Source organism: Vulpes vulpes, chromosome 3 (genome assembly GCF_048418805.1).
Source record: "Vulpes vulpes isolate BD-2025 chromosome 3, VulVul3, whole genome shotgun sequence".
NCBI lineage: Eukaryota > Metazoa > Chordata > Mammalia > Carnivora > Canidae > Vulpes > Vulpes vulpes.
In genome coordinates, this window is record NC_132782.1 from 152,173,411 (window position 1) to 152,313,206 (window position 139,796).

General features: G+C 57.7%; 2 protein-coding genes and 1 long non-coding RNA gene across 7 annotated transcripts; 1 reads left to right on the top strand and 2 right to left on the bottom strand.

The window, feature by feature from the left end:
• Positions 1 to 9,054: 9,054 nt before the first annotated feature.
• LOC140598403 (uncharacterized) lies at positions 9,055 to 17,945 on the bottom strand. 4 transcript variants are annotated; one of them, XR_012000835.1, is made up of 4 exons: positions 17,599 to 17,945; positions 16,713 to 17,460; positions 15,818 to 16,109; positions 9,055 to 15,707 (listed from the first exon to the last, which is right to left on the bottom strand). It is a non-coding gene; the product is annotated as an uncharacterized lncRNA (long non-coding RNA). The 4 variants fall into 4 exon arrangements; XR_012000834.1 differs by having other exon boundaries at positions 15,818 to 15,920; positions 16,621 to 17,460; XR_012000833.1 differs by having other exon boundaries at positions 16,621 to 17,460.
• Positions 17,946 to 18,645: 700 nt separating this feature from the next.
• Positions 18,646 to 102,332, top strand: GNG12 (G protein subunit gamma 12). Of its 2 annotated transcripts, XM_072754916.1 has the most exons (4): positions 18,646 to 18,780; positions 52,682 to 52,735; positions 96,608 to 96,726; positions 98,512 to 102,332. In XM_072754916.1, the coding sequence occupies exons 3-4, from the start codon at positions 96,634 to 96,636 to the stop codon at positions 98,635 to 98,637; spliced, it is 219 nt and encodes a 72-aa protein (XP_072611017.1). In that variant the 5' UTR covers positions 18,646 to 18,780; positions 52,682 to 52,735; positions 96,608 to 96,633; the 3' UTR covers positions 98,638 to 102,332. The 2 variants fall into 2 exon arrangements, with proteins under 2 accessions (XP_072611017.1, XP_072611018.1); XM_072754917.1 differs by lacking the exon at positions 52,682 to 52,735 and having other exon boundaries at positions 18,649 to 18,780.
• A 14,550-nt stretch (positions 102,333 to 116,882) lies between these two features.
• On the bottom strand, positions 116,883 to 120,169 carry GADD45A (growth arrest and DNA damage inducible alpha). Its single transcript, XM_072754918.1, has 4 exons — positions 119,977 to 120,169; positions 119,642 to 119,743; positions 118,740 to 118,974; positions 116,883 to 117,566 (listed from the first exon to the last, which is right to left on the bottom strand). The coding sequence occupies exons 1-4, from the start codon at positions 120,018 to 120,020 to the stop codon at positions 117,453 to 117,455; spliced, it is 495 nt and encodes a 164-aa protein (XP_072611019.1). The 5' UTR covers positions 120,021 to 120,169; the 3' UTR covers positions 116,883 to 117,452.
• Positions 120,170 to 139,796: the final 19,627 nt, after the last annotated feature.

Sequence of the window (139,796 nt, forward strand, 5' to 3'; positions counted from 1 at the left end):
TATATATACCGCCCCCCCGCCCCCGGCCTAGAAAGACTTCAAGGACTATTACGGGTCCTTCGGAACGTGATGAGGATGGTGCATCAGGTGCAGAAGCACAGCCTCCTCTTTCCCTCTTTCCATGTGGACCCTCTCGCGACAGTAGAGCACAAATGGACCTGAAGTTGAGGGAAATGAGACATAATGTAGGACCTGCCTCACAGGGTAGTTGTGAGGCTTAAATGAATTACATTTGATTAATTTGTTAATGGAATGATCCTAACCCTCAGAGCAAGGTCTCGTGTATAATACGCTTTAGATAATAATTTTTTTAGAAAAACATATTATTTTCACGATTTTAGAAGTTCGCCTCAATGAACAAAGGTCAAATGTTCTCCCCCTGGGGTATAATTTCAGGCCTCAACGTGTCCTCTGGGGGGTTCTAGTACGTCATGGGCTTCGTTGCTCCCTGCATATCCTCGTTCCTGCATGAGTCAGCGAGCTGGTCCGTGTCTCTCGAGGTGTCCAGACTTGGGGTCACAGGGGACCTTTTGCGCCCCAGGACCCTGCAACAACAGATCTGGCCAGCTCTTCCTCCAAGGAGAGAGTCCATGATGTTTAGAAATTCAGAGTTTGAGTGAGAATCCCTGTGAATCACCCTGGAGAGTCGAGATGACGCTGGCATCTTCCGCTCCTCTGACAGCATCACTCTTGCCTCCTCTTCCTCCCTAAATAGCCGGCCTGTCCCCCTATATTCGCCCAGAGGTTTTAAAGCTCCCTTATGGCTTTTTCTAGCCTGTGCTCAGCACAGATCCCTGGTAACCTCCCAATCAGCCGTGACTTTTCCATGATAAGGATACTGACCCTTATCTCAATCACTAAGGGATTCTCAGTTCTACAAAAAATAAATACATAAAAATAAAAAATTGACCAGTCCGTGATGCAGACATGAGGTGCCTAAAAAGTAGTGAAATCCCATTTGAATTCTCCTACACGCACACCTTGCCACCAGGAAGCCCTGTCCCGAAGATCAGAGTAAAACGGGGCCCTATCCCCTTTCTGCTTTACTTGAATGCTCAGACACTCCCATGCCCCGTTAGCAAGAGGTGGTATTTTGGGAAATCCTCGAATCTAACGAGCCTCACAATCTCCCAGGAGCTTGCACAGCGCAGCAATATTCCGGCCTGCCCTCCACACGAAGCTGGAGGAGAAGTGGGTAGATGGGTCCGGGGCAGCCGTGTCGTCTCCCTGGCGTCACCACGGCGGCTGGTTCTGCCCGCCCCATTATTTGGACTCTCAGGTTGTAAGTCGTTCGGACGACGCCTCCATCCTCAGGGACGCTCCCCTTCTCCATCTTTTCGCTGCCAGGAGAGCTGGTCCAGGGGAGCTCCTAGAATGAATGATGCGTTGTGTAGAGATTCGCTCTACGGCCCAAACTGCAGGGTCTTGGCTCCAGATCATCAGCCTAGATGCCCTCTCTCTGTAAGGTTGATTTCATTTTGGGAACCTCATAGCCCTTCCCTACCCTGGGTTAAGGGGAGCCCTCCACCCGCCCGTCCTCAGCAGCTCTACCTAAGAAGACCCCAGGGAGGAATTGGGAAGCTTGGCCCCTTGTCTTCCAAAATGCCTTGGGCTTCTTTGCAAATCAATTGTAATTTTCCTCCAGAATGAGTTTCCCCAAGTAGCAGCCTTGCTGTGTTGACAAAACTCAGGCGTGCCCCAAACCCAGCACACGGGGTGCCTCTGATGCCTGCACTGACCTCTTACAGGCGGGGGAGAGACAAGCCTCTCTTGGTAACACGTAGACCCACGCATTTCAGATGGAAAAGGGGAGTCTGAGGACAACGTCAGGCCATGCCGTGTGAGCTGTTTGAGAACACATTTCTGGCTGACCCGTCCAAGCATCAGAATACATTTCATTGATTTGGGTGAGTTCTGGAAGATTGGAATGCCTGAGATGTGCGGACAGAGGCACGGATGGCAACGCTTCCCTCAGAGGCGTTGGCTACTGGCAAGGCCTCCAGGAAGATCTCCCGATGTCAACACTCCACGCTCTCCTCGGACACGAATACTTGTTAAAAGCAAATTGGCAGCAGGCGGAGGCCCTCGGGAGCCCCCACGGCAGGAGCGGAGTGCTGCCCTTGTGGATGGGCGATGCTCGGGACCCCAGGCCTCAGCCTGCTCCCCGCCGGCGCCGACAGGACGTGAGAGCGGGACAGCACACGGGGTGGTGCCCGGATGGCCTGGCGAGGCTGGGAAACCACGCTCCGCTCGCCAGAATCGTTGGACAGTCTACGCAACACCTGGGGGGGTGACCCCGGCCAACGACTCCGACCATCTTCACGTCCACGCTGGTCTCCACTGGCCTTGCAGCCGGCAGCTTACTGAAGCGGCTCCACTTCCTCTCCGGGGAGAACAGAGGGCCCGAGTCCTGCAGCCGGAGCCGGGGGGGGGGGGGGGGGGGGGGCTCCCACCTTCCCCTCAACGGGCAGCTCTGGTCGGTAAGGAGCCCACATCCGGCCCCAGAGGGTGCAGAGCATCCCCGGGCGTCCCCGGGGCAGGGCCCAGCCGGCGGCGGACAGGAGCCGGTGAGGGGTACACTAACCACTGTCACCTCCAGCTCCACCGTTGCACGGAGCAGGGCGGTGGGCCCACACCACACAGGAAGATGCTAGTTCTGGGGCCGCCAGCTACCTGGTCACGTGTCTTTATCACTGAGCCTCAGTTTCCCTCCCTACAAAGTGGACACAGCGGTGCCGCCCCGACCGGTGAGCAGGTGACATCACGCGCTCTGCTGGATTGAGCTGGGGCCCTGTACTTCTGCGCGGCTCAGTGCGTCCACCTGCCCCTCCCGCGCGAGCCTGGCCGGCCCTCGGTCCCGGAGGCGGGTGTGCTGCCCCCCCTCCCCCACACCGGGCGGCCGCGGAAAACCATCCGGGAGGGGGCGCAGGGAGCAGGCAGCGGGCCGGATGGTCAGCTCCTGGGCAGGATCGCACCGTGAGCTCTACGACAAGCAACAGGAAAACATGAAACATCCAAGTGCCACGCGGCGGCATGGAGCGGAAGAGGTTTCCAGAGGCATCTCCTTGACAACCGGAGACCCCGAGGAGCCGGCGCAGCCTCTGCGGCCCGTTTCTGTCAGAACAAACCATCCCTTCGTCACACCTGTCCTGGGGCCTCTCTGTGCTCGCAGGAATCCGCGTTTATTCCGTAGCGCGGACTTGCTGCTCTGCGTAAATGCTTCACAAACGAAAATCCCAGGACACAGGCAAAATCACACTGAGGCTTCCCAGGGCCGCGGCCCAGCTCCTCCCAGCGGTGGCCCGTCTCTCTCTCATCGTCTCCCCCTGCGCAAACCTCTCCAAAAGCTTTGCAAGCCTCGGGGATGAAATCCCGGAGCCTGACGGGGCGCCCGGTGGAGCCCACGGCCCCCACCCGTGGACGCGGGCGCTCTTCCCGCAACAGCCACCCACCCGCCCCCGGCGTCGGCCTGTGCGGGGGAGCCCTGGCCCCCGAGATGCACCCGAATCTCCCCGTCTGCTCCTTCAGGTCCCTGCGCACGTGTGCCCTCATCCGAGGACGTCCTGCCGCCCACCTGTCCCGTCACGATCAGTTCTGGGACTTTTCCAATGTTTTCCCCCGTTGCCCTCGTCCCTGCTGCCGCGGGTGCTCACGTGTGTGTGGGTGCACGTGGACACGTCTGCAGATCGACAGACACGCCGTTCAGATGCCTGCTTCGCCCGCCGCCTCGGGGTGCCCGCCCCTGCCTTGTTCCCGGCGCCCGAGGGGACTCGCCCCGCCACGCAGAGGGGAGCTGACCCGGGGAGAGGAGCTCGCGGGAGGACGGACCGGTGGCGGCCACGCAGGGAGAACTGGAGGAGAAGGAGAAGGAGAGCCGTGGGGGCCACAGCGGCCCTGCTCCCCAGCCCGGCCTCAGCCCGCAGCCCAGGGGGCTCCATGCCGGCGTCCAACATGCAGGCCTTCCACCCGCCCTCTCCGTCACCTTCCTATTGACCCAAGTCTCTGCTTTTTTTTTTTTTTTTACATGTATTTATGTATTTCAAGGTGGGAGGGGTAGTGGGAGAGGGAGAGACTCTGGAGCAGGCTCCCCCCTGAGCTCTGAGCCCAGCTGGGTCGGGGCTTGATCTCATGATCCTGAGACCCTGACCTGGCCGTAATCCAGGGTCAGATGCTCACCTGAGTGAGCCACCCAGGCGCCCCCAAAGTCCTTCTTGTCTCTCTAATGCCCACCCAATGCTCCCCACCCAGCCCCTCAGCCTTCAGGCACCCCTACAACTTCCGTCAGGTCCTCTGTCCAAGCATTAAAGAGGGTTTTGGGGTTTCTTTTCATTTTTTTTCCTCTCCAACTAGATACTAAACTCGTTTGGGAAGCAAACACGTACAGACTTTTGAGGTGTGTTTGCATCCTGACCCCCTCACTTGGTACCGTATTTCACTGGATCTAAGCCAATGTAAGGCACAGCATTATTTCATAAACCAGGAAAATACCGCCGATCAGCTATAAGGCACGATCGACTGCAAAATGCATCCTGAAAAAAAAATGAAAAAAAAGAAGAAAAATGAAAAAAAAAAAAGTAGAAAAAAAAAAAGCACGCTGAAAAGGCGAGAAGGGTACGTCAGCGAATGAATCGGCGAGAGGCGGAGGGCGTGTGGTCTCCACTGGGCGGCTGGACCTCTGAAACTCAGACTTTCCTTTTACGAAATGGAAACCACACCTTTGGGTTCATTCAACGAGTATTTGTGGAGGGCTTACGTGTTGCAGTTTTTTAGTTAAGAGGGAAAAGGGGGATCCCTGGTGGCGCAGCGGTTTGGCGCCTGCCTTTGGCCCAGGGCGCGATCCTGGAGACCCGGGATTGAATCCCACATCGGGCTCCCGGTGCATGGAGCCTGCTTCTCCCTCTGCCTGTGTCTCTGCCTCTCTCTCTCTCTCTCTGACTATCATAAATAAATAAAAAATTAAAAAAAAAAATTTTAAGAGGGAAAAGGAACGGGCTCTGGATGACTTCAGCAACAGGAGATTTACCGGAAGGGGATGGGGAGCTGGGAAAATCGGAGAGAGGCCGAGAGGCCAGCAGCAGAGCAGCCCGGCGGCCGGGAAATGGGGACCATGGCAACCGCCTCGCTGGGGGGGGTGCGGGCGCTGCGGCATGAGGCGTGAGGCATGAGGCTCGACCTCGGGCCTTGGGTCCCAGCCAGCACCTGGCACCGCTGCCTTCTTCAGCGGGAGGCACGCACCTGAGTCTGCCCCCCCCCCCCAGGACAATGCAACACACGGCAGGGGAGAGAGGATGCCCCCAGCAACCTGGGGCGGGTCAGGGGGGCCACAAAGGCGGGCCGGACGCTGTGCGGCGGAACCAGGCCGGGGCAGAGCCAACCACCACCGAGGGCACAGTCTACCCCGGGCTGCGCTCCGGCCAGGCCAGGGCCTCCACGCCCGCTTCGGCCTCGCGGGCCCGCGGCTGCTCAGGAGGTGGCGTTGCGCTGCACCAGGCCGTCTAGCCTTCCCGCTCTCGGAGAAAAAGCTCAAAATAAAGGGGCCTGCGATACAGGATTCGCAGGGGGAGCCAGCGAAGTCCTGCGCCTCGGAAACTGAGCTGCGCGGTGTGCGAGTGGGGAGGGGGGCCTCGTGGCCACGGGGCCACACGCAGTCCAAGTGGCCCCCTCGCAGGGCGGCTGAACACATGGCAATTCACTGTGCTGCCTGCAAGGCAGGCGGGAGGCCCCAGACTCTTTCCCTTCCCTCCGGGTGGAGGCTGTGTCTCCTCCCTGCTTCTCACCAGGCTCCCATCATCCCTGCAAAACCCCCAATGACGGGCCCCTGGGGGCTCAGCGGTGCAGCGTGCGGACGTGACCACGGGTCCCGGGATCGAGTCCCGCGTCGGGCTCCCTGCATGGAGCCTGCTTCTCCCTCTGCCTACGTCTCTGCCTCTCTCTGTGTCTCTCAGGAATAAATAAATAAAATCTTTAACAAAAAAAACCCGATGAAATGGAAAGAAGCTGAAAACACCTCTCAGGCAGCATCACTGTATAATAGTGATAATTGGTCGCCTTTCTGAAAGTATGTTTTTAAGGCACCCAAATATTTTAGGCTTTTCTAAGGGAAAATGAGGCTCCAGCGGGCTGAGCCTGTGGGAGGAGGAAGATGCGCCCCTGCAGGGGGCTGGCCCACTGGGCCCAGGACCCCCGGGGCTGAGCCCACCCACCCGGGACACTGGCCGCTGTGCAGACCACACGTGCGCGGGGCCCCAGCCGGCGGGGGGACACGTCGGCAGGCAGCACTGGCCCGCGGTTGGGGGCGGGGACAGGCACCTGCGCAGCCACGCGCTTCCGTGCAGGGTGGTAGGAAGCGGTGGCTTCGCGTTTGCCTGTCCACGGCACGGGGACTTGTGTTGCCGCAACGCCATCGGAAGGGACAGTCATCAGAGGGGAGCCCCTGGCCCGAGGGAGAGCCCCAGGCGGCCTGGGCCGGACCTGCCAGGTCAGGTCTCGGGCTGCAGTGGTGGTGCCCAGGGAGCAGAGGGGAGGGCTGCGGAGGGAGGGCCGGGGAACGAGGGTCACTGCGGGCGGGCAGGACCCCAGGTGGAGGGTCACTGTGGACGGGCAGGACCCCGGGACCACGAGTGGAGGGTCACTCGGGTGGGATCTCAGGGCCCCGGGTAGGACTGGGGTCACTGCGGGCGGGGGGGCCCCAGGGACCACAAGTGGGATGAGGGTCACTGCAGGCGGGCGGGACCCCGGGTGGAGGGACACTGTGGATGGGCAGGACCCCGGGACAAGGGTCACTGCAGGCAGGGGGGCCCCAGGTGGAGGGTCACTGCAGGCGGGGGGGAACCCTGGGACCCTGGGTGGGGCAAGGGTCACTGCGGGTGGGGGGGACCCCGGGTGGAGGGCAACTGCGGACATGATCCTGGGGCTCCGGGTGGGACTAGGGTCACTGAGGACGGGGCGGGGGGGGACCCTGGGGCCCCCGGTGGGGGGTCAGTGTGTGTGAGGAGGGACCCCGGGGCCCTGGGTGGTGGGTCAGTTTGTGGGGGGAGGGACCCCGGGGCCCTGGGTGGAGGTCACTGTGGACGGGAGCCCCCAGGGAACCCCGGGCTGCCTCCGGGGCGCGAGGCTCCCTAAAGTGGGCTTTTGTAAAGAAACATTGCCCCCTGGTGGACACCTGCCCGCGATCCCAACCGCGTGAAAATTCTTGGAGGCCAAGGGAGGGCGACGTCTGGGAGCCTTTTTCTCCCGCGGCTTCAGCCCCTTGCCCTTCCGGGCCGCTCCACAGGCCGATTCTTGTGGGACATTCTCATCAGCGTCCAGGGTCACGTTCATCCAAACGTAAGGTGACGGCCACCAGCCTGCGCCCCGTGAAGACCAAACCCTGGGCTGCCGCTGGGAAGGCCTCTCCATCAGCCCGGCTCCAAGCGAGCCACCCGGGGTCACCTCGACACCTTCTCCCTCACGTGCCCCTGGACCCGTCCCGACGCGGGGTCCCGCAGCAGCGTCCCCTCAACCTCTGTGATGCGCCTCCCGGCATCCCGCAGTCCCCGTGCCCCTCGACAGGCCCCGCTCCTGCTCCTTATCTGATTTCCTTGCTCATCTGGCTCCGGCCTGTGTTGGGGACCCAGGTCACCGCGCTCTCCCTCCACGCTCTGCATCCCGCCACGCCAGCCTCCCTTGCTGTCCGGGACATCCCACGCCCCTTCCCACCTCAGGACCCGCACACGCGCTCTCCTGGCTGGCTCGGGTGCGCTCGGCCCTACGGCACTCGGATATTCCCCGTTCATTTGTCGGGTGCGAATCGGAAATACGTGACTCTCAGTGTAAATTGTCTGCATTTTGCTTTATCGTGACATCTTTTTAATTTTTTTTTTCCAGGGCACCTTACTTTTTACGACTATTCATACGTACGTGTATTTGTTTTTTTAAGGTTTTCCAACTCTTCACCTCCCTTATGACCGTAGGTTCCTCGAAGGGAAGAGCCGTACCTGTTTAGTTCACGTCTGTATCCTTGGGGCCTCACGCAGAGTTACATGCACAGGGGACGATTTTTTTTTTTTTTTTAAATTGAAAACTTACTCTCAGGACCAATACTGCTGCCGTTGTTAATAATAATACTATCTCATTTAATTTTAGTGCGTGATTCATTGAAAGTGCTTTTGTCTGGGGGCACCTGTGTGGCTCAGTTGGTTAAGCATCTGACCCTTGGTTTTGGTTCAGGTCATGATCTAGGGGTCATGAGATCGAGCCCCATGTGGGGGCTTCATCATGGGCATCGAGCCTGCTTAGGATTCTCTCTCTCCCCCTCCCTCCCTCTGCTGCTGCCCCCAACTCTCTCTCTCTCCCCCCAACTCTCTCTCTCTCCCACGGAAAAGGCGCTGTCTTCATCCCACCAAAGAGGATGTACAGTGGGTGCCATGACTGAATGTCTGTTTCCCCCAAAGTCACATTTAAGTCCTAATGCCCAATGTGACGGTATTAGGAGGCGGGTGCTCCGGGAGGAACTTAAGTCCTGAGGGTGGAGCTTCGGGACGGAACTCCTGTCCTTATAAGAAAGGGGAGAAAAGTAGGTCGTTCCTTCTGATATGGGAGGATCCTAAGGGAAGACGGCCCGTCTGCAAGCCCGGAAGAGCCCAACCGTGCTGACTGCGGTGCCCGCCCCCCCCCCAGGCCTGCTTCAGCGGCCTGAACTCAGACAGATGGCAAATAAGCACATGGAAAGATGTTCAGCGTCCCTGGGTGTCCCTAACCTCTTTGCCCGAGGAACCCTCTGTCCAACGGTGCTGGTTTTCGCAGTTCGAGACTGTGTCCTCCTTACCGCTCCTGCGGCCCAGCGGAGCGCCTGCTTCCTACCCTGCGTACGACCACCCGTCCGCGGGAGCGTTCATAGACGACAGCGGGTCTTTCTCATCAACAAACCTCCCGGAACAGTGTTTTCAAGTGAGGGTCCCAGTCCATTAGTGCGTCAAGACACCCGTCGAGTGGGATGCCACCGACGTGGACTTAAAAGATGAACCAGGCCAAAAAACAAACAAACAAACAAAAGAAAAACAGCCACAAGAGATGTTCGCAATGTTGGCATCTTTGTCTCCTTGAGGCAGAAACGTTCAGAAGGTACCTGCGTTTCCCTCTCCCCACCTTCCTGCCTCAGCCCACCAAAGACTGCAGCTGTGCTGGGCTCCCAGGAGAGAGGGTGCTCCCACCCACACCCGCAGCCCCTCGGCAGCCCCTCGCGGGTGGTGCAACAGGGCGGCTCGGCCTGGGGGCTGCAGCCCGACGCACCCCAGGGCTTCTCGTGGCTGCTGGAGTCCTGACCCCTGAGCAGCAGCATCTCTCCCCGGGCTCAGGCGTTCCTGGAGGTCCAGAGTTTCGGTCCACAGCGTGAGGGTGAGGCGGGCAGGCCCTCCCCGCCCAGTGGGTCAGTGAGTGGGTTAGAACCTGCCGTGCCGGCTCGCTGCTCCACACTCAGCCAGGCTCCACTCGAGGGAGAGAAACCCCCTGCTGGCCTCCAGACCCGGCCCTCCAGACCCGTAAGCGGACGTGCCTCGTACCCATCACACACCTGTGCTTCTGCGTGTTCCCTGGTCCTCAGACACGTAGCTCCTTGGCTCCTTGGCAGGGAGTCTTGGAGGTTTGAGGCACCAAAACTCCACCTGGAACCACATGCAAGACATACCGAGACCTCGGTAATAGGTGAACTGGATTCATTTCATGAATTTTTAAAGACTTCACTCATCGCTCCAAGACTTCAGGCAAGTTTTTAATCTCAAATCTTTAGTCTTGCGTGTTTAATATAAGTGGTGGGACTTGATGCCCCGTCCGGGGCGGCGATGGTAAGGCCGGCCTCATAGGTGGCAGTAGGGATTTCCTGCGACAGTGACTGGCACGAGTACGAGCTCACTAGATGTTAGCCTTCCTATTAGTTCCTTCTGATTAAAAAAAAAAAAATTTTTTTAGTATATCATGGTGCATATGTGCAACGACTAGGAATTTAGTCCAAAGGACTCTCATCATGGACGTCATGGCAAGGAAAACGCGAAGGTCAATAAAAGAAGTAACAGAAAAGCACGATTCAGGGAAGAAGAAAGGTAAACAAGACATAGTCTCGGGGCCAAAGGAAAGGGGAAAAGAAAATGAGTCACGATGTAAGAGAGCCTGAGCCTAGAAACACTGACGCTTACGTAGCTTCTCTGGGATCTCACGTCTGGCCTGCGCGGCCGTCGGAGCCCGGAGCCCCTCCGCCCAGGCCGGCACGTGTCTGCCCTGCCAGGCAGCACCTTCGAGTCCCTGGAAGGGTCAGGGACACGCGACTGAACGCAGCTGACGCAACACACGTCGCTCGGTTCCTTCCCCAGATGCCACTGAAGTGTTCGGCGCACCGCAGGCCAACGGGGAAAGGGAGAGGAGACCCACACGGGCCTGAAGGGTAGCCCAGTGGCAAGGCAGCCAACTGGCCACGAAACGGGCTGAAATCCGGGGTCTCCAGTGGGGGGGACGGGTGCTGACACAGAGCTGGCTGCTTCCTTCTGCCAAAACCCACAGGGGCTCAGGACCCGGAGACACCAAGTATTTTTGATGATAGGGATGGGGAGAGGGGCTCACCACAGGACTGCCCGGAAGTGTCTGTGAGACCTCCACACCCTGCCACCTGTCGCAGCCAGCCACCACCCGCCTGCCCTCGCTGGGGCGGAAGACGGGGCCCGCTGGGTGGCACGGTAAGCTCGCCAGGGCAGGGATTTTCGTCTGCTTTGATGGCTGGTGGGTCTCACTGCAAGCACCCAGAATAACGCCCCGCACGAGGTGCTAAGGGGAAACCAGATACATGTGTGTTGAATGAATAAATGATTGGAAATCCAGAGAATGGGCAGCCCGGGTGGCCCAGCGGTTAGCGCTGCCTTCAGCCCAGGGCATGACCCCGGGGTCCTGGGATCGAGTCCCACGTCGGGCTCCCTGCATGGAGCCTGCTTCTCCCTCTGCCTGGGTCTCTGCCTCTCTCTCTCTCCTCTCTGCGTTTCTCGTGAATAAATAAATAAAATCCTTTAAAAAAAAGAAAATCCAGAGAGTAAGGACAAGAGCCTCGGTTGAGTACAAGGTATTAGGAAAAGAAAGATAAAGTAAAAAAAAACCTAGGTTTATAAAGCAAAACAAAAGAAAAAACCACGATGAGACTTGCAGGCTCCTAGAGTTCCGACAGCCCGGCTGAACCCTGCCCCAGCCCCAAGCGGAGAATCTGCCCTCCTTTCTGGCCCATCTGAGTAGTTCCAGAGAAGAGACCTGCAGAACCAACCCCAGTCTGCAGTCAGAAGCCGGGCGTCTGCTGGGGCGCTCACCGCCACTCAGTAAGTCCTGCACACGGACACGGGTTCGCATCAGAATCAGCCAAGGACCAGCAGGCTTTTGAGGGAAGCTAACGTGAAAGACACAGGCCAAAAAAAAAAAAAACACAACAAAAAAACAAACAAAAAAAAACCCAGACATTTTTAAAAAGAAAAATGAAAAAAAAAACCTCAAAGGAAACAAAAGAGACAATGGAAAAAAAATCTCAAAAAAATAATTTAAGGATAAGATGAACTTTCTCTTTGAAGGAGGAGGAGTAAGCGTGCAGGAGGGGCAGGAGGCAGGAGTGCTGAACGCCGGCCCCCGGGTTACCGGCCTAAGGAAAGAGGTCGGGTGGCAACTGCACTGCGAAACATAATTAGTATTTCTAAAGGGCCCAGGGCCAATCAGATTAAGGGGCAGGGTCAAAGGCAAGATTCATTATTACTGCCAGGTTCCTGAATTCCAAGCCAATTCCAAAAATGTGACCTAATCTACCAAAAGCTTTGGCAGATGTCCAGGGCAGCCTGACTGAAGTCGCCAGCACTGTGCCCCAGGATGTCCTCACACTGCAAATGAATAGAATTTGGCGTACGTGCAGCTAGCCCAGAATGAGAGTCTCTGCTCCCAACAAAACTTGTCTCATTTCCTTGCTTGGCATTCAAGGCCGCCCACGACCCAGCCCGGGGTAGCTCTCCCTCATTGCTTCAGCGCTTCACGAGCACTGCCCTGCAGCGGGCGGGGTCCCAAGAGCTGAGGATGCGGCAGTGGAGCAAAGAGACGTGGCCCGTGGAGCTACTGCCCCCCCAGGGAGACAGACCAGACCGAAGGGAGGCTCAGCAAACAGCGCTGGACGGTGGGAAGCGGAAGGAAGAGCAAGGCAGGGGGTAGAGGGACGGGCGAGGGCTGCTTGCGGCTAACGTCGGGTGGAGGAACCCCCACTTGGGACAACCTACACACAGCAAAATATCCCAAACAACAGTTTGCAAAACACTGTCCTTCGAGTGACCCGGGGACCGTGACCCTAGAGAGAGGAAACAGATGAGGGGAGCCTTGCCAAGCCTCCGCCGTGGACTGTCCTGAGGGGGGTCCCGGGCACAGCAGAGAGCGGGGACTGGTGGGCCCCCAGAGTTGGATGTGGGGATGGGAGCTCAGGGAGGCCAAGGCTGCTGGGGCTCACGGGACCAAGCCCCAGAGGGAGCATCAAGGGAAGGAGAACCTGGAGACCACAGACAGTCCAGCAGACGGTGCAGTCATGGGAATAATGAGTCATGGGGAGCTCACGCAGACGGAGAGCCACCCAGGCCAGGGCAAGAGCCACCTGCAAGGATCAGAGGTAAGTGCCGGATGCTCACGTAGGGCCAGCACCGCCGGGGCCTCCCTACCCGCCAGACCGGAAAAGCTCAAGATTCCTGGAGCCCTGGGTAGACACGCAGGCCTTGCTCCGCTGGGGCGAGAATTGGCTCTAGAGTGACGGCTGCTCCGATCTCGTTGAGTAACTCTTAAAAGCAAGACCTAAAAGTATGAATCTGTTTCCAAGTAACTTAACCATATTCCAGAACAAAGCTCCAGGCTATTTATAGGAATACAAAAATATCTCGCGCAATCCATCAGCGGCCTCTGGAAGCAGATCCATGCCCAAATCGGTAGTGGAACCATATACGTGACTAATAAATACAAGAAAAGACGCCCGGGAAGTCGGGAACTCACAGGAAGACGCCCAGGGAGGGCTTTAAACACGAGAGGAATGTGGTCAGAGCACCCGTTAGGTCAACGCGCCTTTGTCGCGTTCAGCTCTGTGACGCGGCACGTCATCCTGGGGTAGTCTGATTCCTGTTTTTAGAAACAGCGAGGTGGTAGGGTGCGGATACTGCTGCTGCGGCCAGGAGCGTGCCATTGTTGGCATCACTCTGTTATCTCGGTATTCCTGGAGCAATCCGGAAACACTACAAACAAGTCCTCTTAACCGCATTTTCCGAGAGTCCCCAGCGTCCCGAACACGTCTTGGATATTCCGGGAACCGGGCGGCGTGCGCTGCGGTCACAGAGGTTGCCGGCCTGGTATTTTCCATCCTCACCGGAATCTAAGGCTCAATGAGCTTCACAGGTCTGTTACCGTGGAGCCCGAGAAAACACTCCCATTCGCGTCACAACGGAGCTCACAGGGCAGACTGGGGCCCAGGCTACAGACCGGGACAATCTAATCAGGGCCCACCAGGCCGCGCCCCCTCGGCCTCCGCGGCGGCCTCTGTTTTCTCCAGGGAGGGTCTGGGGTCAGTGGCTGGCAGAGAGATGCTTCTGTTGAGCCATTTAATCACGTGGCATCTCGGTACATTCCACGCCGCGGCCAACATCCAGCCCTCCCCGCCAGGCCGAGGGCAAGGCCAGAGCCAGGGCCCGGGTGCTCGCACCTTGGTACTTACTCCGGGCCCCGGGGTTTCTGTGAGTGAGAGCCGGGCCCTGGGCAGCTCCGCCAGCCGAGGAGGAAACTGCCAGACTCCCCACGTGAGCCCAGGCCACACGGACTGTGGGGACGGGAGGCTTCGAGGGGCACCACAGGCAGGGGCGAAGGGACGGGACTGGCCTTTCCCAGGGAGCCGACGCCGTCCTTTCCTCCACAGCTCTGCGGGCCAGGGATCCCCCCGGAGCTGCGGTTGATGCTTTGGGACCTCCCGCCTCCTCCCCGGGATCACCTACTCAGCCCAGGCCTCTCTCAATCACTCTGTCTTGGAGAGACCCGTGCCGGACGGGGGACGGAGAGAAGACCCCCAGTCTCCCTCCAGCGCCGCGCCCCCCGGACCTTGGGGCTGCCCCCGTAACCTGTCTCCGGCTCCGCGTGGGCCCCCGCTTGACGCCCTCCGCTGACGGGGCCTCGCTGACCCGGGAGCCCGCGTGGGTCACGGCGACGCGGCGGTGCCTGGAGTCTCCACTCTCCAGGGCCACGGGGCCTGCTCTGCAACGAGCCAGACGGCCCGGCCCGAGTTCCCAAGCGCCGGAGTCAGCACCAGGCCTCGGCCACGCCCGCCCAGGCCCGCAGCCTTCCACCCACGTGGGACGGAACCGGGCGGCTTCGCCCAGGACCCTGCCCACGGTGTTGGTCATAGCCCTGCCCGTGGCCGCACACGTCTCGACAGGTTACTTGGGAGTTTCCAAGACCGTGGGTGCTTCTCCCCGGCCTGACTTCCACCTGGGTAGACGGCAGCCTCTGACCGAGCAGAAAAACCAGTTTGTGAGGCACTTACCCAGGCAGCCTATCCAAAAGGAGGGAGCTCTCCGCGACTTTTGGGGCAGGTTCAGGCAGAGTGTGGCCGCGCGCAACAGGACGGGCAAAATCCTTAGGAAGCAAGTCTGATATTCCGGAAGAATCGTTCCCAAGTCTGCGGGGACCTCACCGCGCCCATCGGCCCCATCTGTTAGAATCGCGTCTCACCCAACTCTTTCGGACGGCTGCGCGACTTAGGGTGTTCTTGCTGGGTGGCACCTCACATATGAGCTGCAACTAACTCTAAAAATCAGTTCTGAGTTTTAAGAAGTTCTCTTGTTTGATTCATGAGGGACTATATAGCAGAGAAAACAATTTTTCTTAACGTTTTATTTATTTGTTTGAGGGAGAAAGTTCACCCAGTGCCAACAGGTGTGTATCTGGGGGGGGGGGGGGTACTAGGGGAGGGAGAAGGACAAGCAGACTGTGCACTGAGCAGGGGCTCAAGGCCGCTGGACCCCAGGACCCTGAGATCTTGACCCTCAGGGAAACCAAGACTGAGTTGTTTAATAGTGGACCGTGCCACTCAGGTGCCCCATGAGAAAACCATCTCTTTTAAAAGTGGGACATTAGGGGACGCCCGGGTGGCTCAGTGGCAGAGCATCTGCCTTTGGCCCAGGTTGTGACCCCGGGGTCCCGGGATCGAGTCCCACATTGGGCTCCCCTGCTTCTCCCTCTGCCTGTGTCTCTGCCTCTCTCTCTCTCTCTCTCTCATGAATAAATAAATAAAATCTTTTTATAAAAATGGGGACATTAGAGACCACCCTCTTATAATCTATTTTAAAGACAAGTAAATGCCCAGTAGGGTTAAGAGCCCCAAATTCACAGTTTGTCAGCGGCAAACTCAGGACTTGATCCCAGAGGCTCCATCCCATCATGTGTACTTCACTACACTGCTACTCTTGGGCAATTGCTTTATTTATTTGGATTTATTTGTCTCCAGTGCCATTGGAGGGCTAGGAAATAATTGGGCCAGAACACATAGAAAAGGGAGGAAAAAAGAGTGGAAGGAGGAGCGCCTGGCTGGCTCAGTCGGTCGGTGAAGCCACCGACTCTTGATTTCTCAGGCTCCGGAGGTGGACAGTCTCTGCACTCAGCATGAGTTTCTCTCTCCATCTCCCTCTGTCTCTGCCCCCTGCACTCTTTGTAAAATAAATAAATAAATAAATAAATAAATAAATAAATAAATAATAAATCTTTTTAAAAATTAAAAATTAAAAGCCTGAAGGAAAAAAATAGGAAATTAAATAACCTTATAGTATGAGAAGGGTTAAATGCAATAAAATATTGTTCAGGTGCTACACGGAAGACCCAGGGGCCAGCCCTCCTGGGCCGTGTTTTCCTGTCGAGACCAACTGTAAGAACGAGTGAGATCTCAGGGATCATCTGCCGAGAGAGATCTCGTGCGGTGTCTCCTAGATCCTCTGCTCAGCGCTGATGCATCCGTGCCTGACCCTTCCCAGCCGTGTCCTCCGGGGCGTCGCCCTCAGGGAACTGCTTTGCCTATGGCTACACCTTTCTCCAGGTGCAGAGTGTAGAGAAGGCTACAAAGGGGACTCAATCTAGTTAGTTTTTTTTTAAGATTATTATTTATTTATTCTTGAGAGACACAGAAAGAGAGAGAGAGGGAGGCAGAGACACAGACAGAGGGAGAAGCAGGCTCCCTATGGGGAGCCCGATGTGGGACTCGATCCCAGGACCCCAGGGTCACGCCTTGGCCTGAAGGCGGACGCTGCCCCGCTGAGCCCCCCTCCCACCGGGCGTCATGAGCTGCATCTGCTTAGTTCTGAAGAGCCACCCACTCCAGTACCTTCTGGGCTCCAGGCCCAGCTGTGACCACACTGAGAAGAGCTTCTCCCTCTGCCCAGGCCTGCCAACCCCACTTCCTTACAGTGAGGTGTAACCTTTTAACCACTTGCCAATTAAACTTCAGGTAAGGTGTTTCTAGGTAACCCCATCTGAAATCCCACCCAGATTAACACTTTGTGCGTAAGGCTCCCAATGGGGCTAAGCCCAGACTCCCCCCCCCCCCCCCCTAACCTAAGCCACTCTCACCTGCTTTCCCTCCTGTGCTGGCTGGAGCTCTGGTTACAGCCGCCTTTCCCGGAGCCGCCCCCTCCCAAGCCCTGGGAGGCCGACTAGTGTACCTGTAAGATGACTGTGCTAGGACCTTGACAGCTGTTATCTTAGCGGGGGAGTCCCCAGAAGCAGACCTAGCGTGGAGGACTCAGGTGAAAAGGATTTTATTAGCATCCAGACCAGCTCCGCCGATGCACCATCCGCAGAGTCAAGCACATCTGTGCAGAAACACAGGACCCCGGACTCGGTCTAACACCTGCTGTTGCCACCTTGAAGGTCCTATAAGCCACGAACACTCTTCTTTATCTTGCGTGGGGCCCTGCCAATCACATAGCTGGTCTGATTAGAACGTGTTCCTAGGAAGGAGCACTGGAAGGGGAGCGGGAGGCGCGGCAAGAATGCGATAGCAGGCAAAGTCCCACAGGGGAGGGCACGGAGTTTGGCCCAACCTCACGGGGAGCTTTGGAGAGGGCAGGGGCCACCCTGGGGTTGCCAGGCGGCCAGGAACCCACTCTGTAGCTCCGTGTGCTCGGTGGCCGGGATCGGTGGCTGGGGGCCGGGGTGCGTGCTGCCCCCCAACCCCCCGCAGGTGCAGCAAGTCCAGCGGCTGAGGGTTCTGAGGAGCAGTCAGGCTGCTGGGCCCACAGCCCGGGCCAGGGCGTCCAGCGCACACTGTCCCCTCCTGCAGCCCCGGGCCACGGCTGCCCCGGGCCTCCCTCTGGTCCACACGCAGACGTCCCTCACCGACGCACCACACTCTGCCCACACCGGTTCCAAGTGACCCACTTGGGCCTCACCTTCTCCTCTGTCCTCACCCTGTCAGACAAGAAAGCCAATCGGGGGGTCACGGAGGTCTGCTGGCCCCGAGCCCTCTGCCCCCGGCCTCCTTCCACCCCTCTGGGCTCTGCAGGCCTCGGCGGCTCCCCGCGTCTGCACCAGCTCAGGGCCCAGCACCTGCCGGTCCCAGGGTCTGGCCTCGGTCCACGCAGGTGGCTTCTCCCGCCCCTGGCGCCGATCCCCGCCGAACCCAGAGTTGGCGGCCGGCCGGGAGCCCAGGGTCCGGGTGGGGACGGACGGACGGACGAGGAGCCGCGGGGCGCGCGCTTCCAGGTCGGCGATGCGGTTCCAGCGCCGTTTTCTGGGAAACAGAACGTCCCCGTGGCCCCAGGGCCCTTTAAATTGGACTGTGACTGTTTTCTTAAGACATTCCTGGAGCCCGGCCCAGCTCCTGGGGGGGCTGGCAGCCCGGGAGGGGCCGAGGCGAGGCCGGGGTGAGCACGGAGTCCGCACGGGCCTCGGGGCGGGGGTCGGGGGGGGGGGGGGGCGGGGGGAGGGGGGAGAGGGAGGGGGAGAGGGGGGAGAGGGAGGGGGCGGGGCCGTGACCTGGGGCGGTGGGGCCGCGTGTCCCTGCAGCCCAAGGGGGAGGGGAAGCCGGAGAGGGGGGAGGGGGGGAACAGGAGGAGGGGGGAGGGGAGAGGGGGAGGGGGAGAGGGGGGAGAGGGCCCGTGGGAGAGGGAGGGAGGGGGAGAGGGAGGGAGAGGGGGAGGGGAGGGGAGAGGGAGGGAGGGGGAGTGGCAGAGGGAGGAGGAGTGGCAGAGGGAGGAGGGGAGAGGGAGGGAGGGGACAGGGGAAGAGGGGCAGCCCCGGAAGGGGGGCAGAGGGAGGGGAGGGAGGGGAGAGGGGGAGAGGGAGGGAGGAGGAGGGGAGGGAAAGGGGACGGGGAAAGAGGGATGGGAGAGGGGACTGGGGGACGGAGGGAGGAGGAGGGAGGGGACGGGGAGGGAAAGGGGACGGGGAATGAGGGATGGGAGAGGGGAGTGGGGGACGGAGGGAGGAGGAGGGAGGGGACGGGGAGAAGGGGAGGGGTAAGGGGGAGGGGAGGGAGGGAGGGAGGGAGGGCGGGGGGGAGGGGGAGGACGGGGGGGGGGAGAGGCGGAGGGGAGGGCGGGGCGGGGCGTCCGGGAGGGAGGCCCCCGCCGCCTGCCCCGCCCGTCGGGCCGAGCGCCCCGCCCCCCCCAGCGAGCGCGGCAGCGAGGCGGAGCCGGCGCCCGGAGGAGCCGGAGGAGGAGGCGGAGGACAGGTCGGCCCGTCCCGGAGCCCGCGGAGCCCGAGTCCCCGGCGGCGGCGCAGCGGCAGGCGAGTGGGCGCGGGGGGCGCGGGGGGCGCGGGGGGCGCGGGGCGGGCGGGGCGGGGCGGGGGCGGCCGCGCTCCGGGCGCTGGGAAGCGAGCGGGAGGGAGGGAGGGAGGGAGGGGAGGAAGGAAGGAAGGAGGGAGGGAGAGGAGGGAGGGAGGAGGGAGGGAGGGAGGGAGCGAGCGTGTCCCGGAGGGCGGGGACTGGTCGGGGCCTGGGCGCCGAGACGCGGCGGGGGAGGGGGAGGGGGAGGGGGGAGGGGGAGGGGGAGGGGCGCTGGCCCTGGACGGGGCGGGGCGGGGCGGGGCGGGGGCGGCCCGGGGTTCCCAGCGCTGCCCCGGGGCCTCCCCGTGCGCCACGCCCCCTTCCCCGCTGCCTTCGGCTCCTTCCCGGGCCGGGCGGGAGGGCGCGGGTCCGCGGGGAGGCCCCGGGTCCCAGGTCCCTCGGGGCCGCGGCACCGGAGGCCTCGGCGGTGCCCGCAGGGGCGGGGGGGGGCGGGGCGCCAGGCGGCCGAGCCGGTGCTCCGGGAGCCCGAGGGACCCTGGCGGCGCGGGGACCGCAGCCCGTGCTGGTGGCGACGGCGCGGCCCTTGGGGCGTCGAGGGCGCCCGCCCGCCGGGACCGCGGCCTCCGTACCCGGGGCGAGCTCGGGGTCCCCGCGGAGGGGCGCGACCTGGGGCGCGGGACCCCGAGGAGAGGGACCTGGGGCGCGACCTGGAGTGCGGGACCCCGAGGGGCGGGACCTGGGGCGCGGGACCCCGAGGGGCACCGGTGCGGCCGGGTCCGCGGTCCCGGGGTGCTGCAGGGACGCGGCCCTGGAAGCCCGAGCCCCCCCCCCCGCCGGCCCCCCCCCCGGCCCCCCCCGCGGCCGCTGTACCTGCGCGGACCGACCGACTGCGATGCGTCCCGGGGGCGCCAGTGCCGGTCGGGGTCGGGTCGGGGTCGGGTCAGGTCGAGTCTGGGTCCGATCGAGTCCGGTCGGGGTCGAGTCGGGGTCGGGGTCAGGGTCGGGTCAGGTCAAGTCTGGGTCGGGTCGGGGTCGGGTTCGGCCGTTTTCCGGGCCGGGCCGCCCGCAGGTGTGCCCCCGCAGGTGTGCCGGCTCCCCTCCCCCTCCCCCTCCCCCTCCCCCCCCTCCCCCTCCCCTCCCCTCCCCCTCCCCCTCCGCAGGTCTGGGCCCCACCTGGAGCACAGGAGGGCGGGGCACCCGAGTGACCGAGTGACCGCAGCGGGGGCCTCTGTCTCCCAAACAGTCCCAGTCCCGTAAAGAGCTGTTTGGGGTTCGCGGTGTTTTTTCCTTTTTTTTTTTTTAAGGCCAAATTGTGTGTATGAACAAGCCTCCTGTTTTTCAACAAACATATGATTCGCACACACATAATCTTTTTAAAGTAATCAAACATTTTATAGACTTTAGTGATAAAAGGACTTTGGGATCCAATGTTGGGTCCCTTGGCTCCGCTCACAGTGAACTAGCACCATAAAAGCCTGGTTTCAGTCCAAAAAGTGCTCAACAGTCTTAACAACTGCGTGTTTGGGCCTTACAAAAAATTGTCGTCGTGTTTTCACTGCGTTTGACCCAGGCTCTCCCCTAGGTAAGGGACGACGGCATTGGAATTCGTGTACAAATACATAAAAATGTGAAACTGTGTTTCACAAGAGACCGAAAAGATTGATATCGTGAATCTTTCCGCAGAGCCAGCTGCGATCTGGCCGGGAAGATCAGCCCCCGAGGGCCGAGATGGGTGGTGTTGGGCTTGTGCTCTCACTTGTTGAAGGACATGGGTGGTTTGTCAAGTTGTGACAGCAAAGAGCTTCCTAGTCAAAACACCGGAGGAAATGGTTCCCTAATGCCAGATTAACTTTGTTTTCCATGTTGAAAACCTCTCTGAAAAGAAAAAAAAATAAAAATTTCAAACAGAAGCACGTCATTGCTGGATAAATTGTCAGACTTGTGTTGGTTTTTTGTGCATGTCTGTAAGTTTTGTATGTCAGTTGAAGCTGAATTTAGGGAGGAGAGTTGTAGAAGTCAGAATTTTTTTTTTTTTTTTTTGAGGCCTGATTTGGAAGAGAAGCCCTTTAACAGTGGTTTGGAGTATGAATTTTGGTTGCAGAAACTCCATTCCCCTAGATGGGAATATTAGTCATTTAATCTTTTAAGTCTGATTTGTAAAATGGGGATGATACTGGTCTCTCGTTCAAGGATTTTTATGGAAATACACGGAACAATCTTTGCAAAACACGTCGACGGCACCTAACACACAGTTAATAGTCAACATGATTAGATATTTTCCTTCTCCAGCTCACTCCGGCGGCAGGCTGTCGGATGAATTACAAGACGCCAGTTTAAGGCTCCTGGAAATGCTAGGGAGAGCTCTTTTAAATTCCAAAGAAGCTGCCTGATTTTGTAGCTAGAGCTGTCTGTCTGTCTGTCTAGAGGTACCAGGTACCTGTATATATACGCGGCATGTGTCCACCACAGTGGTGTGAATGACTGTGATTAATGGATTAATCTAATATGCTTTTAGTGCTGAAGTTATAGTCAGATAGTAGTTTTAGAGCCAGGCAGCCAGAAACATGAATTATTAATCATATTTTAAATTTAAAGAGGGGATCCCTGGGTGGCTCAGCCGTTTAGGGCCTGCTTTCGGCCCAGGGCATGATCCTGGAGACCCGAGATCGAGTCCCCCATCAGGCCCCATGCGTGGAGCCTGCTTCTCCCTCTGCCTGTGTCTCTGCCTCTCTCTGTGTCTCTTATGATTAAATAAATAAAATCTTTAAAAAAAAAATAAATTTAAGGAGAGTTTATATTTTAAGAAGTTGTGTTTATTAGCCCTGGGTAGGAAATTACACCAGGAACAGAAAGATTTATCTTTAACCAAGTATGATTTTTAATTGAAGTATGAAAGAAATGTGGCCTGAGAGTTTCCAGTTCTGTTTCATGAACCGAGGTTCAGGGCCAACTGAAGCCATCAGAAGTGTTTGGGACTGATGGGGAGCGGAGCTTCTTGTGAACGTTTCGTAAAGGTGTCGTGACTGGTTGCGAGTGCGGGTATTCAGCTGATTCGAGGACTCGCCACATTGTTGAATCATTCGTGAAATTTAAGAGAGATGCTTCCATCTTTAAACTAAATCGTCGGGATCCCTGGTTGGTGCAGTGGTTTGGCGCCTGCCTTTGGCCCGGGGCGCGATCCTGGAGACCCGGGATCGAATCCCACGTCGGGCTCCCGGTGCATGGAGCCTGCTTCTCCCTCTGCCTGTGTCTCTGCTTCTCTCTCTCTCACTGTGTGCCTATCATAAATAAATAAAATTTAAAAAAAAATTTAAAAAATTTAAACCAAATCGTCTAAGCACCTGTTGTTTCCTCCCGGACGTCTACAGGTGCGGGGGGTGGACGGGTGGGAACCGTAGCTCCCGGAACAGGACGCCCCGTTTTGCTCAGCGCCCCGCGGGGATGCGGAAGCGGTGCCGTGATATTTTTGCCTGCCTGTTAAAGGGTGCTCGGTGGTTATGAATTGTTTCTCGCCTGGGACGTTATACCCTGAAGCAGTGAAGGAGCTGATTGAATAAGTTATTGATTCTTTTCACTCCTACAACCTCTTAGCACAGTGACGGATTCCCGGCTTATGCTTCTAGGTGTGTAGAGTGTGGCAAGTCGCTTCCTCTCTTCCTGCTTCCACCAGGTGTTGTGACAGTTAAATCAGTGAATCTACCTAAAGCGTTCAGAACAGCGAGTGGCACAGAGTCTGTGTTCAACAAATATTAATGTTAAATTATTACTTCCTCAGATTTTCTCTTTCTGAACATTATATAATGAGCATGTATTGCTCTAATAACCAGGAAAACAATTATAGGAAATTCTAATGTTTCCCCCAAATCTACAGAAGCTCGGCAATTTAAAAAGTCCTGCCAAACTGTGCTAACAAAGTAAGAGAATATAATTGGGCAATTGTTATTGCGTTTTTTAAAATGTGGGATGGATTGCTACATTAATTTGTTCAACAAACTCCAGATCTCAATCCCATTTTCCTTTCTTATTGATACACTTGAAGTCACTAATCCACGAAGTCCTGTGTTAGGGTGGGTCAGGTAGGGGAAGGGCGGTGTGCACAGTCACAGCACATTATTAACAATTCTAGCCAGGTCAGCAAAAAAAAAAAAAAAAGCTCATGCAGATGAAAAAGTCTAGCAGAAAATACAGACCCGTGGATGGTGGGATTCTGGTGCTTTCCCTCTTTTCTATCCAGTTTCTGCCATGAGTGTGTGTGTGTGTGTATGAAGTCCCCTTGTGTAACGGTAACTCAGTAAAAACTCTGGTTTATTGGCCGCAAATAGCAGGATTTCGTTTTAGGAAAAAAAAAAAAACCAGGTTGAGTAGCAGTTGAAGGTCCTGAAATGTTAAAACCTTGGTAGTGAGAGTTTTGGCAGTGAAAGAGAGGCCCTTTCAGAATTTTGTAGGTTTATCTTTTCCCCGCCCCCCCCCCCCCCCCCCCGGGATTTACTTATTTACCTTAGAGAGAGAGAGAGGGGGAGAAGCAGAGGGAGAGAGGGAGAGGGCGAGTCCTGCTGCAGACGCCCTTCCCAGCGCAGCCCAAGGGGGCTCCGTCCCGGGCCTGAGCCTAAGTCGAGGGTTGGCCGCTCAGCCAGGTGCCCCGTGGGTTTATCGCCTTAAGGTATGTTCGGAATTAAGGTTCGCCCACAGACCCAGCCTCCCAACGTGGAGATTGCTTGGAAATGGTCACGTGGAGGGTCTGGGCCCTGCCCTACCGCGCGTGGCCCTCGCCTGTCACGTGCCTCCAGGACGGGACATTCCCGAGGGAGACGCAGGTGCACGTGGTCTAGCAGGAAGGTGCTTAGAGCACCACGGTGTGTCCATACCTTGGGCTGTTCTGTGTCCTGGGCCCAGATCGAAGCCCGTCACCTGTACGACCCCGCTCAGCCCTCACAAGGAGGCCGAGGGTCCGCGGAGCCCAGACCAGGGTCTGACCCCGAGTAGTTCCCACCCCGTGTCCATGCAGTCGGCACAGCTGCCCGGAGCTGCCCTGCAGGTGCATCCAGGGAAGGGCTGGGGCCGGGGGCTGGGAGTCCCACGCAGAAGCCACCAGTCACACCCAGGGGGAGACGGGAAGGAGGCTCCCGATTCTCCTCCCGCCTGGGGGGGCTTCCCCATCGGTGCCAAGAAGTCGCCCCAGACACCCACAGGCCTGACGTGGGCTGTAAAGTCCGCCACGGCTGGACGCCCAGGGAGGCCTTGAGGGTGCCGGGGAAGAAACCGGCCACGTCCTGTTCTCAACCTCGTCCCCCAGCCCCGTCGTCCCCGAGGGCCGGAGCGGCGGCGGCGGCGGCGGCGTCCGCGTCCAGCTGGGTTTTTCCGTCAGTTGCCAAGTGTCTTAAAAATCGTTTCTAGTGCGACTCAGCGTTCGGTTTGTCACGTCAGGCTTTATCGGGTCCCGTAAAAGTGAGGGTCTGCTTGCCCTCCTCTGCCGGGGAGGGTCTCTGTCGCCTTGTCGTGGGTCTGCCTTTCAGAAGTCTGTGAGATAAAAGCCAGGGGGTGGCGGGCGGTCACGGCTTGGGGCGCTTCCGATTCCGCCGGAGAGTCAGTAGCTGAAGGAACGTCCTTTAGGGTCCGCTCGGTGAACCGGCCGCTGGGACGCCTCTGTGGTTTCCACGCCCAGGGGCACGGCAGACACCTGGCTTCCTTACCGCGTGCGTGATCCTCGTCCTCAGTCCCCGTCGCCTGACACAGGGCCCCCTAGGGTTGGCCCAGGACAGGGGTGTAGGCTCGGGGTACCGGGGTGGTGGCATCTCGGACGCTCGCTGGCGTGGGCTGTCGGTCCCCCGCCGCCTGTCTGCCTGCTGGAGGGCTCGCTCCGAGAGGCCGTGTGCACCACGTGCCCCCCGGCAGTGGCATCTCCACGTTACCAGTGGAGAATAATCGGGCTTTGATTTAGTTGCAGATGCTATGGGGTCACGGTGTCCCTGAGCCCCGGACGTTAAACCCTGGCTCTCACTGGGACCCTTTGGCTGGGACTTGTGATGACCTCAAAGTTTGCCTGCTTTTTGCAGAAAAAAAAAAAATCATTGCAGGGGAGCAACACAATTTCGCTATCAACACGGGCCAGTGAATCCAAGGATGGAGAGAGGACTCAAAACCCAAAAGGTGCGTGGACTTTATTGAGGCTCAGTGAGGACCTCGTTGATAGAAAACCGTCACCCTGGGTTCATTCGACCTGAATCTCAGGCAAATTGGAAAAGCGTGGAAAGCAGCCGACTTGGTGCGTGTCCTGCACCCAGACTGTTGAAATCTTTAGAATTCTTCTTTTTTTTAATCTTTTGAATTCTTAGACTGCGACCTGCACACGAGGCCACAGGGCTTTGCACGGGAGGGTAAGGTCCCCGCTGGCTGCTCAGGTTGTCGGGAGAGGCGGTCGCCCGGCCACGTAGCGGAAGGACTGAGGCTTCCTGCCAGGGCCGCCTTGAACTCCTGTGCGTGGCGGGGGCGCAGGTGCGCTCGGGCCTTGGGCCGCCTGCCCCGTACGGACAGGCAGCGCGTGTGTGACGAGGAAGACGCACGGGCTCGTAGATGCCTTTTGCCTTATTACCCTGGTCCCCGTGGCCTCGTTCCCGCCGCGCAGATCCCCAGACACACCAGGCGGATTCCCCCCGGGCTTCCCAGCCTGCGGAGCCGCCTGTTGCATTCCCGGGGATGGTTCGGTTCCCGTGGGATTCCCGGAGGCCCGAGTCCCTAGGAATCTGGAGCCCCCCCCCCCCTTGGAACCTGCGGATCCGCTGAGCGGCCTGCTGCGGCCCTTACCACCCAACCGTGGCCGGCTGCCCGTGTGAGGAGGGGGTCCCGGCGTCCCTGCCTCTTCCTCCCACTTCCTGCTGTCCCGTGTCCCCGGCCGCGGCCACTACCAGGGCCCGGGGACGCCCACAGGGCGCCCGGCAGGGGAGGTGCAGGTGCCGGGGGCCGCACTCACCCGCACCCTGGCCGGGGTTTCTCTCCTGATGCCCTGCAGGCCTCCCTGCCCCTGCGGTTTCCCGCACCCCTTCTGAGCCGACGTCCTCCCGGGACACGTGTCTTCCCGGCCTGTCCTGTCCCCTCCTCCACGCTCCTGTGACAAATGGCTCGTCCAGCCTCTCTGCTCTGGGGCTGTTTTGTGCAGTGAGCTCGATGCCCCGGGTGGAGCCTGAGCCCAGCATCCGGGGCAGGAGTCCCACGTGGTCCCGCCTGAGCCACCGGGCGCCCCTCGTCATTTCTCCTATAGGGCATGTGTTTATCTGGCCCCGAGCCCTCAGCCACGGGTGACGGTGATGCCCAGGCGGCTTGCTCCGCCTCCGCGCCCCCAGGTCTTCCCACACCTGCAGCCGGCCTCTCTGCCCCACACGGCCCGTCCCCCTGCGCCCTGCTTTAGTCGGCCTTACGCCCAGGGCTGTGCGGGTCCTCGTGCCTCTGCAGGTGCAGCTGGAGGACCGGTTCCCAGACGCCACCCCGCGAGCCCACCTGTGACCCCCGCCGGGAGGGCTGACTCATTGTGCTTTCCTCCAGCAACCGTGCGGCCCGGCCTTTGCCCCCGGCCCCCTGGCAAGCCCCGCGTCGGCCCCGTGCCCTCAGCCTGCTGAGAAGTGGGAACTTGCAGCTGTTGGACGGCCCGGAAGGAGGAGCGAGGTGGGCGCCTGGGGCCGCGGTCGGAGCCTGGCCACCCTCCTGCGGGCACCCGCCGGCCTTCCCCCGGACACCGGCCTGTCGCCCACGCTGCCCGCCGAGCCCCTTAGATGCGGGCTTCGGACGTGCTCGCTCTTTCGGGCCCGAGGTCCCGGGCTGCCAAGCTGTCAGCGCAAACCCAGGGAAGGGGAAAGTAGGGTTTCGTGCCCGGCGCTGGCGTCTGATTCGTGACTAGTTTGGGGCCAGTGGCGTCGTGGAGCTGGGGCTCGTCCAGAACCGCCGTGAGGACGAGCTTCTGGAGCTTCTCCCCCTCAAACGGGAGCAGGAGACGGGGTTGAGCGTAAGCCAACTCCAGCGGCGTTTCCTGCGGGATCTTTAAAGAAATCTGTAGCTTTCTATCGACGTGTACGCCCTGAAAGGCTCTACGCGCCACGTTTTCTGGTTTGTTTACGCTGAACTGGGCTCTTGCTCCGGCCTTGACTTCAGCCTCGGGGAGCTGTCGACCCCACGTCGTCCACCCGTCCGTCCCGAAGTGCGGTGGAAGGAGAGCGGCCGGGGCTCGGGCTCGGCGACGACCCTGGGCCTGACGTCGCAGATTCGCCTTTGCCCTCGAGGGCCCTTGCGTCAGCCCTGGGGTGGGCGTGCTCTCCTGAGGCCAGTTGTCCTCTTTCTAAGAATAAAATCCATCAGCAGAGAAATCGTGGCTCAGCAAACAGGCGACCGTGGTGTCCTCGGTGTGCTCGTCGGCCTTCGCACGGCCCGTCCTGCGTCCAGTCACCTGCGTCTCCTAGGACGGAAGGAAGGAAGGAAGGAGGTCACGGCAGCGCCGCGCCGCTCGGATCTCCCTCCCAGGCTCACGCGGTGGAGGCCGGGAGGTGCCAGGAGGGGTGGCCCGGCCAGGTGCCCGTCCTCCGCCCCGCGTGTCGTGCCGGAACCCGGGCAGTGGGTGCTCTCGGGGCTTCCGTCTGCAGCTGGGCGCCTGCTCCGTGAGGACAGGTGCTGGACCAGCTTCCATCCCGGTCCCGGCTTACCTGGCACCTGCGGGTGCTCCACCCACGGGAGGTGAGTGCTCCTGGGGTCCTTGCCTGGGGCCCCGGGTCATACGGGCCTGGTGGCGGCAGCCGTTCCGGCCTGGGCTCTCCACAGGACGCTCGGCCTCCGTCTGCTTCATCTTTGCCTCCAGCCAAGAGAAAGTTCTGTTTTTAGGGGATCGTTTGCTTCAGGTGGGCCCACCCGGATAATCCGGACGCCGCCCCTACCCCCTGTATTAGGGGGGTGACCCTAATTATAGCTGTGAAGTCCCTTTTCCGTGTCATACAGTCACGGGATCCAGGGACGAGGACATTAGGCATCTCTGGGGGACCAGGCTGGGTCCTCGGTCGTCCCACCATCGGGACGTCAACACAGTATCCTTAGAATTGACGAAACACGATCTTGAGCTGAGGAATCGGTCACTGATGTGCGTAAACGACGTAAACGTTCAGCGTGTTGGCTGCAGGCGCTCGGGCGCGGAGGACCCCTAGCCCCGGCGTGGGATCACACGGTTCACGTGCAACCCGGCATCTTGAATCGCAGTTGCAGCCGTTCACACAGTTCGGAGCGTTTGGCAGCAAATAGTGTTCCAGGAGTTAGCTTGACGCCGAGGGCGCGCTCGGAGCTCTGGGTCCTCCTTGCGGTCGCCCCCCAGGTCGGCGGTGCTGGCTGCCCTGACGGGCCAGGAAGCGAGGTGGGCGAGGCCGAGCACTGCGGGAGAACCCGCGGGTGGTGGCATCTTGCTTGGAAGTCGGCGGGACCCCGAAGTCTGTGCTCTTCACAGTCCCCGGGGCACCGCGTGACAGGGACGGGGCCTCCAGGTCCATGCACTGGAGGGGAGGGAACACGGAGGACACGTGCCCCCTGACGTGCCTGGGACTCACGGGGGTCTTTGCCGCTGACGGCTTAGCTCATGGAGGACAAACGTCCTGTCTCTCCATCGTTTCCTCGGTTTTTATCAAGTTCAGAAATGATCTTCCGTCGTCCAGCAGGTGCTGTCAGTGCCCTACCCCGGGGATGCCGCCGTGAACGGCTCCCTGGTTCATAATACGCGTATTTGGGGTCCATCCCGTTCCTGGCACCCAGTTCCTAAAGCTCTGGGAATTTTGAAGGGAGGAGGGTGATAAACACATTCTGTTCTGTTAACGGGTGACTCTTGGGCCCCACCTAAGGACGGGCCTGTTGCCAGGGTGACTCAGCTGCGCTCAGAGTTGGACCTCGGGCCGCGGCCCTCTGGCCTCTGGAGGTGAGGAGCTGGAGCTTGGCTCGCTCAGCAGTGGGACCAGATTGAACCCTTTGTGTCCCCCACGGAGCCTGCGTGAAACCCCGGGCGGGGGGCGGGGGCAGCGTCTGGGGGGACGCCTGGGAGGCTGTTCCCGAGTCGTAGTCCGTCGTCGCAGCAAACCAGGAACCCGGTGAATAAAAGGAGTCGAGTCCGTGGCTCACAAGGAGCCGGGCTGGAGGGCGCCCAGGCCAGGTTCAACAGCCGGGTCCCGCCCTCCCCGGCGCTGCCCTGCCCTCCCAGCTGGCCCGACCCTCGCACTCGCCACCAGGATTCCTCTAGACCTTGGGGCTGAGTAGTCACTTCCTGTCCAGCAGCCCCCAGGCGTCGTGGGCGGGTGAGCGGTTAGGGTGTCAGTTCAAGGCCGTGCTGCTGAGGAGACGCTCAGTGTCCCCACCTCCCGTCACCGCGAGGGGAGCGACCCCAGCACTTACCCCATGGACGGTGCTGGAGGCGAAGTGGGTTCCTGCGGTGCCCATGAGGAAGGCCCCCCTGAGCGTGGTCATCCCGGGCATGCAGGACCCCAGCGCACCCCTCCTGCCTCCCCTGCCCCGCCGCCCTCCTCCCTGCTCCCTCCTCCCCCTCCCTCCTCCTCTTCCCCTCCCTCCTCCCCACCCACCTCCCTCCTTCGTGCTCCCTCTTTTTCCCTCCTCCCCCTCCCTCTTCTCCTCCCCTCCCCCCTCCTCCCCCCTCCTCCCCCTCCTCCCCTCCTGGTCTGCGGGCTTGCTATAAAGCCCGCGTGGACTCAGGCACCGGCCAAGCAATAACCCCCTCCTCACAGATGGGGAAACTGAGGCTCTTTCTGTAGCGTTGCTGCCGCTCGTCCTGGGTCGTAGCTGGCTACGGGCAGGGAGAGCTCGGGACCCAGGCCTCCTGCTTCCTGCTGTGTGCAGCCCCGTCGACTCCTCCCCGCGAGCTGGGGTCTGTGGGTGCTGGCCAGGCTCGCAACCGCTTAGCACTTGGCCCCACCTGTGCCGGGACGGTTGAGCGGCAGGACCGGGCCGGAGGACCTCAGGACACCTCCCCAGGGCCCGCCTGGCCCGCTGGTACTGGTGGCTCACACCGTCCATGCCGAGGGCCACCTGGACACCTGTGGGGGAGGGAGGTGGGTCACGCCGTCCACACCGAGGGCCACCTGGACACCTGCCTGCAGGGGAGGGGCAGAGGTGGCCTGGGGCCACAGGAGACGCCCCACCGTGTCAGGCGCTTGGAGGCCTCACAGAGCGCTGGGAAGGGCATCCAGAGGGCAGCGAGGCCGCTGTTGCCACTTTGTCCACGTCCCTACACGTCTGCGTCCTCTCCCCACCGCCGAAGCGGGAGGGATGCCCTTCGCACTGGGCTCAGGAGCACGTTCTATGCTCTCACCTCCTAGGCCGGGTCGTCGCCTTCATCCTGGAGGCAGGGCAAAGGGGGATGGAGTCACCCAAGTTTTGACCTTGAACTTTGGTGTTGAGAAAAGTCTAAAATTGAGGATTTTAGCTTATCTTTAAAAGGCTCCATCTTTTTCCCTGTGTTTCATCAGGAAAGAAAAACAGGAATCGTCCAAGGGACGAGGCTCTGTGGTGAGGCAGCCTTGCTAGAGACGTGGGCACCCGTCTGTGGTGGCGGTCAGCTGGGGGCCGACCCTGACCGAGGCCACGCTCAGAGCCCAGCTGGGCCGGCGGCGGTGGCAGGCTGGGCGTCCGCGGGGCCGTGGGGAGGGCTCGGGGCCGTGGGGAGGGCTCGGGGCCGTGGGGCGCGAGGGGGGCCACGTCTGCCAAGAAGCATGACTCGCTGTCGGCCGCGGAGCTGCCCGGCCCGCCTGGTTGTCCCCGGGTGCCGAGAAGCCGGCCCCGTACAGGGGAGACGGCGCTGCCCCTCGTGCAGGTGACAGAGGCCCCGGGCGGCGAGCAGCCTGAGCACAGGTCCCGTCCTGCGACCTTGAGCCCGTTGCTGCGGTTGCTGCCTTGGCTTCCGTCCTGGGAAATGGGGATGGCGCCCCTTCTTGCTGGGGCTACGGACGCCGAGGACTGTAAGGTGCTGGACCCTGCCGGCGCTCAGGGAACTAGGAGCCCCGTGAGCGGTGGCCATCGTTATCCTAATTAACCGGACGGGCTGACACATGATGCAGGGGCGGGGGGCGGGGGGTGATCTCCGGCTCCTGCTGATTCTGGGGCTCGCCATGGGAGGCGCCTCCTTTTATTCTCGCGCTGCTCCAAGCTTAGGTTTCTAGGATCCTTCTAGGATCCGGCACCGTGAAGGGTCGTCGAGTGCTTATTAGGATGTTACCGTCGAGCCGCACCTCCCGGAAGTACAGGATGTGGCCGCTGCTGCAGGTGGGCCGGACCAGGTGGGGCGGGAGCTGCGCGAGGGGACCTGCTCCCCGCGGCCCGGGTGCTACGGGGGGTCCAGGCACCCGACGCTCCGAGGAGCCAGCCCGCCCCGCAGAGATCCCAGCAGACGGCGTAGCCTCCGTCCCCTGCTGAGGGGGGTCGCAAGCTGCCACCTGCAGCCCCAGGGGCAGGGCCTGTGATCATGGACCCCAGCTGCCCGCCCTCTCCCCGGCTGCACCCCTGTCGGGGTGCTGTGCCTCCGAGCCGCCCCGCGCCCCGGAACGTTCCGCAGCAGTGGACGCGGGCAGTCAGGCCGCCGCTGGCTCCCGAGTGCCTTGGAATGTGACTCGTGCAGCCGAGGACTTGGCGTTTTCACTTTACGTGCTGGCAGTTAGCCCTGCTGCGGCCCCGCGTGCCACGGCTGTGATGGTGCACGGCCCGGCTCCACGGGCGTGGGGGGAAGGCCTGCCCCCCCCCAGGCGCAGGTGCACCGTCCTGCTGCCAAACCCCGAGGCTCCCTCTGGGCCAGCTGCCCCGCGCGTTGGGCCCTGCAGGACGGGCAGGTGCAGGGCCTTCCTCCTCAGCTGCCTCATCGTGTCACTGTCTTCCTCTAAAATAATGACGATTCTCCTCCTCCTCCCCCTCCCCCTCCTCCTCTCCCTCCCTCTCTTCCCCTCCCCCCTCCTCCTCCTCCCCTCCTCCCACCCCGTCCTCCCCTCCCCCTCCTCCTCCTCCTCTCCCTCCTCCCCCTTCTCCCCTCCCCTTCCTCCCCCTTCTCTACTCCTCCTCTCCCTCCCTCTCTTCCCCTCCCCCCTCCTCCTCCTCCTCCCCCTCTTTCCTCCCCCTCCTCCCCTCCCCTCTTTCCCCTCCTCCCATCCACCCCCTCCTCCCCTCCCCCTCCTCCTCCTCCTCTCCCTTCTCCCCCTTCTCCCCTCCCCTTCCTCCCCCTTCTCTACTCCTCCTCTCCCTCCCTCTCTTTCCCTCCCCCCTCCTCCTCCTCCTCTCGCCTCCCCCTCCTCCCCTCCCCTCTTTCCCCTCCTCCCATCCACCCCCTCCTCCCTTCCCCCTCCTCCCTCTCCTCCATAGTCCCTGGTGTCGGGAAGCACACTTAGTTTTGATGAGTCCTGGGTGGGTTTTCTCCCCCCTACGATGCCGCAGCTGGTGACCCCGTGTGTCAGGGTGAGCCTGTCGTCAGAGCCATGACTTGCAGCCCGCATGGAACATGAGCTGGAGGACTCGGGACTGACGACAGACGGCAGATCCGGCCCGTGGTCGCTCAACTAGGCGCCCTTCCTCTGTCCTCCCGGAGGCTGCTGTTTGCTGGAGAACCTGAAGCAGGTCCCCTCTCTCGAGAACTGTGGCTCCTTCCTTTGGCTCCTTTTTCCCACGTCGCCCTGTGGGGAAAGCGTGGCAGCGTGCGTGGTGCAGGGAACACGTCTGCTCCCGGTGTGGCCCCTAGTCGCCCGCGTCAGTGCTCCTCTGGCCCCGGCCGCCGTCCTCCACCCATGCCCGCGCTCGCTGGCGGGCCTTGACCCGTCCCAGAAGTGTGTCACCGGATTTTGACGGAGGCATGAAGTCTGTTCCTGCCACGAGGAAGTAAGTCGGTGTCCTGACCGGGTGTGAGTGGGGTCGCAGCCTGGCGGCAGGCAGAGCTGGACATCTGGGGACGTTCGCCTCCGAGCATGTGGAATAGCCAGCAGGACAGTCACCTGGAGGGTGACCCGGTGTGAAGCGACTCAGCTGAAGGACAACGCGACGACCCCAGGGCACGTTGTTGCACGGCGGCAGGATCTGCCGTACGACCGTGGTCGAGTCTTTGAGACTCTTCGGTGGCGCCACCAAAGGCCGTGACATCTGGACTCGACCAAAGAGCGCCGTTCCCGCCTCTGCGGTTCCCGGGGCGGCCCAGGGGAGAGGCCGGGCCCAGGGCCGTGGGTGGCGCCGGCCCACCCGCACCATCACCGCTGCCTCAGCCACGGGCTTCAGCTTTGTTCGGAGGCTTCCTCTGCTTAGAAAGAAGATGGAAACCACTTCCCCAGAGCAGTGGCTCTCAAACTTCAGCGACCGCGTGACTTACTGTTAAAGCAGACGTTGCTGGGCCGACGCCCGGGGGAGTCCGTGTCGAGGCTTGGAAAACCGTCCGTGCCCCCAGCTGCCCGGTGGGGCCGAGGGGCTGGTCCCGGGGGCACTTGGACCGGAGAACCACCGAGTGTGGACGACAGAAGGAGTAGCGTTCGCTGCGTACTGAGTGTCAGGCCCCGTGTTGGACTCTGTGCCCCTCCAAGCTGCAAGCTTGCGCTACTGCCCCCGAGTCACCAAGGGGGAGACCGAGGCTGCAGAGTTCTGGGGACTCACCTGCCCTTGCTGAATGGGGGGCCAGACCCCAAGGACACCTGCCGCCTGTGGGCCCGGGATCCCCACCGTGTGGCCCAAGGCGGGGATGGGGGAGGATTGTGGTCGGGGCTTTGAACGTCCAGATGTGAAGAAGGCCTGACCCGCAGGCCGCACGTCTCCCTACTGGACGTCGGCGATTGATGCGTCCCCTGACACGACGCTGGGAGGTCGGAGCAGGTCTCCCGTTAAGGACAGAGTCCGTGTGGATCGGCATCTCCCACCGTGGACGCAAGGGCAGCTACTCTCACAGAGGCTCGCGCGTCGCTTGTTTGGTCCCTGATGGCGAGAAGCTGCGTTTCTACGGGGAACGACTGGGCACGATGGCACCAGAGCGCGGGGTGGGCGCCTCCCCACCGTCTGGGCCCCGGGGAGACGGAAGCAGACACGGTGTAATGAAGTGAGTCTCACTCAGGAAAGTTGCTGGGACGGTGCCGCCTTCCCGGGGTGGGATTTCTCCCCCCGGCCGGCCCGAGCCGTGCCGCAGCCTTGACCTGGCGTCCCCGCGTCCTGGCCTCTCCCTGCCCCGTCGCTGGCCGGGCCCACTCTTCCTCCCAGACCCGGGCATGTCCTGCGCTCTGTGTCCTGTCCCCCCTCTCCCGGCTGCGTTTCTGCTTCTCTCCCGTCTCATGCAAGTGACCGTGTGGGGTAGGCTCACCCGGAGCAGAAACTCCCCTTCCATCAGACTTGCCCAGGCTGCCCGCGCTGCTCGGGGTTGGGGTCATCGCGCCCCTACTGTGCGCCTGACACGGGCCCAGAGCGCGGCTTGCAGCTTCCCCACGGACGCCTGGCGGGTCCTCGGGATGGGAAGGGACACCACACGTGGTCCGCACGTCGCGCGGGGCCTGACAGGGAGGGAAGGGAAGGAGGAAAATCCCGTTCTCCCTGTCGTTTCCTCCACCATGTCCTGTGTTCGGTCTCTCACGGCTTTTCCTGAACCTTCTCCACTTCTCGACTGGTGCGTCCTGACCTTGTGTTCGTTACGACCCTGGAAGGAGAAAGAAGTGTCACGAGGTGGCTTACGTTTAAACGAACGTAGGTGTTTCCCTAGGGAGGTGACTATGACAAGTGAGAGAGGAGTCAGGTTTTATTGGGCGGGTTGACTCGGGCGCACCGCAGACTGTGATACTCACTACTGTCCCCCAAGAGCCAGCTTCCGCCCGGAGAAGGGAGCGAGCAGTTCCTCGCAGGTGAACGGTCCCTCACCGGGAGCCCCGGGGACTTCAGCTGGACGCGTCCGTCATCCCGCGTGTGTCCTCACCCCGTGGCCAACGGCACCCGGGCCTCCGTCTGCCGCTCGTCCTGCAACGCCTGCTGTGTGCGCTCCCGGCCCCTCGGCCGCACGACTGGCACCGAGCGCACCTGCGACGTCCGGGCCAGGACCGTGTCTTGGGGGGACGGACTCACCTGATGACGGTCCTGTTCTTTACTGATCATCACAGAGGACCTTGAAAATAATATGGGCCCTAATAATAATAATAATAATAATAATAATAACAATACGGGCCCCAAATGCCACCTTTGAGAAGTTTGCATCTGGGGAAGCGCCGAATGCCCTTCAGACGTCCGGTTTGGCAGAGCCACAGGACAGCGGACGGACGTGGGGCCTGACGTGCCGTGCGGGTGAGGGTTGGGAGCCGGTCAGGACTGGTTTTCAGCAGGTGCTTCCTTTCCGCGTGTGTCCCTGACCCCACTTTCTCCCTTTTGTTCCATGTGCCCCTGTGCAGAGCGTCCCAGAGGCGTCGGCCCTACTGTGTGTCCTTGCCTGCCCGCCCCCACCCCCCAGGCGCCCCCAGACCGTGGTGACGTTGGCCTTGGCATCCCCAGGCCCGGCCTCCTCGGCCCACTGGATGCTCGTTCTTCCATCACCCGTCACCCGGCAGCCGGAGCACGAGCTGGAGCTGCTGCTTCCTGCCCAGTCCTGGGTTGTGAAACCCCAGCGGGCGGGCGGGTGGGCTCTCCCTGGCTCTGGCGGCTGCCCCCAGGCGTCCGACACGTAGCTCCCCCTCGTCCTCCCTCCGCTTCCCTCTCAGCCTGCCTGCCCTCCCTGCAGCCAGGAACTGGGCTGGGTGCTTTGTGTGCGTTTTCTCATTTAACACCCACAACGAGCCTGTGCAGCCATCAGACGGGGGGTACGGACCAAACGGGGCCTTGTCAGCCTTCGGGCTCATCTGTGGGGTCTGAGGCCGCCACTGCCCATCTGTCCTTTCACTTCGGGCATGAAAATGGGGCCAAACTGCTCTGTCCTGCCCCTCCTGCCAGCTGTCCCGGTCCTGCTGCGTTTCGTCCTCGTGCAGCTGACCCCCGGCTCCCCGGCTCCTAAACCACGCGAACGGACGACACCCAGGCCGCCCGCGCACGACCCTGCTTTCTGTCCCCTTGGGCACAGGAGGGTGTGGTGGGAGCGACCCGGAACCTGGAGCCGGGACACCTGGGTCTGGTCCTGGCCCCGCTTCCAGCCGTGCGGTCCTGGGCACAGAATGGATTCCCCTGAGCCTCCTCGCTTCGTTGAATTCAGGGGGCATTTGGCACGTGTCTGGCGCGCAGGCCGCCGTGCGGGGGCTGCCCGTCTTCATTATGAGGAAAGCAAGCACAGCCCCCGCCCCCAGAGCCGCCGGCGGCCTCCACTTCCCCCGGTGCGTGGCAGGGGGGCCGCCGTGGGGGGTGGGGGGGTGCAGGGGCGTGGCGGGCCTTGCCCCCTGCCGGGCGTGCTCGACCCGGGTCGGGTCGGCTCCTGCTCCGGCAGAGTTCCCTGCACACGCACGTCCAGCTCCACCTCGAGTTCCCCGCACGCGCACGCCCAGCTCCACCTCGAGTTCCCTGCACACGCACGCCCAGCTCCACCTCGAGTTCCCTGCACACGCACGTCCAGCTCCACCTTGGCTCCCGTTCCCCCACCGGAACCTCTGAGCATCCTGTGCATCTTGGTGGCCCCACCGGAAAGAGACCTGGTCCCTTAACCCGTCCCAGAACCTTCATGCTTAGAACGAAGGTCTCTTCACTCACTGAGGGGTCCCGGAATATTTGTCGAGCGCTTTTCACAACCGTTTTTCGCGATGTGGTTCAGAGACCCTGGGAGCCTCAAGATCCTTTCAGGGCATCTACAGAGTCGGATTCATTTTTATAAAATCAAGATGGTCTTTGACATATTTGTTCTGTTGACCTTTGCGATGACGCAGAAGCGTGTGGCCAAGCGTGGTGCCTCGTCGTGACCGCGGCGGTGGCTCCCCGAGTGCTCGCGGCCCACATTCCTCACCGCCCCACGCTCGCCGCTTAAAAAAAAGCCGTTTGGACACATTGTGTCCTTGAACTATTAGCTTTGTTAAGCCTCAAGCCTTGAAGGCACCTGTTTCCAGGTTCTGGGTGGATCGAGCTCCTCTGAGAACAGCTGACGGTCTCGAGGGCCGCCCCTGGTGCGACCCGGGGGGCGCGGGCCGTGCTGCCCGCGGAGCCGACCCCGTTTCTGGTTGAAAGAAGGTCTGATGGGCGGACGCGGACAGGTCAGACCTGGAGGTTTGCTCGGGCAGTTTCTCGAGACAGAACGAAGCCAGGCTGACGCTCCGGGAGAAGCAGCCGTCGGTGTTTGTCACCCGCGGTAAAGTCCTAGCTTTCAGGCTAAAATCGTAAATGTAAGGCGCGTGGGTCAGTGCGAAAGCCCGACCGCCGCCCGCTGCGCCAGGAGCTTCCCCCAACGGCCTCCCGGCGACATGGGCGCTCCCGAGGCCGGGCGACGCCGTGTCCACACGCGGGGGCCTGGGCGGCTCCGCACGGACGCGTGTCTCAGGGCCCCGTGCGAGGAACGGTCGTGTTCAAAGGCGCCCCAGGCCGGTGGGTGTGAACACAGCGAGTGTGAAGGGTCATGCAAAGGGCTCGGGCCCACCTGGGGGCTTGTCCCTTGCGGAGGTTCGGCGTGACGTCACGGAAGGCGGCCGCATGTGCTCCGCGTGTCCCGGCGTCAGGTTGGGCCTCCTCGGCTCTAGCGTCCCCAGGACGCGGGCAGAGGCCGGGATGGGAGTCGGCGGCCCCGCTGGAGACCGCAGACTTGGCTTCGGGCAGGTCGACGGCTGCGTGAGTCTCGCTGCCTCGCGGAATTTTTTGTTTTGTTCTAGAAAACGCTTTTTCATACAACGTCGGTTTGGGTGAGACCTCAAGGATTTACCAGTTATTTTGAACGCGTCAGTGAGTATTTTTCAGACTCCTGTTTTGGCCTCTGGTAGTAAATACATCGGCAGGTTGAGGCTAACGTGCAGGAGCCGTCGGCGGGCTTCAACCTGGAGGCCTGGAGAGGGTCCGAAGACCAGGAGGTTCAGGAACTGCTCCAGGAGGACCGTAGGTGGGAGGTTCTGGCCGGCGCCGCTCACCCGGAGACCTAGCGGCCTCCAGGGACGCCGGCCCTGCCCGTCGGTGGCTCTGGACTCGGCACCGCAGACTGGCTGGAGGACCAGGAGGATGAAGCCGCTGTAGACACGTGCTCCGCCTCCGCGGGGTCAGGGCGTTGGGGGCCAGCAGGGCCGTCCCCGGAGGCTGAGCCCCCCAGAGGCCACGTCCCTGCCGCCTGCCCCACGGAGCCCCTCCAGGACACCCGGCCAGACGGCCCGGTCGGCGTGACCCTGACTAGTGTGACTTGTCCCCGCGCCTCTGTCGGCCGCGGCCCAGTGGCCCCGAGGTGGCCTCGTGCGCCGGGCGTCCCGGGCCCTGTGGCAGCGCCAGGCCCGCGTGCGGGTGCTGTGGGCCTCCCGGGGTCCTTTGTGGGGATTTGCACACAAGGCATGGCCAGCGCGGGGACGGTCGCCCGGGGCCTTCCCATCTGCGGCCCGGACGCCGTCCCAGAGAGGCCCTCAGGTGGCCCCCGTCAGCAGAACCTGGGGAGGCCGCGGCTCGGGCCAAACGCATGACAGGAGCCACCGTGGTGAGCGACCCTGCCCTCCGCTTTGTGACCTGCCCCCTCTTTGGGTCTCCACGAGCCTGTCCCGCGGCTCACAGCGTCTGTGTATCCACACAGCTTGCTGGACACCTAGGCCTGAGGGGTGTCCCCCTAGAGTCCCCACATGGGGCCTTGCCGCGCAGGAGGGTGATGGGCCGGCCGTCGGGGTGGGGGGTGACTCGGAGGGGATGCGTCAGCAGGGCCTGGCCGCGGCGGGTGGCCGAGGCGGCAGCATGGCTGGGAGCCACGTGGGGGCTGGGAGAGGACGAGGGGAGTGGCCCCCGGCAGGGGAGGGGCCGCCGGGCGCAGGTAGCCGGGCTGCGGAGGGACCTCGGGGCGCATCATGGGCCCGGCCCCACCTGGGCTCGAGCTCAGCACCCAGTCGCGGGGGATACTCTCCCCACCCCCACCCCAAGTGTGTCCCCGCTCCGTGTGTCCCTCACTCTAAAATAGTCTTAGAAAACCTCCAAGAAGCGGGAGGGCAGCCGGCCCGGGAGAGAGCAGTTGAATCAGGGAAGCTGGAGGAGGCCGCGGGGAGACCCTGCGGTGCTGGGGGGCGCTGGTCACCGGGGGAGGGCACCCCAGCCTGCTGCAGGAGCTGCGGAGCCCGGCCAGCTCCCTCCCCTGAAGGCCTGGGCACAGGCCTTGCTGGGCACCCTGGGCCCACCTTAGGGGCACGACCGGATCCGGCCTCCTCCGGATTCCCTCCATCTCCCACCCCGTTTTCTAGGTCAGAGCCTCTCCAGCCAGGGTGTGAAGCGTGTTACTGGGAGTCCACTCAGTGGGACCGGTCGGGGATTTGCTCCAAGTCAGGACTTCCCTGGCAAGGGGCCCCTTTTCCCTCGGCCGCACCCTCCTGGTTGGGCTTTTCGAGGCGTCAGGTGTGCAGCGTCAGGTCTCAGGTGTGTGTTATTTGTGCTGGAGTCGTGTTTGCTCACAGTCAGCTTAACTCAGGGCTTCGTGCTGCCTCCACTGCCGACACATCCAAGTGCCGGACGCGCACTAGGACTCGCTTTCTGTGCATGTCGTGTCCCTGGTGATACCTTGTGGGACGGCATTTCCACCCTTGCAGCCAAGTGTCGACGGGTAGGGGGTCCCTGCCTTTCAAGGACCTGCATCTCAGTGGCTGGACAAGTGGAGCTTGAGTAGAAAAGGAATTTTGGAAGTTATCCTTGTGAGCCGGACTTTTTGTGTTTTTATCAGGTCAGAAATTTCTGGAAGAAGCCGGAGTCAGCCGAGGAAAGGGTGTAGAAGGGCAGGCCTGACGCAGAAAGCATCCCGGGTGTGCCAGTCTCGGCAAGGGGTGATTGTCCCTGCACAGCAGACCGGGTTATCTGATGTGCGGTTTGGAAAGTGTCACGTATTGTGCTTTTCACACACATACCCACACACGGGGCATTCATCCTCACGTGGTCGGGGGCACTGAGCACAATGTATATGCTGAGCTTGGTGGATAAATGGATGCCCTTTATCCGTAGGGCGCTTATTTTCATCATAGGCACCGAGAAGGCACGTTTTCCAAACGGGTCACGCGTTCACTTCTGAGCATGTGAGAGTTCTGTCATATTGATCCTAAGGGGTCTGTGGAGGTCGAGTGGTAGAGAGAAAAGCCAGTTTGCAAGTGACTTGTTAGATTCTGAGCTTCTCCTGGGCTCCTAAGAACCATCCTTAGGACTGTAGAGTCACGTTCCAATGCCTGGGTCGGTCCCTCTGTGTATTTTTGCGTCGTTGGGATCCGTGTAACATCCTCTTTGCTGATCTGCTTTTGCACGTAACCTTGGTTCATGTTGCTCTTTTCCTGTGTCCTCACACCCCACATCTTTCTCCTTGTAATGGCAACAAAATAATCCCCTGGGCTGATAAGTAGCCGTCGGTTTAACTTTCTATCCAAGCGCTGGACATTTGGGTTGTTTCCAGGGTTTCACAAGAACATATTTGCTGTGATCATCATGTGCAGATTGCTCAGTCAGCAACTTGTTATGCACCTTCTGGAAGGACAGTCTCTGCCAAGGTCTTGGAAGTGATACCAACTCATTAAGCTAAGAGTCTTCAGAACTGGCATTCAGGATTTCCTGAGACAGCATCTTAGTCTTTGGCTTATTTTTCTTCATTTAATTAGCAGATATGGAGAGAGGAGGACCTGTCGTGGGCCAGAGACCACTAGGCCCTGGTCCCCAGCCAATGGTGCGTAGAGCAGCCAGAGGGTTGGAGATGAATGCGGCGGGGGCAGACGTCATCGTGGTGACGTTGCCATCCCGTAAACACGGTGTCGGTCAGACTTCCAGGTGCACAATGGGCATTTGGTCTTCGTGAGGCAAAATGTCTAGATGTAGTGCAGGGTAGCAGATGGTAGGGTGGGGTAGTAAAAATTGCAGATTAAAAAAATCAATACAGTTTTTGTTATTTCTAAATTAGGCTGACAAAGCGATGGCTGGGTTTGAAGCTGTATGGTGTAGTGAAAGCACGAGCCTCTGGATCCAGGGAGTCCTGCATTTGACTCTTAATTCTGTTACTTGTAGACTTGTGGTTTTGGGGGAAACAGTTAAACCTTCTGAACCTCAGCATCCTTATCTCTAAATTGGGTATAGTAGTTTCTGTCCTTTGGACTGTGTGTATTTCTAGTGCCCAGTCCAGGGTAGGGGGCTCAGCAGATGGTTGTTGGCAGAATAGAAAATGGATGGATGGATGGATGGATGGATGATGGATGGATGGATGATGGATGGATGGTTGTTTGGTTAGATAGATGGAGTGATGGATGGAGGGATGGAGGGATGATTAGATGGATGGATGGATGATTGGAGGGATGGAGGGATGGATGATTAGATGGATGGAGGGAGGGATGGATGGATGGATGGATGGATGGATGATTAGATGGATGGATGGATGGATGATGGATGGATGGATGATGGATGGATGGATGGGTGATTGGAGGGATGGAGGGATGGATGATTAGATGGATGGATGGAGTGATGGATGGAGGGATGGAGGGATGATTAGATGGATGGATGGAGGGATGGAGGGATGATTAGATGGATGGATGGAGGGATGGAGGGATGATTAGATGGATGGATGGATGGATGGATGATGGATGGATGGTTGGTTAGATAGATGGAGTGATGGATGGAGGGAGGGATGGAGGGATGGATGATTAGATGGATGGATGGAGGGATGGAGGGATGATTGGATGGATGGATGGATGATTGGAGGGATGGAGGGATGGATGATTAGATGGATGGATGGAGGGATGGATGGATGGATGGATGATTAGATGGATGGATGGATGGATGATGGATGGATGGATGATTGGATGGATGACTAGATGGATGGATGGAGGGATGATTGGATGGATGGATGGATGGAGGGATGGATTGAGGGATGGAGGGATGGATGGTTGTTTGGTTAGATAGATGGAGTGATGGATGGAGGGATGGAGGGATGGTTGGATGGATGGATGGATGGATGGTTAGATGGATGGAGGGATGGAGGGATGGATGGAGCAGTCACTGTGGATTGAGAAGGCCCTGAGGCCCTCTGTAGTAAATAATATATCAGCATCAGGCTATATCTGCTCTATTACCTTGAGGTTTGTTGAGCAAATTTTCTCACCTCTAAATTAAGGGAAACCACATTAAGAATCCATAAACGTCTCTGTTGGGGCACCTGCGTGGCTCAGTTGGTTAAGCATCTGCCTTCGGCTCAGGTCATGATGCCAGGTCCTGTCCCTGAGCCCCACCTTGGGCTTCTTGCTCTGCGGGGAGCCTGCTTCTCCCTCCGCCTGCTGCTCCCCCTGCTTGTGTTCGCTCTGTGTCAATTCAATAAAATCTTAAACAAAACACCACCCCTCTCCCTTGTCATCTCCTGTATATTAAAAGCTGTAAATGACAAAGCGTGACTCACTGTGGCCCTCAGCAGTAGGGGCTTATTTCCCCAGACCTTCAGAAAGTGTGGAGGAGGCAGCTGCTTCTGCCATTTGCCACCAAGGATCTCTGCTGCCTCCGTTCCTTTGATTTACTCTGTGTTGAGTTTGAAATGTAGACTTTTTGGCGGCCAGTGAATGATCGTCACGGTTCTGCGCCTCGTGACCACTCTCAAGGTTGGGAACCCGAGAGGCACCTGCCAGGCTGCTTCCGTCTTTGATGAGGAGGCAAAGTCCTTCCCCAGCGTCCTCAGGCTTCGCTGGGTTGGCAGGGCCCCTGCTGCCCAAGCCCAGGCCCTTCGCTGGGCCCCGCATCTCCACCTGAGCCAACTAGGCCTCCGTCAGCAGGGCCGTGCTGAGGCTGTGTGCACGGGCGGCAGCCCACGTGCCAGCCACACATCACACAGGTTAACTGAAAAAGTAAAAAAAAAAAAAAAAAAAAAAAAAAAGGCAGAAGGGCAGGCTTGGTGGAGGTGATTTATTTATACGAGGCCCCCAGCTCAGGTGTTGAGACTTGGTTTTAAGCTGGGTGGCGCGTTTCTGTGGCTGCACGTGACCTTGTGGTGCGTATGGAGGGATTTTCTTTTTTTTCACTTGTTTTGAGTGACAGAAGGAAACAGCAGTGAGAGCCACGACAGGGAACCGCTCTCTAGCGTCAGCTCCAGGCCTCTGAGATGCCGCAGCCCGGACTTGCCAGACGCCCTGCGTGGACGGTGGCCAAAGGACGGTCGGCAAAATCCTTCCCCAGCCAAGCGGAGCGAGGGCGAGAGGATGGGGCCCGAGGAGGCCGCGGGGGCTGGCGGTGACACTCCCACGGTCGCCAGGGTTCGGCTGATGCTGGCTCGCGGGGTCACGCCGCGCACACGACCTAGGAATCCAGATCCGAGGTCACAGAGAAAAGAATGAGTTTTTGTGGGGGTTTTGGCTTGGACGACAAAATGCCTCGCGGTCACCCCCACCATTTCCTCTTTGGATGCCCCCCACCCGCCTTCGGAAGGGTTCAGTGGGGTCCCGTGCGCAGACCTCAGGACCTTGGCCTGTAAAGACGTGCCTCCAAGTCGGCCTTCGACTGACGTCCCCGCGGTGGGCGGTGGGGCGTGTGCGGGGTGGGGGCCGGGCTGCTGGTGGCCCCGTGGGCATTGGCCGTGCCTGGAGCCGGCCCTCGGGGACTCGCTCCCCGGTGGTTGGAGCTCAGGGGTGTCTCGTGTGTGTCCCACGGCCCCAGACGTCCAGGTGCAGCGGCCATCAGAGGAGGAGAAGCACCCAGTAGGCAGATGCCAGTGCGCTGGCCCCCGAGGCCGGGCACAGGCGGGGGACGGGGCGGGATTCAGAGTGAGCGACAGGGCGACAGGGAGAGACCGGCTCGGCAGGGTGGGCCTCACTGCCCCGGGAAGATGCTGGCAGGAAGGAGGAGGACGTCCCTGGCACCCCCTGCTTGGCGCGTCCTGGTAGGTGGGACGCGTGGGGGAGGCACAGCCCCTGGCAGGTGCCCAAGGAGCCGCCGGAAGGCCCAGCGTGTGCAAGGAGCTGGCAGGGGCCCGCGTGTCCTGCTGAGTCTGTCCCCACAGCTCCGTCACACTCGAGGCCGTGAGGTCACGGTGACGTGCTCCCTGCTGAGGGACGGCAGGTGGGCATGGGGGCGGGGCAGGGCCGAAGCCGGGGCCCCCCGTGGGGTGCTGCAGCCGGGCCTTGGGCTTGGGGGAGGCGCCTGGAGGGGGCGGATCTGGGGGGCGCCTGGAGGGAGGACGGCCTGGACCTGCAGGTGGACCCGCGGGACGGGCGGGAGGCAGAGGGAAGCCACGGGTGAACAGGGTTGGGCGGGGCGCCCCGGAGGCAGCCGTGTGGACAGCTGTCCCCAGTCTGGTTGTGGCCGTCGTCGCATTTGGGGTCGGGGTGCGGCATCCGTGGGAAGATGAGCAGAAGGCAGGCTGGGAGCCCTGGGGCGCGGCCAGGGGCTGCCAATGGACGTGCACCTCTGAAGGCCACCACCTTGGGGGCAGGACCCAGCCGGGGACCCGGAGGACCCTGGGACCCTGCCTTCCCGGAACAGCCACCTGCCGGCGGGGAGGGTCTACCCTCAGCAGACGCTTGATGTTGACAACGCCGCGGGCACCATCCATGACCCCGGGGCTCAGAGGCAGCGCCTGCAGACAGTGGGACCCTCTGCCCGGGCGCCCCGCTTGCCGGCCCTCCAGGCTGCGTAGCCCGGGTGGCGCTGGGTGTGGATGCGGGCGCTCCGGTGTCCCTTCCTCCGGGCTTCCCTCCCTCTGGGACATTGGCCCCAGGGCCTCTGCATCTCTGGAGCCTCCCTCCCCCTGGAGCCTCCTCTCTCCAGGCCTCCCTCCCTCTGGGCCTCCTCCCTCTGGGACATTGACCCCAGGGCCTCCCTCCCTCTGGGACTTCCCTCCCTCCAGGGCCTCCCTCCCCCTGGAGCCTCCCTCCGGGACATTGACCTTGGGGCCTCCCTCCTCCATACCTCTGGCATTGACCCCAGGGTGTCCCTCCCTCTGGGGCCTCCCTCCTTCTGGGCCTCCCTCCCTCCCTCCCTCCCTCCCTCCAGGGCTTCTCTTCCTCCAGGGCCTCCCTGCCCCTGGAGCCTCCCTCTGGGACATTGACCCTGGGGCCTCCCTCCTTCAGGGCCTCCATCCCTCTAGGGCATTGACCCCTAGGGCCTCCATCCCTCCAGGGCCTCCATCCCTCTGGGTCCTCCTCCCCCTGGGGCCTCCCTTCCTCTGGGGCCTCCCTCCTTCTGGGCCTCCCTCCCTCTGGGACTCCATCCCTCTGGGGCATTGACCTCAGGGCCTCCCTCCCTCCATCCCTCTGGGCCTCCATCCCTCTAGGGCATTGACCCCCAGGGCCTCCATCCCTCCAGGGCCTCCATCCCTCTGAGACCTCCTCCCCCTGGGACCTCCCTTCCTCTGGGGCCTCCCTCCTTCCCTCCCTCCAGGGCCTCCCTCCCTCTGGGCCTCCCTCCCTCTGGGGCATTGACCCCAGGGCCTCCATCCCTCCGGGGCCTCCGTCCCTGGGGCATGGGCACAGTCATTTCTCCTGCCTCGCTCAAGCCTCCCTGCTTGGATCTTCTGGTTAAGCCTGGAGTCCTTCCCAGGTTAGCGTCAATACTGCTTCCTCCGGGAAGCCTGCCATGCTCACCCCACACTGGAATCGCCGCCGCCCTCTGCGCCCCCGGACTCCTCGTCCTTACGACAGTTCCACGCCGTGTGCTGGAGCTCTCACTGCCCCGTCGGCGGGCGTGACGTACTGTGGGCTCCGGGAGGACGGAGCCTGTGTTGGTCTCAGTCCTCTCGGCAGCGCTTTCCACGTTGCCAGGCTCGGAGTAGGTGGGAAAGGCTCATGAGGGGCAGGATGGTGAAGGGCCCACCCCCTCCTGTCCCTTGCTTGGGCCTGGGGGCCCTGCCGGCCGCCCGCCCCTCGGGAGCCCGAAGCCGCCCCAGAGGCCGCAGGAGGACCATGTCGCCAGCCTGGCCGGTTTCCCTTGGGCGAGGCGCTGAGCCCGCCGTGAAAAGACACCGGCACGAGCCGGGCTGCGGGGTCGGGGGCGTCGGCGGGGGCGCAGGAGCCGAGCCCATCCCCCAGCCGGGGGCACACGGCTTTGTTTGTTCGCACGTTCGCGGAAGAAAAGAATTTCCACTTTTCAGCGTGGAATCCTCCCCTCCGTTCCGGGGAGGCCGTGGCTCGCGGGCTTCGCCGTGCATTTCGGGGCTTTCGGTTTGTCATGTGGTGCAGGCTGTTTGCCTTTCCCGGCGGACGCTAACCGTTTCCTGTGAGCTTCCAAGCTGCCGGGGAAGCATGTTCCCTACTTTCATCTGCGTTTTTCCCAAGGGCTGAGCCAGGCCTCCCGTCGCCGTGAACCTGCGAGGGGGACGTCCCGTCGGAAGCTGCGAGCCGAAGCGCGGCCGGTGCGGCGGCGGCGTTGCCCAGATGCGGGCAAGGCCGCGGCGTTGCCGGCCGCTCCTCACCGGGCTTGGGTTTGGCGTCGTTCAGCCAGCGCCGGCCTCTGGCCCGGGGACGCAGCGGGACAGGGAGCGGCGGGACAGGGAGTGAGCGGCGCGGCGGAAAGTGCAGGCGCTGCGGGCTTCACGGCTCGGAGTTTTGACCAAACTGGATTTTTTTGGACACCGTCTTGCAACCGTGGCAGGCGCTTGAGCGAGCCTCCGTGAGGCGCCGGGTGCGGAGCGGGCGCCTGGCTCTTCGGGACGTGCGAGCGCACATGGGCCGCGGCCGGAGACCCGCTCCTCCGGCGGGTGGAACGTGCCCACGTACCGTGCGGGAGGTCGACGGGAGAGCGGCGGGACTCAGGGAGCCCGAGGGAGGGGACGCTGGCGAGGGGCGCGGTGCTTGCGCTCGGTCCACAAAGCGTAAGGAAGCAACGCTTCCCTCAGGCCTGGGTTATTGGGGTTGTTCTAACGGCATAGGGCTCTGGGTGCGCCCCTAAAGCTGCACCAGCGTTCCCTGTGGGGCCGACACCCGGCGTCGTGGATGCGCGGAGTCCGCCCAGACGGAACAGACCAACTCGCAGAAACGGGGAAAGTGGCCACGGGGCCGGCAGACTCCGCTCTGCGGTGACCAGGGTCGGGCCGAGCGTAGAACCTGCTGACGGGTTGATTAGCACCGTCTGGTGTCCGTGAAACTCCCTGGAAAGCAGGACTTGCCCGCCCCCACCCCGCCCCGAGGTCACGGGCCGCGACGGCCTTGAGCCGCGTGGCAGCCGCTCGATGCCTGCAGTTTCCGTGTCCCTGTACCTCAGCGAAGCTGAAGAGAAGGTGCCGGCATTGCCGCGGGGCCCGGGTGAGGCGCGGCTCTCTGATGCCCTGTGCCAAGGCCCGGCGGCAGGAGGTGGTGCAGGCGGTGCTCTGGACGATGAGCCGTTTTGCACGAACACGCGTGTCTTTATTTGGCTCCTCTGGCCACATCCGGTCTTGGCCACCCCCTGGCCACTGCTGAGGCACGGCCCGCCGGGGACGCAGTGGGAGCCGCCGTCCCCTCCGCGCCCTCACAGGGCGGCTTGCACGTCCCGGCAGGTGCAGGTGGACTTTGAAGGGCGATCACGCGGCCGGCACCTCGCCGGGAAGCACCGCCAGGCCCGATAGTCACTGCGGCCGCGGCCGGTTATTCATCGAGATGCTGTGCAGATGCGAAGGGGCTGTCCCGAGCCTCAGAGAACCGGGAGGGCACTTACGGCAAATGCAAACACGAGCTCTGCGCCGCCGCCGGGAGCTCCAAGGAGCTCACTCCCCCCCATGACAAAAACGTCAAGATCCCGCGACACGAATAAGCAAAACACAGGAACTTACTGCCTCGCTAAAGGGGGGAACGTTCATATCCACTAATCAGAAACGCAGATGCAGGCGGCGCTGGGAACGCCGCTGGGAGCGCAGAGCCTCAGGGCCCAGGAGTCCCCGTCACTCTGTGGGTGGCATCGTTGCACGGCAGCAAAGCCCTGTTAAAAAAGGAGACTCTTAACTCTACCGTAAGGAACTCAGGGAAGCTGGGGCCACAGGGTGAAGGAGTGAAGCATGAACATGAAGGTACCCCGTGTAGCCCTATTTATAATGATGAAAACTGGCAACAACCTACATATTTTGCGTGTTTAGGGGAGTGATTTAATGAATTGGGACTTTTCGGCATGAAGGACTGTTATTAGGCCCCTTAACCGTGATGAACCTGTGTAGAAACACACATTTAAGTATTTAAAATAAAATGGAAGAAATGGTCCTCATTTATGGAGCTGGTCCTAGTGGCATTAGACCAACATTCTCCCTTTTTATTCTTTGCCTTTTAAGATTTTATGTATTTATTCCTGAGAGATGCAGAGAGAGAGGCAAAGGCACAGGCAGAGGGAGAAGCAGGCTCCATGCAGGGAGCCTGACGTGGGACTTGATCCTGGGACCCTGGGGTCACGCCCTGGGCCCGAGGCAGACGCTCCAACGCGGAGCCCCCGGGCGTCCCCCCCCCCTTTTTGTCTTACAGCCACCGTGTGCGAAAGGTCTCGTCACACTGTGGAGTCGAGGCTCAGAGCCTAATTGCTCAGGGACTCGCCCCTCACCGGTGCAGGAGGGACGTTCAGTCCAGGTCTCGTGATTCCAGAGCTTTCCTTGGGATCCTGCCAGCAGCGTGTACCTGGCCGTGGGGAGCTGAGCACGAGCCCAGTGGTGCTCCCGGCCCCGCTGAAGCTGTCGCTGCGGAGCCGTGCGTGAAGCAGCGTCGCTGCCCTTGCAGTGGGAAGACGGGCAACATCGGTGGAGCATGACCTTCCGGTTGCTTCTCCGGCTGTTCTGTGTCACCACAGAGGTTGGCAAGGTGGGAGTCGTGGGCGTGTTTTGAGCGCTTCTCTGTGGCTCTGGTGTCGCCAGGCTACGTCCCCATGTTACCTGCCAAGGAGCTGGGGACACGCGGCCCCGGTGCCTTCACTGGGGGCGCGGCTTCCCGTGCCCGGCTCTCCCGGGGTTACGGCCGGTGGGCAGGGGCACCGCCCTCACTCCTGGTGCCTCCAGACGCGGGTGTACGCCTCGTGGGGCACATGCCTGCGGTAGCACTGTCCGTGGGCTCTGAGGGCCCTCGTGCCCGTTTTGCCCCCTGAGATGACGTCGTGTCGGGATTCGCAAGTGGAACCAGACCCGGCGTGAGTACGGAGCCCTGGAGGAGAGCTGGTCACGTCGTCCAGATGCCCCTCGACGCGGGGCCCCCGGGTCGCTCCGCATTTTGCACACGGGGAGGCGGAGGCACCCATTGGTTATGTGACTCGCTGGGGGCTGCAGGCAGTGAAGACAGCCGGGAGCCGGGCCCACGGACCCCGTGATCGTCCCGCTCCCTCCAGGCTGTGCTGTGTGTGGAAACCAATGCGATCAGGATCCACCGGCTGTTCCCAGGTGTCCCGGGGCTAGAGGCCCGTATTTCACGATTGCAGCAAGTATCTGGTGGCGCCGGGAGCCTAGCAGGGTGTCACAGGCATTCTGGGCAAGTCCCAGCGAGCGGAATTGTCGGGAAGATGCGAGAGCGCAGCTGAGGACGCGGGCGGGGCCGAGGAAGGAGCAGCGTCCCCAGGGCACGGGGAGCCTGCAAGCTCGGCCGTTCGGGGTCCGTGCGGTCATGACCGGAGCCAGCGGGAGCCCCTGGGGTGCAGCTCCTTACGTGCGGCCCAGTAGCTGCTTCCCGTGTGCTCGCTCACCTGCACTCTGGCCCCGGGACCCGGGGAGGAGCTTCCAGCCGTGTTGGGTGGGATGCGCCGAGAGCCGCCGCCGTTGCCGTGGACAGAGCCGTCCCAGAGCCTGTGTGCCCCCGACGCTCACCTGCGTCTCCAAGTGAACAGGGTCCCGTCGGTGTCCTGTTCTCGTAAAATGAAGATGGTCTGCTTGAGGGAGAGGGAGCGAGTACATTGGGGGGGTGGCAGGGAGAGCGTCTGCGAGCACATGCCCCAGAGTGAGGGGCTCCAGGTGCAGCCCGGTCCCGGGACCCCCGAGGTCGTGGTCTGAGCCAGGAGCCGGACTCGGAAGCCTCAGCCCAAGCCCCCTGCGCGTCGGCCAGGTCAGGATTCCCAGTGTCCATCCCCCCACAGCCTGCTCCTCCCCCACAGAAGCTACCGGTCGCTGGCGCCAGAGCCGTGGTGTCGTCTACACCCGTCGTCTCCCTCGTCCCTCATGGCTGCTTCATCAGTGGGTCCCCTGCCCTGAGCACCCTCCCTGGCCTGCACTGTGTGTCCCCGGACAAGCGCACGGCCCCGCAGGTGGCCGTCCCGGCCCGTTCATCCACGCAGCCCTCAGGCCTGTCCACGCAGCCGCCCGACACACCGCGAAGCTCTTTGGTCGGTCCCACTGCTCCCGTGTTTACGTGGAAGCATCCGCGGGACCTGCTCCATGGCAGGTGCCTGTAGGGACTCGTCTGGGTGCCCATGTGTCCCCTGGCTCTGTTGCAGTGCCAGGCCTGGTGTCGGGAGCCTCGTCCCCTCGTTCACAGCCGTGTCTCCCGCCATGCAGCTGTGCCTGGGACGGGGTTTGTGCTCAGTGAACGCCTCTTCTCAGGAAGAGTCCCGGCTCAGTCGTCGTGACAGAGACCACGCTGGCGCCCGTGCGTAGGTCAGTGGCCTCCTGTGTGCGGCGAGGCCGTGGGGTGGGTGTCACAGCCCCGTGGGTGCAGCTGCGAGCTCTCGCGGGGCTGCTGTCCCCCTCCCGCCACTGCCGTGAGCCCAAGGACGCTCTCCCCCCCCCCCCAATGCCCCTGATGTCCCCGTCTTGCAAGTCACATCTGCCTCCTGCTGGGGAAGCAGAGGAACATCCTCCAAGGTCACCTGCTGCGACCTACAGGGCGGAGCGGACAAGCCGCCGCCGAAGGCAGAAGGAGACTGGCCACAGAGACTTTTGTGTGGAACACACCCACCGAGTCTTTGAGACCAAGTAGACCTGAAGAAAAGGGATTTTCTGTCTTCTTTTTTCCCTTGAATATCGTGTTTCTAAGAAGACTGTGTTCCCCGGCTCTCCTGGGTCACAGCCAGCGGAGGCTTCGGAGTTCTCAGAGGCGAGACGGGCCTGGCCGGGCCGAGGACGATGCCAGCGCCCCCCCCCCCCCCCCGACACACTGGCTGCGCGGAGCTGCTGACGTCACGACGTGCTTCCCGCCCAAGGATGCTCCTGCCCCGGTGGTTCTGTGCACGGCCTGGCTCCGCACCGACGGCCCGGGTGTGCCTCGGCTTGCTCACCTGCTGAGTGGGCGCGGGAGGACCCACCCCGTGTGGCCGCTGAGCAGGCTGGGGGAGTGGAAGTGCGTGGACTAGTGCCCGATGGACTTCTCCACGGAGCCCGGTGAGTGCTGGCCGCTGCGGCACAGCACCGTCCCTCAGCCACCAGGGGCTTCGGGGGCTTCCCAGTGAAGGTGACCTACGGGGCGGCCGTGCAGGAGGGAGGCGAGTGTGTGACAGCAGGACACGCAAGGCACGAGCGAGTGAGGCAGCGGCCCCTGGGCGTGCGGGTGGGTCTGGCCCTATGGTGGCAGTGACCGAGAGCCCCCGGGCCCCTGGGGGCTGAGGAGGTGGGACCTGGTGCCGGAAGCTCGACTTCCGGGCTCAGCCTGTGACCCCAGGTGGCGGCGCCCTGGGTGGCCTCGCCCGCCCCCGCCGGCTGCCCCAGACCTCGGCCCGGCCCCAGCCGCCAGCACAACCCGCCGGCACCGCTGGCACCTGCCACGTGTCACGGGCACGGCCTTGGGTCCCGGGCTGCCCGCTCCTAAGTGGAAGTAAGCGTCCGATTTCAGGTCCTTCGCCTGTTGGGAGCCCGGAGGTAAGGCCGCACGGTGGATTGGCGTCCCAGCCCTCCCAGCCGTGGCTTCCGCGTGGTGGGGGGGGGTGCCGGGGGGCCCAGCCCTGTGTTGGGCTCGTCTCCCCGGGAGTCTGCTCGAGATCCCCCTCTCCCTCCGTCCCACCCCCGCACACGCTCGCTCTTGCTGAAATAAATCCTTTAAAATAAAGGCCTCCCGAGCAGGCGCCCCCGAGGTGTGGTGAGCATCGCGGAGCCTTGGGCCGGCTCTTCACCTCCCGGGGCCTCCGTGTCGTCATGAACGGGAGCGGACGTCCGCTCGGCTCGTCAGGGCAGCGGGAGGACTGGCGGGGGCGAGCCGCCAGCGAGGGTTCCTGGGTGCCTAGTGCTGCGTGGACACCCGCGAGCGCCCGTGACGTCCCAGCAGGATGATGCCGCAAGGGGGGTGCCGATGTGTCCCAGGGCAGGGGAGCAGACGATGCGGCCTCCGTGTGCGCGTGCCTTGCCCTGGCGGCCGGGGGGGCTCCCTGCGCGTGGCGGGCCGTACCCCTCGACGTGTGGCCGCCCTCAGTCCCGAGCCGACCTGCTCGGAACGAAACACTGAAATGGCTCGTTAGTGGCGTTTACGTTCGTTACCCGATGAAACCTCATCGCCCGCGTGGATGCAGTGAGCACCCTGGGGTTTGCCCTGCCCGTGGGGTTACTCAGGAGCGTGAAAGCGCGTGTGGGGCTCGCGTCTCGCCTCCGTGGAGCAGCACTGCCCCCGGCGCACCCTCGCCCGTGACCCGGAGGTCGGTGCTTGTCTGCGCCCATGCGGCCTCCGCATCGCCCTCGGGGCTTCCACCTCGCGGCTTGGTCCTGGCAGGGACAGGCTCAGGGAACGAGGCGAGGAAGGCGCGTCCCGCTCACGTCGGGGTCCGGCTGGGACGCTACCGCGGGTGACGCCAGCACCCTCAGGGCCGGGCACAGGATGCCACCTGCCCAGGGCGCGGGGCCACGTAGGCCAAGACGCCCCGTCGCCCGTCAGGAGCCAGCAGAGGTGCACCCGGGAGCACGAGCGCTCGGATCCGGGGGCTGCGCCCGCCCCCGCGCCCGCCGGCCTCACCGTGTTCGCTTGACTCTTTCAGGTTCGTCCCCGCTTCCCGCCTGAAGGCGACGGTGGCCCACAGCACGTCCGACCGGTGAGTCCGCTTCCGTTTCTCGCACAGGGTGACCGTTGAAAGGACGCTGCCACTCCTGGGCCAGACCCCCCGGCCACTCCTGGGCCAGACCCCCGGGCCCGGCGCTCCGCTCCGGCGTCTGTTTTTTCACTTTCTTCCTGCCCCGGAAACGATTCGCGATGTCTCCAGGCCTTAAAAACCCACACGGATCCGTGTTCCTCCGCTAGGGACGCGGTCAGGGAAAAGATCTGTGATTACTCGCTGAAATAAAACCTTTTTTTTTTTTAAATTTTTATAAAGAGACCATTGCGAGGCCCCCGTTGATGGTGCGCTGGTTCAGGCAGTGCCCAAAGCAACGCGCCCATCCAGCCAGGGAGGCAGCAGTGGCTCGCGCGGTGCTGGGCGGACCCTGGCTCACAACCGACATACCGGCTTCTGGCTGCCGTGTTCCCCCCCCCCCCCCGTCTTTGCACCTGTCGCTGTGGTGACGTAACCGGTACCAGTGCCAGAAAGCTGCCTGTACGGTCGGGACGGTGACGTGGCCTCCCTCCCGGACGCCGCGGTCGTGCCATTCCGTGCAGCGTGTAGCAGTCAGCTTCTGCCGCGTGAGAAACCAGCCCGAGATAAACTGCCAGAAACACCCCCGTGAGGCTCAGATACGGGATCAGCCTGTTAGTAGAGCGGCTGCAGGATCGCTTGTGGTGCCCTTGAGTCCCCCGAGGACCACAGGGCGTGGAGTGAGGCCCCGAGCCGTGCCCATCCCGTAGCCCGCAGGCCTCCCTCCGCAGCCGGATGGGGGGGCCCTGGCAGCCCAGGTGAGCAGCTCCTGCCACCGCCAGGCCGCCCCCCACTCCCTGCCGCGTTGCTCATGCCTCAGCCCGACCTCCAGGCTGTCACCCCGTTGCTCAGGGGCCGCCCGTGCCTGGGACCTCCCACCGCAGTGGCCTCACTCCTCCGCCCGCACCCTTCACCCCGCGTCCTCTCCTGCTCACCTCCCACCGGTCCTTTAATTTCAGTCGGGCTGGCCCGTTCGCCATTTCTCCCGAGGACGCCCCATGCTGTCGCCCCTTTCCCTGCTTGGAATCCCTTCTGTTGTGCAAGGCCGCTAGAGCTTCCGTCCTCCACGACGTGGCCGTCCCTGCCTGTCCCTGCCGTCTGGGGCCCGCCCCGCTCCGTACCCGTTGTGTGGTTCGCTGTCTCGGCCGTGGCCATTCTGCTTCCCCTGCTGCCCCGTCGGCGTTGTCTTTACCCCCGAACGGGCTGGTGTGGGATGGCAGCCTCACAGGGCTGCGGCGTCCAGGCCGTCCTTGCGGTGCCGCGCGGCGGCTGAGGGCAGAGGCCCTCCGTCAAGCAGGAAGGCGTGTGGACGCCGCTCTTGGTCGTGGTCGCGTGAGGCACCTGTTCAGATACCAGCTCCTGGCCCGCCCCAGGGCCGTTCCCATCATCAGGTGCAGGGAGGAGCCCGGGAGCGTGGAACGTGGGCTCCCGGGATTGCTCTGCGTCTGCAGCCACTTGCTGTGGAAAGGAGGAGAGACTCATATGAGACTGCTTGAGCCCTGGGCCTGCTACCTCTGGGCTCGTATGAGCTCCACCTACCTGAGCCTCAGTTTCTCCACCTGTGAAATGGGAATAATGTTTGATTTGTGGCCTGCCAAGGTCTAAAGGCTGATGTACGTGCCCGTGTTTTATAAACTGTAAAAGATAATTAAAGTGCATTAATCAGTGGTGGGGCTGCGGCCGGCTGGTGTGGAGAGAGGGGCAGGTCCTTCGTGGCGTGGGCCTCGCTCTGGGGGAGGAAGGGCAGTGGGTAGTCGCGTGGTCGTCCCGGCGGGACCAAGCAGAGCAGCAGAGGCCGCAGCGCCTGCTGGTTGGGCTGCCTGTTTTGCGTCCGACTGCGCCCGGCACTGTGCTGCCTTCCGTGGGATCACTCCACATCCACGCCAAGGCCGTCGCGTCGGTCCCATCTGTAGCAGCTCGACCGCCTCCCACCACTAGCGGGTCAGTCCCTCAGGTTCTCTTTCAAAATACCTGCTGAAAACTGTCCGTCCCTGAGAAGGGGAGTTCCTGGTTGGCCCCGATGTCGAGTACACGGTCCTGCAGACGGGAGGACTTGGGAAGGGAGAGCCGCCGGCGGTGCTCAAAGGGGGGGGGCCAGTCCGGAGGGGCGCTCCACCCCCACCCCCCACCTCCACCCCCACCCCCGCCCCCCACCTCCACCCCCACCTCCATGCCCGCCTCCACGCCCCCCACCCCTTCCCATGCTCCACCCTCCTCCACGCCCCCATGCCCACACTGCCCTCACCCCCATGCCTACCCCCACTCCACCCCATACCCTCCCCTACTCCCACCCCCACCCTGCCCCCACACCCTCCTCCTTCCCATCCCATCCCCACCACCATGCCTACCCCCACCCTGCCCCATACCCTCCCTACCCCCACCCCCATGCCCACCCCCACCTCCACTCCCGCCCCCACACCCAGCCCCACCCCCGCTCCCCACCTCCACTCCCACCCCCACCCCTTCCCCATGGCCCACCCTCCTCCACGCCCCTATGCCCATACCCCACACCTCCACCTGCGTGCCCAGCCCCCTCCCCTACCTCCATCTGGCCCCCACCCCCTCCACCACTCCCACCCCATCCCCGCCCCCATGCCCACTCCCACCCCTTCCCAATGCCCCACCCCCACCCATTCCCCATCCCCACCCCCATGTCCACCCCACCCCTTCCCTATGCCCCACCTCCTCCATGCCCCCATGCCCACCCTCACACCTTCCCCATGCCCTACCCTCACCCTTTCCCCATCCCCACGCCCACCCTACCCTTCCCTGTGCTGCACCTCCACCCCTTCACCATGCTCCACCTCCTCCAAGCGCCCATGCCCACCCCTACCCCACCCCCACACCTTCCCCTACTCCCACCCCATTCCCACCCCCATGCCCACCCCCACCTCCACTCCTGCCCCCACCCCCTCCCCACCCCTTCCCCATGCCCCACCCTCCCCACCCCCCCTGCCCACGCCCCCACCCCCACGATGCTCTCCACCCCATCGCGGCTCTGACTCCCAGCCTAGGCATCTGGCTTGGACCCCGATTGGTGCAGGAGTCGGACTTGCCCCACCGCCCCTGTCGTGAAGAGCAATAGGCAGCTTCTGAAGGGACCTGTGAGCTGTTTCTCCCATCCCGGGTGACCTCCAGGTCCACAGCCGGACCCAGCCCTGCCCTGGGCACACGGGATTTGCAGCGGCCTCGTCCCCGTGACCTGCCGGCCGCCCTCCCCTGGCTCCACAGGTATTTCTCCTGCTTGGAGCCCCCTGGCTCTAGGCCATTCCTGACGCTGGAATGTTCTGGCGAGAACCGGGGCGGCCTGAGGCTCTCGCCGCCTGCGAGCGTTGGTTTAACCTGGGCCAGCCTGGGTTACTGTTGTCCACCCCAGTGATTTTCTTCTTCTGGTCAGAAGCTTTGATGCTTACAGCAAGGAATGGGGTCTGGTTGGCAGCAGCGTCGGTAAGAAGAACCGTCAGGGGCAGAGGGTCACGGGAGACTAAGCGAAGCCTAGACTTTTTATAGAAACACCACAGGATGAGAAGCCCTTAATCCAGTAGGGATCCCTGTCAGAGAGCAGCTCGCAATTCCCCAAGTGCCACCCAGGAACGGGGTCTTCCTTTTGGGCTTTATTTTCACTTGGCTCCGGCTTAGTTGTTGTTTTATTATTGTTGTTGTTTGGTTTGCAAGTAACAGAAATCCAGCTTAAACCAGTGGCTTGACTTCACGGTCAGGATGGCTCTGGAGCGGGCTTCAGGTATGGCCGTATCCAGGAGCTCAGAGGCCATCGTGAGGTCATTACCTTCCACGCTCTGCATCCGTCAGCTCAGCCCAGTGCCGTCAGCTTGACCCCGGGGGGCAGCCGTCGAGCTACGCGTGCGTCACCCCCGCGGCTCTGGATCGTAGTGAAGAGAGCCTGTGTGTCTGGCCCTTGTTCTGACAACAGCATCAAGGAGGGGTCTGGACCGGCTCGGGTTGGCTTCCCTGCCTGGCTCAGCTCGGCCAGAAGAGCGAACAAAACACTGAGCAGCGTCGTGTGTTCCCGTGGCCCTCGTGAGGGTAGACCCCGCCAGAGCCGCGCGCAGCGAGGTCCCTACGACAAAAGGAAGAATTTCGTTACGAGAAGGAGGAGGAAAGACCGAGCATGCCACGCAGATAAAACCTTTAGGTACCAGAGTCCGCTGATTGAGGAATTCGGGGTGGGGGCGGCCACTGACCTGGAAAGCTCACGGTTAGATCCGGCCTCCGATCCGATCCGTCAGCTGCCTGTCGCAGGTGCCGGGGGCTGGTCGCCTGACCAGGGTAGTGACAGCGAGGACGAGGACGTGGAGGCGTGAGGGTGGGCGACCCCGCCCCCCACCGTGGGGTCAGGTAGGCGGCCTCGGGCCGCGGTCTCCTCGCGCCCCCAGAACCTAGGCGTGACCGCTAGCCTGGAGGAGCGACAGGGTCTCGGGGTCTGCAGGCCTTGAACGAATCAGTGAACGGGCTTCTACGATCGTTGACAGAACCGTGTGTAGGTTTGTTTTGTTTGCTGGGAAAAGGGATCATATTTCCTCTTCTCAGAGGACTCTGTGGTCCGCGGCTGTTTAAAAACCATTGCTCAGGCTTGCTTACGTCATCATTGTGCGTTCGGCCCGCGTGATCTTACACGTTCGTTTCTGGTCTTGGCTCGACTGGTAAAGCTTCGTGCCCGTGAGAGACGTAGTTCCCTGTGGGACGGACGCAGGGATGTCAGCGGCTGAGCACGTGGCACTGAACTGCGGGCTGAGGTTTCCAGGCATAGATGCAGACTGCTTGCAGGCCTGGTCGCCACCTGCTGAAGTGCTACCCTGGTGCCAGGCTCTGTGCTAGGTGCGTCGCCTGCGCTCTCTGAACTACTTGTGTGCAGACACGACACTACTTCTGTGAGCCCTGGGCCTGCCCCGGAGCGCCTGCTAGAACCGGCTCCTGCCGGCCGCGTCTCTGGGAACACTGGATGCAGACTCCGGATTTTCCCTCTTCCCCACGTCTGCTGCTTTGGGTCCACCTTCCAGACAGATGAGCGGATCCTGGGATCCCAGGGTTGGAAGACACTGCTCAGGTCGTGCAGCTCAGTGGTTTTCAAGCTCTGCTCCTTGGTGTTCCAGCTTCAGGACGAGGGAAGGCTGAGCAGGCCCCAGGTTCCTGCCCTGCTTCAGCCACCACTGTCTGCTGGGAACCACTCATCTGCGGGAATAAAAAGGGTTCGGGGGGGGGGGGGGGTGGGCAGCCCAGGTGGCTCAGCGGTTTAGCGCCACCTTCAGCCCAGGGCCTGATACTGGAGACCCGGGATCGAGTCCCACCTCAGGCTCCCTGCATGGAGCCTGCTCCTCCCTCTGCCTGTGTCTCTGCCTCTCTCTCTGTCTCATGAATAAATAAATAAAATCTTAAAAAAGGGTTCAGGATTAGGTGTCAGACTTGAGGTGGAGTCCAGGCTACTGCTTTACTCACCGACCCGTGCGACTTGGAGTGGTGCCTGACCTCTCTGAGCCGTAGCTTCCCCAGCTGGCAATGGGGAGAGAACATGTGCCTCGTGGAGCTGTTAGGGGGCCTGGCCCAGGTGGCATCTGTGAAGTCCCTGGCCCCTGCTGGCCCGCCAGGTTGCACACGTGACCTAGGAGACCTAACAGGATGCAGCTGTATTCTTTGTTGTGTGTGGTTCTTTTTTTTTTTTTTTAAGGTTTTATTTATTTATTTAGAATGAGCATGAACTGGGGGAGGAACAGCAGGAAAGAGGGAGAGAATCTCAAGCTGACTCCACCCAGAGCACAGAACCTGACTCGAGGCTCCATCTCATGACCTGAGATCATGACCCGAGCTGAAGAGTCGGACGCTCGACCTCCTGAGCCCCCTGCTGAGTCTGCCTCTCACTGCTCCTTCAAAGTCTATGCAGTGGAGTGTGTCTTGCCCCCATTTCCTCTTCAAAACTCGGTCAAGCCCATGACTCTTCTGGTTGCTCTTAGGCAGTGAGGAGTCCCGTGGCCCCTTTAGGTGACGCACGGCAGACATGTGCATTCCCTCTGGAACCTGGAAGTGCTCGGTGTGGTCCACGGCAGTCGCCGTTCACCCGAGAGAAGACGCCTGCCATCCTGCGGGGACGGGCCTCCCCATGCTCCAGCCCTGCCCGTGTTGGGCCTCCCTTCGTGAAGCCGACTGCTGCCGTCCCGCCTGGCTCCGGGTCCTCCGGGTCTCTCTCCGTCCTGCTGGCTTCCATGGCTTTCTCAAGGACTCCCTCTGGAACTTTCCGTTGGATCTCCCAGAACTCAGGCACGTCTCCTGCTAGCTGTGACATCGGCCGGCAGCTTCGGGCCTCCACGCACGTTCCCGCAGCCTCAGGCGGGATTCAGCCCTTTGGGTGGAGCCTGATTCAGGGAGACAGGCCGGCATTCCCAGAGCCCAGGGTTCCCGGGGCTTCAGCTCCCGGAGGGGGGCTGGGCAGCCACCCCTGAGCGGCCTTCTGTTCCTCCGGGGTCCGCACCTGGGGGACCCCGACCGGGCCTTGCAGGTGTTGCTTGTGAAACCCCTTCCCTGAGGCTTGAAATGAAGGGCCAGCCGTCTGCCCGTCACCGTCGGGGGTGGGGGGCTGGGGGGGGGTCCGAGCCCCTGTGAGGAATCTGCCCCACAGACCCCTCCGTGGCGTCCCGCTGCCCTGAACCCGTTTGGGCGTCCTCATGATCTTGGAGCCCGCGAGGTCAGCTTCCTAGAAATTTCCACATCGTGGTCTGGCCCCTTGCTCTGGAATTTCCCATCTGTGGAATCTTGATGCTGGAGTGGAAACTTCCACTTTAGCATCTTGTCAGATTAACTGCTACCCCCGGCCAGGGCCAGGAGCTCCTCTTCAGCGCCCCCCAAAGCAGCCTTCGGTCCTCCTGGAAACCCGGGCCAGCGCCGCACACTCCCTGCCCAGCCCCGCACGCTCCCTGCCCCCTCCTCCCGCCCAGGTGTCCCACCCCGATCCTCAGGGAACGAGGATGGGGGGGATTGCTGGGAAGGTGCTGCTTCCAGAGCCCACCCTGACCCCCCGTCACGTTCCCGTCACAGGGGTGGGAGGTGCGCGTGCGCCCCAGGCCACGCATCTGCCCGGGGCAGAGATCCCAGGTGCAGGCTGCTTCCCCCGACCCCCACCTCTGAGGTCCCAGAAGCCCTTGACCTGCCTCCGGGAAGGCCTCCCTCTGGTCGCACCAGCAGCGAGGACCTGGAAACTCCACGCTCAGCCACCAGCCACCATTTCTGGTGCTCGTGACCCTGACACAGTTTCTCTCGCTCCGAGAGCTGACTTGCCGCACCTCGTGGGGTTGCAGGACTCTGAGAAGTGAAGACTTGCCGAGTGTGCGCTCGCTCGTGCCCCCAATGACACGGGAACCCCAGGCGGGCAGGGCCCCCCTGCACCCCCCACCACTCCCGCCTGGGGCCTCACCTTGGCCTCGGGGGACGGAGGGCTCTCCGCTTGGCCGTTCGGGTGGCGTAGACGGCCGCGACCTGGGACACCTGGTGTGTGTGCCCGCCGTGCGGCCCGGAGGCGCGGGTGTGGGCGGGAGGCGGAGGCCGCAGCTTCCTTAGCAGCCCAGACACGTCGGGCAGAGTCTCTGAGCCTCCGTCTCCTCGTTTGTTGGGTGAGGGTAATGCCAGGTGCCCGGAAGCGGGCGGCGTTAGGGGAAGCGTCGGCGCGGGCGTTCACAGCGGCCTGCCACACGGTCTACGCCGGCAAGTAGCAGCTCTACCATTATTTGCTTTTGACTGTTGCCCTGATTCCTGAAACGTCCTCAGAGCCTTGGAAAAAAATAGTCCGATTTTCCAACAATTTTTTGGGGGGGCGAGGAGGATCAAATAGGAATCGGAGGGGAGAAAATCAAAGTATGTGCAGCTTCCTGCTGTAAAAAACTATCTTGCAAAGCTCGTGAGTCCTTCGTAGCAAACCATGTGACTTTGGGTTGCAGAGGCCGCGTGCGTGGCCCAAGGGCTGGGAGCAAAGCTCCGGCTGCCCGGCCCCACATGCGCCGCTCAGGACCTCCGGCCGGGCGGGCCCCGGGCAGGCCAGTTGCTCCCAAAGCCTCCGTTTCTGCGTGGGTAGCGGTGAGGGTGCTGCGCGGCGTCGTTGCGGGAACTAGCGCGGGGCGTGCGGGGTGCAAGCCCCAGAGGAGGGTGGCTCACCTCTTCCCGGCGTCTTCACCTTATGGGGGAGAATCTGCACGATGTTTGTCCCCGGCGACAGACGGCTGCGCGGAGACACCGCGTGCGAGAAGCTGTTCTCGCTGTCGTGCTCGGGAGAGAACGAGAACGTCGCGGGGCAGGGCCGCTCACGAACACCAGGCTGTGGCGGGTAGGACAGCAGGCTCCGTCCGCTAAGCCGCTGGCCTCTTGAGGCCTCCTCTCGTTTCCTTGCCAAGACTTGGCGACGTGGCCTTGCCACTAGCCCGGGAGACGTTTCTACGTCGCTGGTACGGGTCGTGAGAAGGCGCAGCCGTAGCCGCGGTGGCCAGGCGCGTGGGATTCAGAGCGGTCTGGTTCTCCGCAAGCCGGCGTAGCTGGCACCTTGGTGGAACCAAAGGGGGTCTCGAGAGGAGACAGGACCTTCCCGTCGGGGGCCCGTGGCGGAGCTGAGCCCTGACCCAGGAGGACCGGCCCCTCGGACGTGACGGGGCAGGCGTCCCTCGGGCGGATTGTTGTGGGGTCCTCACGGGGCCGTGGACACCCCCGGGCAGCGGCAGGTCCACGTGGAACCAAGCAAGCTCGCTGCTTGTCGGGCTGATTTCGAAGCCTGCGTAACTCATGCCTGGACGTCTTTGGTGAACAACTGCCCCGTTCTGACGTGGGGCCTGCAGACAGTTCCGGAATACTCTGTGTGGAAGCTTAGGACCTGGTGGAGAGCCAGGGCCAAGGGAAGGGGCGCAGCCTCAAGGGAGGGGCCGGAGGGTGGGGAACGCAGGCCGAGCACCTGCCACGAGCCCGGGCACCTACGGGGACACGCTCGCCGCCGGCCACCCGGCAGCCTTTCTGCCCCGGCCCTGTGGGCCACTCCCTGAGCCCGGAGCTGAGCCACGGGACCACAGAGCAGCTGCTGCCGATCCATGGACGAGGGGACCCCACGCGGCCGCACCGACCGGGGAGCTTCAGCCTCAGACCCCTCGCTCCGAGGACCCCTTCGCTGCCGCCAGCCTGTGCTGCTCCTAACTCTGTCGTCTTGTCGTAAGACCCCCAAGAGTCCACGGCCCAGGGTGCAGAAGGCCAGGTCCTCCGTAGGCCCTGGAGGACCGACCGGCAGGCTTGCTCCAGGGCTTTCCCTCCGCCCTGTTGGCAAGTGCTCACACTCCAGGTTGCTTCGCTGCTTGCCCCCACGTGTGACCCCTTCTGCGCCTCACCTGAGTCCCCGCTGGGGGCACCTGACCTTTCAGTGGAGGGGACGCAGGCCCAGTGAGGAACTGCCGTCGGGGCTGGGTCGGGCTCCGCACACCCTCTGAAGGGGGAAGGTTCCAGCATTCCTGCAGAAAGGCGGGCCGGTGCCCAGCCCTCTGGCAGCTTCGGGGTGGCTCAGAGGAAGGCCCTGCGGGGGCAGCCGGGAGGCGTCGGCCAGCCAACGTAGGCCCGGTGGAAAATGCTCCTAAAACAGAAAGGAAACGAAGCAATGTCCGTGAAACTGTGTCCACGCTGGCAAAGCCACAACCACGCGTCAAGCGTCGGGCGCGGGCCGGCGACCTGCCCCGCGTCCCTCCCCTCCTGTGGCTCAGAGGCCTGCGGTGCTTTGCTTACTCAGAGCTCAGTGTGTTGGAAAGAAGCGAGAGGAGGGGACGTGGGTCCTAGCCTGGCTTCCCGGGCCCCTGCGCACATCCAGGCGTGCACGGGGTCTCCCATCCGTGAGGCGCTGGCCGACCTCGCCCCTGGAGCAGGACCAGGTCGCCTGGGCCGCGCGGGGCAGGGCCTGTGCGGCTCAGGGTACGAAGGGCCCTGCTCTGCACGACCTTTTCTGGTTCTTTTCTTTTCTTTTGCTTTGAAACAGTTATTCTAAACTCAGGTTTAAATGCGTGTTTTTATTTTTTTTCAGTTTTTTTTTTTTTTTATTTATTCATGAGAGACACACAGAGAGAGAGAGGCAGAGACACAGGCAGAGGGAGAAGCAGGCTCCGTGCAGGGAGACCGACACGGGACTCGATTCCAGGACCCCGGGTCACGCCCTGGACCGGAGGCAGATGCTCAACCACTGAGCCCCCCCCCGGGTGACCTAAATGCATGTTTTTACGTCTGTAGAGAACAACATGGTTAAGACACTACCAGGTTCAAGGCTCACACCTATTACAGTGCACTTGGGGTTTTATTTATTCTTTTTTTTTGCCAGGTCCCTCCATCAATGCTGGTGATGGAAAGTTGCTCCCAGTATAGAGACAGGAACTACTGGGATGTAGAAAATGTCAGGCACCGCCCGGATACGTACGCGTCACCCTCGTGCCCACGCGGCAGCTCGCCTTGCTCGCCCGGACTCCGGGGTTCGTCCTGCTGGGCCGACGCCCCCGCCGGGTTCACCCTCCCTGGCCACTCACACCTGCCCGACAGTCGCTTTCGGCCGCAGCGAGGCCAGCGACGTTTATTTTCCACTTCCTACACGTTTCATGTTATTTGAGAAACCCAAGTGCGAAACAGAAGGATAAAGAGTTGAAACAGAAAATCCCCTCCCTGTGTTTCCTCTTTTGTTAAAATAGGATTTTCATCCTGACACCCTGGCTAAGCCCCTGATGACTCCCCGGCTTGAAAGGAGCAGCTCTGACCCAGTTACTCGGCTCCGTCGTGTCTCTGTAACGAGAGCCCTCGCGGTGAAGGCCTCAGCCACCGGCTTGTTCCCCACGCGTGGCTGGTGTCCCGGTGGCTCTGGGTTCCCACCCCCAAGTGGAGGGCGCCGTCGCACTGGTATGAGCGATGCATTAAGACTTGGTCCTTTCTCTGCTCTCAGAAGCCCCGAGATGCCGGGTGTTTGGGGCCGGGCCTTGTGAAGCGGCCGTTCGTGGCTCCTGCAGCCGGTTCCCTGCGTACCTGGGCCTGTTGTTCCTCAAGAGAAGGATGCGAAAGGGAGGAGCGCACACCCACCGCGCAGGTCACGATCGTGAATCTTCTTAAATACTTCCAAAGAGGTTTCTAATGATTAGTGATCGTAAGCACATATTTTGTGTATGATTTTTCATCTCACACAATTTTCATTTAAGAAAAACATTTTTTTGGGCCATCTCCTCTTTGCTTTTTGTGTCCAATATATGGAAACTGATTGTCGTAAGTGCTAAGCAGGCATGTGGGGGTGGGGCTAGATGTCCCCCGGGGTAAGGTCCTGGAGACTGGCCTTGTGTCTGGGCTCCAGAGGCGCTCGGGGAGCAGTGAGCCTGCGGAGCGGGAGTCTCTGCCGGCCTGCGTCCGCCCGCCGCACGGGCTCGCTGTTCCCCGTGGACACTCACGCTCCGCGCCGGCGGCTGCAGCACCGCACCTGCTGTCTGGAGGGACACACACACACACACGCACTCACACACACGGCCCTTTCTCGGTCATCCGTCCGCTGTGGAAAGGGGCCGTCAGCCCGGTGCCGAGACAGCCCGACTCAGTACCGTGCCTGGCGCGCCGGCGGCTGCAGGGCTGAGCAGCACCAGGACGGCCGCAAGCCTCTCCCTTCACAGGGCTCTCAGGCCTTCGTTCTCACGCACAATTGCAACCCGCTCCACCTGGGACCGCGCCGCGGGACAGGCGGGAAGGCCAGGGGCGAGGTTGGCGCCGGGAAAGGGCCGTTGGGGCGAGGGCGCAGCAGGGGCTCGCGGCTCAGCCGAGGCCGGCAGTTCGCAGACGCAGCTTGTGGTAAACAGCGTGAGACGCGGGACGGCGGTGCTGAGCCCCCCCCCCCCCCCCCCCCCGCTCCCAGCTGCACAGCCCTGCGCTCTTTCCCAGGGAAGCGGGCGCCCGCCTGGGTCCACCTCGCGTGCCCCCCCCCCCCGCCAGTTGCTTGTTACTGAAGAACCTCATGCCCTTAGTGCTGTCTGTATTATCCTGGGTTGTTTGTATTTCTTTATTTGAGAGAGAGCGTGCATGGGAGAGAGAAAGAGCATGAGCAGGGGGTGGGTAGAGGGAGACGCAGGCTCCCCGCGGAGCAGGGACGACGATGACGGTGACCCCGCCGTGGGGCTCAATCCCAGGACCCTGAGATCTCGACGCTTAGCCACCTGAGCCACCGGGCGCCCCTGTGTTATCTTGTGTTTCTTTGCGGTAGGAGCTCAAGGTCACCACTTTGCGGGGGATTGCAGGGTGGGAGGGGACACCCCATGCCGGCCGTCCTTTAAGATGGAATCTGCTCGTGCAGCAACGCAGGACTCTGGGTCTTTGCCGACCCCGACTGTCTTCCAGCACGGCGGTGTGCAAGGCCACTCCACGCGAGGAGGCGTGGACACCGCTGTCCAGGAGGGGCTGCAACCTGACAGGAGCTCTTAGAAAAGAAGTCATCAATTGACATTCAAAACACCCTTAAAGTAGCCTGAATCCATTCTTTTAACTTTATGGCTTAATCATTAATATAGACAATAACGGGGAGAAGCCAGTAGGTAGACAGTGCACAGGAAGAAAAAGAAAGAGCACGACCCGGGGGTCATAGCAACGGTGCACAGCGGCCCCAGTTGCACAGTAAGGGAGCGTCACGTAATCGGATCTGGCCAAGGTCACTGAAAGTCCCGCATCCTCACTTGTGTGGCCCAAAGCGCATGACCTTAATCTGTCAGGATAAAGGCCAACCGAGGGGCGTCTCACAAAATAAGGGTCTGCGTGCCCCAGGATCGGAATCGTGAAATACAAAGAAAGGCTCAGGGACCATCCCGGAGTAAGGGCGGTGGACGTGACGCTTGAACGCGGCCTGAACTGGGAGGTCCCGCTGCCGTCGGGCCCACGGCCGAGGCAGCCCAGGTGGTCGTGGGGTCTTCAGCCTCAGCTTCCGGAGCCCGCTGCCCGCTGACTGCAGCGTGCTGACGCGAGAGCCACGCGGGAGGATTCGAGGCCGCGCGGCCTCACATCTGCGGTGTCTCGTGCTCTCCGTCGGAGGGGGAGCGCGGGAATTAGAGGAGAGGCGCCTGCGCGGTCTGGGCGGTTTGCATCCAACTCAGAGTTGACGCCGGCCGGCCGTGATCTCAGGGTTGTGGGGTCGCGCCCCACGTCGGGCCTGTGCTCAGCCCGAGTCTGCTGGACTCTCCCTCTGCCCCCCTCCCCATCCCACGCTCACGTGCACACGCTCTTCCAAATATATTTTTTCAAGAATAAATAAAAAGTAGATATAGCAAAAATGTTGATTTGAGGAATCCAAATCTGGGTGAAAGACCTCAGAGAATTGTTTTCGCTGTTGCTGTAACTTAGATTCTCTAAGTCTGAAATTCTATCAAAAGTCTTAAAACATGATGTTTAGCAAGACGTAATCACGCAGGGAAATGCCTCTGCTGCAAAGGAGCATAAAATCACAGAATGTGATTTCAGCCCCTTTAAAAACTCACGGGGAAAATATTAGAAGGAAATAGAGCTACACGTGAACGTTTGGAATCTGTTGTCCGTGTTAATATGTGTCACACATTTTTCTCTAAGTAGCTGATATATCTTGAAAAATCAGGAGGAAAAAAAATCTTGCAGAAAAAAACTGGCCATCGTCGCGGTCAAGCTGGAGAACATCCCTGCACCGTCGAGGGTCTCCCAAGCCTTTGCTCCTTCCCACTGTTCCTGTGTTCATCTGTTTCTAATCTGTCCCTACAACATAGAAGCTTTTTGAGGAAATCACTTTTGTCGAAGTTCCATCGACACGGCGCCGTCGGCTTCGGGCACACCGCGCCCGCCCTGTCGCCGTGCTGTCCTCGCAGTATGACCGACCGTGGCCCCCGTGCTGCGCTGCAGCCTCCGTGACCGGTTTGCTTTATGATTAGAACTTTGTACCCTTTAAATCCCCCTCAACTGTTTTACCCACTCCCCATCCCGCCCGCTTCTGGCCGACACCAGTTCCGTCTCTGGTATCTGTGAATCTGTGGCTGGTTGGGTATTAACCTGTTTTTTTTGTTTTTTGTTTTTTGTTTTTTCACAGGTAAGGTAGAGCCTGTGGAATTTGTTTATCCCTGCCTGACCTATGTCCCCTAACACAGTACCCTAGGTCCGCCCTTGCCACACATGGCACGATCCCGTTCTGTTCACGGCTGAGTTAGACCCCGTGATCTGTGGATGTGCGTGTGTATATGTGTAAATACCCCCCACGTCCTCTTTATCATTCACCTGCGGGCGGGCACTTAGCTCGTGTCCACATCTTAGCTACTGCAAATAATGCTGCATTAGGCATATGAGTGCGTGTATCTTTTTATATTAATGGGTTTTTTAAAAAAAGATTTAATGTATTTATTACAGAGAAAGAGCATTTTGAGGGTGAGGGGCGGGTGGGGGGGGAAGGTGACTCCCCTCTGAGCAGGGAGCCGGGTGTGGGGCTCCATCCCAGGACCCTGGGGTCGTGACTTGAGCCCCCCGGGCACCCCTCATGTTAGTGTTTCTGTTTTCTTTGGGTAAATACCTAGTAGTGGGATTACCGGGTCATGTAGTATTCCTATTTTTAATTGTTTGAGGAGCCTCCGTACTGTTTTCCACAGTGGCTGCACTAATTTACATTCCCAGCAACAAAGCCCCAGGCCTCCTGCTATCCTCCTCTTTGCCAACACTTGTCATTTCTTGTCTTTTTGTTGGGAGCTGGTCTGACGGGTATAAGGTAACATCTTGCCGTGGTTCTGATTTGTATTTCCCTAATGGTTAGTGATGCTGAGCATCTTTCTACATGTCTTTTGGCCACGTGTATGTCTTCCTTGGAAAGAAGTCTATTCCAGTTTTCTGCCCATTTTTAATTAGATTATTTGGGGTTTGTGTCTGTGTGTGTGTGTGTGTGTTGAGTTGTGTTCTTTATATATTATGGGTACTAACTCCTTACCAGGTATATCATTTGCAAATACCTTCTTCCATTCAATAAGTTGCATTTTCGTTTTGTTCACGGCTTCCCTTGCTGTGCAAAATCTTTTTATTTTTGGTGGAATCCCAGTAGTTTATCTTTGCTGTCGCTTCCCTCGCCTCGGGAGACACCTCCGTAAGCATTGCTAAGGCCCGCGTCTGAGGGGGGGGTGCTGCCTGTGTTTTCTGTTAGGCGTTCTGCGGTTTCAGGTCTCACAATTAGGTGTTTAATCAGCTTTGGGTTTATTTTTGTGTGTAGTGTGAGAAAGTGGTCCAGGGGTAGTGTATTAAATGCATTTTCCACTGAACACTGTTTTCAACTTGCGATGGGTTTATCGGGACATAACGCCGTGGTACGTCGAGAACGATCTGTGTGCACGGTTCAACACCTTTGAAAAGTTGTGTTTCTCTGTAGTGATATTTTAAGGGAAATTCTGTATTGGGCAGGAATTCAAACACCCTAACCTCTTAAACCTCTTCCCGGCCCCGAATTCCTTGCTTTCCTTTCTAGTTCGTTGGAAGTCGGCACCTTTGCAACCAGACACAGTGCTGGGTACTGAGCACGTAAGGACAGATGGGTTCATGGTCCCACAGACGGACACATCCGTGACCCGGCGCCTGTGGTAGGTCCCGTGGGAGCCTAGCAGTTCCCTTGAGAGGCAGACTGGCCCGGGGCAGGGATGGGAGTGTAGGCCAGGCTGGCGTTGACCCCTAGACCCGGGAGGTTACGTGAGATGGTGCCGTCCAGAGACGGGCGCAGAGCGTTCCGGGCTGAACACTCCAGCATATGCAGCACATGCTGTCACCGTGGCCCTTCAGGGTCGTTCTGGAGATGCTGGCCAGGGAGGCGAGCTCTTTCCAAGACCTGGGAGCACCAGATCCCGCAGGGGCTGCTTTCCCAGGTGCAGGAAGAAGTGGTCCAGGCACCCGGGGGGCTGCGCGTGGCCGGCAGCCGGGTCCCCTCCACCTGCAGAGTCCTGTCAGGGCTTTGCCTGTGCTGCCCACCTGCCCCCGGGGAGCAGTAAACAAAGGGTCGGGGCAGTGCCGTTTGGGGGAGTTTGCTGCTCTCTGAGGTACCACTCAGTGGCGCTCCTGGAATGTGTGTGATTCGTCTGGAATCATAATAAAAGCAAAGTCTGCCCGGCACCTGGCCCTATAGGCTGCGTAGCTGTCCCTGGAGTCCCAGAGTTACCCCGAAGTGATGTCACGAAATGTGTCCCCTGCTTCCCTGGACAGTAACTCATCCTTGAACCACCGTCCGCCTGGGCCCATTGTTCATGCCCGTTGTGAGAGCCTGAGGACACTGATACATGAATATTTCGGATCCACCGTGTAACCGGATCCAACAGGGGCAAAGCAGTTAAGAGCCCATAACTGGGTTAAGTCGAAATCTTCTCCCTTTATCTTCAGACCTTTTTATTTTCCTTTTTGTAATGATTTGAGAGCACGATTTTTTTACTGGGGTATTTTCATGTTAAAGATGCATCATAGGTTCTTTTATTTTTTATTTTTTTATTTTTTGTGTATTTTTTTCATTGGCGTTGGATTGGCCAACATGCAGTACAGCCCCCAGTGCTCATCCCGTCAGGTGCCCCCTCAGGTGCTTAACAGGATCGCATGAGGTGACACGGATTCAGGACATGGCGAGGAGTGAGCCTCGGGGCTCCCGGTCACTAACTGGCACCGTGTGTGAAGATGAGCACGGGGTTCTCTGGCAGGAAACCTCATCCCTAGTCCCGGCTCTACCCCCAAGACCCTAGAGGAGCCCCTGAGCTGGGGAGAGGCCTTCCACCGCTCGCATCTGGTCCAACAAGCTCATTTTTCAGGACCGTAAGAGATAGAAGAGCCCCTGCGATGGCTCGAGGCCTAAGTGTTGTCCCCGTCCCTTCTGAAGCAGGAGTCGCAGCCCTGGGACTGGGGAGGGACCCGGCGCCCCGGGCAGCTCGGGCTCGGCCGCACAGCAGCAGGGCAGTCGCCTTGGCCGGCGGGGCCGGGCTGAATCCAGGCGACGTCTGAATCGGATCCCAGACCCCGGGTCTAGGCTGCCCACATGTCCCAGGGCCTCAGCTCCCCGCCTGCCCGCCCTGAGGACAGCGTGTCCCTGGTGCCACTAGGTGTCGCGCTTGGCCCAAGGAGCGGAAGGGAAGGACAAGGGGAAAAGGTCGCCCTGACCCGGCTCCCTGAGCCGAGGGCCAGCCGGGTGCTCGCAGCTCCCAGTCCCCGGGCCCTGGGTGCTTGGGGGCCCCGCCGCGGGGGCGGCCGCCCGGGACGTCCGGGTGCGGGTCTGAGTCAGGGCCCTGCTCGCGCCAGGGAGGGCCCCCCACACCCCGGAAGGTGGGCCCCGGCGCAGGGATGTCACGGCTCGGGGCGCTGGGCGCCTGGTGGCAGGGGGCTGCTCCCGGTCCTGAGACCCCGCGACGCCCGGCCCATGCCCCCCGCCTGTGGGGCCTCAAGGCCTCAGGCCCCTGCTTTCCAGAGCCGCGGGGCCCGGCGGGTGAGGGGAGGCGGCGGGGGGGGGGCTCGCGCCGAGGGGGGCCCGGGCACCCGCACTGTCCTCGCTGCCACGGTTCAAAGGGAGGATTTGTTTGTTGCGTGGACCTTCAGGCAGATGGAGCGTCTGGTTTCTAGAATCCTTGGGGGACAGTCTTCTGGGGGTTAGGAGCAGCGCTCACGGCGCACTTAGGTCGCCCCGCGTCCTTCTGGCCGAGCCTCACAACCACCCGTGAGGAGGCAGCGCCGGCCTCTGAGGCCTTTGTGGACAGAGATGAGGGGACGGAGGCGCGGAGACGGTGACCATAGCCCTAGGCCGTGGCCCCGCCTGCTTCCCCAACGTGGGCCGGGCTCCCCCCAGGGCCGGGCTCCCCCCAGGGCTGGGCTCCCCCCAGGGCCGGGCTCCCCCCTCGAGGGCCGGGCTCCCCCCAGGGCTGGGCTCCCCCCAGGGCCGGGCTCCCCCCGAGGGCCAGGCTCCCCCCAGGGCCGGGCTCCCCCCGAGGGCCGGGCTCCCCCCAGGGCCAGGCTCCCCCCCCCAGGGCCGGGCTCCCCCCAGGGCTGGGCTCCCCCCAGGGCCGGGCTCCACCCGAGGGCCGGGCTCCCCCCGAGGGCTGTGAGTACCCGTGGCACCTGCTCACTCGAGGAGGCGGCCGAGAGGCCGTGGAAGGAAGGGGGGAGCAGTGCACACAGCTGGCTCCTCGCCACGCGCCCCGCTGTCCCCGCAGCCTTTGAGCACGTAGGTCCTGCTCCGTGTTCGTGGGGTGCGTGGTGGGGCCAGGATCCGCCCCCTGCACAGTCCTCCTCCTTTTACCCAAAACCACACATCTGCCAGCTTCCACTGGCCCACGGGGCCGTGTGCCTCCCTCTGAGCGGGATTCTCATGCAGCCTCCTGCGGACAAGCAGATGGCCTCCTGGAAGGGGGCTGTTCCTAGGGCAGGTGTTTTCGGGGCGCCTTGCACACGGGGCATCTCCGCCGGTTTTGTCTGCTTTGAGGTCCCGCTGTGGCACGGCTGAGGCCGTGGTGGGTGGGGGCGCGGGCCCCGAGGCCCTCGGTGCTGCGGTCCCATGGGCGGGGGGCGCGGGGACCTGAGCAGGTGCAGGTGGGGGATGCGGGGAGCCCAGCAAGTGCGGGCGGATCATGGGGAGCTGAGCAGGTGTGGGCAGGGGTGTGGGGAGCCCAGCAGGTGCGGATGAGGGCGCGGGAGCCCAGCGGGTGCCAGGGTGGGGGGGGCGCAGGGAGCCCAGCAGGTGCGGTCGAGGGTTGGAGCACAGGGAGCTGAGCAGGTGTGGGCAGGGGGTGCGGGGAGCCCAGCAGGTGCGGGGGGAGTGCAGGGAGCCCAGCAGGTGCGGGCAGGTCGTGGGGAGCTGAGCAGGTGCGGGTGGGGTGGGTCATGGGGAGCCCAGCAGGTGTGGGCAGGGCCGTGGGGAGCCCAGCAGGTGCCGGGGTGGGGGGGCGCAGGGAGCCCAGCAGGTGCAGGCAGGGGGGTAGGGCGTGGGGAGCCCAGCAGGTGCGGGGGGGGGGACGGGGGTGTGGTGAGCCCAGTAGGTGCAGGTAGGGGGGACCACAGGGACCCGAGCAGGTGCGGGCCGGGGGCACAGGGAGCCCAGCAGGTGTGAGTGGAAGGCGCAGAGTGTCCACCCTGGGGCAGCCGGGATGGGGGGTGGGGGTGGGGGGAAGCAAGCCCAGCCGTGTGCAGGGAGGCCTGCAGGGCGGCACCGGTGTGACCGTTGCACCCCCGGGGCCACGGGCCTGGCCCCCGACCCGCCTGAGCCTCTGGAGCCGGGGCCTGTGGTGTCACCTCTCAGGAGACCTTCAGACTCGTCCTTTCTTTCCTTCCCGCCCCTTCTCTTCCTCCTGCGATGGGGAGATCGGATCTGGGGGCTGAGCTGTGGCTGCCGTTGCAGGGCCCGGAGCACACCGGTGACGCGTCCCTGCAAGGACCAGCAAACTGACTCTGTGTTTGTGGCATTTTCTGGGAGAGTCTGCACAGGGGACGGGCCTTGGCCAGTGACTCAGCAACAGCGGGCACAGCCCCTGCCTGTTTGTGAGAAGCTGTGGCTTGTCGTGTCTCTGCAGACATGACAAGGGCTGTGGGTGGGGGATGGGGGATGGGTGGGGGGATGCAGCAGGGGGGACACGGAGGGGGAATGGGGGGACAGGGCGATAGGGATGCTGCTGGCAGCCCCGAGAGGAGGCCCTCAGCTGCACGGAGCACCCAGCCTATGGGACATGGTCCCGGGGGCCGCGGGGAGCCCCATGAGCGCCGACCCCTTGGGGTGCCGTCCTGTTCTCTGGGAGCAGCCGCCCTTGTTAGCCCGAGGCCCAGCCTTCTAGCCCGAGCGTGTTGCACGGTCCTCATGGGGACATGAGGACACGCGTGTGCTCCGGGAGCTGGACGTGCCTCATGCGCCTCATGTCGCGGCCCGGGGAGTCGGAGCGTGAGTGTCCGCGCGGCTGCGGCTGAGGCACAGGGCAGGTAGGTGGCCCGTGTGGGGCCTCGCTGCCTGGACGGGCCGGCCCACGGTCATTGCCGGTCTCCCTCGTCCTGGGCACGAGTGTATTCACCGTTTGTTTTTCTCTTTTTATGAAGATTTTATTTATTTATTCATGAGAGACCCAGAGAGAGAGGCAGGCTCCCTGCGGGGACCCGACGCGGGACTCGATCCCGGGACCCGGGTCACGGCCTGGGCGCAGCCCCGCCTCCTACAGCCCTCCCTCCGCGGTGGGCCTGCGTTCCTCTGGGAGGAGGGGCTCCAGCCCGGCCGCTGCTCCTGCAGGGGGACCGGAGAGGGAGAGGCCCCGGAAAAATAGGCAGAGAGGAACGTGCCCTGCAGGGGGGCTGGTGACAGGGCGTGGAGTTGGCCGGAGACCGGGAGGCGCCTCAGGGACCGAGTGGGGAGACAGTCAGCGGGGACGGGGCGGGACCCCACGGAGGGACGGGAGGTGGTGGGCGAGCGAGGGCCAGAGCAAGGGGCCGACATCCTCTCAGGCCGTGTGTCCGCAAGCTGCGGGCTGGGGAGGCCGCGTGTGTCGGGCTCAGCACCTGCGCACGGGTCCGACCCTCTCTCAGCCGCAGGTGAACCTCGTGTTTGGAGGACAGTCCTGCTGCCCGAAGACAACACGGCGACGTGTGAGGCCAGGCCCCACGAGGACGGGCGAAGTCACCCCGAGAGCCACAGTGGCCGCGCGGGTGAGGACTGAGGACCCGGAGGGAGTAAGCGACCCCTCCGCCCTCTCCCCGCCGCCCCCCTGCCCCCATCTCACTGCCTCCACCAAAGACCCCACATCCCCTGTCTCCGAAGGAAACGACACGCATCAAGGAGACACTTTGTAAAGCGCATTCCCGGGAGCCGGGCGCCCCGGCCTCTGAGCGCCCCCCGGAAGGCCGGGCCCTGATTGGCAGCGCCTCCTGCGTCCCGCGTCTGGAGCGTCATGAAGCCAGGGCTCCCTGCACTGGCCTCTCATCACCAAGATGCCCGGATGCCCGGGCCGCCCCCTGCAAAGGCACCGTTTTGCAGCAGCGGAAGCCTTTAAAAAGTGGGCTGTGGTCCAGGGTGCGGGTTCTCGCCGCTCCCCTCCCTGCTCCCCTAGAGGAAGGCACAGCGTTCCCGCCGCCGCGCCCTCCCCCTGCCGACCACCGGCCTCTGCTTCTAACTTAGCAAGTTCTGGGCTTGTTTGGGTTTGGCAGGTGAGGACGGGGACTGTTGCCACCGCGCTCCGCGGGTCCTCAGCGGCCTCGTGCACACAGCTGCCCCCCGACCCCGTGCACACATCTGCGCCCCCGTGCACAGCTGTTCCCCCCCGTCCGTGCACACAGCTGCGCCCCTGTGTACCGAGCTGCCCCCCCCATGCACACAGCTGTTCCCCCATGCACACAGCTGCCCCCCTGTGTACAGAACTGCCCCCCATGCACACAGCAGCTCCCCTCATGCACACAGCTTCTCCCCCATGTACAGAGCTGCTCCCCCCATGCACACAGCTGCCCCCCCATGCACACAGCTGTGCCCCTGTGTACAAAACTGCCCCCCATGCACACAGCTGACCCCCTGTGCACACAGCTGCCCCCCCGTGCACACAGCTCCCCCCATGCACACAGCTGACCCCCCCCGTGCACACAACTCCCCATGCATACAGCTGCCCCCCGTGCACACAGCTGCCCCCCCGTGCACACAGCTCTCCCATGCATACAGCTGCCCCCCGTGCACACAGCTGCCCCCCTGTGCACACAGCTCCCCCCATGCACACAGCTGCCCCCCGTGCACACAGCTGCACCCCGTGCACACAGCTGACCCCCGTGCACACAGCTGCCCCCCCGTGCACACAACCCCCCCATGCACACAGCTGCCCCCCGTGCACACAGCTGCCCCCCCGTGCACACAGCCCCCCCCCGTGCACACAGCTGCCCCCCCCGTGCACACAGCTCCCCCCATGCACACAGCTGCCCCCCCGTGCACACAGCTCCCCCCATGCACACAGCTGTGCCCCTGTGTACAAAACTGCCCCCCATGCACACAGCTGCCCCCCTGTGCAGACAGCTGCCCCCCGTGCACACAGCTGACACCCCCATGCACACAGCTGCCCCCCTGTGCACACAGCTCCCCCCATGCACACAGCTGCCCCCCGTGCACACAGCTGCACCCCGTGCACACAGCTGACCCCCGTGCACACAGCTGCCCCCCCGTGCACACAACCCCCCCATGCACACAGCTGCCCCCCGTGCACACAGCTGCCCCCCCATGCACACAGCCCCCCCCCGTGCACACAGCTGCCCCCCCGTGCACACAGCTCCCCCCATGCACACAGCTGTGCCCCTGTGTACAAAACTGCCCCCCATGCACACAGCTGACCCCCTGTGCACACAGCTGCCCCCCCGTGCACACAGCTGACACCCCCATGCACACAGCTGCCCCCCTGTGCACACAGCTCCCCCCATGCACACAGCTGCCCCCCGTGCACACAGCTGCCCCCCATGCACACAGCTCCCCCCATGCACACAGCTGTGCCCCTGTGTACAAAACTGCCCCCCATGCACACAGCTGACCCCCTGTGCACACAGCTGCCCCCCCGTGCACACAGCTGACACCCCCATGCACACAGCTGCCCCCCTGTGCACACAGCTCCCCCCATGCACACAGCTGCCCCCCGTGCACACAGCTGCCCCCCATGCACACAGCTGACCCCCCCGTGCACACAGCTGCCCCCCGTGCACACAGCTGCCCCCCATGCACACAGCTGACCCCCGTGCACACAGCTGCCCCCCCGTGCACACAACCCCCCCATGCACACAGCTGCCCCCCGTGCACACAGCTGCCCCCCCGTGCACACAGCCCCCCCATGCACACAGCTGCCCCCCCGTGCACACAGCTCCCCCCATGCACACAGCTGCCCCCCCCCGTGCACACAGCTCCCCCCATGCACACAGCTGTGCCCCTGTGTACAAAACTGCCCCCCATGCACACAGCTGACCCCCTGTGCAGACAGCTGCCCCCCCATGCACACAGCTGACACCCCCGTGCACACAGCTCCCCCATGCACACAGCTCCCCCCATGCACACAGCTCCCTCCATGCACACAGCTGCCCCCCGTGCACACAGCTGACCCCCCCGTGCACACAGCTGCCCCCCGTGCACACAGCTGACCCCCCTGTGCACACAGCTGCCCCCCATGCACACAGCTGCCCCCCATGCACACAGCTGACCCCCCCGTGCACACAGCTGACCCCCCTGTGCACCCAGCTGCCCCTCCCCCGTGCACACAGCGCCCCCATGCACACAGCTTCCCCCGTGCACACAGCTCCCCCCATGCACACAGCTGACCCCCCATGCACACAGCTGACCCCCCCCCCGAGCACACAGCTGCCGCGCCCCCATGCACACAGCTGCCTCCCGTGCACACAGCCCCCCTCCCAGCCGTGGCCTCCAGGCCGCTATCTCTGCCCTGGCACAGGCGGCCCACATTGCTGGCATAGCGTACATTCCAGGACAACTGAAGTAGCCGGGAGCCTTCAGAGCATCCCGGTGGGTCGTGGGTGTCTGTTCCGGGCAAGGGGGAAGGACATGGTGGCCCCCCGGGGCTCATATGATGCTGCCCACAGCGAGTCTTGCAGCAGCGGCGCGTGCAGCCTCCCTTGAGGACCAGGCCTGCGTCCAGGCTGCAGCGGGCGCCCACCTTGCTTGACACACACTGACTGGCGTCCAAGCAGGGAGGCTTAGCGGTCCCGGGTGAGGACCCAAGTTGCGGACCAGCCACTCGGGGAGCTCTCGGTGCTGCCAGAGCTGCCGTTGGAAGTTGGTGTCAGAAACCACATCAGGAGAGACCGAAGTGGGGATCCCTGGGTGGCGCAGCGGTTTGGCGCCTGCCTTTGGCCCAGGGCGCGATCTTGGAGACCCGGGATCGAATCCCACATCGGGCTCCCGGTGCATGGAGCCTGCTTCTCCCTCTGCCTGTGTCTCTGCTTCTCTCTCTCTCTGTGACTATCATAAAAAAAAAAAAAAGGAGAGACCGAAGTTGGCACGCACCAGTGTTCTTCCATTTGTTTTGAGTGAATCGCTGAACTCCAGCTCCTGTGCCCCAAGACGGCGGTTAGAGTAGCGCTTGCTTTAGGGGTGTGTGCGGCCTTTGGCCTCCACGTTGGGCTGCACGCCGTCCGCGTCATCATCACCGACCTTCCGTGTATCTCCTTTCGCCTTTGCCCAGATTCTAAAAGAATGAATATTTGAGAACCTTGAAATCAAGGTAACGTCGTGGTCTCTCGGAGTTACTTCGCGGTACTCACGAGGTTAAGCATGATTTTTTTTTCTTTTGGCACCTAATTTAAAAATCAAAACACCAACTGGTGGATTCGAGCCAAACCCCTATTTTTAGAACCGTGTAAAAAAAAAAAATCGCCGGTTTTATTTTAGGCCACGCAGAGGGACGGACAGCCACGGAGGAGGCTCCCGGGCACCGCTCCATCCCTCAGGCAAGAGCGGCCTCCCCGATGCTTCCCCAGCAGGGCTGCTTCCAGACCTCTGGCTCCTGGGTTCCTGGGAAGAAAGGATGTTGCAAGCTTAATTTCTGAAGAAGAAGGAGGAGGAGGAGAAAAACAAGAAGTGTTTTGTGACCTTCCCTCCAGCGCTGAGCTGGGGCGGGGCGGGGGCGTGGAGACTTTTTTTTTTTTTAATTAAGAATGGAGGAGAAAAGTTGCCTTCTGTGTTCCTAGGGACTCGACTTAATTGTGCCTTTGTCAGCAGGGAGTTGAGAGGGGAGTCCGCTTCTTAAGCAAGGAGAAGGCCTGGCCTTTAATTACCCCAGTTGGCCTCGGGCTGCGGGCGGTCGGAGGGGTCGGTGGTCGGTGCACCTGCTGAGGACGGCCTCCGCCTCCAGCCTCTCAGCCCCTTCCTGCACCAACCGGTTCCCGGGAGAGAATCCGGAGGCCTGCGGTGATGCGGGAGAGCTGAAATCTTTAGGTCACTTTGTTGGGGTTTTTGGGGGGTTTTTGTTTTGCTTCTCAAGCAACTTAAAAGTCGCGGATTCGCGGCTGTATTACCACATTCCACAAATTCAGTGAAGAGTAAGTGCTCAAGCTGTCGTGCCTTGAGAGACCCCAGATTCTAAGGGGACGGACCGGTGATCCGGGCTCACTCCAGCCGTGGTCAGTGATGCAGCCGTTTCCCCAAATATTCATCTGTCCACGGCCCGTTACCTAGACCGGGAGGTGCTCGCAGCCTCTCCGCGGCCTCCAGAGGTGCCTCCGAGCTGCCGCCGCCTTTCACCGTCACCCGCGGGGTTAAGGGGGACGCACCTACCCTTTTCTTCACGTTTGAGGAGAGAAAATGAAAATTCAAAGAAATGAAGCCATTTGTCCAAAGTCACAAAACTCCCGTGCAGGAGGGCCAGGAGCTGGGGCACCTGGGCGGGTTCCTGTCCTCCCCGTCGTGCCGTGCATGCGTCCAGGTCGCCATGGGCCCGCGGGTGTAGCCCCGGAGCACACGGTGCAGACTCTGGCCGGCCGCGGGGTCCCTGTCCCGATGAGGAGGCGCGGCCCGAGCAGGGGAGCCGGGTGGCTGGTGCGGCTACTGCAGGCCGCAGACGGCAGGGAGACGCCGGGTCCAGGCGCCCCTTGCCCCCGAGCAGGACTGAACACTCCCCCGAGGAGCTTCCTCCGTCTGTGAGAGGGGGCCATGCGGGGCCACAGGGCCGTGGGGACGGCAAGGCCTGACATGTCCGTGCCCGCTCTGGGGAGGCCGCGCCGGCCGGGCTGCCCGACGTCACAGGCTGGCGTCCCTCTCCGGGAACGGGTGCACGTCGGGGACCCGGCAGTCAGAAAGGGGCCCCGCACGGTGGGTGGCCGAGGAGCAGCCGCTGGGCAGCTGTCGCCTTCCTCGCGCGGCCGAGCTCTGGGCCTGGGTCCCCAACGCACGCAGCAGCGGCTCCCCCAAGCCCCACCGCGCGCCCTGCAGCCGCCCTGCCCCGGTGCAGCCGAGGTTCAGGCGCGTCCTTCCCGGTCTGATGCCAGCACCAGGGTGCCCCTGGCTCCCACCGCGTCCGTCACTTCATGCCTCGGTTTCTCCCTCCGCCGGGTGAGGACAGTCGGGGCCGCCCCCGGAGGGTTGGCGGTCGTTGAACGGCGCTCGGCAGGGCCCGGTACCTGGTAGGGACCCGCCAGTGCCGCTGAGCCAGTCCTCGGGCCCAGTCGCCGTCCCATGTCCCTGGGGACTCCCCGCCCCCCCACACCCAGAGTGGCTCAGCGCAGCGTGGCAGCTGGCCGTCCTCGGCACCCTACTTATGGGCAAACACCGTTTCCTCCTCTCGATACATTTGCAGAAAACTATGCAGCGCCCACCGGCTGCGCCGCCGTCTCCCTGGGGCAGCGCCGCCAAGGACCGGGGTGGCCGGCCCGCGGCATGGCTTAGCTCCCGCCGCCACCACCCTGCCGCCACCTGGATTCATTGCTCTTGGAGCTTTTTGAAGTTTGAAAAATGTATGTTTTAAATTTAAATTTTTTGTTTGTTTGTTTCTCCGTTTGTCTTTGGGGTCTGGTTTCGGTAGCAGGGCCAAGAAGCAAGCTCAGAGGTCACTAGATGGGCGCAAGCCCACGCGGCCCTCTTCCCCGAGGCCTCAGCTGCCGAGCGTGCCTCCGGCGGGAGGCGTCCTGCCCATGCTCGTCCCTCCTGGTCCAGCGGCCCCCCGAGGGTCACGAGTGGCTGCGGCCTCACGCCGTCCCGGCCGCCGAGGGGAAACTCTCGAGTGCTGGACGGAGAGATGTTCGCGCCGCGGGACGAGGCGGCGGCGTTACCCGCTAACAAGCTCGTCGCGTCTGGCTTTACGTGCGTGGGTCTGCGACTCTGGCCTGCCCGGCCGAGCCAGTGAGCGGGCCCCGCCGCTGTGCCAGGTCCGGGGTGCGACACGCTCGGTGGCCGTCCGGGGGCCAAGCCTCCGGTCTCTCGGGCACCAGGCCGCGCTTGTGGTCGCCGCGCTTCCCCTCCCCTTCCCCACATGGGACCCTGGGAGGCGGCTTCGGGGCAGCCACTGGAGACCTGACCTCAGTGACCCAGCGGGACCTGAATTTTGCCCTTGGGGACCAGAGACCTTTGTTCTCCTGATGAAGTAGACGCTGTGTCCCTGCTGTTCCATCAAGTAAAACACGGGGTTCGCGGCCCTCAGGGTAGTCGTCGCCGCGAGCAGCCCTGGTGTCGGGTCTCCTGTTTTCCTTTGAACGTATTTTAAGTTAACTCCGTGTTTAAGTTCTCCTCTTTCTTAAAAAAAATTTCTACTTAAATTCAAGTTAGTGAGTGCGCGGAGTATGATTAGTTCCGGGGCAGCGCTCAGACACGCCAGTGCTCCTCCCGCCGCGGGCCTCCCCCGTGACCCTGTCCCCCGTGACCCCAACTCCTGTGACCCTGTCCCTGTGACCCCATCCCTGTGACCCCGTCTCTGTGACCCCGTCTCTGTGACCCCATCCCCATGACCCCATCCCCTGTGACCCCATCCCTGTGACCCCATGACCCCATCCCCTGTGACCCTGTCCCCATGATCTCTCCTCCCTGGACCCATCCCCATGACCCCATCCCCCATGACCCAGTCCCCATGACCCCATCCCCTGTGACTCCATCCCCCATGACCCCGTCACCATGACCCTGTCCCCGTAACCCTGTCCCTGTGACCCCATCCCCTATGACCCCGTCCTCGTGACCCCATCCCCATGGTCCCATCCCCTGTGACCCCGTCCCCGTGACCCCGTCCCCGTGACCCCATCCCCCGTGACCCCCTCTAGCGACCCCCAGCTTGTCCCCCAGGGTTACGAGTCTCTTGTGCTTCATCCCCCAACCCCCCCCCCCCCCGTCATTAGCCTAGTGTATCCTCCCTCCCTCCCTCCCTCCCCACGACCCTGTTCCCGAGGTTCCCCGAATGAGCAGGACCACGTGGTGTTGCCCCTCCTCTGACCTCCTTCCCTCCCCTAACAGCCCTGTGCGGTGGCCTTGCACGGGCAGGACCCCAGGGGCCCTGACACCTGACTGGGATCCCATCGTGTCTACACAGCACATCTTCCTTATCCATTCCTCAGCTGGTGAACATCTGGGCTGTTTCCATGCTGCGGCTCTTGTGGACGCTGCCACCATAAACACGGGGGTGCATGTGCCCCTTTAAGTCACTATATCCATGTCCTTTGGGGTAAATCCCCAGCAGTGCAGTTGCAGGGTCGTCGGGCAGCTCTATTTTTACCTCCTTGAGGCCCCTCCACACAGTTTCCCGCAGCGGCTGCGCCAGGTCACGTCCCCGCCAACAGCGCAGAGGGCTCCCCTTGCTCCACATCCTCCCCAACACCTGTTGTTCCCTGACTTGTTAATGTTCCCGTTCTCACTGCTGTGGGGGGGATCTCGTGGTGGGTTTGATTTGTGTTTCCCTGACGGCCAGGGACGCGGAGCATTTTCTTGTGTCTGTGGCCATGTGTACGTCGTCTCGGGAGAAATGTCTGTTCATGTGTTTTGCCCATTTCTTGACTGGACTAAGTCAGCCTCTTCTTAAGCGGTATCATCCAGAAAGCCATTGGTCTAGTGCATAATTATCTTTTTCTAGCAAACATTAAAATAAACATTAGCTATTATCATTAAGGAATCTACGTCTGCAACCACCAAGTCATTGAATGTTCCAAAGAGGAGAAAATAGCACTTTGACACGGAGGCCAATCACATGGTATGATTTACTAGCCTTTTTTTTTTTTTATTTACTAGCATTCTTTCCCTGAGAGTCGTGACTTTATTTATAACCAAAAATATTTCTTTTTTTTTTTAGCGTGTGTCACTTTGTACACACTGTTCTACACACTTTTTCTTCTTTTTCTTCAATTTCTTCCAACTCTGTCTTGTAAGGCTCTAACCGTATCCCCCTTTTGAGGTAATAACCATCCTTCTCTCATGACGCAATACGAGGACGGAAGCTCTGAGCACAGCGCCTGGCACGGAGTTAGAGCTGGGAGTCGTGCGTACCTCTTTGGTCCCCGTGGCTGTTTTCGGCTCAGCTGAATTTATCAAATCCTCGGGATCACAGAATTCTTAAATTCCTTGTGAGTGTGTGGTGTGGGTACAGTGGCTCGCCGCCAGGAAAAACCGGCACATGCCTAATAAATGAATAAAGCCTGGGCAGTCGGGGAATAATCAGGGGTAAAAAACAGAGACCGGGGTCAGAAGGATGTGTCTTTTTTAAAAAAAAAAAAAAAAAGATTTTATTTATTTATTCATGAGAGACACAGAGAGAGAGAGGCAGAGGCACAGGCAGAGGGAGAAGCAGGCTCCATGCAGGGAGCCCGACGCAGGACTCGATCCCGGGTCTCCAGGATCACGCCCCGGGCCAAAGGCAGGCGCTAAACCGCTGCGCCCCCCGGGCTGCCCAGGATGTGTCCTGATATTAATGCACATTGTTGTGAAGGAGTCTTTTGGTGACTGGCTTTGTCCAGGTGGTTTCTGAAGGGGTGTTGGGGAGTCTGTGTCCGGCCAGTCACCCCCGTTCGCGCCACCTCTCACAGGAGAAGAAAGAACTGAAGTTATCTCAGGACCTTAAAATCGTTGATTCCTAAGCTTGTCATTGGTCCCACCACCGGCTTGAAACATTGGAACAACTTTCCCAAAGAGCTTTTACGCCCTGGTCAAAACCCCGGAGGCTGAAGGCCCCAGGCCGAGCAGCGTGGCAGCGAGTGGGCCCCGTCCGCCCCGGGACCATGTGCCCCACCTGGGCCGCAGCTCGGCAACCATATGGGAACGTGTTCTCTGGAAAGAAGCCAGGAATCTGGATTTTTATGTGCAAACTCTCAATTTCTAAACGTTGGCGCTGCTTTGTTGTTGTTGCTGTTTCAACTAATTCTCTGTGGCCCCATAAACCAGGTCTGCAGGCCGACTCCGCCCCCGCCCCCCACCCCCGGCTGCCAGTGTGAGTCTTGACTTAGAGTTTGCTTCCTTGACTTGAGTTCGTCCTTAGGTAAGAGTATTTTTCAATAACTTGGCCTAATGTGCATCCGTCCGTGTTCCTGGAGTGCTTGGCAGATTTTCCGTGTGGTGAGTGCAGCCCCGATGTCCCGACTCCGGATCCGAGATTGCCACGCTCCTCCGTGGGCAGCCGGGGAGCAGGTACCCGGGCCCCTAGGCCCCTGCCGTCGGTTGCAGCCCGGCTGCCACGGGTGATGCGGGGCCGCGCATGTCCGTGTTGCAGCAAGACCTGACTTGCGCCAGCTGACAGCGGCCTGGGCCTGGCCCGCGGGCAGCGATCGGCCTCCGCTCCGGCGGCGGGAGGGAGAATGTGGGGGCCTCGACCGTACCGTTGGGTTTCTCTCTGGTCTCACCGCTCAAACAGCAGTAGCAGAGCGCGCTCCTGTCCCGGTAGGCAGCCAGGCTCACCCTCCTGAGCCCTGGTCGCTGTCCGTGGGCGTCCGTGAGTCTCATACACCTTGCGAGGGGCACACGTACCAGCGTTCCCCTTACTGTAATATCCTGAGCAGTTAGGCGGCAACACGACCTTCCGAATCGAACCTGCAAGGCTGTAGGACGCTGCCTCCTGCTCACGTATCGCGGTTTGTCCGCTTCGGTGTTTGGGGCATTTTGTTTTCTCCATTTTCCATTTTTCAGCAAATAATACTAAATACCTCTGTACGCACATGCCTTTTATGTTGGGTTGCTTCCTTAGGATGAATGCCCTGGGTTACAATTATTGGTTTCAAAAGATAAATATTTTCTTAGGCTCCTTGTAAAGGATTGTAAGGCGGCTCTGGAAGAGCTCCAGCCACTGCCCAGAGCGGTCCCGGCTCCACGGTAGGCTTCGCTCTCGCGGGCCGCCGGGACCTGGAAGGGCTGAGCTCACGAGTCTCTCCATGCCCAGCCCCGCGTTGCTCTAGCCAACAGGAGTGGAAACACCGCTCCCCTCCGCATGTTCCTCGCGGTGGGGGGATCACTAGGCGTGAATCTAACTCTCTGCGTAGACGGCCCTGGAGCAGGCAGGCTCCTAAGGCATAGGTGTAGACGCCCACTCTGGGAGGCCATCCTGGGCGCCGCGCGCCCCTCTGCTCTGTGACCTCCCGGCGTAGCCACGGCCCCGACAACATCCAGCAGGCTTTGTCGCCGGTGTGACGCCAGCCCGCCCTCGCTGCCCCGTCCCTGGCCCCCGCACGCAGCAGCTGTTTGAGACACGCCGCCTGCATCACAGTCCTGCTGGTCCCCGTGCGGCGACTCTGTTGCGCCCTGATGGTCAGTGGGCAGGAGGCTGCAGAGATGCCTGCCCTCCCGCAGGGCCCGGAATTAAGGCGGCCTTCGGGGACTTACACCGGCAAGACCCCCAGCGCAGTGGGGGGAGGGCTGCCCAGGGGTCACCGGAGGGCGGGACCTCACAGCAGGAGAGCTCGGCCCAAATTGTGATTCTGGCCTGTTAGCGGAAACGACGCCACAGGCCCCTGTCTGAGTACAGGATGCGCTCGTGGGAGGCAGGACGTCGCCCCGAGTCTGCAAGGGACACAGTGAGTTGATGTTTACTGAGCATTGTCCAGGGACGGATCTGCTGGGCCCGAGGTCGCTGCACAGGCAGGTCCAGGAGGCCTTCGGGGCGCAGCACGGCCCCGCGAGCCGTCTCGCTCACCTCCCCTTGCTGAGGCCACGCGCTCCCCCCCACCCCCCGGGCCCTGCTGCACCTCACATGGCCACACCCTGAAGCACCAGATCCCAGGGAGGCCTGCCCCGAGCAGAAGAGCAAGCCTACAAGGTGCTCTGTGTCCTTGAGCGTGATGAGCACGGGTCATCCTGGAGCGTGGTCCTGGGCTGTGTGGCCGGGACCGAGCCGGGTCGCCTGCCCATGGCCGCCTGGCATCAGGGTGGGTTGTAGGTGGTGCCAGCAGTGCCTTCTCCTGGGGGGGGGGGGCAGGCGAGGGGAGTGGGATGGCCGGAGCCCCTCCAAGGGCGTGGCCCATCCAGGGAGGGCGAGTGCCTGGGAGGAAGGTTCTGGCAGGTGGAAGGCGGGGCCGAGGCCGCCCCGCAGGTGCACAGCAGGTGCAGGTGCGCGGCAGGTGCAGGTGCGTGGCAGGTGCAGGTGCGCAGCCACACAGAGGCGTGGAGCCCGAGGCCTGAGGCCCAGGAGAGGCGGGAGCTGGAGACCCGGAGGGGGGCAGCACGGGACGGCGGGGAGGCCGGGGCACACAGGTCAAGTTTGCGGGGTCCCCCGAGGGGGCCCCGTGACCCCCGCCCAGGGTCCCCACCGCAGCTGCACTGCAGGCCTGAGTGGGTGTCAGGAGCTGGGCCCGGAGCACAGGCCATGGGGCCCCTGTGGAGGCAGAGCTGAGAGCACGATGCTCCCTGCGTAGCTGCCAGGAGTCCCCGCCGGGCGGGACTAAGAGCCACCAGCCAAGCGGGCGTCAGCCCCGTTCCAAGAGACCCCCAGACAGGGAGGCCTGCGCCCTGTGCTCCCCGTGTGCCCTGTGCTCCCCATGCTCTGTGTGGCCTGTGTTCCTCGTGTTTCCCGTGCACCCCATGTGGCCCGTGCTCCCTGTGCTCCCTGTGTGGCCCGTGCTCCCCATGCGCCCTGTGCTCCCCTTGTGCCCCATGTGGCCCGTGCTCCCCGTGCACCCCATGTGCCCTGTGCTCCCCTTGTGCCCCATGCGGCTTGTGCTCCCCGTGCTCCCCGCCCGCACTGTGCCCTACGTGCACCCCGTGCTTCCCATGCCCCCTGTGCCCCCTGTGCTCCCCGCCCCACTGCCCACGGCCCTGCCGAGGCCTCTGGGCCCATGGAGGCAGCCTGGCCTCGCCTGCGACCACCCTGCCATCTAAGGAGCGTCCTCCCCAGGAGCCTGTGCACCTGGGCCATGGCCCAGGACGCTCCCCTCTGTCTCCTCCGCTGGTGGCCCCGCGGAGGGGAGCAGTGGGCGGTTCCAGGGCACAAACAGGCTTTCAGGGTGTCCGGCGGGAGAAGCTGCCGGGAGGAGCGTCACTCGGCAGCCGGTGCTTCTGGGGAGCCTGTGCTCCTTCTGACAGCATCTTCCCAGGTCCCTGGTTCCTGAGCTCCTCGCGGCCCTTGGCGGCCGTTCGTGGCGGCTGTTCCCATAGCAGCGGGGCCTCGGCGGTCAGGGCCGGCCCTGAGGAGCTTGGCTCACTGCTCAGCCTCTCCACGGCTCCCTGGGGCGCCCATCCTGCAAATGAGGAAACTGAGGCTGGGCCGGCAGTCGGCGGGGTGTGCGAGGTCTGTTGAGTGGCAAGAGTGGGAGCGTCAGCTCTGTCCCCGCAGCTCCCTCTGTCCCTGCGTCCGAGCCTCGGCACAGCTCCTGGGATGGGGTCGCAAGTGCACCTGCAGGCCCCACGGCAAAGCAGCCTGCACATCCAGGCTCCCGCGGCTCTCCCCTCACCCCGGGCCGCCAGGGACTTAGCCTCCTCTGCCTCGGCCCTGGTGGCTGCAGGTCCTGGTGCAGCCGGGACCTCTCCCCTCCCCTCCTCTCCCTCCCCCACTCCTCCCCCTCCCCTCCTGTCCTCCCCCCTCCTTTCCTACTGCCCTCCTCTGCCTCCTTCCCCCCTCCCCTCCTCCCCACGTCCTCCCCTCCCCTGGACTCGCTGGGCCCTCTGTCTGGCAGCCCAGATAGCAGCTCGGGCTGGGCTCGGGGTTGGCACGCACACCTCCTGGGACAGGGGACAGCTATCTGGCGTCGCCACATGCTCGAGGGCGGCCCCGGGCCGAGGCTGCAGGAGAGGTGCTGCTGAGGAAGGAGCACAAGCTCTCGCTGAGGCGAGAAGCTGCCCTTGCAAACCCCTGGGGGCCCTGAGCTCCAGACGGGAGACACTTGCAGAGCGCTGTGCCCTCGGAGTCACCGCTGCCCTCTGACCCTGCAGCGGAGAGGCCCCCCCAGGGGACTGGGTGCCGGGTGGGGGCTCTGGGGACTGCACATGGGCCCTCGGTGCTGCTCTCCCAGCACCCGTCAGCCTCAGCCGCCCTCAGTGGGCCGGTGTCCCCGGGGGTCAGGGTCCTCCTCCCTCCAGGGCAGGTGTGTCCAGGCTCCAGCGTCATCACCGTGTCCGGGGCACGTGTCCAGGCGTCCTCACCATGTCGTGTGCTCCGTCGAGGGCTGTTCCCTGCTGTGCCATCGCCTGCACGGTCCCCACGTGGGGCCCTTGTGGGTGGCGTGGCCCCAACACCTCAAGGCGTGGCCTTGGCCACAGCTTTCAAGGGGCACGTCGACTAGCGTGGGATTCTGGAAGGCTCGTGGGCCCAGGGCGGTGGGGTCGGCTCTAGGAGCCGGGAGGGCACAGGCCTGTCTCCGGGGGCGGAAGGACGGCCCGCGGGGGGCACGGCCCTGCTCCCAGCCGCCCTCCGGCTCGCGGGACAGCCCGATTCTGGAGGTGGCTTTGCCGTCATCTAGGCTCCTGGGCGGCGGCTGCCTGGCAGATGGGCAGCTGGGGGGGACCAGGCTCGGCAAGGCCCCCGCTGCCCTCCCCTGTGGCGCATGGTCCCTCCTTGGGTGTCGGGGGCACGGGGCACAAGGTGTGGGGTCTGGAGACCCGGGATGAAGGCTGTTTGCGAGGGAAGGTGGAGAAGTGGGTCCAGAGCAGGGCCCTGCGTCCAGGAGGGGAGTCGGGGGCAGGCGGGGTGCATGGGGGTCCTGCGACCGTCGGGGCCTGCCCTGTGCCAGCCCTGGAGGCAGATGGTGGGGAAACAGGCAGAGGCGCCCAGGACAGTCGTGCTTGGGGGACGCAGGCGGCGGGTGGCAGCCCGGGACAGGAAGGCCGGAGACCAAGACGCCCCCGAGGACATCTGGGGACGGGGTGGGGGGGACCGTCCTGCGGCGTCGGTGCCAGATCAGGGGCCTGTTGCGAGTTCTCCGGCTTCGCCTGGAATCCTGACGTTCCACGGAAGCACCTTCCCACCCGACGGTCGTGTTCGGGGGCGTGTGTCATGCGGTGCCTCCGCCGACGGGCAGCACGGAGCCCTTGCACGCGGTAGCGGAGCCAGAGATGCGCGTCCTCTGACGTCCTTCCCCAGAACCTTCTGGCTGAAGGTGAGCTCCCCGTCGTTGGGGGCAGGCTGCACCTTTCCACACCCCGCAGACGCTGCAGGGGCACACGCCTGGGGGCACAGCGTCCTGCCCCCTCCCAGTTAGGGGCTTGCACACGCGTAACGTCCCGGCTCCAGGAGGTGCCCGGGCCGACCACCCTCCCGCCACACGCATCGTCCTTGCAGGGCCCCGGTGCAGCCCGCACGGCACCCGCACCCGCCGTGGTCGCGGTTCACCCATGTGGGCGTCTGGAGCTTAAGCCAGTGCGCAGGGCAGCTCTGAGGCTGGGAAAGGAAGGACGTGGAGCCCAGGAAGCAGGAAGAGACCAATGAGCAGACTCCAGGGGGCAATAGAGCAGACAGACCGACGGTTGCCAGAGGCAAGTGGGGGGGCGGCGGGAGATGCAGGCGCCCGGGTGTGGGGGGTGGAGGGCACGGCGCAGGGGACACAGGCCGGGACCCCGCTAGAGCCTGTGCGGGGACACCCGCGGCCTGCGGACCGGCCGAAGCTACGGCTGCTCCTGAAACCAGCGGGTGCCCCGTGCCAGCCACGTCCCAACTCCGAAATCAGAAGGGAAAGGAACAGAAACGGAGCACCCGGGTGGTTCTCCCTGTCTAGGGCCGAGGCGGCCGAGGCCCAGGAGGAGGACAGGAGCAGAGCTCACGGGGAGGCCGGCCCCGTGCCCGGGTCGCCCCACTGCGCCCGGAGCCCTGCGGGACCTGCCCGGGTGCGCTCCTGTGGGCAGCTTGGGCGGGAGGCCTGCAGCCGGGCGCCCACGAGGGGTGGCTCGGGCTCCTGGAGGGCAGCGGACGAGGAGCCGGCCTCCAGCCGACCTGCAGCTCCTGCCTCCGCTCGGTCCGCCTCTGAAGTCAGCTGTGCTCCGTGTCGGAGACACCGTCATTACCGGGGCCTCACGTCCCAGGCGGAAGCAAGGAAGCACGTGTGGTTACCGAAAGCGGAAGAGGGGAAGCTCCTGACGGGCCGAGGAGACAGGAGTCTTCCCACGGGAGCGCCCCGAGGACGGACGGGCGCTAGCACCGGCTCAGCCTCTGGAACTCCTGCTGGGCCACAGGCAGCTCCGTGCGTGCGGCGTCCTGCGGTCCCCCTCCCGAGCGTGACCCCGGCTTCATTAAGGGCCAGGAAGGGTCACGGGGCTTTACGAGGAAGCGTCTGCACAGGGGAGAGGTGTTCATGTTGCCGGTGAACAATGATTTGCTCGGGAGCGTCAGCCACGCCCCGGGCACCGGGGGAGCAGCGCCTCCCCTCCAGCTCAGGCCCCGACCCGCACAGGCCGGGGCGCCCGGGGCACCCGTTTCCTTCCCATTACTTCGCCGTACCCATGCCGACGGGGAGGAGTCACCAGGCCAGGGGCCGGGCAGGAGCTGCTCTGGAAGCCAGGGGTCGCGGCGACCTCAACCCAAGGCCCGCCGCCGCCCCTGCCCTAAGGACGGGGAGGGCTGCACGCACTGGGGCTGGGTTTGGGGACCGCGTCCCAGACACGGACACCGTTGTGTACTGTTGGGTCACGGCCCGCGGATGCTCAGTGAGGCTCCCTACGGACACGCACTTGGAGCCCAAGCTGAACGCTGAGCTGCTCCGACTCAGCCTCTTGGTGCAGCAGATACTGCGTCTGGGGAAGGAGCATGTGAAGAGCCCTTTTGTGACGTGACACGATCCCCTTACATGGGGCTCGGGCCCTCTCCACCCACCTAGGTCGCCGCAGACCCTTGAGTCACCGTTTCTTTGGGAAAGAATTTCAGGCCGTCACCTGCTGCCGGCGGGGGGGGGGGGGGGGGGGGGGGGGGGGGGGGGGGGTGACTTCCTCCACTTAACAGGCCTGATCTGGCAGAGGAAGTGCTGGATGCCGAGGGACCGCGTCTCCACCCTTTAATGACAGCTCATCTCTCGTGGAAATCGCCATCATGTGCGGACCGTGAGGTCCTAGGATCATAGGGTCTTACTTTTGACTTCTCAAGCACGCGCCGAGGAAGAAGGGATCCCGCGTGCCCGTCCCCGACGCCGCGGCCAGGCCTGCTCGCCGTCCTCTCGCCCTCTCCCCGCCCGGCTAGTTTCCGTCGTCGAGGACTGGCCGCGCCTCGGACGTCCTGCGCCCAGAATCAACGGCGCCTGCGCCCAAGCCTGGCTTCCTTTGCTCCATGTGATGCCTGCAGGTTGGCCCACGAGGTCTGCGTGCGGCTCTGCTCGGTGGCCCTTTGTCCCCAACCTATGGGCGGGCTCCTGGGCTGAGCCGCTGGCCGCCCTCCCCCCTGCGTCTCCTCCCCTGTACCTGCGGGGCCTCCGGGCCTCATCCCAGAGCTCCGGCCTCAGCCCCGGCCCTCGGGCCCTCGTAACCCCCCAGCCCCGCCCCCGCGGCCTCAGCGCCCCTCACTTGCTCACCCTCCTGCTCCTCCTCTGCTGTTCTCTCATCTTCCCTGTGCCTGGTGCTGCTGCTCAGAAACCCTTGGGGCCTCCCCCCTCACAGGACGGTCAGCGCAAGCCCAGGGCTGCCCCTCAGGACTTGCCCTCCAGCCCGCCCCCCCCAGCACCTTGCACCCAGTGCCACCCCTTGGGACCCGCCTGCCCCCCCAGCACCCATACCCAGTGCTACCCCCTCAATACCTGCTATGCAGCCCAGCACCCCATACCCAGTGCCGCCCCCTGGGACCCGCCGTGCACCCGCCCCCCCAGGACCCATACCCAGTGCGTGGTCTCAAGAATTAGGGGGAGGGACACGCAGCGCCCAGGGCCGTGAGGGCATCACTCACCGAAGACAGGGCCTGGGAAAGAGGGTGGGCACAGGCAGCAGGCGTCGCCGGCTCCTCCGGGGTCCTGGTGAAGCAGCAGCGCTCCGTGTGCGGGACCTTCAGCGGCTTCCCCCCAAGGCTGGGAGTCGTGGGTCACGGAGCCGGAGCCTCATCTGCCATGAAGGCCCTCGGGTCAGGCAGGAGCCCAGGACCTGACGTAGGCTCTTCGGTTTCCTCGCTCCAACAGCCCTGCCCGAGGGACCCCTGTCGTCCCGTCCCAGCTCAGACGCGCACGCCCGAGTTTGGAGAAGTGATGGCAGCGGGTCACAGCAGGGACGAGCCAGGCGCCGCCGGACCTGATGGTCACAGCCCCAACCACGCCGCTGCCTCTGTCCTGCGGGACGGAGCCCCCGAAAACCGAGTCCGAGGAAGGAACAGGAGCCGTAGAAAGGCTCCTCAGGGGACAAGGACAGGATGGGCCAGCGGCACCAAGAGGAGGCACTTCCCAGAAGGAAGGGCTGCTCGGAAACCCGCCTAACCCTGTGCAGCGGGGAGCCCGCGGGGCCGTCAGCGCTGACGTCGGGTGCTTGGCCCTGCAAGTCCGGGTCGTGGGAGCAGTCGGCAGTTCCCGGGCCTGGTTCACAGCGTTGAAGGCTGAGTATGGGTGGGAAGAGCCGTTCTTTCACGCGGACGCGTTTTAATTCCTGAGCAAACGCACACATGGGTAGAACCACCAGGCAAGACTGAGCATCGTATTGGCGTTTCTCTCGGAACCGACTCGGAATCACCGAGGAAGCTTTTTGGGTTGTTTTTTAGATTTTGTTTACTTGAGAGAGAGCATGAGGAGGTGCTGAGGGAGAAGCAGCTCCCCCTGAGCAGGGAGCCCGACACGGGGCTCAAACCCAGGACCCCGGGGTCACGACCTGAGCAGAAGGCAGATGCTTCACCGGCGGAGCCCCCGGGCACCCCACATGGGAAGGCTTAACACGGACTCCTGGGTCCTGCCACAGACCAACTGGATCAGACTTTTCCTTATAACAAGTGCCCCAGATGCTACAGACACACAGGGGAGGTAGGAACCCTCTACTCAGGCTCTGCAGCCGTCTCCGGGTTTATTAGCCAGACGGGCTCACTCTCATGGCTTCCTGCGGCTTCTCAGGGACGTGGGGTCATCCTGTGTCTTACCTAGAACCAGTTCTCCTTCCCTCAGGCCTTCTCCCCAGGCCGCTGGACCCGGCCGATGTGGCTGAGCCGTGACGACCTCGTGCCTGAGCAGCAGGCCCCGCGTGGAGTGCTCCCTGCCGCCTCCCGGTCCTCTGCGTGTTCCTGACGGTCAGAGGCAGGCCCTGTCGGCGGTGAAGAGGACGGCCCCGGGAGTCAGGGGGCCCCAGTCCACCCCGCCACGGGCATCGGCACGGCCTTTGGCAAGACCCCTGTGACCTGCGTCTCATCTGTGAAACTGAAATGGCAACAGAGCTCCTCTCTGAGAGGATTAAATGAAAGGATCCACGGAATTCGCTTACTGCGTACACGGGGGTAGTGGTCAGGAATCATCGTGACAGCAGCATCGCCGTCCAGGGTCGTCATCAGGACTCGAGGACGTGTGCGTGGGCAGCAGGCGGCATGAGCCCCTCCACGGTACCGGCGGGGCTGCGAGCATCTGCAGGTGTAAAACCTGCTACCTGGTTGCTCCTAAGGGGTTTTATTATTTGACAGGGAGGGAGGGAGGGAGGGAGAAGCAGGCTCCGCAGCAGGGGCCGCCTGGGGCTGCATCCCAGGACCCCGGGGCCGAGCCCGGAGCTGAAGGCCGAGGCTCCACCGCGGAGCCCCCGGAGCACGACCCTGAGAGGACTTCGAGGTCTTGAGAGACGGTTGTTCGCTGTCCTCCCTGTGCCGACCCTGGGCCCACAGAGCCCGGCAACAGCGCCGCTCGCCCAGCGCCCACCCTTCCCCGCCCCGCCCCGCCTCTCTCTTCCCCCTCGGCCCGGCCCTTGTTCCTTGTGCCCTTTGCTCTCGGAGCCGTGCGGAGGAGGGCAGGACGTGCCGCTCACAGGCCATGCTTGCTCTTGCAGCCACGGGCTGTGCTCACGGGCAGGAGGCAGCGTCAGGTCCCACGTCCCTGTTGTCAAGTCTCGGGCTCCGGGGCGTTGGGCAGAAACAACAAGGTCACCCCGCAGCAGCCTGACATCCTGCAGCCGTCGGCGTCCCTTCACAACAAGCACAATGCGCTTCACGGGGGCCAGGGAGCTTGTGCAACCAGCGCGGGGGCTGCGGGGCTGCAGGGGCAGGAGCAGGGGCTGTGGGGGCTGCAGGGGCAGGGGCTGACTTCCAGCAAGAGCACGGCTGGGCCGGAGCAGCAGGGCGCCGGGAATCCTGAGGCTGCTGCACCTTTGTCAGCAGCCTGAGCTCTTGACGGACGCCAGGATGCCCCTGCCCCCCAGTCCCCAGGGCACAGCCAATGGTGAGCTAGGCCCCAAGTCCTGGCTGTTCCTCCTGCTGCCCAGATCCCGACGCGTGCACCCCTGGGGACCCCTAGTTGGGGGAGAGCCTCGGTTGGCCTGAGCTGCCATCACAAAGCCCCACAGACCCGAGTGGCTGCAAGGCCAGAATATCTGGGAGGCGAGCCGTCTGCAGTCAGGCAGCGACAGGCCCCGTGCCCACGTGCTCTTCCCTCCGTGCCCACGGTCTTCTCGTGAGGATCCCGGTCGGATGGGATTGGCGCCCAGCCTACTGAGCTCATCCCACAGGATCGTACCCCTAAAATCCCTCTCCCCAAAGGCAGCTGGGTTGCTGGGGGTTAGAACCTCGACGTGTCACTGTGGGGGAGGCACGCTGGAGCTGATGACACGGGGGGCAGTGTTGTCTGCGCAGCGCTGGGCTCGGGGCATGGCAGGGGAGGGCGGGGTAGCCCAGTGCTGGGTGTGAGGTGCTGGGTGCAGGGCCACAGGGTGCTGAGAGCCCATCCAGGGGACGTGACCAGAGGGTGTAGGTGCTCACGCTCAGCACAAGTAGTCTTTGCATTTATTGTTCTCACACGCTCATTTTATCTGATGCTCTCAACAGCCCTTTGAAATAGAAAAATACTATCATCCCCGTTTTTCCCGTGAGAAATCTGAGGCTTACGTAGGTCTTGAGTCCCTCCCCGGGCCCTGGCGCCCCGGCGCTCGGTGGTGGCAAGGGCAGGAGTGAGCTCTGGTCCCGACCTAGGCCTTGAGGACATCCCTGGAACGAAGTGTCCGAGGCACAGCACGAAGGCCGTGGGACAGGTTACGCTGGAGGGACGCGCAAGTGTGCCCGCAAATGTGAAAGCAGCAGCAGCCACGCGGATCCAGCCCGGTTCTGCAAGATTTTCTCATTTTTCCAGAAATCTTTCTTCATCTTAAAGTGAAATATCTTCCAAGTTAAAACACACACACATGCGCACACCTGCATGCACACACATGCACACACGCACATGGACACGCATGCACATGTGTGCACACACGTGCGCACATATGCAGATGTGCACCACGCACACCTATACATGCACGCACATGGACACATGCACACACGTGTACACGCATGTGTGCACATGCACACGGACACACGCACACATGCATGTGTGCACACATGTACACACCTGTACGTGCACACACATGCATGCACACGGACACATATATGCACGTGTGCACACATGCACGTGCACACGCTTGCATTAACCCTGTGCAGGGCCCAACCAAACACGTCTGCCCTCAGCCTGTAGGCTCTGGCTGAAGCTAAGTGTGCACGGGGTGAAATGCGTGTTCCTGGACGGCTCAGGGACCCCTTCTCCGGCCGTGTTAGAAAGATGCCGCTGCCGGATCGGGTTGCCGTGAATCCTCGTCTGCCAGGGAACCTTGGGGCCCGCGATCGTTAAATAGCCGTGTGCACGGGGCACAGTCCTGGTGGCACTCCCAGCCACCCCGTGAGGTAGGGCTGCTGCCTGCACCACTGCCACAGACGGGGGGATGACGAGGACAGGGAGGCGTTGACGGCAGAGGCGGAGTGACAAGGTCGCGGAGTTTTTATCAAACTGGGGTCCATGCAGACCTTTGCGCCTCTGGGGCAGGGACAGCGCTAGTGGCCCAGGGTCTCCGGATGCTGACCTCAGCCCTGCCTCCCCGCGACACCCAGAACATGTTGCTCAGCTCATGGAAAGGACAGGGGACGTCTGCTGTTCAGGGCACTAGACAAACAGACGCTTTCCGCAGCAGAAGGGGCGTTGCACAGACGCCAGGCACTCAGCAAGCCCAGGACTCCAGGTCGTCGGTGTCAGGGTCACCCTCACCCCAAGTGAGTCCGATGAACGGGAGCTGCACCCTTCTCTGGGCGGCGGAGCGTGGCTGCTGCGGGGAGAGGCCTACAGGCTGGTTCCGGGCTTAGGAGCCGCGTGAGCCGGGAGCCAGCGTCTTGAACTTCAGGGGCCTCATCCCTAAGGTGAGGATGAAACCGTAATCCACCCTCCAGGGCAGGGCGCGGCTTCACGGGCTCCCGCACGAAGGCAGCATGTGCACCGGAGGCTCCGTGCAGACGCCAGGCGGTCGTTGCCTCGGAAGCTCTTCTCCAAGAGGAGAGCGAGCCTGTTATCCAGCTGGTGGCCCGAACGCCAGCCAGACGTCCTTGCCCCCAGGGAAGAGCAGAGCACCCCCTCGGGAGGCTCAGATGGGCGCGGGGTGCTGCAGGCCGGGAGGAAGTGCTCCGCGGGACCACCCCCCCCCCGCAGGTATTCCTGCAAACAGAGCCTGACGGTGAGCGGTTTGCTCAGAGCCACGCGGGGGGGGGACAGGGGTGGCCCCGGCCGGTGCCTGGGAAGTGGGGAACAGCGGCAGGACGGCTGCCTCGGGCCTGGGAGCCCATGTGCCCTGGAGGCGAGGAGGGTGCTGCGCGCTGTCCTCACGCCACAGGGACATTAGAGTCCTCAGGCTGCAGCCCGGGAGGCAGGCCCTGCCCAGGGGAATCCTGCTCACATTCTGGAGGCAGGGCCAGTGCTCAGGGGGCAGGGGGCGTGGGGTGAGCTATGGGAGGAGGGCAGGGTGGCGCCGGGGGCCCCGGGAGTGGATGTGGCCGCTGAGGAGCCGGGGGAGTGGGGGGTCGAGGGGGCAGGACGTGGCTGCCGTTGGGGGGGGGGCCGAGGGGGTGGCCTCCTGTCTTGCAGCCTCTGCGGCCCCAGCTCACAACCCTCCTGTGGCCTCGGGAGTGCGGAGTCAGCCCAGGTCCCCGCCAGCGCCTGGGGCACAGACACTGAGTCCAGCTGGTGGGGGAGGCCCCTTGCATCCACCTGCTCCCACGGGTCCTCAGGCCGCCACCCTGGGGTCTGGCCGGCTCGCATCCCCCAGACACGGGGGCACCTGCCCCCCCCCAGCCTGCCTGTGGTATCCACCCCTGGACGGGCTCACGGCCCCGGAAGTCCCCTCGAGCCCTTCCCAGGTGGCTGGGGACAGAGCAGGAGAGCAGCCTGACCCCAGGGCCCAGGCCACGGAGGAGTGTCGTCAGCCACAGCCCCAACGAGGCCACTGGAGGGGGGTGAGGAGAGTCGGGTTAGAAATCCCTGCTGCTCCACAGATCCCCTTTGACGTTTGCAGGGCGTCCATCACCGACAGTCTGAGCGGAAAGGTCCCCACTTTTTCTTGAACACACACTTCCCCATCGGCCTAGCATTCCTCCGCGGCTGCAAACCTCGATATTGCCTAAAAACGCACCCTTTGTGCAAAGTTCCGCGGAGGTGCCCTCCCTCGCCGCTCCCTGGTGCCGGGGCTTGAATCCAGGTAGTAGTTGGGTGAAGGAGCCAAAATGAGATAAAAGTCAAACCCTCCGTTAAGGTGCAGAGCAGGGATATTAGACCACGGGTAACGGGGCCTGGCTTGCGGACGCTCGCAGCCGCCGCAGGCCCCTAACTACCCCCGATGTTTGTGTTTCCTCTTAGAAGATTCTAGAAGAGGCTCCGTCGTGCCGTATGTTGGGGTGCATGGATTAGATGCCTTGTGCTGCAGGATTCACGGAGGAGCTCCAGGGGGAGGGCCTTCTAGTAACCACCTCCCAGAGCCCGCGACGACTGGGGAGGTGCACCCTTTCCCCCTTGGAAACGGAGGCTTTGGGACCGTCTAAACAGTTGTGGTCTTTTCAGGTTTCAGGTAGAAACAAGGGTTGAAGATGTCCAGCAAAACAGCAAGCACCAACAACATCGCCCAGGCACGGAGAACGGTGCAACAGCTGAGAATGGAAGCCTCCATCGAGAGAATAAAGGTGAGAAGCCGGCGGGGCCGAGGCCCCTCTGCTCTGCAGACGCTGGGCCATGTTTCGGGGAAGGTAATGCCCCGTAGGGCAGCTTGGGCTCGGGATTCTCCCAGGCCAAGCGGGGAGTCTCCCAAAGCCCTGGGCAGCCAAAGGGTCGGAGTTAAGCCTATTTGGACGGAAAAACCTAAAACCCAGGACGGGCACCTGCTTCCCTGAACGAGCACCGTCAGGTCCCGTGACCTGTGTTCCGCCTTGGGACGGGCGTCCGGGTGGGCTGTCTGGACACCCTTGTCGTACCTCTGGAGTCCACTGAGCGCCCAGAGTGATCGGTGCGGGTGAGGTAGCCGTGGGCAGCGAGCCGACGCGCACGGCCTCCTTTGTGAAGGGCGCGCTGCTTTTTAAATGCGTGTAGACTATTTTAAGGACACGTTCTGCACCCAGGGGCAGTAGTGCCAGCCTTCGTTGAGCTCTGGAAGAAACGGGAAGGCATTTATAAGGTCGCCTGGCTGCGCAGCCCTTGCCCCCCAAATCCCAAGAGGGAACGCGGCATTGCACGCCCTGGAATGTCGTGACGAATGGTGTTTCCTAGAGACTGAAGCAGTCACCTGATACATTCCTCTGGGCCTGGGGAGAGTCACCTGTCTCCAAAACAGGAGGCTGCCTGTGCTGTTGACAGGCCCCAGCTGCCCCGTGCTCCTTGCCTGGAGGCTCTGGGCTGACGATTCTGTGGGATATCCCACCCAGCCATGGCATTTTCCATTTTTAACTCCTGCCAGAGGAAGGCACGGAGTCCTCCCGCTCGGGTTTGGTCTCTCCTTTTTATTTTCCCAAGCTCAGGGTTTAACAGTGACTGTCGAAGCTCTTCTAGAACTTGACTCTCTCTCTCTCTCTCTCTCTCTCTCTCTCAAGAGTATTGACTCCAAGCCAGGAATCCAGTTCCTGAACTCCGTTCTGCATTCCAGTCCTGTATCAAATACAAACTAAGACACAGCGTCCCCCGATTCACGTATACGTCCCCTCTCCCCACCCTCTGAGCATTTCAAGTCTATGGATAGTCCGTTGTAGCAACAAACACCCATATGCTCTTTGCCAAGATTCACCAATGATTAACAGTTCGACACACATGCTTTCTCTGTCTACACCCACATAACACACATCCTCTAAACAAACCAGTTGGAAAAAAAAATTTAAAAAAAGATAAACCAGTTGGAAGTCGTTCGCAGACATGGTCACTCTTCCCCCTTGATTACTTCAGCACCTGGCTCCTAACACAAGGGCATCCTTCTTCACGGCCACAGTACAACGATGACATTTAGGATCCTCTGATAACCCAGCACACAGTCCGTTTTGGAAGGATCCAGGCCGCGTGTTTTGCAGAAGGGTCCTCACTTTGGATACCACCTGTGTGCGATGATCTGATTCCTGTTACTTGTCTTGGCAGGAATACGTGCCAGCTGGGGGGACGTCCTCTGTGCTCACCCCAGGAGACACGTGATGTCCTTTTGTCTGACCTTGAAGTCTGATCACTCAAGGCCAGAGCTGCCAGATTTGTCCATTTATGAGCCTCTTCCCCTTACTAACGAATAAGTAATAGAGGAGAACGAGGCTGACTCTCAAAGTATCACCCCCACCGTCTTCCACCCAATGGGCCAGGATTCAACTCTACTTTTTTTTTTTTTTTTTTGGTGTTCAATTTGCCAACATATAGAATAACACCCAGTGCCCGTCCCATCAAGTGCCCCCCTCAACTCTACTTTTAATGTCTGTTTGCTTTGGTTTTTTTCTACACGTCAGGTTTCAAAGGCATCAGCGGACCTCATGTCCTACTGTGAGGAGCACGCCAGGAGCGACCCTTTGCTGATAGGGATACCGACCTCAGAAAACCCTTTCAAGGATAAAAAAACTTGCATCATCCTATAGAGGAACAGAGAAAGGGCTCCTCGCCTCTCCTCAACAAAGCAAATTATGAGCAGCTCCTTGGAAGAAATTTACCTTCAGCTTATCTGGTAACCACTGCTAATAACTAAAATACTCTAACTTGGAATAATCGACTCCGACGTCTTTATTTTTCCAAGTTGCCTTTTCTTTAAAACACCTTTTTCTGATTTAATACGGAATAACGGTCTTCTTTTCTACCCGGTAACTATGGTGTCCTCTTGGGTTACTGCTTAAGAAAAGTTGGTTTGGGCCATTTCGGAAAAAAAAAAAAAAAAAAAAAAACCAGTGCTAACTTAAGTCCTAAAGCCTTTACATCATCCTGGGGTTGTGCCGACCTGCACCGTGTCCCTGGGCGAGGAGCGCCGTGTGTAAGTCTTTGTATATACACGTCTCAAGGCTTATTCCTTGTTAAAACGTCTCTCAGTTCCTCGGCTCCAGAAGCCACGCCTGTGCCCTGTCATATGTACGCGGTTCCCGAACAAAAAGTAAACGTCCTAAGGTCGGAGCCACTGTAACTGAGTGAGGAAGACTCCGTGCTGACCTCTTAGGCTCGTCACCTGCACCAAGTAAAATTAAAAACCGAACTACAGGCCCTCCTCTGAGGTTTCCCCAAGGGAGCCTTTGGGCTTCAGCGATCGCGGGTCTTGAAAAGGGGAAGAGGCCCCGGGCAGGACTGTGGGCAGCTGTTCCCCGGGGGCTCGTGTTCTCTGCAGTGAGGGGGACGTGCCCTGCAGGGGAAGGTCCGCCTTGATGCTTAAAGTAAAGGAGGGTCCACGGGAGCCCGGCAGAGAGAGCGAGAATGTGTCAAAGCCGTGTGCTTTCCTTAGCCAAACTTTGTGATTTCCTCCTCTCTGCCCTGCCCTTCAGCTCGCCTCTCCGGCCAGGACGGCTGTTTGCAGAGGTGAGGCTCACCCCCCGGCCCCAACGGGGTGGACCGTGGTGGGACCGGGGTGGGCTCCTCCTCTCCTGCAGGAGCCAAAGTCATCAGATTTGTCAAATACCCGGGGCGGGGGGGGCGGCGTGTTCCCTGCTTGTCCGCACCCCCCGGGGCAGGCTTAGACCTGGGGTACACTTGGGCTTCAGGGTGCCAGCAGCTGTCCTCAGGTTCCTGGATGTTCCTCTGGGTGTGAACGCAGCCCTCAAGTCCTGGGGCTTGCCTGTGGGCATCCCAAGGAATCTCCTAGGCCACAGAGTATCTTAGCTTTATCAAAGAGGGAGGAAGGGCCCCCTTTTTTAAACTAAAAACGCTCCCTTAAGGGCGCACGCCATACACAAGCCTCTGATATTTTAATTCATGTTTAGTTCCTTAAAATACCTACTAATGAAGGATTGAAAGCTCACCTTCCAAAAGGATCCAACCCCCAAGATGGAACTATTTACAGCGCTTTCCCCTAGTCCTATACGCTCTTGCTCTGCAACGCAAGCCCCCCCCCCGCCCCCCCCGCCCTACAGTCGCACGTCTGGGTTCCGAGTCTGAAGCTGACTGGGGCTGAACAGATGTGGGGCTATTTTTAAGCTGCTCAAACCGAGTCAGGACTTCCCCAGCCACCTATCTTTTCAACATTGTGAACTGCCCTCACTTTTCCAACATCATGTGAAAAATCATGCCACTGGCCTTAACCCCTTGACGTCTCCCGCTTGGTTTTGCAACACGCCCGGTTTCCGAGAAAATTACAGGCACCTGTTCAGGAGCGAGAGGGGTGACACTCGAAATGTGCACTAAAAACACGTGACACTTAACGCTTCACTCCATGAGGCCTTTTCCTTTAACAAGTGTATTTTTCTACTGATGGTTTCAGAACACTAATCGTATTTTCATTCTGATTTTAACATTTTTCCTTAAGTATTTATAATGCAGCTTGTTAAATATTTTTATGAAATTTTATCATACCTACTCGGTATCTGTGCACCTTTTCAGTAGCAAGCATAAGTTTATTCTTTAGTACTAAATTATGTTCTTTTTAGCCAACGGGAGCCACGTAGGCTTTGCTCTCTATTTGTTGATATGCTTGTAGTGGGTAAGGAATGGACTTGAGGTCCCGGGAGGTTACATTTTTTGCCAGTCGGATATCATAAAGGCTAGGAGCACGACTGTCCTGTAACCTCTTAACTAGGCGTAGGGCATGTTCAAGAGAAGTGAAATCCCATCCTTTGACGCTGGACCCAGTGCGGAAAAATTGTAGCTAAATGTTGATTTACTTAACAGCTAGATGTCTATTTAAGAAAATCTATGTATAGGATATGCAGAAGTCACTTTTATTTATCAGGCTTTAATCTACTTACGAACCACGATTGAACTGTTCTGCAGCAGCTCGCTCATGATAATGCACAAATGCCCCGTATACGGTGGGTTTCTTTCCCCCAAAGCACCACTTTAAGGACACAGTAATCACATAATATACGTGCAGCTTCTCAGCTTCATATCTAGGAAGCTATTTAAATAGGTTCATTATATTTTTGTCTTTAATACTGCTTCTGTTAACGCTGATCTTTTTTCTCATTTTTGTATGTTCGTTAGTGCATGAATCTGTCCAATCGAGGCCCCAGGACCATGGCAAAATTTCTTGATTCCAAAGTATTTTATAGAAATACATTACACCAGGTTGTCCACAAGGGTAGAGGTTGTAGTTACTTTTTCTTCTAAAAAGAATCTGGTTTTTACATTTCCTTACCTTATTAAAATCAAAGTGCCATAATTACGTTTTAAAGGAAGGACCTGACCTGCTTTCTTTCTGCACTGTTTTTGTACTTTACTAATCTTTAAACTATCAAAGAAATTATACCAATGATTTAGTCATTTTGAGGCATAGGTTAGTTTAGGTAGTAAAGAGGTGCTGAACGTTGTCTTCAGATGCCACCTTCTCAGCCAATTTACAACCAACAGAAGTGTTATGCGATTAGTCCAGCTATTGATTGAAGATCTCTAGAGGCCCAAGAAAAGTACAGTACGTGTCAGTCCTTCTCAATAAAATATAATACCGGAATGTGTTATGAATTGCATTGATTTCTTTTATGGTGGAGCTGTTAATGGGAACAAAACACATGCATCAAATAGGATTCTGTGTAAATTAAAACAGAACCCTTACCTAAAGTTGGGCGGCCTGGATCGTAGCCTTGGAGTGTTTTCCAGCCAGTCTTGTGTCCCTGTGTCATGTGACTTTGGACAAGGCACTTCATCTTGCTGGGCCCCCGTTTCACCATCTGTAAAACAGGAGGCGTAAAGTAGATTATGGTGGGAACTTCCCCCAACCCCCCAGCGATGCCTCGGTCCAGCGGCCTACCCTCTCTACAGGTCCTGCCAACATGTTGGTGCTATAAGCTGCTTCAGATATACAATCGGTTCATCTATCACGTATGCTCATTTAATAGCTTTTGAAAGGCCTTTTTGTTACATAACTTTTTCTAGTTTTATGACTTGATTACTGTAATGTCTTGTTTTTAGTCATGTAACTCTAAACATCATTCACTTGATGTCTCAGTAATCTGCGTTTGATATATGGTTGAAGGGATTTTGTTATTTCATAGCATTCTTTGGCTACTCATCTGTCTAGCATCTTATTAACCTAAGCACTGTGATCATTGTTTGGAAATCTGTCCTATGGAAAGAATAAAAGCATTTACTTCACATGTACTTCACAGATTTGAAAGAAGTTTCATTAAAACGTTGTTCTCTTTAACAATGGATCAGTGCCTCACTGTATCATCCTACCTGTGGTTTGCTGAATAAATTAATAGAAGACCAGTTCTCTTCCCTTTCCCTCCATTCAGTTAACCTTTTCTGAACGCCTCCTGAGAACCAGATGTTGAACACAGGCTCTGACACTCGAATGAGCAAGACTCACACCAGCCTGAGCACAGCTCACGGTCCGGAGTAAGGTGGGTGGGAACGGCAGGTGCATAAACTAGTAATCAGAGTACAGTCCCGTGAGATGCCAGAGGAAGGAGAAGCAGCTCCGCATCAGTGAAGTCTGAAAAGGTTTCCAAAGGAAACCTTTGGGTCTTGAGAAAAGAGAAACTTTGTAAGCACTGGAATGAAGTCTTGGGAGGAATGAAGGAAGAAGAGGAGAGTGGCCTCAAAACCAGGGTGCAGGGTGCTCCCATAGTGCTCGTTTATCCTGTAAGCAACTGGAAGGCAGTGGAGGTTATTAAAGAGGAATGATACGACATCTAATGTGTGAGGGCTGTTTCCTGTCCTGAGACACAACTGTGACCATGGAAACAGGTAAATGAAAAGGCCATTACACTCCCAATGACTCATATTCACCAAGTGTGTGCCAAAGGTACCCTACTCCTCCTTAGTTCCTTCTCCTAGGGCCAAGATTCCCATGGAATGAAGGAAGAACATCGTCATCCAGAAAGGGAAAAAAGGTGGCCAGTGACTGTCTGGTTATGGACCAGGCAGCAAACGATGATTCGTGCCTTCAGATGAGCCTTCTGTTGCTCCAGTTACTGTCTCCTTATCAGAGCCATCCATGCCTACTAAGGCCATTTAATTGTAGGCCAGCCCTGGGCAAACATGTACAGCTGGTCTCAGGAACCCCCACTTCAACTATCAGGTTTTTTTCAGAAACCAGTGTTTTCTGGTCCTGAAGGAAAATACAATCCAAACAAATTCATCCTAAAATGCTAATGACTTAATGGTTAGTAGAAGATCACTGGAACTACAAAAGAGAACTATGGAAAGAGCAAAGCTTAGCATAAAGGGGCAAAAGTTAGAAGTCGTAGATCATCGAGAATTATACACATGAAGCATACCTATAGCCTATAAATTCTAGATCATCAATTATAAAAACAAGTAATTGAAATCATTGAGATACAGAATGGTAAGATCCCAGGTTTAGAAGTCTAAGAACTGTGCAACCAAAACATCTATGTGCAAGTTGCTACTGCTGGTCTCTAGATCCAGTCGCCACCCCCGTCCCCATCCTACCACACACACAATCTGTTTAGAGAAAAGTGACAGCCCTATTCACTAAAAGACTTTAAATCTGGTCCATAAGATAATCATCCTGTGACATAATGGCCCTGTGGATCCATAAGTTGATATATTAGGGGCAGGCCTAAGGCAGTCACGCCCTGGAAAAACCTGGCCAGCAGTACCTGCTTCATTCCAGACAATGATAGACTGGAGCATTAATGTCCCCTAGGACCAGGTTAAGGACAAGCCTAAGTAAAAGCTGGCATGTGAACAGAATGGAAAAACCAGAAATAAACCCATGTTTATATGGTCATTCTATGACAAAGGAGGCAAGAATGTACAATGAGGAAAACAGTCTCTTTGTTAGATCGTGCTGGGAAAGAATGCAAAAACAATGAAACTGGACTACTTTTTATACCATATACAAACTCAAAATGGACTAAAGACCTAAAAATGAGACATAAAACCATAAAACTCCTAGAAGAAAACAGAGGCAATGATTTCTTTAACATCAGTCCATTTCCTTTCCTCCGGGAAAGGAAACAAAGGCAAAAATAAACTATTGGGACTACAGCAAAATAAAAGGCTTTTGCATAGTGAAGGAAACAACAAAATGAAAAGGCAACCTACTGAATGGGAGAAGATACTTGCAAATGATGTATCTGATAAGGGATTAATGTTCAAAAATATATAAAGACCTTATACAACTCCAGACACACACACACACACACACACACACTCACACACACTCCAATTAAAAATGGGTAAGGGACCTGAATAGACATTTTTCCAAGGAAGACATCCAGATGGCCGACAGACATGAAGCGGTGCTCAACATTACCATCATCAGAGAAATGTAAATCAAAACCTCACACCTGTCAGAATGACTAGACTCAAAAGAAATAACATGTGGGGGTGAGGATGTAGAGAAAAGGAACCCTCTTACACGGTTGGTAGGAATGCAAATCAATGCAACAATGTGAAAAACAGTATGGAGGTTCCTCAAAAAATTAAAAGTCAACATACCGTATCGTCCAGTAATCCCCCTACTAGGTATTTACCCAAAGAAAACACAAACACTAATTTAAAAAGGTATATGCAAAAAAATAAAATAAACATAAAAATATATATGCACCCTTATGTTTATTATAGTATTAAAATTTTAATTCTAGTATAGTCGACATAGTTTTAAGTGTACAATATAATGATTAAGCAATGCTATACATCACTCAATGCTCATCAAGACAGTGTATTCTTACTTTCCTTCACCTATTTCACCCATTCCTCCACCCACCTCCCCTCTGGTAGCCATCTGTTTGTTCTCTACAGTTAAGAGTCTGGGGTTTTGTTTTGGTTTCTCTTTTTTCCCTTTGTTCATAATTCCACATATGAGGGAAATCATATTGGCACTTGTCCTCTGACTTTGAAATTACACTGTTTCATTTAGTGTAATATCATAGATCCATCCATGTTGTTGCAAATGGCAAGATTTCATTCTTTATAGCTGTATAATATTCCATCATTTTATATAAATATATTCATATTCATCTATCCATGGACATTTCATTGCTTTCATATCTTGGCTATTGTAAATTATGCTGCAACATAGCCAAATTAGAGAAGCAACTAAGCGTCTATGGGTAGATGAATGGATAAAGAAGAAGTAGCATACACACACACACACACACACACACACACACAAAATGGTTTATTATTCAGCTATAAATAATGAAATCTTGCCATTTGCAATAACATGGATGGATCTAGGAGGGTATTACACCAAGTGAAATAAGCCAAAGAAAAACACATACTATGTGAGTTCACTCATATGTGGAATCTAACAAAATTTAAAAAAAAAAAAAAAAAAAAACAGAAACCGACCCATAAACACAGAAGAGAATCTGGTGATTAGGGGATGGGGCAAAATGGATAAAGTCAAGTGGGAAGTACAGACTTCTGGTTATGGAATTGATACGTCACTGAGATACAAGGTACAGCGCAAATAATATAGTCAACAGTTTTATAATGTCATCATATAGTCACAGACGTCAGCTATTCTTGCGGGCATAGCATAATACACGGAGATGTGGAATCACTATGTTGTGCACCTGAAACTAATGTAACGTGTCAACCACACTTCAATGAAAAATTCTCAAACCCATGATGTAGTTACTATTATTATCCCTGCTTTACATATGAGGAAATAGAAGCTTGAAGAGATCCAAATGCATGTTTGATAGGCCTTTCAAAAACACTGAATTTTTTCATGAACAGTTAGTATGATGTAAAAGAAAGAACACGTGTCCTGGAATCAGGAAGTATAAGTTCTAGTCCAACTGCCACTAATTTGCTAGGCAACCTAAGGACCTTTAGGACTTCTGATCCTGTTTTCAGAAAAAAAGGATTTGAGAAAAGGATGAAGCCTGGGTAATTATTAATATTTCTTCTAGCTTTAAATTTCATACAAATTTGAGAGATGAGAGCAATGCACTTTCAGTTACATTTTGCCATTTCCACTCCAGGTCATTTTACATTTTTTTCCTTGAATTAAAAATAGGAGGATCAAAGTCTAGAGTATGGGGTCAGGGAAGGATATGTGGGTTTGCTGTATGTAATTATAGGTATTTAAAAGATATTTTAAAAATCACTTCCTGATACTTCAGCTACTGACTCACCGGCAGAACTGGAAAAAATGTTTAAGGAAAAATCAATTACAGAAAGGTATTTGATATATAGGCAATTAAGAGAGCAAAACTCCAACAATGCCTACATAAGAGTTTAAAAACATAACTAACTATAAAAAGAAAAATAGCTCACTCAAATATTAAAGGTGAATAACAGGGCATTTGGTTTTTAGAAGCAGGACAAAGAAGAATTCATTCATTTGTCGAAGTCCTATGAGGAATGTAGTAGTTCCTACTAGTCCTGTGCTAAATTTGTCCTAGGATAAACCCAGAAAAGACAAGGATCTCCCAGGATAGTTGGGGAAGGAGTTATAGGGTTGGGCTGTAGGAGATAACCAGATAAATTACTACTGAGTATGGTAAATGCTATTATAAAGAAGTTGGTTCTGAAAGAACAAGACAAAAATCACAGCAGGAAATATAAGTGGAAACAGAAATATGTAATATGCCTGATAGAGAAGTTAAGGTAATGATCATAAAGATACTTACTGGACTTCAGAAAAGGGTAGAGGACATCAGTGAGACCCTTGACAAAGAGATTAAAAAAAAATAACCTGTCAGAGATGAAGAACTCAACAGATGAAATTAAAAATACAACAGTTGGAATAGTAGGCTACAGGAAGCAGAGGAGCATATCAGTGACCTGGAGGATAGGGTTTGGGGAAACATGCTGAACAGGTGAGAGAAAATAAATGCTGCAAAATGAGAATAGACTTAGGAGAACTCAGCAACACCACAAGCAGAATTAACATTCACATTATAGGGATCCCAGAAGGAAAAGAGAGAGAAAAGGCAGGTGGGGTACAGAAAATGTATTTGAAAATACAAATAGTATTGTAGCTGAAAATATCCTGAATCTGGGAAGAGAAGCAGAGATCCAGATTCAGAAGGTACAAAGATCCCCCAACAAATTCAACCCAGGTCTACACCAAGCCACATAGTAATTAAAATGACAAAAAAAAAAAAGTGATAATTTTAAAGGTTGCAAGAGAAAATAAAACAGTTATATACAAAGGAAACCCCATAAGGCTATCACCTGACTTTTCAGCAGAAACTTTACAGGCCAGGAGACAGTGGCTCAATATATTTAAAGTGTGGAAAGGGAAAAATCTTCAGGCAAGAATAGTCCATCTAGGGGCGCCCAGGTGGCTCAGCGGTTTAGCGCCTGCCTTTGGCCCAGGGTGTGATCCTGGAGTCCCGGGATCAAGTCCCACATCGGGCTCCCAGCATGGAGCCTGCTTCTCCCTCCTCCTGTGTCTTTGCCTCTCTCTCTCTCTCTCTAGGTCTATCATTCATAAATTAAATAAATAGATAGATAGATAGATGATAGATAGATAGATAGATCTTTAAAAAAAAAGAAATAAAATCTTAAAAGTATGTCCAGCAAGGCTATCATTCAGAATAAAAGATAAGAGTTTCCCAGACAAGAGTTAAGAACTCATGACCACTAAATCAGCCCTACTATAAATGTTAGGGGGGGGGGACCCTGAATGGAAAACAAAAGCTGCAAGTAAGAGTAAGAAAAATATGAAGCACAAAAGCAAAAATAAATATATATCTGTAAAAATTGGTCAAGAGAAGCACTAAATAGAAGAATGTAAAATATGATATCAAATATCTGAAACATGGAGTGGGGTACAGAATGAGTTTAAAATTAAGCAACCATCAGCTTCATATAGATCTCTAGATGCAGAAGATGTTACATATAAACCAAATGGTAGTCACAAATCAAAGAGGAGTAACAGATATGCAAAAAAGAAAGAATAAGGAATCCACGTATATCACTAAAGAAGACCAGCAAACCATGAAAGAGAAAAGAAAGAAAACCACAAAACAATAATAAAATGGCAATAAATATCTATCAGCAATTACTTTGAATGTAAGTAGACTAAATGCTCAAATCAAAAGACAATGGATTAAAAAAAAAAAGAAAAAAAAGGCAAAGGATGATGGAATGGATAGAAAAACAATACCCATCTATATGCTGCCTAATAGAGACTCATTTCACACCTAACTACACCTGCAAATTGAAAGTGAGGGGATGGAGAAATATTTATCATGCAAATGGATGTCAAGATAGTTATATTGGACAGAAAAGACTTTAAAACAAAATCTGTAAAAAGAGCCAAGGATACTATAAAATCATAAAAGGGACAAATCAACAAGAAAATATAACTACTGGGGTGCTTGGGTTGCTCTGCTGGTTGAGTGTCCAACTCTTGGTTTAAACTTCAGTCATGATTTCAGGGTTGTGAGATCGAGCCCTGTGTCAGGCTCCATGCTCAACAGGGAGTCTGCTTGAGGGTCTCCTGCACTCCTTCTGCCCCTCCCCCTGCTTGTGCTCACTTTGTCTAAAACAAATCTTAAAAAAAAAAAAAAGATATAACAATTGTAAGTATTTATGTCCCCAACATAGGAGCACCCAAAATACATGTAGCATCTAAGAACAAACATAAAGGAACTATTCAATAATAATACAACAGGGATCCCTGGGTGGCGCAGCGGTTTGGCGCCTGCCTTTGGCCCAGGGCGCGATCCTGGAGACCCGGGATCGAGTCCCACGTCGGGCTCCCGGTGCATGGAGCCTGCTTCTCCCTCTGCCTGTGTCTCTGCCTCTCTCTCTCTCTCTCTCTCTGTGACTATCATAAATAAATTTAAAAAAAAATTAAAAAAAATATTAATAATACAACAATAGTAAAGGACTTTAACACCCCACTCACCTCAATGGAAGGATAATCCAAACAGAAAACCAACAAGGAAACGGTGGTTTTGAATGATACACTGGCCAGATGGATTTAAGATATATTCAGAACGTTCCACCATAAAACAGTAGAATACATATTCTTTTCAAGTACACATGGAACATTCTCCAGAATAGGTCACATATTAGGCCACAAAACAAGCCTCAACAAATTCAAAAAGATCAAAGCCATACCATGCATCTTTTCTGACCACAATACTATGAAACTAGAAATCAACCACAAAAAAAAAAAAAAGAAAAAAACCCTGGGAATACCACAAATACATGAAGGCTAAATAACATCCTACGAAACAATAAATGAATCAAACAAGAAAATAAGAGAAGAAATCAAAAAGTACATGGAAACAAATGAAAATTAAAACATAATGGTCTAAAACCCTTGTGATACAGCAAAAGCTGTTCTAAGAGGGAAGTTTATAGCAACACAGGCCTAACTCAAGAAGAAAAGTCTCAAATAAACAACCTTACACCTAAAGGAACTAGAAAAACAAAACCCAAAACCAGCAGAATGAAGAAAGAAGAGCAGAAATAAATGATATAGAAAACACACACACACACACACACACACACACAAATATAATAGGTCAATGAAACAAGGAGCTCTTTTTTTTGAAAAGAGCTAGCCAGACTCATAATAGAGAAAGAGGACTAAAAATCAAAAATGAAAGAGGAGAAATAACAACCAACACCACAGAAATTGTAAGAGAATATTATGAAGAGAATTTAAGAGATTATAATATATGAATAGACATTTATGAATATATGTCTAACTTAGACAAATTAGACAACCTAGAAGAAATGGGTAAATTCTTAGGAACATAACCTCCCAAAACTGAAGCAGGAAGAAACAAAAAATTTGAACAGACCAATTACCATTAAGGAGATTAAATGAGTAATCAAAAAACTACTCACAAACTAAAGTCCAGGACCAGATGGCTCACAGGTGAACTCTACCAAATATTTAAATATTTAAGCAAACTATTTCAAAAAGTAGAAGGAAAACCTCCACATTCACTCTATGATGTCAGCTATCCCAAAACAGGATAAAGACGCCACAAAGAGAACTCTGATGAACACAGAAGCAAAGATCCTTAACAAAAATACTAGCAAACCAAATCCGATAATACAGTAAAAAGTATCATGGACCATGATCGAATGGGATTTTTCCTGGGTTGCAAGAGTGGTTTGATATTTGCAAATCAATAGGAGAAAGGATAAAAACCATATGATCATTTCAATAGATGCAGAAAAAAGCATTTGACAGAGTAAACACCGAATCACCATCAAAGCCCTCAAAGTGGGCTTGAAGAATACACCTGAACATAGTAAAGGCCGCGTCTGGAAAAACCCACAGCAAACATCATCCTCAATGGGGGAGATCTGAGCGCTGTCCCCTCAGGCCCGGAGCGCGGAGCACGGCAGGGACGTCCACGCTCACCGCTGCTGTTCAACGCGGTACTGGAAGTCCCGGCCTCAGCCGTCAGACAACAAAAAGAAACAAAAGGCACCCAAATTGGTAAGAGCGACGAAGAACCAAATTAACAGAAACGGAGGAGAAACTGGCTTAGTCGAAATGAACACAGTCTAATTGGACGCTGGCTTCTCGTTGGCCCCCCTGTTGGCTTACGAGGTTTCGGGGGGGGGGGGGTCTTTTTTCTTTGACTCACCCTCTACTTTGCAAATACAGAGTAATTCCATAGAATCCCTGCGAGGAGGCACACATACACAGAACATCACTCGTGGGAGGCGTCATCGTCATTAGGTGACACGTGTCGGGCACCTCCAGGAACGGACCTAAGTGTTTTCCACACGCGATCCCTTTAATCCTCGCAACAAACCAATGAAATACGCCTTGTTCATTCTCCCATTCTACAGGGGAAATCACTGAGGCCCAGAGAAGGTACCTAACCTGCGCGGGTTCCAGCTATAGGATCAAGGACCCTCGCCCAGGCCTTGCTGGCCGTAAGGGCCGGCTGTGTGGCCAGCTCCGTCCTTGACGGTCGTGCCGGGGGGCGACCTGAGGTCAGGAGGCTCCCCTCCAGGTGAGCCGACGCTCGTGAAAGGATTGCCTGGGTGACCGCAGAACAGTGACGAACGGGGAGGCCATCGGGGTTAAGGGGTGACGCCGAGAAAGTGCGCGTAGTAGGTTCCTCCTGGACACTTGGCCGTAGGCGTCGTGTTAGGATAAAGCACATTGGGGGCACGCGGACCCCCCTCCGTGATGAGGTCCAGGACGAGGGAGAGCGCGGCGGGGGACCGTGTCCTGGGGGGGGCTCCTTTAGCCGAGGTGCTGCCCACTTCCCGGGAGGCTCAGATCCACTTGGTCCCGTCCCCCAGGCTGACTCTGCGGCCCCCCGCCTCGGACAGACGCCCGGACTTCACCGTAACACCCTGAGGCTCGCTCTTCCTCGCCCTGCGACCCGGGGGGAGCCTCTCCAAGCCTCAGCTGCTTCAGCGAGGAACCAAGTCAATAAATGTGAAGGCAGAACCCCCGGGGGGCTCAGCGGGGGCGCCCAGGCCGTGACCCGGGTCCCGGGATCGAGTCCTGCGTGGGGCCCCGCAGGGAGCCTGCTTCTCCCTCGGCCTGTGCCTCTGCCTCTGTGTCTCTCGTGAAGAAATAAATAAAATCTTCATAAAAAAGTAAAATGTGAAAGCGTGTTATAGCCACAAAGTGCTATCAGAAAAATATGAACTAAAAAAAAAAAAGAAAGAAAAGAAAAATATGAACTGACTCCCCGCCCAGCTCCCACCTTGCAGCCTGGGCCGGGACCAAGCTGGACAGGGTCCCCCATCCCAGGGACAAGCTGGGCAAGGTCCCCCATCCTGGGCGGGGCCAAGCTGGGCAGGGTCCTCCCATCCCACCGAGGCACGTCCAGTGCACAGCAGATGGCTGCTCAGTGGCTCAGGGCCGCTCAGGGTGCGGGGCGTCCCGAGACTCAGCGACAGTCCCCATAGGAAACGAGCAAATCTGTGTCCTCCAGGAGCACATCCTTCCTGGTTACAGCTCCTCCTGGAATCTCCTGGGCCAGACAGAGAAGGCCCTGCTCAGCCCCCAGGGCCCTCAGCCCCCAGGGCCTGCGTCAGGGAGGCCCCCCCACCCCGGGTCTGTGGGGCTCCTGCTGACCTTCTGGGGAAGGGGGGGAAGAGCCTCGAGCCGTCTCACGCTCCCCTAATGAGTTGCCCGGAGCTGAGCCCACTCTGGGCCCCATTCAACCTGAAGCTCCGGGAGGGTCCTGAAGCCCTGGGGCTTTACTGTCAGCAGGACAATTGAGAAAATCTGACAATGCAAACACCTCACTTTATACAGCAAAACCCTGAGCCCCAGGCGGAGAGATGTGAATTGTTGGGGGGAAAGTTGAACCCTGTGCTCAAAAGGATTAGGACGGAAGCCCAAGGGGGCCAGCAGGGGTGAGGCCCGGGGCAAACACGAAGCCCTCGTCTAAGGGGAGGTGCCTCCTGGCTCCCGCCCGGTGTTGCCATGTATGGTAATAGAAATCAGAATTCTTCTAAAAAATGCCTCCTTGTGTGAATGTTGACAACTGATTTTTTAAAAATGTAAGCATTTGCCAGCCAGATTTCTCTTAGCTGCCAGGTTTTGCACGAGGACCTCGGGAGCCATCGCATCTTTTCCTCGCCTCTCACTCTGGTGACAGCACCTGCCTCTTCCCCCAGTGTTAACTTAAAAAAATTTTTTTGATTAAGTGATTGAAAAGGCTGACTTGTAGGGCCCTTCGTGGCCTGGCTCCCACCAGCCTTCCCAGTTCATCACCTATTGTTGGAAAAACGTGGATCCTAGAGCCGGCTTGCCTCTGTCTGCGTCCTGGGGTTGGGGCTTCCTGGCAGCGGGACTCTGGGCAGACTCCCCCTCTGCGTCCCAGGCTCCTCATCTTCCAAGTAGTCCCTACTTCACAGTCGCTGGGAGTGAAGAGCTTAGAGCCGCGCTCAGCCCGTAGTAGGCTCTGAACGTGTCGTTGGCCCCAGAAGCTCGCCCCATGCCTTCCAGCTGCAGCTGCCCCTCCTAGGACTTTGCAGGGTCCGCTGGGAGGACCCCATCCCGCAGGGCTCACTGGCCGGCAAGCTCCCCCCGGGAGCACTCACATCATCACGTCCCAGTCCCACGTCCCACCCCTGCCTCGGTCCTCAGGCATCGCCACTAGAGGCAGGGACCTTGCTTTCTCCCTTTCGTACCCCAGGACCTAACAGGATGCCAGGCACCTCCTTTCAATCAATAGTGTCAAAGGAATAAATGGGCCGATCTTGATTTTTCTTATTTGATTGTAACCCTAAGGTCAAACAGCCCCCTCGGCTGCATCCTCTGTAGCACCTGTCGCAGGACTAGAGCGATAGTCAAGTAATTTCTGCGGTTTGCAAAAATACAAAGCCCGCGTCTGATGGGAGGGCTCCCCGCCATCCCGTGGGCCCTCCAGAGGCTTCGCCCACTGCAGTTCCTTGGGCCTTTCCTGTTACCCGGCACTCCCTGCTTTCGATTAGATCTTTGATGTACGGGTCTCGGGTCTGGTTGCTTGAGGTTCCTTGAGGCCAGAGTAGGTGCCTGATTTTCCCACCACAACCACCCGGTTCCTTGCCCAGAGTGAACCCTCCCTGCGTATTTCTTGGTGTTCTTCATGAACGCAGCCTTTTCGCAGAGTTTAAGTTTTTCTAAGGATTGTTTAAAAGAAAGAAAAAGATTCAATTCAATTCGAGGGACCCTGGTCCCACATGACATCACACCGTCGGGAGTTTTGTTCATTTCGGAGAAACGCATCTCGCCGCCTGCAGCCTATTGCCACATGTCAAAGAATCAGATTTAATCTGTGGACTTGACAATTAAGGAAACGATGATTTCACAAGCGTTACAGTAAAGCATCTCAAAAGATGCTTTGGAAATGCTGCTTCCGTTGGCAGGACCCCAGTGCTCTTTCCTAGAAATAACCCTTTTTAATTTAATTGGGAAATAATATGTGTATTATAGGAGACCCGTTACTTTCAGGAGTCCCTTCGTTACAGAAGTTTAACTTAGTGAGGACCTCGGTTGATCGTCGTAAGCACCGCCGCCGCCTCCTTGGACACTGAAGCGAAGTTGCCGGGGAAAATAGGTGTTTTCCACATACAACACCCCGGAGGTAGACAAGGGGCCTTTTGCTCCTGCGGTAACATTCCCACCTACTTGCAATAAGTGGGCTTAATAGCACTTAAGGCAACAAGTGAGGAATATTAACGTCGCTCAGAGGCAGACGTTGCCCAGGGAATTGCACGCTTGCTTCCAATCGACTCACTGCTTCAACGATTGGGGTTCTCAAGGCCGCGTTAACTCTGTGCTATGCTGTCAGAATAACAACAGTTAGAATTAAAAAGAAAAAAAAAAAGAAAAAAAAAACAGTTTTGCTTTATTGGGATCTTCCCGAAACAAAACAGTCTGAAGAACGGATACTGCGGCTTCGCATCTCTAAGCTCTATGAATTTGTAGATTTGAAACTCCCCCTTTCTCAAAACAAATAAGTTTTAAGGCATCAGGGAAGCCTGTGTGAGGATCTTTAGGCTCCCAATTGCTGTCACCTGCATTTCAGTAATGGGCCCCATTGAGCACCGCTCAGGAGCCAGGTGGTTTGCATTTATTTCTAGATCATTCGTTGAATCAACAGATATTAATGCAATACCTACGGCTTGCTGAGAAGAGCACTAGACCTTGGGCTGCAGTTGTGAAGCCGACATGAGCTCTTACGTCTGGGGAAGGTATGGTTTTGTAGAAGAGGGAACAATTCTGGGTCATTTTACCTCCATTTTACAGATGGGGATGAGACACAGAGGACTTGGCACTGGCAGCGCTCCGTGGTCTTTACACCAACACTGCTGCTCTGATCTCTGCTTTCCTGGCTTAAGTCATTCATTTTTGCAAGGGTTTTTTTTTTATTTTTTTAAGTCTTATTTATTTATTGGAAAGAGCGAGCTAGCAAGTGCGAGCAGGGGGAGCAGCAGAGGGAGAGGGAGAGCAGCCCCCCCGGCCCCCGCTGAGCAGGGAGCTGCCCCAGGACTCCATCCCAGGCCCCGGGATCACGGCCTGAGCCGGCGAAGGCAGCCGCTTAACCGACGGAGCCACCAGGCGCCCCGTGCCAGGGTTCTTACTCAAGCAACTGCGGAAGAGGATTGGAAATCCTTAGGAAGGTAAGAAAATCCTATTCAAAACTCCCTGTGCTCCATCTTTTGATAAAACACACATTATATGCCACTTCCGTTTTGCACCCGGCACCAGCTGAAATAAAATGCAATGAGCTTAAACAAGGCCTAGGGGATCCCTGGGTGGCTCAGCGGTTTAGCACCTGCCTTTGGCCCAGGGCATGACCCCGAGGTCCTGGGATCGAGTCCCACGTCAGGCTCCCAGCATGGAGTCTGCTTCTCCCTCCTCCTGTGTCTCTGCCTCTCTCTCTGTCTATCATAAATAAATAAATCTTTAAGGAAAAAAAAAAAAAACAAGGCCTAAAAGCCCACCTTTCTAGCAGATGTGAAAAAGCGGAGACCTTATTGCGAGGTGAAGGGCTCCTGGTCTAGGCTATTCGTAAGTCGCAGAAACTTGGAACTTTTGTTACCGTTAGTTGGTTTGGTTTCTCTCCCGACTATTTTTTCCTATAATTCCACGTAGTCATGACAAGGACGGGAGACGGATGGCGGGGGAGCCGTGCGGGGTGCCATTTGCCAAATAGGCAAAAACAACAACAAAAAAAATCCTGCGGACTAAAGCTATGTTCGGCTTCTCAGTAAGCACTTTTGCTTTCCTCGGCGGCACCCATGGGGGGCCGGGCCGCTGGTTATCGGCGGCTGCTCCAGCTCGGAGGGGACTGTCCTGCTGAAGCCTCTCAGTGGCCTTGCGCTCTTCTCCCGCGTCTCCTCTACTTTAAGTCTCCTCTACTTTAAGCAGGGCCCTGAGGCCGCGGCAGGGACGCTCCGCAGAAAGCCCCGAAGCTCCCGAGAGGAGGCCCCGGGAGCCTTCCCAGGCCACGTCCCTGTTTGTTCCTTAAACGCAGCTCTGCAAGCTGCACAGCCTTGGACGGCTGGTCACTCCCTGATCGCGTCACCTCCAGCCTCTTATCCCAGCACCCCCTCTTTCAGCCCCGTGTTATCTCCCCCAAACACTGGTCCCGTCGCTCCCGGCGTGAAGGCCTCGGAGTCCCCAGAGTTTACAGGAGAAGCCCGTGCTGCAGGGGGACACAGGATGCCCTACGGAGCCGGGGCCTCACCCCTCCCCCCCTACCTGATCTCTGCCTTCCCCTCTGCACCGGAGGCGCCCACAACCAGCCTTTGTTCCTCTGCAGGGTTTGGTCTTTCAGGGCTTCCACACCTTGGCACAGACCAGTGTTGCTGCCACCAACATCCTTTTCCTCTCTAGCTGGGGAAATGAAACTCGAGTTTAAAGACCCACAGAAAGTGATCTCTCCACTGTGAGACCTCTCTGGTCTTGCAAGTAACTTGGATCACTTGCTCCTCTTTGCTTCCTTAGCATTTTGCATATAGGCTTCCTAGGACGTTAGGGTCACCAAACAATTATTCAGTTTTGTTTTGTTTTTTTTTTGCAAGTGTAAGCTCTAAGACATCCCTAACTGCAACCCCAACTCCTCTTAAACCACCTTTGGTTTTTGGACTCTGGACATAGAGTAGGGCACCAGTAAAATGTCTGTTAAAGTAATAAAACTACGCCACGTCCAGCACAAACGTCTAGAAGCAGAAATATATACATACATGCACACCTAGTTATCCATGTAGAGACACATATACTACAGATAGATGATTTCAGAAGGGTTTTAATTTTTCCATATAAAAAACTTGTTTAAAATACATTCCGAGTTAAAAGAAACAGAAGCACACATTAAGAAACGATGCAATTATTCCATACCAGTTTATTGTAGGTATTGTGTTTCAAAAAATTTATAGCATAAATAACTTCTCATGTCATAAAATAACTTAGTACAATTTATAATAAAACTTTTGAGAATTTAACATCTCATCAAAATACAATAAAATATGGTTTTAAAATAGGATTAACCCTTTCTGCTTTTCTTTTACTTGAGGGCATATAAACCAAAAATACCCAAGCTACTGCTGCACATTTGAACTTTAACAAAGCACATTTGGTTTATTTAAATGTAACTCAACCATCCTAAATTAATACATAGTTTGTTTTCCTTCCTGCATGGTTCTTTGTAATTTTTGTTCCTTTTGACTTGTATTTGTTTCAACATAGCTTCCTTCTTCATTTTCACCTCTTTCCATCTGCAAAGTCATCTAGCTCCGGGCCCCCGGAATCTGTAGTTGAACTCACTCAGCCCCTTGACATCAGTTTCTGTAATCCTTGCATCAGTGTGGGGAGTAACTGCTTGAGTAACTACAAAGGTATTTCAAAACTTCAGTGCAATTTGGTTCAGTTATTTTCATTCAGATGCCATCACCGTTCAGGGAGGTTAATCACTGGAACCCACTGATCCATGTAGCGACTTTCCCGGCAAAAACAAATAAGTTGACTTAAGGCAGGATCCTTCCACTGTGAGGAATGGGGATTCTGGAAACAAATTGAGAAAACTACATTTACTATTAAAGAAGAAAAAAAGGCAGCATTTGCTAATAGTTACACTCATTCTGAGGGAAAGACAACTTGAGCATTCTGTACTTTGGCTGTGCGACAAGAGACCAGTTACAATCATAAAAAGATCAACTTTTTTCTTGGTAGCTGATTTCTGGGGAAACCACTAGGTAATGCTCTAAAGCACACCCTGCAAGCATGCATGCCTGCAGCCCTCCGCACCGCGTACATGGGACTGCAGGATGTTTATTTTTGCAGGAGAGTAGCATTCACAGGCTTGTCCCCTGGAAGCCACCTGAGCGAAACAGCTCGGACAAAGATCTCCATGCCCCGAGCGCAGGGAGAGGCGAGCCCCTAACAGTTCGCTGGAACTGCCACCTGTCATCCTCCCCAAAGACAGGGTGGTGGTTTTCAGGACACGCAAAATGATTAGGCCGCCACTTACCTAGACCAGCCCATAAGTAGTAGAATGTAAAAGACAAAACTGTCCTACTTATCTCTGGAAACACAAGTTATCTTCCCACCAAAGGTAGTCATGGGGGGGGGGGGGGGAGGGAGGTCCATTAAAAAAAAAAAAATCAAGATTGCAAAGAAAAAACGATTCCCACTCCGTCCTCTTCGTGTATTTCTAGGGAATTAATAAGGTCGGTCTCCTACACCGCTTCTACTTTTAGCTTGCAGCGCTGGAGGAGAAGCCGACTCCTTAATGAGGGGGAGCCAGGAATGTGTTTGGCTGAACCTAATCTGCCTGCTAAGGGAGTCGGTCACGGGAGGCAGCGCCGCGGAGGTGGGGAGGGGCCGCCGTGCTGACTCACGAGGCTCCTTCCCCCGCGGCTCCCGCGTGCTCGGACACGTCCCGGCCCGCCCGCCCGCCCGGGATGGGGCCACACCTGTCGGCTGCGGTCAGGAGCTCGGCCCCGCCACCGACCCCGGGGCTCACCGGCACCAGGCACCAGGACCTCCGGCCCGGCCCCGTGCACCCCCCCCACCAGCCTCACCGTCACCAGGACGGCCCGGCACCGACCCCGTGCACCCCTCCCCCCCGCCTCTCCGTCACCAGGACGGTCAGGCCCTTCCCCGGTGCACCCCCGTGCACCCACCCCGTGCACCCCCCCCGTGCACCCACCCCGTGCACCCCCGCCCCCCTCTCACCGTCACCAGGACGCAGTGCAGGTCCGGGGGCTGCTCGGCGCCCTCGCTCGCGGGGCCGGCGTGGGGCTCGAGCAGCAGCAGCTCGGCCAGGCGGCCCGGGTTGCTGACGCGCAGGATGTCGATGTCGTTCTCGCAGCAGAAGGCCTGGATCAGGGTGAAGTGGATCTGCAGCGCCACGTCCCTGTCGTCGTCCTCGTCGGCCGCCAGCAGGCACAGCACCACGTTGTCCGGGTCGCTGCGGGCGGCGGGGGCGGCTGAGCGCGCAGGCCCCGGGGTCCCAAGGTCGCGCCCGCCCGCCGCCCCCGGGCCAGGTGGGGGCTCCCCAGGGGAAGATGAGGGGCTCCCCAGGGGCAGGTGGGGGCTTCCCGGGGGCAGATGAGGGGCTCTGCGGCGACAGGTCGGGGGCTCCCCGGGGGCAGGTGGGGGGCTCCCCCGGGGTCGCCTGGGGGGCTCTCCAGGGCGCAGGTGGTGGGCTCTGAGGGGGCAGGTGGAGGACTCACTCCCCGGGGGCAGGGGGGGGAATCCCCAGGGGCAGGTGGAGGACTCACTCCCCGGGGGCAGGTGGGGGAATCCCCAGGGGCAGGTGGAGGACTCACTCCCCGGGGGCAGGCGGGGGGCTCCCCGGGGCAGGTGGGGGGGCTCTCCAGGGGGCAGGTGCTGGGCTCTGCGGGGGCAGGTGGAGGACTCCCGGGGCGAAGGTGGGGGGGCTCTCCGGGGGCAGGCGGGGGGCTCTCCGGGGGGCAGGTGTAAGACTCACCCCCCGGGAGCAGGTGGGGGCTCCGCGGGGTCGCCTGGGGGGCTCTCCAGGGGGCAGGTGGAGGACTCCCCGGGGGGAAGGTGGGGGGCTCCCCGGGGCAGGCGGGGGGCTCCGCGGGGTCGCCGGGGGGCGGGGCCCCACTCACACGTTGAGCAGCTTGGCCGCCTCGTACACGCCGACGGTGATGGTGCGCTGACTCAGGGCTTTGCTGAGCACCTCCTCCAGGGCGTCCCCCACCTTGTCCATCCTGCCCGGGAGCCAGCGCCGGGCGCGTCAGCCCAGGCCCGGCCCGCCAGCCGCCCTCCGACCCCATCGCCCTCCCCGAGGCCGCCGCCAGGGCCCGCGGGAGGGGCGCGTGCGCCCGCCCGTCCGCCCGTCCGCCCGCCCGTCCGCCGGCGCCTCGGGGGCGGTGCCCGGGGCGCGCGGGAGGCGCCCCGCAGACCGCGCGGGCGAGAGGCGCTCGGGAGGCCGCCGCCCTACCTTTCGCTCTTCTGCTCCGCGGCCGAGAATTCCTCCAAAGTCATATTGCAGCCGCGGGTCCGCCCCAGGGCGCGGCGTGCGGGCTGCTCGGGCCTCTGCGGGCGCGCGGCGCCTGGCGTCTGCACCGCGTCCGTCCGCCCGTCCGCCCGCCCGTCCGCGGCCCCGCTCCGCCCGCCCCGCCCCTGCGCCCGCCGCCGCCGCAGCCACTGGGACAAAGGCCCCCTCGCCGCCCTTATGGGGCCCACCGCAGCCAATCACCACCCGCCTCATTTGCATGCGCACAGCCATTGGGTTATGCAAATCAGCCTGCTCCGACCATGTGACCCCGGCTCCAGGAACCGCGGGGAGAGGAGCGGAAGGGGGCGGAGCCACGCGGGAGGCGGGCGGCCCAGGGGGCGGGGCGGGCGGCCCAGGGGGCGGGGCGGGCGGCCCAGGGGGCGGGGCGGGCGGCCTAGGGGGCCGGGCGGGCGGCCCAGGGGGCGGGGCGGGCATGGGGAGGGCCGCGCAGGGAGGGGGAGGCCGGGCGGGTCCGGAGCCGACTCTGAGCCTGTGGGAGGCTCCGAGGAGGGGGGGGTCTCTGCAGCGGCGGGGCAGGGGGGTGCCTTCCCCTTGAGCCCCGAGCAGGCTGCCAACTGTTTTTCTGGTTGGTGCACATTTTTTTATTGCCGTTTCATGTCTTTTGTTTTTAGCAGTTGCTATTAAAGTCTATTTCCAGGGCTAATGCACCCAAGTCTAGTAATTATTAGTAAGCAGGTTACATAAAAAGAGTGTTTCAGACCTCTGGGGCAAAGTTGACTTCAGAAGTGTTGTTTATGTAAGTCTAGGCAAAGCTGCTTATTAGTAGTAGTATTATTTCGGTGCCCTGATGGCTGGTTTGATTTATTTTTGGAAGGTTGCAAGGGTTGGAAGCTCAAAAAAGAAAAATCAACACATTTGTGTTTGGTAATGGCACGGAACCAAGCTGGAATCTTTTCCACGGAAAGCAGAGAGGCTTCCCACCTGCCCAGGGTGACTCTGGAAACCGTAGTCAGGAGGGGGCCGCATGTGCATTTGCTGCACTTAAGACCCAAATTCACCTTTCCCAGAGAGCTTTTCCCAAAGGAGGACCCTTCTGCACCGCCCCAGCTAAGAGACACACACGTCTGACGCCCACACAAGTCTAAATTCAAAATACTCTCAATATGCCCTAAGCTTCCTTTCACAAGGCAAGTATGTCACTACCTTCCACAGAGAGCCTGTGATCTCACTGTGAGTTATTGATGTTAGATGCTGAATCATGAAGCTGCAGCTATAGGACCTTTTAGTCATACGCTAAAATTTCACCTTTGAGATAATGGCAACCTGTGGGTGGAAAGCAAGCAGAAGTTACACACTTCTGAAAAGCAGACTTCAGTGGATAGACTTTGACTTCATAGGTTGAAAGTTCTCGCCTTTGTTTTATGAGTGTATGCGATAAATGCAAGAGCAAGTCTTAAACCTATTGAAGTCACCAAAAGTGGTGAAAATGCCTCCTGTAGGCTCTCATTTGAAACAGTGCTTTGCATTATTAAGGTCTCCGGATAGCCAGAGGTCAGAGAAGTAATTTTTTGCAAAGGTGCACAGGAGTTTTTGCACCTGCATGTTTGTATCATTCTAGACGAAATATTCTCCAGCTCTCTTGATCTTAATTTAGTGGAAAAGAAAAGTGATATGTTGGTTTTCTGGCTCATTTATTTGAGCTGACATTTTGCACTTAATCCCTAACTGCACCGTCAGCAAGGGGCCGTGTTTGAGTGAAGGAATGGCCATGGCCAAGGGCTAATTTACCCAGGAGTGCATGTGGACTTCATACCTGTGCCCTAAATCCTAACTTGTAATGCCTTTGTTAAAGAATTCCTTAAAACTGAAATCTAGGTGGGTGCTGAAATACTTTCAGTTCTGCAAACCAAACCCGAGTCACAAACAGGGCCTGAGTCATCGTTCGGAAACTGTTGAATGTGTTCTATGGAACTTCAAGGTTCTATCCACTAGGTGTTTCTTACAGGTTCTTTGGAAGAAAGTGTGATCACAGCAAGTGACAAAGAATTAGGGAATTATGTGAGTTTCTTGATAGCAGGCCCTGTGACTTCCTGAATTAGTGTTCTCAGCATCTCATGCAGTCTCTGCATTTGACAAAACAGTCAACGTTTTATTAAGTTGACTAGAATCCGAGAGCTGAACGAGATCTCAGGATCCTACAGTCCTGTGCGGTGCATGACTCTTTAAGATATTACACCTGTAATTGATTTTAAAAAAAAATTTTGGTATCACACTGTATACCAAGAACTGTACAATCCCTGGTCCTTTGCCTTTAAAGTGTTTGCCATCTAATTGGTATGCCCATGCTTGGACTGGATTTTGGGACAAAATAGTGTGCACTGTCATCAGCTAGCTGTGCTGAAAGTCCCATGACTTTAGTCATCTGAACGGAAGCTGTAGGACAGAACCCATGTATTGTTTAGGCCAATTCAAATGAACCACGGCCCTGATAATGCCCCACCCAGGTCAACTGTATACAGTGAAAATGTGGTATAATGTGGTTATTTCTTAACATAGGCTTAGTCCCTCACTCGAAAACTATACTGTGGTCTACATTTGGCCTCAAGGGAAAGGGACTTCTTCAAGTGTTATGGGTTCTCTGTGAGCTAAGCCTAGCCTCCCAGTATTCAAAAATACTCATTTGTCATGCTTTCTGACTCAGATATGTTACATCATTTCACCTCATTGCTGAGTCTGCCTAGAATGTTTCATCAGGGATTGTCTTCCAGCCGTGGTCCTCTTGGCTGAAAGTAGGAGCCCCCATTTCCCTACAGTTAGGTTACAGCTGTATATCAGAATGATCACAGATGAGGATTTATTTCATAAGCACTTATTTGCCCCGGGCGGAGGCGGGGGGTGTTGCTATCCAATGACAGATCAGAGGAACGTCCCGCAGTCAGTATAGAACCTGTGTGCATATGTTTTTTAAAAAATAACTCTAATATGTGAAATCATTTTAAAAACTATTCCAAGTAGCCCCGAGTACTTGACCTGCATAGGACTACAGTGACCTGTAGTAATATTTGTAAGGATGCCAAATGGTTTTATTCGGAAACCAGATGAAAATGTGTACTCAAGAATTGTTAAATTATTTTACTACTGCTACCTACTGTGCATGTTGAGTCTTTTTGATATTTTTCTTTGCTTTTATCATATGTGCAGTGTATTCCTACTACTGATTCTATAGTGTAGAAAAACTTTTTATCCCCAAAACTTAGGCAATCCTATAACATCCAAAGGAAATATGATGCTTATTATTTCAGTATTAGACAGATCATTTTATATATTAAAGGAGATCCATTAAGTTATGATACAGTTACCTAAGTATAACTGTATTATATTTTATTTTATTTTTAAGATTTTATTTATTTATTCTTGAGAGATAGAAGGAGAGACAGAGCCAGAGACACAGGCAGAGACAGAGCCAGAGACACAGGCAGAGGGAGAAGCAGGCTCCATGCACCGGGAGCCCGACCTGGGATTCGATCCCGGGTCTCCAGGATCGCGCCCTGGGCCAAAGGCAGGCGCCAAACCGCTGCGCCACCCAGGGATCCCCTGTATTATATTTTATTATTAAAAATCGTAAGATTTCTGATATATTTTTTCTGTAAGTCTGGTGTAGCTAGTTTCTAAAGGCACGCTGTGAATTTTCTTTATTTTTTTCTCCCAGAGAAGGTCATTCAGACAAAATTTACTGTCACCTAAAAATGTGTTGTTTTTTAGGATCAATGTTTCCACTTGAACTTAACATAAATGTTTAGCTTCTTGGACTATCCCTGTGGTAGGCAAATGCTAAGATGACCTCAATGATCTCTAACCCCTGGTGTGAAGCTCTGTATATTCCTCTTCCCTTGAGCGGGGAAAGAATCTACACCTTGTTTCTAACCAACTGAATATGGCAATGGTGCTGGGCTATCACACCCACGATCATATTACATTCTGTGGCAAAGGTGAAAGGATTTCACAGATGCAATTAGGTACCTAATCAGCTGACTCTGAGTTAATTGAGAGGGAGATTAGGCTAGATGGGCCTGGCCTAATCAAGTGAGTCCTTGAAAGAGGGCTTAGGCCTTCCCTGAAGAGAGACTAGAAGCATCAGAGACTCTCCATCACGGGCTCTGAAGAAGCAAAATTTCATGAATTCGGCAGTACCCAACACCTGGGAGGGACTTTAGAAATGGACCATTCCTAGTCAGTCCCTCAGATGAGGATGCAGGCCTGGGTCACACTGATTTTAGCCTTGCAAGATTGTGAGAAGGGAGCCAAACTGAGCCTGACCTTCTGACCTGCAGAAACTGTGAAATCATAACCTGAGTTATGTTGCTAGAAGCCACTAAGTTTGGGGTAGTTCGTTATATAGCATCAGAAACCTAACATGAGCCCCCTACTGCCATCTCGTCGTGTGTTCAATAAATCCTTACCCTTTGCAAATACTCTTCAGTTATTAATATAATAGTCATGGCAGTGGACTCATGCTGTTGCTTTGAGCCTTATGCCAAACACCTTGTGTTGACATCACCTGTTCCCATTTCACCAGCCATGCAGGAGCTCGCCAGTTGAGGTGTCAAATGAAGAGACTCACTAGAACATTCCTCACTAGAAGGACCCCCTTACCCCGTTCCTCACCTCCCCACTGAGTCGAGTAATGCCAGGAGTCATTTATTTTAGTAGGAACGGTCTCTCTGTGAATGTCCCCGAATGGTGGACTAATCACTGGTGAGGCAGGAGGTGGTCTGAGGTGGTAACTGGCCAATGGTAGTTGAAAAGGTTCCTGAGTTTTCTATCTCTGAAAGAAGACAGATCATTCTTTTTCACCTGTTACTTAATTGCAAACTTTTCTTCTTCCCATCTCTTAAGAGCTCAGTCCTTGGACCTCTTCTCTTCTCTGCCTATACTCGCTCTTTTGGTGACCTCATCCGTGGCTTTAAACATTTATATGCTGATAACTCCCAAATATACTTCCAATATGGCCAGTCATCATTCTTGAACCTCAGGCTTACTCATCATCTCGGTCTCAATATACAATAAGCATCTCAGACTTAAAATGACAAAAGTTGACCTTCTGATTATCCTTCTATTAGTCGATGGCAATTCCATCCTTCCCGTTGTTCAGCCTCCAAACGGTGGTGTCATCCTTGACTTCTTTCCTTCACAACCCATATCCAGTCCATCAGCGAATCCTATCAGCTTACCTCAGAATGAAAAATAATTCAACCAATTCTCAGGGCTGCCACCACCACCACCATCATCTCCCACCTGGATCACTGCAATAAATGATCTCTGCCTCCGCTTTTGCCCTTCCTCTGCTTACCTCCAGCAGCCAAAGCGATTCTATAAATAGCAAGTCAAGTCACAGTCGATTCTCTGGCCCAGACTTATATTAGACCCTCTTTTTGCTAAGAGTAAAAGCAAAGTGCTTACTATGGCTTAAAAGAACCTACAAAATCTGTCCACCATGATCAAAATGCTCTGGAATGGTGGTAGTGATAATTGCACAGCTCTGTTACTATATTAAAAACAACTGAATAGTGCATGTAGGGTAAATTATACGGAATGTGAATTACAGCTCAATAAAGCTGTTGTTAAAAATATGTATCAGCTCCCATCTCCAATCTCGTCTTCTACTGCTCTCTCCTGGGCTCATCCCCCTCTGGCCACACTGACTTTCCTTTTGCCTCAGGGTCTTTGTCCTGCCTGCCTGGAATACCCTTTCTCCTGATAACCACTTTGCTCACTCCCCTCAAGTCCCCGTCTTAAAGAGGCCTGTCCTGACCACTGAAGTTGCCGTATCCAGCATGTCTGATCTCCTAAGCCCTGTTCCCTCTCTCTTCAGCAAATTATATCAGTGGTCACTTTCTGATAGATAGGTAGATTTCATTTAAATTCAAATTAGTTAACATAGAGCGTGATATTAGTTTCCGGGGTAGAATTTAGTGATTCATCAATTACATAGAACACCCAGCGCTCCTCACACCAAGTGCCCTCCTTAATAATGCCCATCACCCAGTCACCCCATCCTCCCACCCACTTCCCCTCCAGCAACTTTGTTTATTCCCTTCTTGTTAAAGAGTCTCTTGCCTCCCTGTTTTCATCTTATTTTATTTTTCCTTCCCTTCCCTTCTGATCCTCTGTTTTGTTTCTTAAATTCCACATATGAGTGAGTTCATACGGTGTTTGTCTTTCTCTGGCTGACTTATTTCAATTAGCACAATATCCTCTAGTTCCTTCCACATCATTGCAAATAGCAAGATTTCATTTTTTTTTTTGGTGGTGGAGTAATATTCCATTGTATGTGTTTATATATATATATATATATAGGCATGTATGTGTACATACATATACATATACCCAGCACATCTTTATCCGCTCATCTGTTGATGGACATCTGGGCCTTTTCCAAATTTTGGCCATTGTGGACATTGCTACTGTAAACACTGGGATGCAGGTGCCTCTTCAAATCACTATATTCGTATCCTTTGGATGAATTCCTACTAGTGCAATTGCTGAATCGCAGGGTAGCTCTATTTTTAACTTCTCGAGGAACCTCCACACTGTTCTCCACAGCGGCTGCACAAGCTTGCATTCCCATCAACAGTGCAAGAGGGCTTCCCTTTCTCCACATTCTCGCCAATATCTGTTGTTTCTGAGTTACTAATTTTAGCCATTCTGACTGGTATCTACCTCATTGTGGTTTTGATTTGTATCTCCCTGAAGATGAGTGACGTTGAGCATTTTTTCACGTGTCTGTTGGCCATTTGTAGGCCTTCTCTGGAGAAATGTCTGTTCATGTCTTCTGTCCATTTCTTGATTGGATTTATTGTTTTTTGGGTGTTGAGTTTGACAAGCTCTTTACAGATCTTGGATACTAGCCGTTTATCTGATAGGTTGTTTTCCAATATCTTCTCCCATTCTGTCTGTTGTCTTTTAGTTTTGTTGACTGTTTCCTTTGCTGTGCAAAAGCTTTTTTATCTTGATGAAATCCCAGGAGTTCATTTTTGCTTTTGTTTCCCTTGACTTACTTCTGTATGTTGTCTACTATCTATCTCTACTCCCTTGGTACAAATTCAATGCAGTAGGATTTGTTCTGTTCACTGGTTGATCCCTAAGTGTTTAGAATAGTGCCTGGCACAGAGTGCACTCTCAGTAAATATTAAATCAGACCCCGCTGAATGAATAAGTTGTGTAGATTCAAAGGTATAATTAATGAACTAGAACATTAAGCTATAAGTAAACTTTTGGTCTTATGTGTTGGAAAGGAAGATGTTTTGATTGACCATTATTTTTGTTGGTTGCATTTTTTTTAAATTACAGAGGGTTCTGCACCTTTATCTGCATTTTATATTCTTCTGCATACTTCCTCCATCCCCAACCTGACAGTTTTTAAAATATTTTTTTCAGGATCTATAAACTGGTCCATTTTGTAAACTAAGGACTTGTGACCTCTACCAGTCTGTACTGTATACACATATAAAACCCAGGAGATTAAAAGGTGCTTAATTGCCAAGCTCAAGTCTTGTTCTTTTAATGTAGCATAAAGAAATTATAATGATGAGGAAAACGACCTTGAAAGGTTTTATGAAGGTGAGTTTTGAAGTAGGAGATTTAAAAGGGTAAAGATGTGGTGTTTTGTTATAGAAGCAACATACAGGAAACACAATGGAGATGAAATTAAAGAAATATATTCAGGACACTGCAAACCAAAGAAACAAGGCATAAAGGAAAATAAAAGCATCCTGTACTATTTGAACTCTTACCTTTTCCTCTGGTGTCAGTGCTTGCTTATAGCATTTAATCCCTATTTACTGAAATTTTTTGCCAGTAGAGCTGCTCAGAAATTGCTCAGAAAATCTGTTCTGTGAATAATGTGCATTTTTATCTTTCTCTTTGGTTCTCTTTTACCTTGGCAATGAAATGTTAATCTCAAGGTCTGGAAGGTGTTAAATATTAAAAGAAGACAATTCACTGTTAAACCCTATAAGGCTGATCTTTCCAAGAGAGTCTCGGCCACGGGGTTTTGAAGCACCCATTTCTGGATGGCTCTTCGGGGAGGCTGTCTGACAGGACTCTGGCTACTGCTTCGCTTCATATTGTAAAGGTCCCAAGTAGCCTCATTTTTAGCAACCAGAGAATGTGGTAAGCACACTGTTATCTGGCTGTCCATTAGGAACACTTTACTCCTGTGCTCTGTGGACCATATCAGTTTGTGGCAAAGTGATGGATTGTGTTTAACATTCTGTTGTTGACCTGTAAGGATTTTTGCCATATGTTCTAGCTCATGCCCTTAAGAGATAGGAGGGGGAGGGCATATTAGTATCGTTGACCACTAAGCAGAAATGTGTCAGAAATTTTGCTTTCTCAGCTGAAACATCACCCTTGGCAAGCTGTCCCTCCCTATTCTAGGAAAACATCACCATCAGATACAAGAAGGCCTATTTATAGATTCATTGGATTGTTGATATTTTATATCTGTAAATTAGGGAATTTTTGAAATAATGCTGTAAAATTCAGATTTATGTGGCTGCTTTGCACGCACAGCCGATGTAAATCTAATTTGATGTCCTTTCAAGAATGTGGCTTGAATGACACATGATATAGGCAGGCTGCTCACCTGCTCCATATCTCAGTTTCCCCATCTGTCAACTATTTTTAAAAATTTTTTTGGAATTCTCTCTCCCCAAAATAAATAGTAGGCATAATCCTTACATATGGAGAGATAAAAGCTGGCTGCAGCAGCCGGTAGGGATGGGGCAGGGGAGGCAGGGTTGTGCAGATTTCAGCCTCCTCTCATCCCTCTCCCCCAACTCAACCCACAGTCTCTGAGACACACATTGGTCACAGTTGGAAACTAAAAAGTCTGCCCTATAAGACACTTCCAGCTGTTATTTATTTATTTATTTTTTTTTGCTTAGTAATTTTGTCATTCTGTAATTTATAATTTTCACAGCCGCTGGAAAACTTCTATCTTACTTTACCACAAAAATGTTGTTTTTCTGGGCCTTAACAATTTAATCAACAAATACTCTTTGTCAAGAATCAAAAACACATTCATATTCTCCTGCTTTGACATCAATTTTCAACAGTTTCAATCCATTTCCGTAAGTGAGTTGAGATTATGTGGCAACCTGCCTTACTAACCTTAATGTATTGCCTGGTCACCGAGTGCGGCAGAGCAGGGCTTGGCACTGGGTCTTAAACAGGTCGCACCTGGGAGTAGTGGGAACTCTCCCATCTGAGCAGAAACAGCCGCAACAGATGGTAAAACGACTGAAAACCAGGTGGGGTCATTGCTTAATGACCATTTGAATTAAGTTTGGTTAATTTGGCGTGTCTCTCATTATCCCTGGCAACTGGACCCTCTCCTCCATTTTATAAGTTTGGATTTATATCTTTTACATAAACTATGAAAACAAGCCCATCTGTGATCCTGAAGCCACACCGCCTTCGGTCCAACCACAATGTAAATCCTGATTTCTTTGGTTCTGGCTGTAAACATGAGGCTTTGGCAGTTCTCTGCATTTTACTTTTTCGCAAGTTACATCTTCTCATCCATGACATGTTCCCTTCACTCTTGTCTACGTTTTTATATCTAAAAAATAACCTGTTTCACCTAAAATACTTATTAGCGCAGAATCTAAGATGTCAAAATTTCAACCCATGTGTAGCCCTTTAGAAGATTTTCTCTTGAAATCTGTGTGTAATGGGGCGAGTCACAAAGGGATGTTTCAGAACATTTTTAACTCGGCTTGTGATTTATCTTTTTTTTTTCCAAAGATTTTATTTATTTATTCATGAGAGACACACACAGAGAGAGAGAGAGAGAGAGAGAGAGGCAGCGGGAGAAGCAGGCTCCATGCAGGGAGCCCAAGTGGGACTCGATCCCGGGTCCCCGGGTCACGCCCTGGACCGCAGGTGGGGCTGAACCCGGGCTGCCCAAGGTTTGTGATTTATTTTTTTTTTAATTTATTTATTTATGATAGTCACAGAGAGAGAGAGAGAGGGGCAGAGACACAGGCAGAGGGAGAAGCAGGCTCCATGCACCGGGAGCCTGACGTGGGATTCGATCCCGGGACTCCAGGATTGTGCCCTGGGCCAAAGACAGACGCTAAACCGCTGCGCCACCCAGGGATCCCAGGTTTGTGATTTATTAATATAAAACGGCAAATCTGTTAAATGCTCATCACGTGCGTGGCGCCGGGATAAGGTCGTGTCTGCGCCGGCACCTGCGGGTCACAATCCTCTTGCGGAGGATGCGGGTGCACCTGCGGGGCTGCAGGCCGCGCCGTCTAGCCTCGGTCCTCCCCAGGGCTGGAGCTCCGGCGGCCGAGCCTCGCACCCAGAACGCAGGGCAGCGCCCGCCGGTCGGGCTCCCCAGTCTCACCCTTCGGGCTCCAAAGCACGTCGTGTCGGCGGGCCGGCAGGTGTGGGTGGTGCGTGTGGACGGTGCGCGTGGACGGCCGCATGGATGGTGCAAGTGGATGGTGGGGGGGTGCTCGGACCCCTCCTCTGTGTGCGTGTGCTCGGGAGCTCCCCTGCTCAGCACAGACCAAGGCGCTTCCTAAACTGGAGAAACCCCCCATTCCCTTCGTCCTCCATCTGTGACCTCCTGACATCAGGGCCGCAGGGACCAGGGTCGCTGGGAGCACCCTAGGGGGCAGGGTGGGTGCAGGGAGGGTGGGAGGGACACGGGTGGGCGCTGGGACCTGGGCCTGGGTCCCCCCTCCCTGACTGCAGGGACCAGGGTCGCCGGGAGCGCCCCGGGGGGCACGGTGGGCACGGGGAGGGCGGGAGCCCCAGGTGGCCCCCCCTGCGCCCCAGGCTGAGCCCGGGACCGGGAGGCCGTGGTGAGCTCAGTTGTCATTCCATCTCCATCTGGCTGCTGTCACCGCGGCCGCCTTTCATCGCTGGCCAGAAGCGTGGGGCTAAGGGCCTCCGTCCCGCAGTCTGGTTTCGGGCCCTTGCTCAGCTCACCTTCTGGGTGGCTCCGAAGGCTCCTCCTCTGTCGGAGTCTGTGCCGCACCCTCAGGAGGCCGAGGGGGCCCGCCCGCCGGTTCCCCACGTCTCCCCAGTGAACTGGATTTAGCAGATTTTCCGAAGTGTTGGTGGTGGGCCGCGGCTGATGGGGTTTGAGGCCGGGAGCCAGGTGTGCGAGCACGCATGACCTCAGGTTGCAGGGCCTGCACGGGGCAGGAGAGCCTGGGAGCCAGATGTGCAAGTGTGCACAACTTCAGGCTGCGGGGCTTGCGGGTCTGGAGAGCCTGGGAGCCAGGTGTGCGACTGCGCTCGACCTCAGGCCACAGGGCCTGCGCGGGGCTGGAGAGCTTGGGAGCCAGGTGTGCAAGTGCACACGACCTCAGGCTGTGGGGCCTGTGGGGGTGCTGGAGAGCCTGGGAGCCAGGTGTGTAAGCACATAGGACCTCAGGCTGCGGGGCTTGTTAGGGGCAGGAGAACGCAGGCGCCGGGTGCACAAGTGCGCACAGGTGCACGGTCCCAGCAGAATGAGCGTCCGCACAGTGACTAGGAGGGCGACATGCACACCTTGGGACTTCAGGCAGCGTCTCACCTGAGCAGGACGGAAGAGCTCAGAGGTGCTGTTCAAGGTACTTGGTCACCAGAACGTCCTTAGTCAAACTCCCCCCAATCCGGCACCGGTTAGGTAAGCGGTGTCCGCGGCCAGTCCAGGCGTCAGGGCTTGGAGATCTCGGCCCCACAGCCTGAGGGTCATGCTGGGTCAAGAGACCTCTCGACAAACGGCCTGTCGCACTCCCTAAGCACTGTTGATGGTCATGGATGGAAAATGGGCTCCGAAAGTTCTGGAAACAAATGAAAAAAAAAATGATTTTTACGTAGTTTTAGCAAATGAATCCTTTAAGAAGTAACCGTGAAGAACCTTTTTTGTACCCTCTCAGTATGCTGTTTCTAAGAAAATCCGGAGCCACAGGACACCCTGCACGAATCCATAGTGTGTGTTTCATGTAAAAAACGGAACGATGTGGAGGGACACACGTCACAAGGTAAACACGTTCCTTTTTGAGTGGTGGGATTACAGGTCATGTCGATTTTCTTATTTTTGCTTACTTTTATTTGATAATGTTTCATAAAATAAGCATGTCTCACTTTTGTAAAAAATATTTTTAACGGAGGCAAAACTTTCAGTGAAAGACGCAGATTGCAGGTATACAATTTGATGAGTTTTTGACGAATATATACGCTCATTTAACCCAACCAAATATAAAGTCCAATCAAGATATACCCCAAAATGATGTGACCCCAATCAAGATACAAAACTTTTCCATCTTCCTAGAAAGCTGCCTTTCACTGCCTTCTAGTCAATCCCCACATCCAATAAGCAAGGACTGTTCTGATTTCTAGTTTTTTTGTTTTTTTTAAGGGAAGGGGTCAAAAAGAGAGGGAGAGAGAGAATCTTAAGCAGGCTTCACACTCAGCACTGAGCCTGATGTGGGGCTCGGTCTCACAACCCCGAGGTCATGACCTGAGCCAAAATGACCAGTCGGATGCTAAACCGACCGAGCCACACAGGTGCTCCTGTTCCGATTTCTCTCATAGAATTTTATAAGATCTTAGATCCATTATTTTAATAGAAAAAGGGGGGAATCTACTAGACTGTAAGCTCTACGAGGTCAGGGGCTGTGTTCACTTGGTCCACTATATGCTCAGCAACCTGCACGCTCCCTGGCTGGCGCTGACTCAAGGAGCATCTGCGGGGGGAATGGGCGGACACCAGTGTCCGGGTACGAGCCAGCAAGTCCTCTTCCCGCCAGTGTTCGCTGCCGGCTCACTATTGCCGCGGCTTGTTCTGAAGCCCCGGAGACAGAATGAGAGACGAGGGTCCCTAAAAATGATAGACGTGGTGTCTAACCTCATGGACCTTACAGTGCGTGTTGTCGGGAAAACTGGTATTAGTGTTTTAGGGGCAGACAGAATGGCACGGGGGCGAGGGGGGGTCCAGAGCCCGGCGCTTGGGGGGCCTGAGGACACGAGGGCAGCGCGGATGAGGAAGCTGCGGAGTCGGGCAGGCAGGAGGTGATGCAGGCAGGACCTTGCTGGTGTCGGGTGGGGCTCATATTTATCCCAAGAAGAACAGGGAACTGCCGAAGGGCACGGCCGACCTCCTGTTTTCACAGTCACAGTCTGACTCTTGGTTACAGCGAGGATGGTTGGGACGGGGGTGCAGGCCGACCTAGGAGGACCAGTAAAGGGGTGGTGGTACCAGGGAAAGGGGCTGGCGGGCCTGGAGAGCAGGGCGGGGGAGGGAGGGAGGCGGACTTAAGGCCTATTGGAGGTAGAACCGAGCCTTGGCGTGGGACTGGCCTTGACGGCTGAGCAGAGGCGTCAGGAGGGCTCCAGGTCCTGGAGGGAGCAGCTGCTGATGGTAAGAACCACTGACGGTTGCTTCTCTCAGGTCACTATGCCAAGGGGCCACGCTCATAGGCCGGCCTGGTGACCCTGCATGCCCGAGCCGCACCTGCTGTGCACCTGATGCACAAAGGTGGTGACTTAGAATGGCTGCTGTAGGGCGACATGGTGATGGTGGGGGGGTGTGCGCCCACCACGGTTTCTCTCGGGTGCTTTTCCTTGATCTCGCCTGTGTTCTTAGTCTTTCCTTTCTTCCTTCCTCATAACCTTCTCAGGTGTCTGATAACTCATCTCCACTAAGGTAATTACTGATCACTGTGGCTCTAAGGTGGGGCTTCCCAGCCCCCTAGACTCCATGTATCTGGAGTCTTTGCCTTTTAAAAGTAATGGAATGGGGTGGCCTGGTGGCTCAATGGTTTAGCACCACCTTAGCCTGGAGTGTGGTCCTGGGGTCCCAGGTTCAAGTCCCACGTTGGGCTCCCTGCATGGAGCCTGCTTCTCCCTCTGCCTGTGTCTCTGCCTCCTCTCTCCCTCTCTCTCTCTCTCTCTCTCTCTCTGCCTCACAAGTGTCTTAAATAAATAAATAAATAAATAAATAAATAAATAAATAAATAAATATCTTTAAAAAAAAAACCCTCTGAAGCTCAGTTTCTTCGACTATAGTTGGGGGGTAATGTTAATATCCGTGGGTTCAGTGCCTCCTACATGATCATTTTTCACTGGTATGTCTCCTTGGGCACAATAATGATCGAGGAAGAGCGTGGCTAGATCTGCACAAGTCATCCCCGTGATGGGAAAAGCGATTTAGTAAGTGGACTATACCGATTATCAATCACAAGTGTCCTTGTGCGTAAAGACGAGTCCTTTGTTTGAAGAGTACACACACGAGTCAAACAAACTCACTCCTATCATTTATGTCTGTGACTAATATGTGTGTTTATCGAAATCAGCTAACACAGGCCCAACCCCACTCACGTATTCGGTCATACGTGGCGGTTGAGCACACGCAACAGCGTGCCCAGGAGCTGAGCCCACCGTGGGGAACGAGACAGAGCTCCCGTGGATGCAGTTCCCACTCCGCTGAGGAAGATGCACTCGCAACAACTAATTGCAGAATGAATTGATCAATTATAATCGTAGTAAGTTCTACAAAGAAACAATCACAGGTTACTGTGAGAGTTTATAGCACAGGATCTGATCACATGCAGAGGTCGGGGGCGGCGGGGGGGGGGGGGGGGGCTTCCGAGGAAATTACTAGTAATACTGTATATAAAGGCTAAAAAACAGTTCCTGACACAAAAAGGAGATTTATTTATTTATTCCCCAGTTGTTGGAGAAATGCAGTTTCTGAGTTTCCCAGTGCTGGTCCTGCTAGCTCAGGATCTGACCCGAACAGAGCAGGTTCAGCCTCAGTGACTCGATGTTTTGAAGCTGGAATCTTACCACTTGGTTTCACCCAGAGGGAGGAGACGCACCAGGTACTCTCAGAGCCGAGCAAGAAGAATTGGGTAGAGCGTCTAAAGGTATCAACCATGTAATTTCCCTTATCAAAGGTACATACGGGGATCCCTGGGTGGCGCAGCGGTTTGGCGCCTGCCTTTGGCCCAGGGCGCGATCCTGGAGACCTGGGATCGAATCCCACGTCAGGTTTCCGGTGCATGGAGCCTGCTTCTCCCTCTGCCTGTGTCTCTGCCTCTCTCCCTCTCTCTCTGTGTGACTATCATAAATAAAGAAAAATTTAAAAAAAAAAGGTACATACGTCCTGCTGAGGAACCGTCACCCTACGGAAGGGCCTTGGGACACCAATATACACGTCCGAGAGCTCCCTCGGCCCTACACTGAGCTTGCAGCGCAGACACAAACCCACTTCACGCCCCGGGGAGCTGAGGGTGCGGGAGATGAAATAAGCTGCCCCAAATCACACCCGTACCAACCCTCATCCCGTGAAAGCCCAGGACCTTCCAGCTACACCAGGCCGCCCTGTTCTTAGCATGTGGTTACTGCGGTCCTCTTGAGGGGCACTTAGAACATTCAAGAAACAGCTTAAAATGACAGAGAGCCCTGGAACCAGAGAATGAGCCCAAGTACAACCCGTAATTTTTTTTTGTTTTTTGAAAAAGAGAATGATGGCTTGCGAGCAGGTCCATGCTTTGACTATTAAGTTTGTCTATGTTGATATTCTGTTTCCTTGAAATTTTTTTCAGCAAAGAGGTGACAAGGGAGGTTAACACGATTAGCATTTCTGCAAATTGGGCGGAACCTTGAAGAAAATAGAACACAGCATCAGAGGGTTAAGGAGAAGTAATTTAGTGGGTGAACCATTGTCAGCTTCCCAGGGTCTGGAGGTTTACTGTCTTTGTGTGAACGAAACTAATATTGCCGTATTTGCGTTGAACTTCCATTCCCAAAGCGCTAATGAGTTATTTAGTGTTATCCTTGCTGTACTGGAGATCACATTCAAACAGTGCCAGAGAGCCAAAGAGAACGCAGGAAGCTTCTTGGGAACAGTTTGGCAATTGAGAAATCGCATCGGAAGGGTTTAAGGGTTATTTCTTTCTCTATTTCATGGGAAAACCCAAGTGACCCAAAAAACCATGGTTCTTTGGAAGGAGATCAAGAAACAAATAAACAGACTCTTCATGTGCCTCTTTGCTTGTGGGAGTTGGAGAAATGGAAATCCGCACACAAACTTCATTTCTTGCAGTCTGTGCGTTGGCCTTCTCCAAAACTGGGGGTGTCCCTGATATGCATGATGCTAAGCACCACTTGAAATTGGTCTGGGAGGCCCCCACACCCTGGGTTGAGCCTTGGGTCCATTCCTCCTTCCTCACAGGCTCCTGGGCACCTTGAGTGTGAACCCTCCAAGCGGTGCCCCTACTCGTTCCCCAGGCATCCCCACTGCAACCCGCCCGTTCAAGGCTTGAGCCTCCCTGGCCCCGTGTGGCCGCCCCCGCCGTGGTGCCCACCCCGCCCCTTCCTCCATATCCCCTCAGTGAGAGTGGGAGGGCGGAAGTATCTTTTTGCAAACTAATCCAATCGCGTTGCATCATTGCTGAGAACCTTTATAGGGCTTCCTTAAACTATGGGGCAAAGTCTAGGCTGCACCGCAGGGCAAAGGTCTGCCCTCTGCGGGCCTCACCAGTGTCATTTCCTGTCTCATAAAGTGCTTGTGCCCCAGGTACTTCATGTTCCAGCTTTGCTGGAGCATTTATGGTGCCCAATAGGTCAGGCTTCAGGGAGGTGCGACCTATGCTGTCGTATAAGACCCTGTGCCTACAACGGCTATTTGATCTGATGGTTTGAAATTCTTAATAATTTATGAACAAGGGCCCCACGTTTCCATTTTGTTCTAGGCTCTGCAAACTCTGAGGTCAGTCCTGGTGCCCAAACATCATCCTGCTTCCCGCCTCTGTGCATGGCGTGTACTCTTTTTTTTTCTGCCCAGCGAACCTTTTCCTGTGTCTCCATCTCCTGCACTCTTTGTTGTCGTTCAAATCTTTTTTTTAAATAAATTTATTTTTTTATTGGTGTTCATTGTCGTTCAAATCTCATTTGAACACTGCTGCTTTAGTGAAGCCTTCCCTGCACCTTTGTCTTCTTATGCTCTACACGTTAATCCCTCCCCTCCCTGGGCCACTCTTTATGCTGCAAATACAGCTATTAAAGTCCTTTCATGCTGTTTGCAGTGATTAATCACCTACCCGCCTGTCACCCTCTACCAACCTTTGAACTCGAGGAAGGAGTCCAGGCAGGCCTAGGCCGTGGAACATAATGATTAGGAGCCCTGGAACCAGACTGTGTGTCTGGGTGTCACCCTGGACAAGTCACCTGGCCTCTGTCTTAGTTTTCTCACTTAACAGAAGGAAGATAACCTTAGAATCTCTCCTGAAGGGTCGTTCCTGCGAGGTTTGAACAAGGTGATCTACCCAAAGTGCTTGGGTCAGGGCCTGGCACATTGTAAGTGCTAGATAAATGCTTCCTGTTCTTCTACGTTATTCTTTTTTTGACTTCCTGGGATGTAGTGCAACGGCTAGAACATTTATTCTTGAACATTTATTGAATATCTACTGTGCACTGGGTTCTGTGCCAGCTGCCTGAGATGCAGAGTGAAATAAAACATGAGCTCTCCTCTCAAAAAGTTCATTTTAGACAGGGAGAGAGGCGAGCAACTAAGGTATGGCCCAGCATGATAAACTACCGAGGGCAGATTACTTTGAGAGCGGGAAGAAAGGCATCCGAACCCGACTGGGGAGGTGAAGCTTGATCTGAATTGTGCAGAATGAGTAGGAATTAGCCAAACACAGAGAAGGAGGAAGATTATTTTAGGGAGAAGGAACACCTAAGAGTGACAATCTTGCATGTTTAGGGAACTAAATGTCATTTTATGTCACTGAAGCAAACGGTGTTGGGTGACGTTTGGAAGGCTAGAGAGAGTCTGGCAGGACAAGCAAATCGGCTTTAGCTCTCGTCTATTGGTAGCTGCCTGGAATATTGTGTGGAGAAGAATTCCAAAGCCATGTCTAGTCTGTGGGAAATGTGATTAGCACCTTAGTTCCATTTGTCAGAGAAGTAGAAGAGGGGAGGGAGCCCGCATGTCACATGTCTGCCATTAGTGATAGATTATGCAGGGCCTCATATGCTGTATGGAGGTTGGACTTTATCCTGAAAACTATAGGGAATAATCGAAAGATTTTAAGTACGGCAGTGACACGATCAGATTACATAATACGTGTTCCAGAAGTGCTCGCTGAACGGAGCGGACCCTGAGCCTCTCTTCACCTATTAATGATTCAGTGTATCGAATGCACCCAAATGATCTGAACCCAGCAAATAAAATATGCATAACTGAGCCTCTCATGCTCAGAGGCACTGTGCTAAGTGCTGAAAGAATTAGAGCAGCATCTAAAAGGTGCTTAACATGCTCCCATGGTGTGGTTTACACAGTAAAACAGTCTGGTTCACGCTGCAGTTTCAAACAGGGGATTAAAGTGGTATTAATAATTTATGCAGCTATAATATTTCATGCTATGAGCTGGACAGATCCCAAAAGAAAGACTTCCAGGGGCTTTTTGAATCTCTAACCATTCTGCTAGTTACAAATCAAGCAGCAAGGAAATGATTGGAAGAAACACTATAATGTCCTTTACCATGAATCTGCTGATACATGTTTTTATAACTATTTCTAATAGGTATTCCATTTGTAACTAGATGGAAAGGGCTCTGAATTTGGGGTTATTAAAAATAAATAACTTATTATTCTTAAGAATAGGTTAAAACTCCATAAAACCACAATCATTATCTTTCAACTGTGAGGAGCTGTGCTTCTGAAGGAATACACAAAGGGAAGATGCCCTCAACAAATCCAGGACAGTAGCCGGGTATAGATTTCTACTTATTTTCCTTGATTCCCAGGGGATTTAAGAACAGTGCAAATAGTATAGGAAGGAAACATTAATTTAAAATAACTACAAAAGATGGAACAAAAGAAATTTGAATATGAGAAAACCCAGTAGAGTTCCATGAGTGGGATTAATGCACAACATATAAAAACTTGTATGCATCTCAAGACACTCAAACAACACTTGAGTTCATATTATGTACCGAAAAGAAAACTGCAATAATTGACTTATCTGGCTTATTATAAGTAAAAACACTAAAAGGAGATGTTTCAGACACTGCCTAGAAATGATTAAAAGAATCAATGAAGATATCAAGATTAAAATTTCACTTTTTCGGAAAAGAATTTTAAATTCTTTTTTTTTATTGAAGTGTATTTGACATTAGTTTATATTAGTTTCAGGTATATTATATTAGTTATATTAGTTTCAGGTATGTGAGAAGATTATTCCCTATGCTGTGCTCACAAGTGCGGCCACTGTCACCGTAGAGCACCATCACAATACCATTGACTTATTCCCTATGCTGGGCCATTTATTCCTGTGATTTCTCTCTCTTTTTTTCTCTCTCTCTCCAAAGATTTTATTTTTTCATCTGAGAGAGCAGGTGGGAGGGCATGAACAGGGCCTGGAGGAGGGGCAGAGGGAGCAGGAGCAGACCCCCTGATGCGCAGGGAGCCCAATGCAGGGCTCCACCCCAGGACTCCAGGATCACCAGAGGAGCCAGGTGAGGCAGAGGCCTCACCGGCTGAGCCACCCAGGCGCCCCTTATGCTTCGTTATTTGTCTGCTTGTTTTGTCTGTAGCTTTCTGGCCTTTCCGTCCTTGACTTCCCATCATTATAAAGGCTGACAATGGTCACAGATCAGTATGGAAGAGTCTTGTCTTTGTGTAGAAAACCTCGTTTGCAGTTACATTTCAGGGGTTGAAGGCATTAGGAAAGGATTTGAACTGCAAACAACTTGAACGGCGTTATGTGCGTATCACTAGTACC

What these genes read in the sequence shown, in the direction of transcription:
- GNG12 (XM_072754916.1), top strand. Translation starts at nt 96,634, where the DNA reads ATGTCCAGCAAAACAGCAAGCACCAACAACATCGCCCAGGCACGGAGA. An exon ending in CCTCCATCGAGAGAATAAAG is followed by an intron (nt 96,727 to 98,511) that starts GTGAGAAGCCGG and finishes TCTACACGTCAG; the next exon opens with GTTTCAAAGGCATCAGCGGA.
- GADD45A (XM_072754918.1), bottom strand. Translation starts at nt 120,020, where the DNA reads ATGACTTTGGAGGAATTCTCGGCCGCGGAGCAGAAGAGCGAAAG. An exon ending in GCGGCCAAGCTGCTCAACGT is followed by an intron (nt 118,975 to 119,641) that starts GTGAGTGGGGCC and finishes CGCCGCCCGCAG; the next exon opens with CGACCCGGACAACGTGGTGC. An exon ending in TGCACTGCGTCCTGGTGACG is followed by an intron (nt 117,567 to 118,739) that starts GTGAGAGGGGGG and finishes ATTTGTTTCCAG; the next exon opens with AATCCCCATTCCTCACAGTG.